This window comes from Lycium barbarum, chromosome 5 (genome assembly GCF_019175385.1).
Source record: "Lycium barbarum isolate Lr01 chromosome 5, ASM1917538v2, whole genome shotgun sequence".
Classification (NCBI taxonomy): Eukaryota; Viridiplantae; Streptophyta; class Magnoliopsida; order Solanales; family Solanaceae; genus Lycium; species Lycium barbarum.
In genome coordinates this window covers 34,215,436-34,359,614 of record NC_083341.1, presented here as the reverse complement: position 1 = coordinate 34,359,614, position 144,179 = coordinate 34,215,436, and positions in this window count along the sequence as shown.

Below are 144,179 nucleotides of genomic sequence, written 5' to 3'. Positions count from 1 at the left end.
ATATGTTATATAGCATGCTCAGACATAAGCTGAGGCCATATATTATATAGCACGCTCAGTCACGTCATGAAATCATCAAGAACCTTAGGCTTGAAAATCTCTAAGATTGTATTCATTGTAAGACTTTTCAGAAATAATAGACTTCAGGAATTTCTAGGAGTAAAAAAAATTAATGGGCTCATGTATGGAATCAATACATAGGAATCATGCCTTTGAAAGAAAGGGACAAGCCTTACCATACCTGGAAGCTCGCTTCTAGACTTTCCAACCTACCTCATGTCTTGAAATCTACATATAAAACCATTCATATTGTTAGGCTCACCATCATATACCTGTCCTAAACCTTCAAATTAAACCTCCTTAAAAGCTGCTAAAATTCGGGCAACATCTCCCCTGTTTATTTGCCTAACCCGAATTCATAATTCAACAACTAACAACAACAATAACAATACCAACATCAATATAATCATTTCCAACTCCAAAGTATTCCATAGAATAGCCCACACGCTGTTTTCCAACTTCCATAAATAATCAACTCAGTATACAATTATTTAACCACGCTTTCTTCATGAATAAATCGGTATTAACACAAATAGAAAGAGATTCATACCTTTCCCTCGATAATAATGCTATATTTTCACTCCTCTACCTCGAACTTAAGCCACAATGCCTCAATACACAATTTTGTAGTCGCAACTATACGCTGTCTAGACCGGAATTCGGGAATTATACCTAGTTTGGGTTAAAAGTTGGCTTGGGGGGGAGGGGGGTTGGGGAGAAGTCTCCAGATTTTTGGAGAGGTTTTTGGGGTGTTTGGTGAAGAAAATAGGGGGGGGGGGGGGGGTTGGCCCCTTTAAATAAAGCTCCAGAATCTGCCTACACCGCCTCTAAAATCGTTTAGCGCGATCACTGTGCCTTCTGGCGCGTTCGCGCAGGCTTAAATTTTCTGCCTGCGCGTTTTTTCAGTAAAAAGGTCATAACTCTTGATGCCGATGTCGTGTGAGGGCCCGCGACCTATGGTTAGAAAGCTCTTTCAATTATCTACAACTTTTATTCCTGGTGGTTTTCCAAATTCGAAACTTATAATATAGTTGGGGCCCCTCAAAGTCAGATCATCTGAAAATGTTTTCTTAAATCGTCCTTTTGGAGGGCTTATACCCATATTTGGTTTATGGGTACTTCTTAGGACTTGCTCATCTTTCCATGTACTACTCATATGTCCTTTATAAAACCTCGACATGTGGGCCCCGCTTAGCTTGCCGTAACAAGGGCTTCCATCGAGCAACGTACTACCTGATTTATACCATATGGTCTCTGAATGTCATATGTATACATATTCTTATACTCAGATCATATAATCTTCATCCCTGACCCGAGCCTAAAATTTGCTCTGCGCGTTCGCGCCCCATGGTGGCGCGTTCGCGCCCCATGGTGGCGCGTTCGCGTTGAGTTGACCCTTGATCTCCTGCGCGTTCACGCCACTCCCTGGCGCGTCCACGCAGGCTAATTTCCTTGCCTGCCATCCCAACTTATAACGTCCATATCTCCTTACCCCAATGTCCTATTGAGGAGCGATTTGTTGCGTTGGGAACTGGACTTCATGAACTTCACTCTAGGATTTGCTTTGTCTCAAAACTCGCCATACACTAAAAGATATTCTTCCTCCAAATTGGGCCAAAATTGTTCCTCATATTTTCTCCAAAGTCCGACAAACTTAATTTCCTTGATTCACTTTCCCTCCAGTCCTTTCGATACTTCTCATACATGATCTTAAACCCTTATAACAATAGAATAGATGCATATCACTTTAGTGTTCACAATTAAGCAGTTAACACCTACGAAACTCAACGTCCAAACGGCGAGGTGTAACAAACACACCCACAATATCATAATCAGTAAACTTTATTAAGTTGGCCATTATTCAATTCTTACACTTTCCTTTCAAAGTCATTCATAACCATGGTGATCACCCAACATCGTATTCATTCACATATAATGCTTCTCCAACATTCTTAATATTATTTATAAAAAGATTATACTCATAATATCTCAAGCGTTATGATTCATGTCAACTATTATTCACGAACACCATCACTTCCACATTTAAGCTCTATATTCTACCTCCTTCCATAATCCAAGTTTTTCCAACCCCTCAATATTCCAATAACATGAAATGATCAGAAAACATACCTTTGATACTGTAGGAATGGGTTTTGGATGGAGTTTCCTCACTTGAAGAAAACCCTAACTTCCATTCAATGAGATTTCTTAACTCTAAGCAACCCTAGAGAGCTTCTTTACACTTGATTTCCTTGAATTGATGAAGTTGATCTTTGATTTCCCTTGAATTCTTGTAAATGAAATATGTGGAATGTTCTAGAGACTTGGAGAGAAGTAGAGAAGTTGAAGAAATAAGAAATTAGGAGTGAGAACATGTTTTTATACTTGAAAAATGCTCAGCCCGTCTGGTGTTATATGGACACTTATACGGTTCGTATAACATTATACGATCCGTATAAGTGACCATATTTCACCATCATGGAAAACATTCTTCCTGTTTGGTTATACGGACCGTATAAAGTTATACAGACCGAATAAGTTGTCGTATAAGTCCACTTTTCTGAAATTATTTCCGTCGTTTCGTTTGATCTCTAATCCTTATGAAAAATTCTTAGCACCTGTTTAGAACTTCATTAACAACATAAGGAGTATTATAAATTTTCCTCAAGACACTATTAGTTCAACATTAGCTCGGTACATACAACCCCTTTCAGAACACGACCTATACTTAACATTCTTCAGCGAACTTTCTTTTCTTGCTTCAAACGTCTTTGGAATCTTAATGAGAACCGTTATGTACTACTTCTTACTTGTAGAAACATCATGTACTTCTTATCCTGCGTTAGTCTATCTACCGTACGATGACATGAAATTTTCCGAGGTGTAACATTTTCAATCAACAAATTCGTTATACTACTATTTAATAAATTTATCTCCACAATTAATCCTAAATCAATACCAGTAAAGAACGATTCATACCTTACTCCCGCTAGAACCGTGATACCTCTAATATTCCCCTTAAATTTCAGCCAAGATTTATCACAATACTATAGTATAATTTGATGTTGGGAAGTTGTGGGAAATTTTCAGGATATTCAGGGATTTTTCTTGGTGTTTGGATGAAGAAGGGGGGGGGGGGGGGGGGGGGGGTAAGCCCCCCTTATATAGAATTCCCGAATCTGCCCAAACCGACTTAAAAATTACTCAACGCATTTGGGCCACCTTGGGGCACGTTCGCGCTGAGTTTTTCTCTGGCTCCTCTGCGCATTTGCGCCACCCTTAGGCACATTCGGGTAGAGTTAGTCCCTGCTCTGGCAGCCTGTCTTAAAATGATCATAACGCTTGATCCCGATGTCCGGTCGATACACAGTGTGTTGCGTTGGAAACTAGACTTCATGAAATTCAATTTTGGCTTTTGCTTTACCTCAAAACTCCTCATATACTAAAAGATATTCCTTCTCCAAGTTGGGCCAAAATTGTCCCCCATCTTTTCTCCAAAGTTCCAACAACTTAATTTCCTTAATCCACTCGCCCGCCAATGCACCCCTAGCTTATTATATGAACTTAAACTCTCATAATTATAAGGTAGGCGCATATAATCTCATATATTCTAGAAGGTACTCCAATATGCACGATTACATAGCTAACACCTAATGAATCTTAACGTACCAAAAAGTTTTGTTTCTGGGCCTCCCCCTAATTGACTGTCACTACCTTTAGGCCTGCTAGCATTTTTACATGTGTGTAAACAAATCAATTAAGTGTTATATGCGTTGTTTTGGTTAAGTTTGAATAGTTATGTAAGTTCTTTTTTTTATCATTATAGACGCTTGCTAACCCCGTATCCCTTTCTCTTTTCTTCCCCTTTCGCGTACCCGTGATGAGAAAAACCTTGCATAATCTCGCTTGGGCCTAAGACCCAACATATCATTGGATCGAGTCAAACCCGTCACATTAGATGGGAACGGAAGCCAATATGGAAGGGAAGCTAACGTAAAAAGCATTGAAGGCCCAACCATGGGTGAAAATGGTAGCTGGTGGGCTTAGGTAGGCCTACCAGCCTAACTTTCTCTTCATTATTTATGTATACATGTATATATGTACACACTTGTAAAATGCACTTGCATATACTAAAACCCCTGTATGATAGAACTTAGGAAATACGTATAGTTCCTAGCTAACCATCACAAATGATTGTCTAAACTCAGCCAATTCTTATTTACAAGCACAAAATCGGTAATTCTAACTTTGTTATAAGTCTTTTCAAGTATCAAACTGAATCAATAATGTGGTTTAAGTTAAATGGATTTTTGGATAAAAGCAAAGCATATTTTGGGCCTTATGCCCTTTGTGAAATCTGGAAACAGAATAAGCTGCTGTGAATATAGTTTTTTGGACCTTAAGCCCATTTTAAACCATTTTAAAACCAAAAGCATATAACATTTTTTCCGTTTGGGCCTTGGAGAAAAATTGGACTGAAATAAAAATGGGTTTAAGATTATTATGGGCCTTTAAAACAAATCATATATTATGCCTTCAAATCTGGACCAATTTTTGAGATAAGTAGAAACTTAAAAAAAATTAGAATTTTACAAGTAAAAGTGAATTCCTTTATTATTCGTTTTTAACTTAAAAAGATTCTTCCGAAAACAAAGCTTTTTTGGGGGCCAAAAGCCAAAATCTTAAAGGACAATGCAAAAGGAAATACATTTGGACCCAAGTCTGAAATGAGATGGCTTTGGTAGTAGAATAGAGTTGATTATGAGCTTCAATGGACTAAAAACTGAAAAAATAATAAACTTTTTTCCGTACCTCTATAATTATTATAAAGGAGATATACTGCATTTATTTTCTCTATATATAAGTAATAAAAACTTATAAGAACTAAACTCATATCATTAGGACTAAAATTAGTAGCGACTCTACTCGGGAGACATCCCGAGTGTGTCTTGATCCGAAAATGAAGTGAGTTCAACCCTTATATGCATTTTTAAACCAAACACCTTTTCAAAGGACATTTTGCCAAAAAATAGGATTTATGATAAGCATGACAATTTTTCAAGAAAGGAACGTTTTATGCAAATAATTACAATAATCACACACTGAAGCTTGTAGGGCAATCATATTCTACGGACCATTAATACTAGGGTGCTTAAAACCTTCCCTAGGGAATCACCAGAACACTTACCTCGAACTCTAGTTTAAAAGGTTTTTTCTCTTGTTTTGATAAACCCTTTTTACCCGATTTTCCTAATTTCCATTATAAAATAAGCTGGCGACTCTAAAAACACAAAATTCCATTAGAGCACCAACAACCTTTTAGTAGATTTTATGCACCCGCATAAAAGTGAACCGTAATAGATGGTGACTCCGCTGGGGATTTTCTAGGTTCTAACCATAAGGGTTTCAATATAATGTGATATAATTGTTATTATTTGCTTAATTATTTACTTTCTTGCAAAATATTAATTGTCATGCATTCATATCATCAAATTCGCCACTCCTAGCAAATAGCATGGTTTCAAAGGCGACACACGGGCTCGCAGCCTAGCCTTCACTAAAAAACCTGAAACACCCCTTCTTTGGAATACGTTGAACGAGGAGTTGGTGTGCGGTCACCTAACAGCTGACAGCGGATCACCCCGAGTAGTCTGCTAGGGTCCAAAGTCATTTCGAAAATCCACTCTTGCATAGGCCTAGGATAGAGCTAAGCTAAATCCAAAGATGAACTAGAAGGGCTTTGGATATTTGAGACGCATCTAAAGCCCATTAGGTAGACTACCTTATATCAAATACGGTCTAGGACCCAAAACCAATACCTATTGGTTGGTGGGGGGGGGGGGCATATTAACCTTGTCTTTATTTTGTAGATGCCGATCGACTTACATTTTGACATGGTCATTGAGGTACCCGACTTGTTGCACATATGGTGAGGGAGGATGAATAAGGATGAAAGAAAAAAAATCACCTACCACGTAGGAAACCTACCTTCTATTATGACGATGAAGGGTTGTAGGGAGTTGATTGAGGTGATTACCGAGTTTTGGGACCGAGATTGGATGGTTTTCCAATTTTGGAGGATGATGTGGAGATGGCCCCGACTTTGGAAGAGTTGCGAGACGTCATAGATAGTGTGGGGACTTGCTTCAAAAGGAGAAAGAAACCCGACAACCACGTCCTAATCCCAGAAAAGCCCACCCACAACAAAATATTGAAAATGTTATCCTTATCCCAAGCCAATTGGAAATTCGGTCCAACCATACCCTTTAGATATTTGTACAAAAAATTCAGTAACCAAAATGGATTTGGGGAACACCCTGCCGAATTTAAAACCTTTGTCAAGTGGGAAGCCACCTAACCCTTAGCCTTTGCCATTTTCTTTTTTGGACTCATAGTGTTCCCAAAATATGGAACCTTAGCCATACACTACCGAGTCATCTCAGTCACTGATGCTACCTTTCAAGGCATAACCCGAAATGACAAAACCAAATACTTTGACTTGACCCTCGTTGTTATATCCCGTGTTTTCGCGTGTTCGGAAAATTTGGAATAATTGTGACTTGGAAAGAATAAAGCCACATTTTGATTTCATTTGACATATATGTTGTTGTTTATGAAAAGTGTTGACGCGGAGACATCGGGGAAGGCCAAGGGCAAAAATTGAAATTTCGAAAATTAGTTTCGGGAATTTCAAAACGAGATTTCTAACAATTTGGGCTCACAAAAATTTGAGAAAAATTGAGGCCCAAGACCACAAGTGGCCGGCCATATGGCCAAATGGCCTAAGGCCCATGAAAATTTTAATTCAAGAAATAAAAATAGATATGGCCCATGTATTAGTTCATTTTATCACTTAGAATGTTCAAGAAAGTAGGAAAGAAAATAGAGAGCAAGAAACACAAGGTGTTTCGGCCATGACCATGGAGAATTGAGACCTCCAATTTTGATTCCAAAAAATATTTTCTTTTAGTATTTCTACTAATTCAAGGTCCCTCTACAACTTGGTGTAGTTGTTTTGGAGGGTGGAGCACTTAATTCCTCAATTTGATCACATATTCAAGTGAAGAAGACTAGGGAAAAAGGTAAGAATTCATCCCTTTTATTTGTGGTATGAAGTCTTGTTTGTGTTGTAGTATGTGGGAATGAGTTGATTGTATGGAAAAATGTAAGTTTGCAAAGTGGGTATGGAATATAGAGTTTGGCCGTGTGTGTGTGTCAATGTGTAAGTGAAATGAGTTGAAATTTATGTTGTATTCTAGTTGTGTGTAGGATGGAATGTATATTGGAAAGGAAAGTTGAATGAATGGGATGGAAGTTGGAAAAATGGAATATGGCCGTGTGGTATAGGTATTGAAATGGGAATGGATTAATTTTGTTTACCATGTTAGTTGTGTTGTGGTGATGCTTGCAATGTAAATGAAGATAATATGATATAAGTTTGCATTGAAATGGAATGTAGAAGCTTATGTACTTTAGGTATGATCTTACGACATTATGAAAAATGAAGTTGTTAGGGTGCAAATTATGATGATTATTGATGAACTTGGAAGATGGGAACATGTTATGAATATGTATGCCAAAGGTTAGAAGTTTTGAATGAATTATGACTTTGGTGTAAAGTTGTATATTTTGTATATCGTATGAATATTTTGTGGAAACGATATGAAATGCTTCTAAACTATATGGTGATGATCTTGATTAATGATGAATATGAAAATATTGAGCCTAGTTTGGAAGTGTGAAGTCGGAATGAACGTTATTGCATTATGTCGGAAAGTAGAACTAGTTGCCTTATATTGTGCTATATTGTGATGATTGTTGACATTGTTGATATTGTTGGGTTGTTGTTGCTGCTATTTGAGCCGAGATGATTCTCGGGGGTGCTATATTTATAGGGGAGGTGCTTCCGAAATTTCGGTAGACAACTGTGACTTTAAGATGAATCCTTAGAATCCATAACTTACAATTGGTAAATGTGACCATCTGTAGATTCTGGGTGAAACGGGAATCGAGTTTAAGCGAGCGAAAGACGCAAGTAAGGTATGTAAAGCTAACCCATTCCTTCTTTTGGCATGTCCTAAGTATACTAGGTCGATACTTGAGCCTCGGGGATAATTCCGTTCATGGAAAATTCGAATTTGAATTTGAGTACTATTTATTCAATCCAATTGAATTATAAAACTTCACATTTTGTTGGAAAATGATCAAACGTCCGAAACTTTTGTAAATGTAATAGAATCGCTTCGAACCTTCCATTGATGATTACATAAATCCTAATACTTGTGATTCAGGTCCGCCACCTCGACTTGACCCGAGGTGGGCCCACTAATCCCGAGACTCCTTTGTTTGTTCTAATAGGCGTATTTTTGTATAGTGTCGAAAAAGACTATTGTTTATGACTTTGGCTATCATAGAATAATGTGTTGACTGTCCCCGACGTTCTAAATTACATTTCGAACTATAAATGTAACTTTGAATGTAATTTCGTGAAATAAATCCTGTATTGACCAATTGTTCGAACTAGTTTGACTAATGGGCTGATATATGATTATATCAAGTTTTATAACTATTTTGATTTATAAATTGTATTAGTCGCTCATGACTCTGCTCGTGCCCCTTTATTACGATATCGTTCACCGGTTGCCGGGCCGATTATTGATCACGGACACAATGACAATTCGACCGTATGCCCTTTTGTTGACATGAGTATCCGGGTATAGGTGTTCCGATACAAGTACTCCGCTAGAAGTATTTTGATATAAGTATTCCGATATAAATATTTTGATATAAGTAATCTAATGTAAGTATTTTGATATAAGTATCCGGATAAAGTATTATGATATGAGTCTTCTGAAATAAGTATTCGACATAAGCATTCTGAAACACGATTTTTGATGTAAGTGTTCTATTATAAGTATTCTACTATGAGTATTCTGATACAAGTACTCTGATGTGAGTATCCAATATGAATGCTTTCTGTAAGCTTTAGCGTCTCCAACTTTCGTATACGACATCGGATTGCTTAGAAGTGCCCGAAGAGGTTCCGGTACCAAAAACGCTCATGATCTTTCTGTATGTACATATGGTTCCAAAATCTCTGTTTGATCTGATTCGTAAGGACATCTGAAGGTGCCTGGTATGACTATGACTCTGATTCTCCGAAAAAGGCTGCTGAAACGCTTACGAAGCGTTCTGTACTTCAAACGCTCGTAACTTTCTCATACTACGTTGGATTGACCTGAAATCTGTTCCGAGCCTCCAGGTATCGGTAAGGACGCTTGTCTATCGAGTCTTGGTTTCCATGTGCATTTGGTTTCTCACTACTCTGCTCGTGCGAGCCTTAGCATGTCTATTCACTGAGCCGGGCCAGGATATGTTATCGTGCGCTGTTCCCCTATGTTGTCTACAGTGTTCTGAAATAAAACCGTGAGGGGTGGTCTGGGCTGAGCTCGATCCCCAAAGCGGACAGTATCTGCGCTACATAATCTGATACCAGGCGGACGCGTTGGGAGTGTATTGGGCAGAGCTCGAGCTCCCGAGACTGATCCGTGACCCGTGTACTGGGCAGAGCTCGAGCGGGAAAAACGGGCAGTTTCTGCATGGGATGACCACTGTACTGGGCCGAGCTCGAGGTGGCATACCCCTTGTAGACGCGTGTTATAATATGATATGATATGATCTGATATGATATACTCCGGCTATACGCCGCCTGATACAATACGTTTATGTATGGTGTGACCACTGTACTGGGCTGAGCTCGAGGTGGCACACTTTTTGTAAACATCATATGATTCCCAGGTTGCAGCGTTTGATCCGATATGCTACGGAGTTCTGATATGGCATATGACTATAATGTGCACTATGTGTGATCTGCGTCTGGAAAGTAAGTTCTGATACTCTGTACGTCCTGTATTCCAACCGGTATACTATATCATCTGAGTACCCGGTAAGTCCCGTATTACTTTTTATATATGACGTCATCTGAGTATTTTGTATGTCATACATTCCGGCTGACACATGAGCTAGGTAGGCATAAGTTGCGTTTGGAAACCCTGTACGTTTGGCAACCCTTCTGACAGATTATATCGGTTTATATGATATGTGATGATCTGTATGACCTGGGCCTGGGAAGTGAGTGATTTTAATACTCTGGACCATGTACTTATTCTATTACCGCTTGTTTCGATTATAGTTCTGATATTTTTTGTGTTCCATGCTTTACATACTCAGTACATATTCCGTACTGACCCCCTTTCTTCGGGGGCTGCGTTTCATGCCCGCAGGTACATACGCTTATTGTGGTGATCCGCCAGCCTAGGGTACACATTCTGCTATTTGGAGTGCTCCTTTGATCCAAAGCCCATACTTTTGGTACAGAACTCTTTCTTGTATATGGTTTTGTGCTTATGGTTATTTTTGGGTACGGCGGGGCCCTGTCCCGCCATATGATTCTGTTGTCTATATTAGAGGCCTGTAGACATGTATGTGGGTCATGGGTCGTGTTTGGTCCGTGATGTTTGCTTGGTTTGTGCTCGGTTTACCCCTACGCTACGTTAATATGTTCGATCTATGTTTTATGATATAAACAATGGTTTAAATGATATGTTTATAATCTGGGACGCACGAGATTCATAATATGTAGGCACAAGTGTAATTTGGTTAGCATGTATGTACGAGTGTCCATGTCGGGCACTAGTCACGGCCTACGGGGTTGGGTCGTGACAAAAGTTGTATCAGAGCGGTTCGTCCTCGGAGTGTCTACAGGCCGTGTCTCGTAGAGTCTTGTTTATCGGTGTGTTGTGCACCACATATATAAACAGGAGGCTACAGGACATTTAGGATGTTACCCTTTCTTTGAATCTTAGATCGTGCGATAGAGCTGTGTTATTAGGGTGGCTCCTTTCTAACAGATTGCTATGTTTACAGTGCTGCCTCCGAAGAAGGGCAAAGCAGGAGAGACTTGTCAGATACAGAGAGTCACCTGGGCTCATACTCAGATTATGCCCGATATTGCACCCCAGTCAGAGGATTCTGCTACGCCATCATCAGCAGACGATCCTGGAGCGGCTCTGCCATTAGCTCCAGAGGCTCCAGCGCCCGAGCCTCCAGCTCCTCAGCCAGGGGCAGAGGACAGGACACTGAGAGAGGCCGTGCAGTTGTTGACTACGTTGGTAGCGGGGCAGGCTCGCAGACGCGGGCAGAGAGATGACGATGATGATGACAGGCGTGATAGCCTAAGGTTTCGAGAGTTTCTATTATGTGGCCCCCAGAGTTTTTCGGGTCTAAGCCCGATGAGGACCCCCATGACTTCATTCGGGGGATGCGGTGCTCATTGGACTTGGTCAGGGCTTCAGAGACCGAGTCTGTCGAGTTGGCCGCGCACAGATTACGGGATGTTGCTGCTAACTGGTACGAGTCCTGGGAGCTATCCAGGGGCGAGGGTGTTTCCCCAGCTACTTGGGACGAGTTCGTGGCTGCTTTAACCCGTCACTTTTTGCCCCCAGAGTTACGGCAGGCGCGGGTTGACCGATTTTTGCATCTGCAGCAGAGGGGTCGGAGTGTTCGTGAGTATAATATGGTGTTTGATTCTCTGGCTAGGTATGCACCCGCGATAGTAGCTGATATGGCTGACCGGATGCACCGGTACGTGATAGGGTTAGACCCCTACTTGGTTGACAGCTGCATGGCGATGGCATCGCAGACTGATATGGACATCGCCCGATTACAGGCTTATGCTCTAGGGATGGAGGACCGGCACAGGGAGGATCAGTCAGGTAGAGGTTGTGACACGAGACAGCCCAAGAGGGCTAAATTGGCTGGGTATTCTAGGAAACTCTTAGGCAGACAGCCTCAGCAGCAGCATAATAGACATTTTTCCCAGCCAGCATGGGATACCCCTCCACAGAGTTCGGGCAGGAGGTCTGGTGACACATGGTACTCCGGGGCAAGTCAGAGCTCCAGAGTCTTGAGCTCGCGGGTGGATGGAGGTTCCGGTCGGTCCAGGCCACCCAGATCTCGGTGTCCGTATTGTGGGAGACGCCACTCTGGAGAGTGTCATTATGCTACAGATGCTTGTTTTTCCTGTGGCCGTCAAGGCCACATTATGAGAGAGTGTCCGTATAGGACCAGTTCGGGTGGTGCAGCCCAGCCCAGCGGGTCAGTTGCTGATTTACCTTTTCCTTCTGTAGCGATACGCCCTATAAGGCAGAGTGTATCGACACCATCGGGCCGCGGTAGAGGTCGTGACGGAGTTTCCGGTCCTAGCGCTCCTTTGAACCGCTTATATGCTTTGGCTAACCGGCAGGACCCAGAGGCGTCACCAGATGTGTTTACAGGTACATTGTCCACTTTTTCCGAATATATATATACACATATATACACACATGCATTGGCAGGTCCGGATTCTGTTTCATCACGTATTCCTCCCTGATTGCTAGTAGAACTGAGATAAGGCCCAAATTGATAAAATCGTCTGAGGTAATGATATATGTGGATAAAAAGTGAGAGTCGAAAATTTAAAAAAGGGCTAACGCCGTAGTTACATAATCGGAAAAATAAAGGGGCCCTCTCTCTATATCAGAGCGGGACCCGCCACGAAAACTTTCCAAAAATTGCCAAGACCCCGACTTGTCCTAAATTATGTGACCAAGGTCGTGCGGGGCGGTCGATGCAACTATACCGGCATTAACGCGTCTAAATGTACTAAAGTCTCGAGGTTAAGCGTGCTGGGGCCAGAGCAATTCTGGGATGGGTGACCCCCTGGGAAGTGTACAAAAAATTTCATAAACGTAGATATAAGAGACCAATGGAAAGTATGGGGTAACCTAAATAAATTAGAATGTACCGAAGGGTTAGAAACCCTAAATAGGTCGGGTAGGCTAAGGCGAACTCGGCCGCCGAAGAAAAGAAAAGTGCGACACAGTTAAGGAATTAGAATAAATTTAAATGGCGTTTGAAAATGTATTGTAAGGGAAATGGTAATAAAGGTATATGTGTGTAAATCACATCCCAGTTACGACTGTTTCGACTGACAAGTGGGCCCCAGCAGTCAGCATTAAGATATATGAAAACTTTGACTGAATGGAACCTAAAAGACAAAGTGAAAGACACGATATGACTGTTATAAGTAGACTAATGTCGGTTTAACCACTAGTTAAAGCCGGAAAGTCTTAGCGTAATGATATTCGAGAATAGAACTAAGGCGAGTGTGTAAAAGGGGATAGTAATTGTGACGTTTGGCAGAATTTTGAAGGAAATAAGGAGAACTCCCCCGAAATGCTTGTAAAACCCTATAAGGCTAATTTAACATTCGAGGACGAATGTTCAAAAGGGGGGGAGGATGTTATATCCCGTGTTTTCGCGTGTTCGGAAAATTTGGAATAATTGTGACTTGGAAAGAATAAAGCCACATTTTGATTTCATTTGACATATATGTTGTTGTTTATGAAAAGTGTTGACGCGGAGACATCGGGGAAGGCCAAGGGCAAAAATTGAAATTTCGAAAATTAGTTTCGGGAATTTCAAAACGAGATTTCTAACAATTTGGGCTCACAAAAATTTGAGAAAAATTGAGGCCCAAGACCACAAGTGGCCGGCCATATGGCCAAATGGCCTAAGGCCCATGAAAATTTTAATTCAAGAAATAAAAATAGATATGGCCCATGTATTAGTTCATTTTATCACTTAGAGTGTTCAAGAAAGTAGGAAAGAAAATAGAGAGCAAGAAACACAAGGTGTTTCGGCCATGACCATGGAGAATTGAGACCTCCAATTTTGATTCCAAAAAATATTTTCTTTTAGTATTTCTACTAATTCAAGGTCCCTCTACAACTTGGTGTAGTTGTTTTGGAGGGTGGAGCACTTAATTCCTCAATTTGATCACATATTCAAGTGAAGAAGATTAGGGAAAAAGGTAAGAATTCATCCCTTTTATTTGTGGTATGAAGTCTTGTTTGTGTTGTAGTATGTGGGAATGAGTTGATTGTATGGAAAAATTGAAGTTTGCCAAGTGGGTATGGAATATAGAGTTTGGCCGTGTGTGTGTGTCAATGTGTAAGTGAAATGAGTTGAAATTTATGTTGTATTCTAGTTGTGTGTAGGATGGAATGTATATTGGAAAGGAAAGTTGAATGAATGGGATGGAAGTTGGAAAAATGGAATATGGCCGTGTGGTATAGGTATTGAAATGGGAATGGATTAATTTTGTTTAACATGTTAGTTGTGTTGTGGTGATGTTTGCAATGTAAATGAAGATAATATGATATAAGTTTGCATTGAAATGGAATGTAGAAGCTTATGTCCTTTAGGTATGATCTTACGACATTATGAAAAATGAAGTTGTTAGGGTGCAAATTATGATGATTATTGATGAACTTGGAAGATGGGAACATGTTATGAATATGTATGCCAAAGGTTAGAAGTTTTGAATGAATTATGACTTTGGTGTAAAGTTGTATATTTTGTATATCGTATGAATATTTTGTGGAAACGATATGAAATGCTTCTAAACTATATGGTGATGATCTTGATTAATGATGAATATGAAAATATTGAGCCTAGTTTGGAAGTGTGAAGTCGGAATGAACGTTATTGCATTATGTCGGAAAGTAGAACTAGTTGCCTTATATTGTGCTATATTGTGATGATTGTTGACATTGTTGATATTGTTGGGTTGTTGTTGCTGCTATTTGAGCCGAGATGATTCTCGGGGGTGCTATATTTATAGGGGAGGTGCTGCCGAAATTTCGGTAGACAACTGTGACTTTAAGATGAATCCTTAGAATCCATAACTTACAATTCGTAAATGTGACCATTTGTAGATTCTGGGTGAAACGGGAATCGAGTTTAAGCGAGCGAAAGACGCACGTAAGGTATGTAAAGCTAACCCATTCCTTCTTTTGGTATGTCCTATGTATACTAGGTCGATACTTGAGCCTCGGGGATAATTCCGTTCATGGAAAATTCGAATTTGAATTTGAGTACTATTCATTCAATCCAATTGAATTATAAAACTTCACATTTTGTTGGAAAATGATCAAACATCTGAAACTTTTGTAAATGTAATAGAATCGCTTAGAAACTTCCATTGATGATTACATAGATCCTAATACTTGTGATTCAGGTCCGCCACCTCGACTTGACCCGAGGTGGGCCCACTAATCCCGAGACTCCTTTGTTTGTTCTAATAGGCGTATTTTTGTATAGTGTCGGAAAAAGACTATTGTTTATGACTTTGGCTATCATAGAATAATGTCTTGACTGTCCCCGACGTTCTAAATTACATTCCGAACTATAAATGTAACTTTGAAAGTAATTTCGTGAAATAAATCCTGTATTGACCAATTATTCGAACTAGTTTGACTAATGGGCTGATATATGATTATATCAAGTTTTATAACTATTTCGATTTATAAATTGTATTAGTCGCTCATGACTCTGCTCGTGCCCCTTTATTACGATATCGTTCACCGGTTCCCGAGCCGGTTATTGATCACGCGCACTATGACAATTCGACCGTATGCCCTTTTGTTGACATGAGTATCCGGGCATAGGTGTTCCGATACAAGTACTCCGCTAGAAGTATTTTGATATAAGTATTCCGATATAAATATTTTGATATAAGTAACCTGATGTAAGTATTTTGATATAAGTATCCGGATAAAGTATTATGATATGAGTCTTCTGAAATAAATATTCGACATAAGCATTCTGAAACAAGATTTTTGATGTAAGTGTTCTATTATAAGTATTCTACTATGAGTATTCTGATACAAGTACTCTGATGTGAGTATCCAGTATGAATGCTTTCTGTAAGCTTTAGCGTCTCCAACTTTCGTATACGACATCGGATTGCTTAGAAGTGCCCGAAGAGGTTCCGGTACCAAAAACGCTCATGGTCTTTCTATATGTACATATGGTTCCAAAATCTCTGTTTGATCTGATTCGCAACGACATCTGAAGGTGCCTGGTATGACTATGACTCTGATTCTCCGAAAAAGGCTTCTGAAAAGCTTACGAAGCGTTTTGTACTTCAAACGCTCGTAACGTTCTCATACTACGTTGGATTGACCTGAAATCTGTTCCGAGCCTCCAGGTATTGGTAAGGATGCTTGTCTGTCGAGTCTTGGTTTCCATGTGCATCTGGTTTCTCACTACTCTGCTCGTGCGAGCCTTAGCATGTCTATTCACTGAGCCGGGCCAGGATATGTTATCGTGCGCTGTTCCCCTATGTTGTCTACAGTGTTCTGAAATAAAACCGTGAGGGGTGGTCTGGGCTGAGCTCGATCCCCAAAGCGGACAGTATCTGCGCTACATAATCTGATACCAGGCGGACGCGTTGGGAGTGTACTGGGCAGAGCTCGAGCTCCCGAGACTGATCCGTGACCCGTGTACTGGGCAGAGCTCGAGCGGGAAAAACGGGCAGTTTCTGCATGGGATGACCACTGTACTGGGCCGAGCTCGAGGTGGCATACCCCTTGTAGACGCGTGTTCTGATATGATATGATATGATCTGATATGATATACTCCGGCTATACGCCGCCTGATACGATACGTTTATGTATGGTGTGACCACTGTACTGGGCTGAGCTCGAGGTGGCACACTTCTTGTAAACATCATATGATTCCCAGGTTGCAGCGTTTGATCCGATATGCTATGGCGTTCTGATATTACATATGACTATAATGTGCACTATGTGTGATCTGCGTCTGGAAAGTAAGTTCTGATACTCTGTACGTCCTATATTCCAACCGGTATACTATATCATCTGAGTACCCGGTAAGTCCCGTATTCCTTTTTATATATGACGTCATCTGAGTTTTCTGTATGTCATACATTCCGGCTGAAACATGAGCTAGGTAGGCATAAGTTGCGTCTGGAAACCCTGTACGTTTGGCAACCCTTCTGACAGATTATATCGGTTTATATGATATGTGATGATCTGTATGACCTGGGCCTGGGAAGGGAGTGATTTTGATACTCTGGACCATGTACTTATTCTATTACCGCTTGTTTCGATTATAGTTCTGATTTTTTTTTGTGTTCAATGCTTTACATACTCAGTACATATTCCGTACTGACCCCCTTTCTTCGGGGGCTGCATTTCATGCCCGCAGGTACAGACGCTTATTGTGGTGATCCGCCAGCCTAGGGTACACAGTCTGCTGTTTGGAGTGCTCCTTTGATTCGGAGCCCATACTTTTGGTACAGAACTCTTTCTTGTATATGGTTTCGTGCTTATGGTTATTTTTGGGTACGGTGGGGCCCTGTCCCGCCATATGATTCTGTTGTCTATATTAGAGGCCTGTAGACATGTGTGTGGGTCATGGGTCGTGTTTGGTCCGTGATGTTTGCTTGGTTTGTGCTCGGTTTACCCCTACGCTACGTTAATATGTTCAATCTATGTTTTATGATATAAACAATGGTTTAAATGATATGTTTATAATCTGGGACGCACGAGATTCATAATATGTAGGCACAAGTGAAATTTGGTTAGCATATATGTACGAGTGTCCATGTCGGGCACTAGTCACGGCCTACGGGGTTGGGTCGTGACACTCGTCCTCCTTGCCGATATGTGCTGAGCCCTGAGCCTGGAATGGTGGATCTTTAAAGGATGCAACTTACTCCTACAATGGTGGATCTTTAAACACATGAACAAAGTCGAGGGTACGCAGTATTTGAGTAGGCTGGCAGAAATGGACGATCTTCATACCTTTTGCCCCAACTTCGGGAATCAGACCAAGCAAGGTTGGTCCTTCATCTTTTCCCAACTTACGGAGGATAATATACAACAGATGTTCAATGAATTCATAACCAACACCATTGTGGTTAAGGGGAGGAAATGCCTATTCTTACCACTCATGGTAATTCGAGGGATTTTCCCTTATGCATCTTCTAGGGTCTTGAAGCAATTTGGTAGAACCCAAGTCATACCGCAAGTTGGAAATATGACAGAGTTTATCAGTGCCTATGATGGTGAAAAGATTCAACGCTCCGAGGATTGTGTTCGAGAATGGAATGGTCGCATATCTTGGGGTCCAGACACTTTATCCCCCGATAGGTTTCATCCAGTTTGTGAAGAAGAGTATAGGGATTGTTAAGCCCCGACGTGTAAGGTACTATCGATCCCAGTGATGCTCTACAATTGTGTGCAAGACAAGGCCTCCAAAGCTAAGATTAAAGCCTGCTTGATCCAAAGAAGGGTCAATGATAGGGATGCTAAGTATTTGGAAAAGATAGAACACGATCAAGCTACCATAGAAAGCTTGAACTATGAGTTGGAGTTCACCCATGACTGTTTGATAGAGCTTGATCATCGGATGAAGAAGACTTTGGATGCCATTGCCCCGATGAAATTTACCGAGAAAGGGTTTCTGATGGACGGTATGTTGACATCGACTCACCTCCACATCCAAACCACCCTCCGTAAGGCCAAGAGGGCGAGGACCGATAGGGCATCATGATCAGCTACTGGAGGACACTTTTGCTAATTTATTTTTCCATCTTTATTATCTTTTGTATCCCTTCAGGGAGGAATATTATTAATGAAATTTATGATAATGGAGCAATGGTTTGGTACAAATGACACATTTATGTTTCAAATGATTAGAAAACCTTAGGAACGCGAGTAATATATTTATTCTTATATTGCTATGTGAATATGTACTTTTGTATTTCATATGTTTCGTTTGAATGATTGATTGATCTCACGTACCGATCACTATCCCAAAGCAAAACCAAGAAAAAGCACCCAAAATTACTCAAAAGCCGAATTGATTCAACTAACCCTAGTCATGTTTCTAAAAGGTTGCCATGAACACCCCGGAGCACACTGCTATCAAAAGGGAAAATGAAGGATCGCTTCGTAGGAAGATTCAAGATTTGGAAAGAAAAATCTCGGCTATCAAAGCCAAAATAAAAGAGACCGACGAGTTAATGGATTTAGTGGAAAGCCTGCCCAAGGAGCCCACCAGATCAAGGCATCATCAAAAGGATCCTCTGCACGAAACTAAAGGAACATCCCACGGGTACTTACCCTGTTCCAAGAGCAAGAAATCGAAAACTACGAAGTGGAATATGACCCGCAAGAGCCCACTTGGCCATCTAAAGAGGCCACCTCTGTTGCATCCAGTAGCCAAGGGGAAGACCGCAAAGTACAAATAGAGTTTATTCACCCCGCGTCGCCAGCTTGTGGGGAAGTTACACTCAAGGCCATAGCTTGCCCTTACTGCGTCTCACCAAAACATGTGTGATGCGAGGAAATCTTTGAGAAACTCAAGAGTGTGGGGGACACTTGTACTAGTCAAGAGTGGTTGCCACCCTACGCTCTAATTTACGTGCATAAGAGGTGTTCATTCTACAAAGAGAAACCAAGCCACACCGCTGATAAATTTCTGGCCTTCAGGAAAAGAATCATAAGATTGATCGACGACAAGAGGTTCCATAAGCTGTGGGGACCCCATTCATTGTTGGTCCACGATACCATCTCCCCAAATGAAGGAATCACTTTGGACACCCATAGTTGGCGTTACGACTTCACCATCTTTAAGTACTCGTACTCAAGTATCTTCCAGAAAGTGGCAAGTACAGGGAAGATCCAGCCAATTAGAGCCTCCTGGATGGCCTTGTCTATGGGAATGAGTCGAAGAAGGATTTGTCCCTATATTATATAAGTATATACCTCCCTCCCCATTACCCAAACCAAGACCCACACGACTCAAAAAGAGCCAAAATACCCAAAACCCCGGTATAAGAGATCAATCAAGCAATTAAATCAAACACATGATTTTTTATGTGCTACGTGCTTTACATGCCAACTCTATGTGATATCGTGCTTATTTATTGTTGTCTAACAAACTAACATCATTTGCCTTTGAGTTGTTCTTTTCTTATAGAAAGAGAAAGTTGATCCCTGTTCACACTTGCATAGTTCACAAGATCTAAAGCTGCAACAACATCCTTGTCCCAACAAAACCGAGGCAAAGAGAAAATGACTGGCACTTCGAAAAATGAACAAAACCAGACTGACCTCGCCATTAAAGAGTCACCCATACCGGAACTGTAAGAATTCTCGCTATCTGAGGACGTTATTCAAATACTGTTCGAGAAAGTTGCTGACCTCCAAGAGAAGGTCACAAGAGCGGAAACCGCCAATTCTACTAGGGAGGCAGCCACTGAGGTAAGAAGGCCTCCACTGCCTTTTCCATCTTTGAGCTCGCCACTACCCGATCACTTCCCCACCTACCCTACTAAAACCATAATGCCATTTACCCCAACTCCAATTGCTGTTGATCACATTGGAACCTCATACCATACCCTACTACATCCCAACACTGTCTGAATCCCTGGAGCCTCTCACTCAGTTCCCTCCTACCTAACATCGCAAAATGCTCACCCTGGCTCCACTATACGCCAAAGCATCATTTCCCTACCAACCGTAAAATCCACCTACATGCCCAAAAAGCACTCCACACATCCAACAGTTTCTTTCCACATACCTATAACCCCAAATGCCTTCTTACCAAATCACCAAGAGATTGATCACTATGAGGAGATGGAAAAGATGTGGAGAGCCGAGCAGGATCGGCGTGCTAAGGTATTAGAGCACAAAATTGTCGAGATACTAGAACAGTCCACAAGAGCAAGCTATGCTGACTTGTGTATGCATCCGGACTTGGATTTGCCTGAAGGCTTCAAAGTGCCGAAATTTGAAATGTTCATATGGAGCGGGTAACCCCAAGGCCCATCTCCAAACCTATTATTACCAATTAGTTGGTGTCCGAGACAATCCAACACTTATTATGAGGCTATTTAGCCGAAGTGACTGGAGAAGCCACCGAATGGTTTACGGCACAAGACATACGTTAGTGGACTACGTGGGAAGATATGGTTTGAGCCTTCATGGTGAGGTTCCGTTTTAATGTGGAAACGATACCAGACCACTACTACTTGGAAAAGGTAAAACAAAAGTCCACCGAGAACTACCGCAAATATGCGAGTAGGTGGAGAGCCGAAGACATTTGGGTGCAACCGCCAATAAAAGAAGAAGAACTAGTCTCAGTTTTCATCCGTTCTTAACAGACAGACTTTTATGACCGAATGATGTCAATGGTGGGAAGGTCATTCTCCGAACTTGTGAAAATGGGGGAGGCCAAATAAGATGGCTTAAAGTCATGAAGGATCATGAGTGTAGCCGGTAAGGCTACTGGATAAAGCTCAGTGGGGTTCTTCAGGAAAAAGAAGGAAAACGTTGCGAACGTTTCCCATACTACTATCTCGAGACCCAAAAGAATGGAGGAATTCCAGCCTTCGGTAGAAATATACTCATCGCCACCCCCAAATACCTACATACCCATTCCATACAAGCCGCTGCCCGTTTATTATGCGCAACCTACTTTCCAATCATCACCGCCTAACTACCAAGCTCAACAAAATAAATTTCAAAGACCACCACCAAATTACCAAGCTCCACAGCCAAATTACCAAACTCCCGCACCTTCTTATAGACCTCCACAAAATAACCCTTTAACAAATTCCCAACACCAACCACCATCGAATGCCTATAATGCGCCACGTCAAAGCTTCGAGAATAAACCTACCCGCACATTTACCCTATTAATGGAGACCCGAACTGAACTGTTCAAAAGGTTGAGTGCCACAGAAATGATCCAAACACTTCCCCCGAAAGTCGTGGATCCCAGGAATAGATTTTATCGCGCAAACCAAATGTGTGCTTACCATTCTAATGGAGTCGGGTATAGTACTGAAGATTTTATCAATCTAAAGTACAAGATACAAGATAATAATTGGCAAGAAGGAGATTTTTGTCCAAACAGTTGCACCAAATGTGAACACTAATCCTTTGCCTAACCATGGCAACAATGTAATTCATATGTTAGAAAGAGAAGAGGATTAGGTCATTGGGAGGCTAGTCATCCGGGATTCCATTCAAGCACTCGAGCGAACAATGGCATCATTCTCTCTGCAGGAATGCCCACAATTCAAAGTATTGATTCTCACGCCAGTTGTCATACACGTATCCCAAGAAGTGGCAGTGGCACCTAGAAAATAATTTGTGGTCAAGTAGCCGCGGTTCATGGAATAACAAGGTCTGGGAGATGTTAAACTCCTGAAGATTTGGCTCAAGGGGCACCATGAAGAAAAAGGTAATCAAAAGAGGCCCATCACTGAGGGCAAAGCTGAAGACTTCTGGCGTGGGATGCAGCTAAAAGAATATTCCATTATGGAACATTTTAAGAAGACACCAGCTCAAATATCTATACTAGCACTCTTACTAAATTCATCGCAACACCGGCTGGATTTGATGAGGGTGTTGGAAGAAGCCCACATCCCTGCCTGGACAAGCAGTGAAAATTTGGCTGAAATGATCGCTACTGTCATGGGGGAGCATCAAGTTGCCTTCATTGACAAAGAATTTCCCAAAGAGGGAACAACTCACAACAAAGCACTATACATCACTATTATGTGCCGAAACAAAGTCGTGACCCGAGTTTTGGTCGACATTGGGCTGGTCCCAACATTTGCCCTGAATCTACTCCTACCCAGTTAAGTTATGTCCTCGGGAAGGTTCGCCAGAGTCATACCAACATACGAGCATTTGACGGTGCCCAGTGTGACGCTGCCGGAAAAGTTTACCTTCGCATTCAAATAGGGCCAGCAGAATTCGTTATTGAATTCCAAGTCATGAAAATACCTGCAAATTACAATTTGCTATTAGAAAGGCCATGGATCCACATGGCAGGGGCCATGCCATCTTCACTCCGTTATTCATTAATGTGTGTGGGATGGCCACGAAATTGTGATCCATGGAGAAGGTAGCATCCACAACTACCCAGATAACTCAGTGCCTGTCATCGAAGCAGTACCAAAAGGAACAGATTTCCACATGGTGAAGATGGTGGGGGATACCTACAGAATGGATTCTGTAGAAGTGCATATGAGTGCATTTTACAGAATGATTTCCTCAACTATGCTCCAGAACGAGTTTAAACCCAAGCAAGGCTTTATACAGCATCACAAAGACAATCCCCATTCCCGAAAATAATTTCCACTTTTGATTGTGGTATGTCCCAACTGATGACGAGGTTTCAGCAGTCACTAAGAAGAAGAAAGGCATTGCAAGACTCAGCAAGCCTATTCCTGATTTGTACCAGTCATTCCCAAATAGAATGCCCATGTCAGATGATCAAAATGTAGAAGAAGGGATATGGAAGATATTCCGAGAAGAAGATTGCCTAGTGATATTGGAAGAATGACTAGAGGCGCCCACCTTCTGAGATGCTGATCTGGGCGAGCAACTGGACTTCTACCCCGCTCTTGGTTCTTCGTAATAAAAATAATAAAGCAACCCTAAATGTCATGATATTGCGAAATGAATGAGTCAAATGGTATAGACGAGGAATAGTACGAGGAGTATGATGAGGAAATAATGGTACCTGAGGGTCTCGTAGAAGAGGTAGAATAGTTGAAAAATGAGCAAAAACTGAATATGGATGAAACAAAAGCCATCAATCTAGGAGATGAGGAGAATATCAAAGAAACTAGGATAAGTGCACACCTAGAGGCACCCCAAAAGGAAAAACTGATAAGTCTACTGAGGGAATATGTGGACATTTTCTCATGGTCATACGCTGACATGCCGGGATTGAGCACTAGTGTAGCGTCTCACAGATTGCCCATCAATACGGGTTTTTACCCTGTGAAACAAAAAATCAGACAGTTCAAGAAGGATCTCAGTATCCGCATCAAGGACGAGGTGGAAAAACATATCAAGTCAAGGGTGGTGGAAGTAACCTCGTACCCCACATGGTTAGCCAATATAGTATCGGTGCCTAAAAAGGATGGGAAGACACAAATATATGTGGATTATCGGGATCTCAACCGAGCCAGTTCCAAAGACAATTTTCCACTCCCGAACATCCATATACTCATAGATAATTATGCTAAGCATGAGTTACAATCGTTTGTGGATTGCTTCGAAGGATACCACAAAATCCTAATGGACAAAGAGGATGCGAAAAAGATAGCTTTCATCACTCCATGTGGGGTGCATCACTATAGAGTAATGCCACTCGGCCTCAAAAATACCGGCGCCACTTACATGAGGGCTATGACCACCATCATTCATGACATGATCCACAGGAAAATTAAAGTATACATGGACGATGTCATCATTAAGTCGAGAGAGGCCTCAGAGCATTCCATACATTTACGGAAGTTCTTCGACAGACTCTGAAATTTCAATCTGAAACTAAACCCGGCCAAGTGTGTGTTCGGAGTGCCCGTCAGAAAATTACTGGGATTCATAGTCAGCCAAAGGGGTATAGAACTAGATCCATCTAAGATTAAAGCAATTCAAGAGCTACCTCCTCCAAAGACTACGAAAGAGAGTATGAGTGTTATATCCTGTATTTCATACCTTTGGATAATTCGAGAAAGTCATGACGAGTCAAGGACAAGATCATTTTCGAAAATTATTTTAATGTACGAGTTGTGGTAAATATTATTTATGATTATTATTAGCATGGAAATGTTGAGAGAGGTGAAGGGCCAAAAAGAGAAATTCGCAACATGATCAATGGAAATAATGTGGAAGCTTAGGGGCAGAATGGTAATTTCACGAAGAGTTCAAGGAAACTCTTAAAAATGCATGTTGGCCGTGTGGCATCAACATATGTCCACAATTCTTAATTTATGGGGGGCAAATAGTAAATTATGAAAATTAAGGATCAAAGCTTGTTTACGAAGACATAAGTCTTCTTTTAATTTCAAGAAATTCTAGAGAAAAGGCAAGAATTCTCTAGAGAAGGAATGATATGGCTATACTTTTATTTTGAGGGGTCAAATAATAAATATGGAAGAGTAGTGGAAGACATGTATATATATATATATAGAGTCACCCCATTAATTCAAGAAACAAAAAAAAAAAAAAAAAAAGAGCAAGAACTCCACAAAGGGGTTCGGCCAACCCCATGGAAATTTGGCCATGAGAAATCTTGTCCCAAAAATTGTTCTTTTGTGGTTTTCCTACTATAGTAAGGGTCCTCTACAACTTGGTGCAATTGTTTGGAAGGATAGAGGACTTGTTTCTTCAATTTGGCAACTTGTTTAAGTTAAGAAGTTTGGAGAAAAAGGTAAGAATCCATCCCTTTTTATTATGTTATGGAGCTTTGTTCATGTTGTGGAATGTAGGAATGAGTAGAAACTATGAAAATATGGAAGTTTGCATGGTATTTATATATATGCTTGTGTGGCCGTGTGGGTGCCTTGATGTATAGCCAACATGAATTGAATTTTATGTTGTAGTCTAGTTGTGGTTATGATAGAAATTATATAGGAAATGAAAGTTGAATGAATTCGACGGAAATTGGAAATATGGAATGTAGCCGTGTGGTGTAATGTTGATGGTGGAGGATAAATTAAATTTCCTTAGTATAATGATTGTGTTGTTGTGAAGTGAATGGAAGAAAAATGGTTCTTGTTGTTATGGAAAGTTTGTTGTTAAGTTGTTGTAGGAAATATGCAACTTTATTGTAGTTTATGTATATATGGAAATGAAAGTGGTAAGGTGCAAATCATGATATTCATTAATGAAATTGGAAGGTAAGAATGCATTATGAACGATTATGTTGAAGATTGGAAATTTTAGATGAATTATGGTTTTGGTGAAAAGTTTGTATATCGTGTATACCTTGTGAATAGATTGTAGAAAGGATATGAAATGCTTCCTATTTGCATTGTAATGATCATGACTAATGATGAATATGAAAATATTAAGATTGGTTTGGAAGTGTATGGTCGGAATGAAAGATATTGTGTTATGTCGGAAAGATGGCTAGTTATGCCATATTGTGTATTTTGTAGTACTTGTTGTTGTTGTTGTTAATGTTGTTGTTGGATTGTTGGGTTGCGGTTGTTGATATATTAAGCCGAGCTAAGCCTCGGGGATGTTATATGTGTAGGGGAAATGCTGCCGAAATTTCGGTAGGCAAGTATGTGCTTAAGTTGGATTCTTAAGGCTTGAATTTGACAATTGGTAAAAGTAACCATTTGCAGATCTTGGACGAAACGGGAATCGAATTCGAGCGAGCGTACGACGCAGCCAAGGTATGTAAAGCTGTCCCTTTCCTTCTTATGGCATGTCCTAGGAGTACAAGGCTTGAATTTGAGCCTCGGGGATTATTCTGTTCATAGAAAATCGAGTTTGATTTTGGGCACTATTCATTCAGTAAGATTGAATCACTTTTCTTATAATTTGTCCTTAAAGTAAACTTTTAGTATATAACTCTCCTAAACGGAGTCGGTATGCTTCCAAATGATTATGGACGACTTCATAAGGTCTATTATTGGTAATTTATGTACGCCGCCCTGAGTGGGTCCGAGGTGGGCCCACAAGGCCCGATACTTTCTGTATAACTTTAATTACCTTGTTTCTGTCTGATTTTCTCAGACAACATCTGGACAAATATTTTGTCCATTATATGACAGGCGTTATGCCTATATTTATAAATCTGACCAAATGCTTTTGACATCTGAAAATCTGATTCGGGTAATAATCTGTCGTGCCATCCCAAGCAACATATATGCGTATGTTATGAATATTTGTCCGAATATTTTGATTCGACCTGCCATTTGGCCTACTTCAGTTCCATTGAGTCTGTATGATGATCTGTGTGTATGTGGTTTCTCATTAATCTGTTCGTGGACGCCTCAATGCTTCCTTCACTGCGCCCGGGCCAGGTTCTGTTATCGTGCACATTCCTCTGCATTGTTCACCGCGTCCCTCGGTGTGCGGGTCGGGATCTGTTTATATCTGTATGATATTATGATGTGTGTATGGGGATGGCAGCCAGGATGGCATATGATCTGATTCTGTCTGTCCACCGCGTCCCGTACTAAGAGGGTCGAGTTCTGTTACCGCGTCCCTCATGAGAGGGCCGGAATCTGTATGTATGTATGTATATGCTATCTACATCTGTATAAGCATATGACTCTGCATGCATGACTCTGTCCGTCCATCTGGATTATGATTTTGTCTGTCCGTCTGTATTATGATTCTGTCTGTCCGTCTGTATTATGATTCTGTCTGTCCGATTGGATTATGGTTCTGTCCGCTACCCTTCTGTCTGTCCGGTTGAATCACGTCTCTGTATGTTACACTTCTGGTAATCCGATCGGGACCTTACATTCTGTACCTCTGGCTCTGATTATGATTATGTCAGTCACATTTTGTTTCCCAGATATCTACGATGATTCTGCAGGCCAAACTCTGTATGTCTATTTCGGATTCGGGTTCGATTCTGTTCGTTAGGTTTCTATACTTCTGGTTCAGATTATGATTATACTTGTGACATTTTTGCTTTACATACTCGGTACATTTTCCGTACTGACCCCCTGTTCTTCGGGGGCTGCGTTTCATGCCGCGCATGTACTCCCAGATGAGCTGAAGTGGTTACAGGAGATGATCCAGCGGAGTTGGCAAGCTCCAATTGCTCCTGGAGTGCTGCCGAGTCAGAGTTGGTATGTTATGGTTCTGGACTTATGTTAGAGACTTTGCAGACAGTGTCGTGGGTGTTGGTTGTCAGTCTGTAAGCGGCTCTAACAGCCGATTTGTCAGTCTTTGACATACTGTACTGAATTCTGTATGACTGTGGATCCGTTCGGCTTCAAATAATACTGTCTGAAAAAAATATTACTATGTATTTTACCTTATTTGATTTAAGAAGTTTGATGTGATTTTTTGTACAGAAGAAGTCTGAGGGTTCGCTCGGCCCTAAATAAGAGTCGGGTGCCCGTCACACCTTAGTAAGGTCGGGGTGTGATAGAGTGGTATCAGAGCAGGTCTGTCCTAGGGGTCGTCTGCAAAGTCGTGTCCGGTAGAGTCTTGTTTATGGGTCTGTAGCGCGCCACACTTATAGACAGGAGGCTACGGGGCATTTAGGGATTGTTGACCTTTTTTCCGTCTCAGATCGTGCGATAGAGCCAAGTTTTAGGGAGCGCAATTCCATCTGTAAGCCTCGCCTGCGACGGTAAGAGGCAAATAACGATATGGAAATGCCAGAAGGGCAAGTTTGGAAATAATCGTTCTGTTATCTGAAGTCAAAAGTTCTGAGCGGCTAGGATGTGACATATAGCCGTATGCTCTGTAAGGTACTGTTGGTATTCGATGTGTACAGTTTTCGAATGATAAGAATCTGAAAAGGTGGTACGGAAGGCCGAAAAGGGCAAAACGGTAATTGTAAGAGAAAAGACGTGTTACGAAAAGTGTTTCGGAATCTGTAAGACCTCGACTTGCCCTAAATCAGGTAATAAGGGCCATATGAGAAGGCGGATGTGATTACACCGGCTTTAAGGCACCGAATTCCACCACAGTTTCGAGGTTAAGCGTGCTCAGGTGGGAGCAATTTCAGGATGGGTGACCCCCCTGGGAAGTATGCTAGAATTTTATGTATTCCGATATAAGAGACGAATGAAAAGCTAAAATTGCCTGAGTGAGACTAGAATATACGAGATGGTTAGAGACCATAAAAGGTCACACAACACGCAATTGGATATATTAAAGAAGAAACAGAAAGAATGCCACGACTTTGGAATTAGAATAGGCTTGAAAGACGTTTGGAGGTAATGTGTGGCCTAGTTGAAAATATTTATGTATGCACATATGAATGCGTATGATGCCCTATCTGTGATTGTACTAGTGAATACGTGTGTCCCCGCGACCGGTGCTAGAATGCGAAAGGCACCAATTGAATAAGGGTACCGAGCTCAAAGTAACAATAACAAAGGTAAATGGTACAAATGTTATAAGGTAGGCTTTTGTCATTCCCTCTATCTGTTAAGCTTGGAAAGTTCCGGTATAATGATATTGGAAAGGAAAGAGAGTAAGTGAAGCAAAAGCAAAAAGGTCAAACATTAGGAGGAAGCGAAAGGTAGGAAATATGACCGAGCCGAACCTCCGGAAGAGGATGAAGTATGGTTATATGAAATGAGGGAAAAGTGTGTGAGGTTTGAAAATTGACTTAAACAAGCGAAACCAAAGGAATCGCGACTACGACAAGCAATGTTGTCAAGGAATATACAAATCCTGATTACATTATAAATTAGTCTAGTGTGACGATATCTGGAAAAGAAAATGAGTATGGATATTAGAAAAGATGAAGGACAACAAATGTGAATAAGCAGGATCTTCGAGAGAGCCAACAAACGACACATCAAACTATTTGTGTAGCAATTTGACGAACGAGTTTATGAATGAGTGAACAGGTTTTCATGAAATAATTTGTGGTACAATGATCAGGGTGAGTAATGAAATGTCGACAAGGAAATTTTCGTAAATCACGGAAGCCTTAGTAGAAGTGGTCTGATTCTAATCAAAACTCTGTCTATTATACTTCTGCGCCTCTAATTTTGATGAGACTCTGTTTATTATGCCCCTGTACTTCTGGACCTGATTACGTTTCTATCTGATATGCTTCTATATGTCCGACTCTTATCACAAATCTGTCTGATACATCTTTGTACGTCTGACTCCGATCACGGATCTGTCTGACATACTCTTATACGTTTGACTTTGACTACGAATCTGTCCGCTATAGTTCAGTACATTTGACTCCGATTATGAATTTGTCCGGTAGGCCCCTATGCGTCCGACCCCTGTTATGAATCTGTTTGATATGACGCGGGATTATAATAACGTTGTAAGGAACCGAGGAGTGTGACAAGAAGCGAAAGATGTGGATGGTTGGACCTCCCCTGAGATGTTTGGAAGGCCGGTGAGGCTAATTTAACATTCGAGGACGAATGTTCTAAAGGGGGGGGGGGGGGAGGATGTTATATCCTGTATTTCATACCTTTGGATAATTCGAGAAAGTCATGGCGAGTCAAGGACAAGATCATTTTCGAAAATTATTTTAATGTACGAGTTGTGGTAAATATTATTTATGATTATTATTAGCATGGAAATGTTGAGAGAGGTGAAGGGCCAAAAAGGGAAATTCGCAACATGATCAATGGAAATAATGTGGAAGCTTAGGGGCAAAATGGTAATTTCACGAAGAGTTCAAGGAAACTCTTAAAAATACATGTTGGTCGTGTGGCATCAACATATGTCCACAATTCTTAATTTATGGGGGGCAAATTGTAAATTATGAAAATTATGGATCAAAGCTTGTTTAAGAAGACATTAGTCTTCTTTTAATTTCAAGAAAGTCTAGAGAAAACGCAAGAATTCTCTAGAGAAGGAATGATATGGCTATACTTTTATTTTGAGGGGTCAAATAATAAATATGGAAGAGTAGTGGAAGACATGTATATATATATATATATATATAGAGTCACCCCATTAATTCAAGAAACAAAAAAAAAAAAAAAAGAGCAAGAACTCCACAAAGGGGTTCGGCCAACCCCATGGAAATTTGGCCATGAGAAATCTTGTCCCAAAAATTGTTCTTTTGTGGTTTCCCTACTATAGTAAGGGTCCTCTACAACTTGGTGCAATTGTTTGGAAGGATAGAGGACTTGTTTCTTCAATTTGGCAACTTGTTTAAGTGAAGAAGTTTGGAGAAAAAGGTAAGAATCCATCCCTTTTTATTATGTTATGGAGCTTTGTTCATGTTGTGGAATGTAGGAATGAGTAGAAACTATGAAAATATGGAAGTTTGCATGGTATTTATATATATGCTTGTGTGGCCGTGTGGGTGCCTTGATGTATAGCCAACATGAATTGAATTTTATGTTGTAGTCTAGTTGTGGTTATGATAGAAATTATATAGGAAATGAAAGTTGAATGAATTCGACGGAAATTGGAAATGTGGAATGTAGCCGTGTGGTGTAATGTTGATGGTGGAGGATAAATTAAATTTCCTTAGTATAATGATTGTGTTGTTGTGAAGTGAATGGAAGAAAAATGGTTCTTGTTGTTATGGAAAGTTTGTTGTTAAGTTGTTGTAGGAAATATGCAACTTTATTGTAGTTTATGTATATATGGAAATGAAAGTGGTAAGGTGCAAATCATGATATTCATTAATGAAATTGGAAGGAAAGAATGCATTATGAACGATTATGTTGAAGATTGGAAATTTTAGATGAATTATGGTTTTGGTGAAAAGTTTGTATATCGTGTATACCTTGTGAACAGATTGTAGAAAGGATATGAAATGCTTCCTATTTGCATTGTAATGATCATGACTAATGATGAATATGAAAATATTAAGATTGGTTTGGAAGTGTAAGGTCGGAATGAAAGATATTGTGTTATGTCGGAAAGATGGCTAGTTATGCCATATTGTGTATTTTGTAGTACTTGTTGTTGTTGTTAATGTTGTTGTTGGATTGTTGGGTTGCGGTTGTTGATATATTAAGCCGAGCTAAGCCTCGGGGATGTTATATGTGTAGGGGAAATGCTGCCGAAATTTCGGTAGGCAAGTATGTGCTTAAGTTGGATTCTTAAGGCTTGAATTTGACAATTGGTAAAAGTGACCATTTGCAGATCTTGGACGAAACGGGAATCGAATTCGAGCGAGCGTACGACGCAGCCAAGGTATGTAAAGCTGTCCCTTTCCTTCTTATGGCATGTCCTAGGAGTAAAAGGCTTGAATTTGAGCCTCGGGGATTATTCTGTTCGTAGAAAATCGAGTTTGATTTTGGGTACTATTCATTCAGTAAGATTGAATCACTTTTCTTATAATTTGTCCTTAAAGTAAACTTTGAGTATGTAACTCTCCTAAACGGAGTCGGTATGCTTCCAAATGATTATGGACGACCTCATAAGGTCTATTATCGGTAATTTATGTACGCCGCCCTGAGTGGGTCCGAGGTGGGCCCACAAGGCCCGATACTTTCTGTATAACTTTAATTACCTTGTTTCTGTCCGATTTTCTCAGACAACATCTGGACTAATATTTTGTCCATTATATGACAGGCGTTATGCCTATTTTTATAAATCTGACCAAATGCTTTTGACATCTGGAAATCTGATTCTGGTAATAATAATCTGTCGTGCCATCCCAAGCGACATATATGCGTATGTTATGAATATTTGTCCGAATATTTTGATTCGACCTGCCATTTGGCCTACTTCAGTTCCATTGAGTCTGTATGATGATCTGTGTGTATGTGGTTTCTCATTAATCTGTTCGTGGACGCCTCAATTCTTCCTTCACTGCGCCCGGGCCAGGTTCTGTTATCGTGCACATTCCTCTGCATTGTTCACTGCGTCCCTCGGTGTGCGGGCCGGGATCTGTTTATATCTGTATGATATTATGATGTGTGTATGGGGATGGCGGCCAGGATGGCATATGATCTGATTCTGTCTGTCCACCGCGTCCCGTACTAAGAGGGCCGGGTTCTGTTACCGCGTCCCTCATGAGAGGGCCGGAATCTGTATGTATGTATGTATATGCTATCTGCATCTGTATAAGCATATGACTCTGTATGACTCTGCATGCATTACTCTGTCCGTCCGTCTGGATTATGATTCTGTCTGTCCGTCTGTATTATGATTTTGTCTGTCCGATTGGATTATGGTTCTGTCCGCTACCCTTCTGTCTGTCCGGTTGAATCACGTCTCTGTATGTTACACTTCTGGTAATCCGATTGGGACCTTACATTCTGTACCTCTGGCTCTGATTATGATTATGTCAGTTTCATTTTATGCCCTAGATCTGTACGATGATTCTGCAGGCCAAACTCTGTATGTCTATTTCGGATTCGGGTTCGATTCTGTTCGTTAGATTTCTATACTTCTGGTTCGGATTATGATTATACTTGTGACATTTTTGCTTTACATACTCGGTACATTTTCCGTACTGACCCCCTGTTCTTCGGGGGCTGCGTTTCATGCCGCGCATGTACTCCCAGATGAGCTGAAGTGGTTACAGGAGATGATCCAGCGGAGTTGGCAAGCTCCAATTGCTCCTGGAGTGCTGCCGAGTCAGAGTTGGTATGTTATGGTTCTGGACTTATGTTAGAGACTTTGCAGACAGTGTCGTGGGTGTTGGTTGTCAGTCTGTAAGCGGCTCTAACAGCCGATTTGTCAGTCTTTGACATACTGTACTGAATTCTGTATGACTGTGGATCCGTTCGGCTTCAAATAATACTGTCTGAAAAAAATATTACTATGTATTTTACCTTATTTGATTTAAGAAGTTTGATGTGATTTTCTGTACAGAAGAAGTCTGAGGGTTCGCTCGGCCCTAAATAAGTGTCGGGTGCCCGTCACACCTTAGTAAGGTCGGGGTGTGACAGAGTGGTATCAGAGCAGGTCTGTCCTAGGGGTCGTCTGCAAAGTCGTGTCCGGTAGAGTCTTGTTTATGGGTCTGTAGCGCGCCACACTTATAGACAGGAGGCTACGGGGCATTTAGGGATTGTTGACCTTCTTTCCGTCTCAGATCGTGCGATAGAGCCAAGTTATAGGGAGCGCAATTTCATCTGTAAGCCTCGCCTGCGACGGTAAGAGGCAAATAACGATATGGAAAAGCCAGAAGGGCAAGTTTGGAAATATTCGTTCTGTTATCTGAAGTCGAAAGTTCTGAGCGGCTAGGATGTGACATATAGCCGTATGCTCTGTAAGGTACTGTTGGTATTCGATGTGTACAGTTTTCGAATGATAAGAATCTGAAAAGGTGGTACGGAAGGCCGAAAAGGGCAAAACGATAATTGTAAGAGAAAGGACGTGTTACGAAAAGTGTTTCGGAATCTGTAAGACCTCGACTAGCCCTAAATCAGGTAATAAGGGCCATATGAGAAGGCGGATGTGATTACACCGGCTTTAAGGCATCGAATTCCACCACAGTTTCGAGGTTAAGCGTGCTCAGGTGGGAGCAATTTCAGGATGGGTGACCCCCTTGGGAAGTATGCTAGAATTTTATGTATTCCGATATAAGAGACGAATGAAAAGCTAAAATGTCCTGAGTGAGACTAGAATATACGAGATGGTTAGAGACCATAACAGTTCACACAACACGCAATTGGATATATTAAAGAAGAAACAGAAAGAATGCCACGGCTCTGGAATTAGAATAGGCTTGAACGACGTTTGGAGGTAATGTGTGGCCTAGTTGAAAATAATTATGTATGCACATATGAATGCGTATGATGCCTTATCTGTGATTGTACTAGTGAATACGTGTGTCCCCGCGACCGGTGCTAGAATGCGAAAGGCACCAATTGAATAAGGGTACCGAGCTCCAAGTAACAATAACAAAGGTAAATGGTACAAATGTTATAAGGTAGGCTTTTGTCATTCCCTCTATCTGTTAAGCTTGGAAAGTTCCGGTATAATGATATTGGAAAGGAAAGAGAGTAAGTGAAGCAAAAGCAAAAAGGTCAAACATTAGGAGGAAGCGAAAGGTAGGAAATATGACCGAGCCGAACCTCCGGAAGAGGATGAAGTATGGTTATATGAAATGAGGGAAAAGTGTGTGAGGTTTGAAAATTGACTTAAACAAGCGAAACCAAAGGAATCGCGACTACGACAAGGAATGTTGTCAAGGAATAGACAAACCCTGATTAAATTATAAGTTAGTCTAGTGTGACGATATCTGGAAAAGAAAATGAGTATAGATATTAGAAAAGATGAAGGACAATAAATGTGAATAAGCAGGATCTTCGAGAGAGCCAACAAACGACACATAAAACTATTTGTGTAGCAATTTGACGAACGAGTTTATGAATGAGTGAACAGGTTTTGATGAAATAATTCGTGGTACAATGATCAGGGTGAGTAATGAAATGTCGACAAGGAAATTTTCGTAAATCACGGAAGCCTTAGTAGAAGTGGTCTGATTCTAATCAAAACTCTGTCTATTATACTTCTGCGCCTCTGATTTTGATGAGAGTCTGTTTATTATGCCCCTGTACTTCTGGACCTGATTACGTTTCTATCTGATATGCTTCTATATGTCTGACTCTTATCACAAATCTGTCTGATACATCTTTGTACGTCTGACTCCGATCACGGATCTGTCTGACATACTCTTATACGTATGACTTTGACGACGAATCTGTCCGCTATAGTTCAGTACATTTGACTCCGATTATGAATTTATCCAGTATGCCCCTATGCGTTCGACCCCAGTTATGAATCTGTTTGATATGACGCGGGATTATAATAACGTTGTAAGGAACCGAGGAGTGTGACAAGAAGCGAAAGATGTGGATGGTTGGACCTCCCCTGAGATGTTTGTAAGGCCGGTGAGGCTAATTTAACATTCGAGGACGAATGTTCTAAAGGGGGGGGGGGAGGATGTTATATCCTGTATTTCATACCTTTAGATAATTCGAGAAAGTCATGGCGAGTCAAGGACAAGATCATTTTCGAAAATTATTTTAATGTACGAGTTGTGGTAAATATTATTTATGATTATTATTAGCATGGAAATGTTGAGAGAGGTGAAGGGCCAAAAAGAGAAATTCGCAACATGATCAATGGAAATAATGTGGAAGCTTAGGGGCAAAATGGTAATTTCATGAAGAGTTCAAGGAAACTCTTAAAAATACATGTTGGCCGTGTGGCATCAGCATATGTCCACAATTCTTAATTTATGGGGAGCAAATTGTAAATTATGAAAATTATGGATCAAAGCTTGTTTAAGAAGACATTAGTCTTCTTTTAATTTCAAGAAATTCTAGAGAAAACGCAAGAATTCTCTAGAGAAGGAATGATATGGCTATACTTTTATTTTGAGGGGTCAAATAATAAATATGGAAGAGTAGTGGAAGACATGTATATATATATATATAGAGTCACCCCATTAATTCAAGAAAAAAAAAAGAGCAAGAACTCCACAAAGGGGTTCGGCCAACCCCATGGAAATTTGGCCATGAGAAATCTTGTCCCAAAAATTGTTCTTTTGTGGTTTTCCTACTATAGTAAGGGTCCTCTACAACTTGGTGCAATTGTTTGGAAGGATAGAGGACTTGTTTCTTCAATTTGGCAACTTGTTTAAGTGAAGAAGTTTGGAGAAAAAGGTAAGAATCCATCCCTTTTTATTATGTTATGGAGCTTTGTTCATGTTGTGGAATGTAGGAATGAGTAGAAACTATGAAAATATGGAATTTTGCATGGTATTTATATATATGCTTGTGTGGCCGTGTGGGTGCCTTGATGTATAGCCAACATGAATTGAATTTTATGTTGTAGTCTAGTTGTGGTTATGATAGAAATTATATTGGAAATGAAAGTTGAATGAATTCGACGGAAATTGGAAATATGGAATGTAGCCGTGTGGTGTAATGTTGATGGTGGAGGATAAATTAAATTTCCTTAGTATGATGATTGTGTTGTTGTGAAGTGAATGGAAGAAAAATGGTTCTTGTTGTTATGGAAAGTTTGTTGTTAAGTTGTTGTAGGAAATATGCAACTTTATTGTAGTTTATGTATATATGGAAATGAAAGTGGTAAGGTGCAAATCATGATATTCATTAATGAAATTGGAAGGTAAGAATGCATTATGAACGATTATGTTGAAGATTGGAAATTTTAGATGAATTATGGTTTTGGTGAAAAGTTTGTATATCGTGTATACCTTGTGAATAGATTGTAGAAAGGATATGAAATGCTTCCTATTTGCATTGTAATGATCATGACTAATGATGAATATGAAAATATTAAGATTGGTTTGGAAGTGTAAGGTCGGAATGAAAGATATTGTGTTATGTCGGAAAGATGGCTAGTTTTGCCATATTGTATATTTGTAGTACTTGTTGTTGTTGTTGTTAATGTTGTTGTTGGATTGTTGGGTTGCTGTTGTTGATATATTAAGCCGAGCTAAGCCTCGGGGATGTTATATGTGTAGGGGAAATGCTGCCGAAATTTCGGTAGGCAAGTATGTGCTTAAGTTGGATTCTTAAGGCTTGAATTTGACAATTGGTAAAAGTGACCATTTGCAGATCTTGGACGAAACGGGAATCGAATTCGAGCGAGCGTAAGGCGCAGCCAAGGTATGTAAAGTTGTCCCTTTCCTTCTTATGGCATGTCCTAGGAGTACTAGGCTTGAATTTGAGCCTCGGGGATTATTCTGTTCGTAGAAAATCGAGTTTGATTTTGGGCACTATTCATTCAGTAAGATTGAATCACTTTTCTTATAATTTGTCCTTAAAGTAAACTTTGAGTATGTAACTCTCCTAAACGGAGTCGGTATGCTTCCAAATGATTATGGACGACCTCATAAAGTTTATTATCGGTAATTTATGTACGCTGCCCTGAGTGGGTCCGAGGTGGGCCCGCAAGGCCCGATACTTTCTGTATAACTTTAATTACCTTGTTTCTGTCTGATTTTCTCAGACAACATCTGGACAAATATTTTGTCCATTATATGACAGGCGTTATGCCTATTTTTATAAATCTGACCAAATGCTTTTGACATCTGGAAATCTGATTCTGGTAATAATTTGTCGTGCCATCCCAAGCGACATATATGCGTATGTTATGAATATTTGTCCGAATATTTTGATTCGACCTGCCGTTTGGCCTACTTCAGTTCCATTGAGTCTGTATGATGATCTGTGTGTATGTGGTTTCTCATTAATCTGTTCGTGGATGCCTCAATGCTTCCTTCACTGCGCCCGGGCCAGGTTCTGTTATCGTGCACATTCCTCTGCATTGTTCACTGCGTCCCTCGGTGTGCGGGCCGGGATCTGTTTATATCTGTATGATATTATGATGTGTGTATGGGGATGGCGGCCAGGATGGCATATGATCTGATTCTGTCTGTCCACCGCGTCCCGTACTAAGAGGGCCGGGTTCTGTTACCGCGTCCCTCATGAGAGGGCCGGAATCTGTATGTATATATGTATATGCTATCTGCATCTGTATAAGCATATGACTTTGTATGACTCTGTATGACTCTGCATGCATGACTCTGTCCGTCTGTCTGGATTATGATTCTGTCTGTCCGTCTGTATTATGATTCTGTCTGTTCGTCTGTATTATGATTCTGTCTGTCCGTCTGTATTATGATTCTGTCTGTCCGATTGGATTATGGTTCTGTCCGCTACCCTTCTGTCTGTCCGGTTGAATCACGTCTCTGTATGTTACACTTCTGGTAATCCGATCGGGACCTTACATTCTGTACCTCTGGCTCTGATTATGATTATGTCAGTCACATTTGTGCCCCAGATCTGTACGATGATTCTGCAGGCCAAACTCTGTATGTCTATTTCGGATTCGGGTTCGATTCTGTTCGTTAGATTTCTATACTTCTGGTTTGGATTATGATTATACTTGTGACATTTTCGCTTTACATACTCGGTACATTTTCCGTACTGACCCCCTGTTCTTTGGGGGCTGCGTTTCATGCCGCGTAGGTACTCCCAGATGAGCTGAAGTGGTTACAGGAGATGATCCAGCGAAGTTGGCAAACTCTAATTGCTCCTGGAGTGCTGCCGAGTCAGAGTTGGTATGTTATGGTTCTGGACTTATGTTAGAGACTTTGCAGACAGTGTCGTGGGTGTTGGTTGTCAGTCTGTAAGCGGCTCCGTCAGCCGATTTGTCAGTCTGTGACATACTGTACTGAATTATGTATGACTGTGGATCCGTTCGGCTTCAAAGAATACTGTCTGGAAAACAAATTACTATGTATTTTACCTTATTTGATTTAAGAAGTTTGATGTGATTTTCTGTACAGAAGAAGTCTGAGGGTTCGCTCGGCCCTAAATAAGAGTCGGGTGCCCGTCACACCTTAGTAAGGTCGGGGTGTGACAATGAGCTTATTGGGGAGGCTGAATTACATTGGACGGTTCATAGCCCAGTCCACCATCATCATAGAGCCCATAATTAAGCTCTTAAAGAAAGACGCACCCACAAAATGAACAAAGGAGTGTCAAAAAGACTTCGACACCATCAAGAAGTATTGGTCAAATCCACAAATTCTGGTATGTCCCAGACCCGGGAGCCCACTTTTTCTACACTTATCAGTCTCAGAATATGCCTTTGGATGCGTGTTAGGAAAACACGATGAGACAGGTAAAAAAGAGCGTGCCATCTACTACATAAGCAAGAAATTCAGTGCCTGTGAGGCAAGATATACACTTGTGGAAAAGACTTGCTGCGCCTTCACGTGGGTAGCCCAGAAGCTGAGGCATTACTTGTCATCCCATACCACCCACCTCATATCTAAAATGGACCCATTGAGGTATATCTTTCGCCAGCCCATGCCCGCCGGGAAGTTGGCCAACTGGAAAATGCTCCTAAGTGAATTCGACATTGTGTATATAGCACAAAAAACCGTCAAAGGACAAGCCTTGGTAGACCTACTAGCTGAAAGTACCGTGGATAAGAATCTTGAACTACTTCAAACTCATTTCCCGGATAAGGGAGTACTGGCCATAGAAGAAGAAATGGTGAAGCCCTACACAGGATAGAGATTATTCTTCGACGGGGCTACCAATTACAAAGGTTCTTGAATCGGAGGGATCTTGATATCGGAAATCGGGAAACATTGCTCGATCACCGCAAAGTTCAAATTCCGCTGTACCATAACATGACAGAGTATGAGGCTTGAATCTAAGGCCTCAGGATGACATTAGACATGGATATCAACGAATTATCGGTCATAGGAGATACCGACCTACCGATCCACCAAGGTCAAGGCGAATGGGCCACCAAGAATGATAAGATCTTACCATATGTAAATTTGGCATAGAGGTTGTGCAAAAGGTTCAAAACGATAGAATTCAGGCATATACCGAGGGCTCAGAATGAGTTTGCTCATGATTTGGCCACCATAGCATCAATCATTCAGCATCCGGAAAGCAGTCATATTGACTCGTTGGAAATAATTCTAAGAGAAGAGCACGCCTACTGTTCTAACAATGAAGCAGAACCAGAAGGCAAATCATGGTACAATGACATCAAGATGTATTTGAAGAAACGAGAGTATCTCGAAGGTATCACAAGTAATAAAAGGAAGACAATCCGAAGAATGGCCAATGGGTTCTTCCTAAACAAGGAAATACTTTACAAACGGACACCAGATCTGGGCTTACTCTAATGTGTAGATGTTGTTGAAGCTACGGAACTCTTGGAGAAACTACATGCTGGGACCTGTGGGCCATATATGAATAGTTCATGTTTGCCAAGAAAATCCTCCAAGCAAGATAGTACTGCATGACAATGCAAGAAGATTGCTGCAAATTTGTGCAAAGTTGGAATTAATGTCAAATTCACGGAGATCTAATCAAGGTCCCACCAAGTGAACTCAATGCCATGAGCTCACTCTGGCCATTCATCACTTGCGGTATGCATGTCATCAAATTTATCAAACCAGCTGCCTCAAACGGGCATCGATTCATTTTGGTCACCATATATTGCTTCACCAAATGGGTGGAAGCCACATCGCATAAGTCAGTGACACAGAAAGTAGAGTTGATTTCGTGTGAAACAACATCATATTCCACTTTGGCAAACCAGATTCCGTCATAATGGACAATGGTGCGAATATGAATAGCCACCTGATAAAGGATATCTATAACCAGTTCCAAATCAGGCATCGGAACTCAACAGCCTACCGACCACAAATGAATAGAGTTGTAGAAGCCACCAACAAGAACATCAAGTGAATATTGAGGAAAATGACAGAAAATTATAAGTACTGGCACAAACAACTTCCTTATGCTTTATTGGGGTATCGTACAACAACCTAAACCTCAACCGGGGCAACTCTGTACTTGCTCGTCTAGGTACCGAAGCAGTCATACCTGCCGAGGTTTAAATATCATCATTGAGAATCATTCAACAAGAAAAATTAGATGATACGGAATGGGTCCTGACTCGATATGAGCAATTCTCTCTAATTGATGAGAAGAGAATGGTTGCCATATGTCACGGTCAACTATACCGACAAAGGATGGCACGAGCTTAAAACAAACGGGTTAGAGCCCGACTCTTTCAGATTGGGTTAATGGTACTTAAAAGTGTGTTCCCACACAAAGACAAGTATAAAGGGAAGTTTGCTCGCAACTGGCAAGGCTCGTATATGGTCCGCAAAGTACTCTCCGGAGAAGCAGTGGTGCTGGCAGAATTGACGGGCAAGAGTGTCCCAAGCAAATCAACTCAGATGCAATCAAGCGGTACTATGTATGAAGACACACTTTTCAATTATATTAGTTATTTATTTTCTTGTAATAGTTATTTCTTTGCTTGTAATCATTTGTAATAGATTAGGAAAAAACCAAATGATTTTCTTTTAATATGAACTACGCAATGACCTGACTTCCCCACAGTGAGATACGTAGGTAGTGCATTTGGGACCCGGTCGCACTATTAGTAAAGACCAAAACTAATTTACTTTATTTCGAACTACGTTCGACCTGATTCCTGCTGCGACAGGATATGTAAGCACTCTTTGAGCTCGGTCTTACCAAAATAAAAAAAATCCAAAAACCCCTAATAAGCTTCAAAGTCAGGATTTCAAGGAGAGTTCAAATTTTGCATGAAGAGATTTCCATACACGCCCAACTGGGGCAGAATTTTGAGAGGATCACACAAGTTCCTCCAACAAGTTCGTCACAAGAATTAGCCAATCCAGAGTCTCAAACTAGGGCAGAAATTTTGAGAAGATCTCAAAATTTGTCCCTCTTAACCAATCAGCGAGGGTTAATCATTTCAACACCCTAAACTAGGGTAGAAATTTTGAGCAGACCTCAAATTTTCAGCACCAAGATTCAGCATGAGAGTTCGCCAAGCAAAGTATGATAAATTGGGAAGAAATTTTGAGAAGATCTAAAAAATTCCGCACAATGAAATAGGAACCCCAGCTATCAAAGCAATAGAGAAACGAAGATTTCTCATTCAATGAGCGCATGACATGATGATTAACTTAACCCATTTTGAAAAAATGAATATTTTTTTCACAAATAAATAACTAGAGACCAATGATTTATAGAAATGATTTTTCTTTTATGATTAAGATAAATTCATCTTTCAAATATCGAATCGAAGGGGATTGCACTCAAGGGAGCTGGAAAAACTAAAGATGCAACCAAAGGCAGTAACTTGGATCAAATTTATTAGGAAACTAACCCTTTGCTAATGCAGGTTTCTATGTCGTAAGGAGGATGACCCATTGTTCTAATCTTGTTTTGTTTGCAGGTAAGGACAAGACCGCCAAGAGAGATCAAAGCCGCCACCGAAGAAATGGTTTTTAGCGATCAAAAGCCATGAGAGCTACAAAAGGATCAAAAGGTCACAAGGGCGAATATCTAGCAACGAGCCCTATAAAGGAGAAAATGCCATAAGGGCAAACATCTAGCCACAAGGGCTACAAATGACCAAAATGCCAAAAGGACAAACATCAGGCCAAAAGGGTCATAACAAAGCAAAGCGGTACATCTGACCACGAGGGTCACAACCAAATATAAAGGATAAAAGAAAGATGATTTAGCCGAAGGGACCATATCTGTCATTTGCATTACCATGAGGGCCATTCATGCAAAAATTGTCGTGAAGGTCATTCATACAAGTATTTGCACGAGGGCCATTCATACAAACATTGTCATGAGGCCATTCATAGAAACAAACCACGAGGGCCATTTATTCGAGCATTGTCGCGATGTCCATTCATTCAAATAACGTCGCGAGGGCCATTCATTAAAAGATGCCGCGAGGGACATTCATTCAAACATTTCCGCGAGGTCCATTCATACAAATATTGCGGCGACGGCCATTCATTCAAACATTGCTTTATGGACCATTCATTCAAACATGCTGCGAGGGCATTCATTCAAACATTTCTGGGAGGGCAATTCATACAAGCATTGCCGTGAGGGCCATTCATAAAAACATACTGTGAGGGCCAATCATATAAACATGTCGTGAGGGGCATTCATTCAAACATTGTCGCGAAGGCCACTCAAACAAACAGTTCCGTGAGGGCCATTCATACAAGCATGCCACAAGGGACATTCATTCAAACATTGCTATGAGGGTCGTTCATTCAAAAATTGCCGCGATGGCCGTTCACTCAAAAATTGTCGCGAGGGACATTCATGAAAATATTGCCGCAGGGTCCATTCATACTGTTATATCCCGTATTTTATGCTTTTGGATATTTCAAGGTAGTCGCGGTAAAGCGAAGGGAATGACCATTTTCCGAATGTATTTCGACGTACGAGTTGGTTATAAATAATATTCATGAATATTATGGTAAGGAAATATTGTGGAAGGCTAGGGGTAAAATAGTAATTTCACAAAGTTCAAGAAAATTCCTGAAGGGCCAAAGTGTACATAAGAAGAAATTGGTCTTCTTTATTAATTCTCAAGAAAGGTGAAGAGAATTCTAGAAAATAAAAGAAAGAGAAAAAGAAAAGAAAACTCTAGAAAATGGAGGGGAAGGCATGTGCCCCTCACATGCATGTAGAGCTATATATATATCTATGTGGTCATCTTCTAATTGAAGAGAGTGGAAGAGAAAGAAAGAACAAGCAAAAAAAAAAAAAAAAAAAAAGGGGGAATTCGGCCATGGTGGCCGAATTTTAGGGGCAAGGTGAGGACCAAGGAAAATTATTTCCTTCCACTTTTCCTACCTAATGGAAGGTCCCCTACAACATGGAGTAAGTGTTGAAGCAAGTAGACGCCTTTTTGGTGTCATTTACCAACCCTAAATCAAGTGGGAAGTTGAAGAACAAAGTAAGGTTCCATCTCGTTTGTGTGTTGTGGATGGTTCATATATGTTGTAGGTTGAAGAAATGAATGAACTAAATGAAGATATGTGTGTTGCATGTTGGCCGAAAATATGTGTGGTGTTGGATTGAAATGATGAATTAATATTATTTAGTAATTTGATTGTTATTGTTGTAGAAATGTATGAGAAGATGAGAATTTATGAAAATATGCATGTAGTGTATGTAGCATGTTGGTTGTTATTGAAATGCTAAGAAATGAGTGACAAATGCATGGAAGTATGTATAAAGTGTGGTGGCCGTGTGGTCCTTGAATGGTGTAGGAGAAAATGAAACAATTCTATTTAGCATTTTGATTGTTATGTTGTTGTTGAAATGAAAAGAGATGGATGAAAATGCCTGAAAATATGTAAGAAGTGGTTATGGTCAATTAATAGGTGTTTTGGTGAGCTAATGTAAATTGATGTTATTTGACATTCTAGTTGTCATGGATCATGTGATGAAGAATGAAGGTTGTTGAATTGGAAGGTTTCGGGTAACGTAATATGTTGATTGTGTTGTTGAAAGTTATGAGAATTGAATTGAATAGAATTGGATATTGAAATGTTGCTAGAAAAATTATTGGTATTGTTGATTTTTTGGCCGGGTTGAATTCCCGGATTGTTGTTGTTTAAAATTGGCTAAGTTGAAGTTTTGGAGATGGTGTATTTATAGGGGAGGTGCTGCCGAAATTTCGGTAGACAAGTGTTATCTTAAGATTCAACTTCTAAATGTTCTAACTAAAGTTTTGTAAATGCGACCAATTTGTAGATTTTGGCGGATTTGCAACTTGAATTTGGAGTAGCATAAGGAGCGGAAAAAGGTATGTAAGGTCTTATCCTTTCTTTCTTGGCATGTCTTAGGCATACTAGGTTGGATATGAACCTCGGGGACAACTCAATTCTCCGGAATCCGCACCTAAAGTTTCCCCTTTTTCATTCAGTAGAATTGAACTAGAAATTGTGTGAAATGTTGGGAAAACTTCCTAAACCTCCCGAACTTGCATAAATAGGACCCGACTACCTTGAAACCCTCACAAGTAACGCCATGACATGTAACATATGCAAATTGTGTACGCTACCTCATTCGGCCTGAGGTGGGCCCATTGTTCCCGGATTTTCCCTATTGTTCCGTTTGACTTACTTTGGAGTAGAATCCAAAGGAAACTTTTGACCTTTGTTCCGATTATCAGACGATAAGTACTGTACCATTCTAATGGAAATAGGTATATGTCGACCATGATAACGATGATGCTAAGGAAGAGAATACGTCTATGATAAGTATGACAAGAATGATTCCATGACTAAGAGTCTTAAGCTAAGGACCCGATATGAATATGAAGGTATCAAACTAGTTCTTGATTTTTAATTCTATTCCTTGGTTATGACACCATCCTCTAAAGATTCCAAAACAGATGAATTGATTTCTATGACATCCATGATTTCATCCTATGTTTTCTTTCAACGCTATTCTCCGTTGATAGTCTCGCCTTATAATACTCGTTCCTTCAAGGTGAGACAAAGCGATCCCGGTCATTCCATAATGTAATCGGAGGTCACCGACCTTACATCACTCCGATGGATACATGATTTTCTTTGGGCTCTCCTGCATGCTTATATGACATATGTATATGAAATATGAATCTGTACATGGGGTAGGGGGAAGGGATACATGGGGAAATGGGAAGGGAAACATGTTTCATTGCCACCTGGTCAGCTGGCTTATCATCCCGGTCGCGGGATGCCCGGACGCGGGATATATGGGCGAACCGATGTATTTCGGCGCAATGTGGGCGAGCCGACATTGTTTGGTGCTATGATATTACATGATACACTATGATATGCTATGACATGATACGATGTGAAATAAGCTCTATTTTCTATGAATATGAAAAAGAAATGTTTTCAAAAGAGGATAAAGCATGCGTGGCATCCGCCCTCAGGGGCACTCGTATGTTCAGGTTACTCCTTGTCCCATGATATGCTCAGACAGAAGCACACTGTACCTACATGGTTGGGCAGTCTACATGTAAATGTGTATATGTCGTTTCAAAAAGGAAAAGTTAGCTTACATGATATCTGCCTTAAGAGGCAAACAGAGGTACAAGTTATGTTCTTACTATATACTATTATCTATGTCTTCTACCATGATCTTATGATTATTATTCTTGCCTTACATACTCAGTACATTGTTCGTACTGATTCCTCTTCTTCGGGGTCTGCGTTTCATGCCGCGCAGGTACACCCAGATGATGCGAAGTTAGCATAGAAGATGTTCCAGCGGAGTTCGTAGGCTCCACTTGTCCTGGAGTGCTGCCGAGTCAGGGTATATGTACTATGACACTTTGTTCGAAGTTAGAGACTTTGCAGACAGAGTCGTGGGTATAGAGTGTCAGCCTTGTAGACGGGTTCGCCAGTCGATATGTTATTATATTTCATGTCACGGGTCCCACATGATGATAGAGTTTACTTATGAAAAGAAAAAAACAAATTTTGGAGAGCTTACTATGTATTTATTTCTTAATTGATACAACAGTTTATCTCTGAAATAAGAGTCAGCGGGTTCGCTCGGCTCCAGATATGGGGTCGGGTGCCCATTACACCCTAGTAAAGTCGGGGTGTGACACATACAAACATTTCCATTAGGGCCATTCATATAAACATGCCGCGAGGGCCATTCATACAAACATTGTCGAGAGGGATATTCATACAAACATTTCGGTGAGGGCCATTCATACAAACATTGCTGCGAGGGCCATTCATACAAACATTTCCATTAGGGCCATTCATTAAAACATGCCGCGAGGGCCATTCCTACAAATATTGTCGTGAGGGCCATTCATACAAACATTTCTGTGAGGGTCATTCATACAAACTGCCGTGAGGGCCATTCATATCAAGCTGCTGCAAGGGCCATAAAACCACAAAGGGTGGTCAAAGATAAAGACACAAGACCAAGATGGTCATTTAATTTCAAGCAACACCACAAAGGTCGCAATCTACAGACAATACCCCGCAGGTGTCAACAAAAACACACTAAATGGTAAAAAGCAAAAACAGGACTAATGAGTCCACCACAATGTTACCCGGAAGGTGAAAATAGGTTTAGCAGCCCCTAGGAAAAAGAGCAGGCTGATTAGACAAAATTCAGACGCATGCGGAGCAAACGTGGAACTTTTTCTTATGCAGCCAGTCGAGATAGGGTGCCCATGAGAGCCAAGCTCTCTGGCTAGGACATGGATGATCACTCCACCTCATTCTCAGCCACATCAACTTGCTTATTTTCTTTATTTTATTTTTTAAAATTTTCCTGCAACCGGTCAGGCACACACCGGCATACACAAAGGCATTCCCGCATAAGGGATATCACTTTCCTCCTATTAAGTCGAACTGCAAGTGACTTGATTCTTAAAACCAGGGATATGTAGATGGACACAATACCAGAGAGTTAGTCACACTCCTACCAATTACCTCACACTTCTCGACTTTGATAACTGGAATCCAAAATTTGCATTTAGAAATCTAATTGAGTCGAACTACAAGTGGCCTGAATTTTCATGTAACCTGAGATATGTAGGAAAATCAGAAGTCAGGGTCTGGCCTTATACTTGAAAATCACATAAAAATGACAGGTAGTTTGGAGTGGGTCAGTCAAAAATCAGGATTTGTCAACTTCCGCTGCTCAGGGATGGTCCTGCCATCCCCAAACACCAAAGGGCAGTTGTTGACACCTAATTTTTGACCTCCCATAATTTATTTTGATTATCCAGAGTCCTTGGGTATCAAATAGAGTCAAATATGTATTTCTTATAAGTCAAAATTATTTTACAAAATTGTTATGATAATATGTTGCCATTTAATTGGAAAAGTAACCTCAAATATATATAGTAAAACATTTAAAAAATAATTCTCATATTTTTTAAATTAATATGAAGCATTTGCCAAGTTGAATGAGAAGATAATTTAAAACAATTATTTAATTAATTGTTAAAATTATTTAAGGTTTAATTAACAAGTATTTTACTCCATTTAATCCAAGAGATCTGATTAATTAAATAAGTTAGTCATCTTACTTCTCAAATTTTAAATCTATCCATAATCAATTTGCATTTGTGCAATTTTTAGATTAACCATAATTAATTAAATGCTTAATTGTGGTTACATTCATAAATTGCTTACTATATGATTAATTGCGGCCACAATTAAAATAATCAATTGTCGGTTAATTTTGGCCTTAATTGAAATAGTTAATTTCCTTGGTTTAAATCAATTAAGGTCATAATATTTTGGCCAATTGGTTAAAAAATTGTGTTTAATCATGATTAAGAAATTTAAATTAATTAACTTCCTTAATTGTGGCCATTTATTTAAACAAGTGTTAAGGCCTGCATATATACACATGTATACATAGATATACCTTTGTATACATGCATATCATTTATAGACAAGTGTGTGTGTGTGTATTTATCAAAGCCCCTATTTTCTTTTAAATCAGTCAGGCTTGATCCAATAAGAAACTGACCCAGCCCAGTTGCATATTAGAGGGGTAAAACCCTTTTTCTTTTCCTTATTTTTCCTTCAAGACAAATGACCCCTTTAGATTGAGAAAGGGTTTCTCTTTAAAGAGAAACTGTCACGACCCAACTAGGGGCCGCGACGGGTACCCGATACTACTGTACCGAGCACCTCTCATCTTGCATCTTACTCTTACTACTGAGTGGGCCGTATGAATGATACTGTCATTGCTTTACTCAACACCATCATTAATAGCATACTCGTAAACAAGTGGCAATAAACTGTACTAACTTATTATACGGCGACAAGGACAAACTAGGTTGTGAAACATCTGACTGTACATATTTGTCTATGAGCCTCTAAACAAGATACATATATTCACAAGTGGGCCCGGTTCTACCGTGCCCAAATATATACACAAAAGTAGTACCAATAAACTGAAGCTCCGAAACAACTGGAGCGCCCTCAATGTACCGCTGGTGGAGCTCCTAGGAATCGAACCCGTCTACCTGCTTACCTTCGTGGCATGAAATGCAGCGTCCACAAGAAGGGACGTCAGTACGAGCATTGTACTGAGTATATAAGGCATGAAAAGTAGCATAACGAGGAACATAAAGTATGAATAATAATATAATGGGATCATAGGGCATATAGTGAGATAGGAGAGTAACCTGGACATATGAGTGCCTCTTAGGCAGTTGCCATGCATGCTTAGCCTTTTCAAAAAAAGAAATATTTCTTGTTCACATACACAGAAAATAGAACATATCATAGCGCCGAACAACGTCGGCTCCCCCACATGTATCCCGCGTCCGAGATGATAAGTTACGCCAACTGACCAGGTGGCAATGGGTCTATAGCGCAACATATGTCCCTTTTTCCCCATATTCCCCATATGCATATACATATATCATATATGCAGCATGCATGAGAGCCCAAAGAAAGTCATGTATCTATCGGAGTGACGTAAGGTCGGTAACCTCCGATTATATTATGGAATAATCATCCCGACTTTGTCTCACCTTGAAGGAACAATTATTATAAGATGAGACTATCAACGAAGAATAACATTAAGAGAACGTAGAATAAGATCACAAATCTCGTAAGGCGCCAAATCATATACATATGCACATAGAACAAATTTTCAAGACTCAATGAGTACGTACATAGATCGACACCTGAAGGCTCAGAAACAAGTTTCGGGTCAATCCGATTTAGTATGAGAAAGTTATGAGCGTTTGAAGTACAGAACCTTCTACGAACGTTTCAGAAGCCATTTTTTTTGGATAATCAAGGCGACAATCATGTTAGGCACCTTTCAGATATCGTTATGGATCAAATCAAATATATCTTTTGGAACCATATGTACATATCAAAATATATCAAAGACTCAATAGAGATCGATCGTGCTAGCATTTGAAGATCAAAACTTTAGTCATATCAATTTTCTTTCAAATGTCATTTGGAGACATCAAACAAACTTCGGACATCATAGATACGCATCAAAACCATATGATACAACTTATGGAAGTCAAGAATATTAGCCATCCTAGTGGCTTTAAGAATAGGGATTTCCTTGAAATCTTGCATACACGTCATTTGCTCGTTTCATAAAGATCATGCCAAAGAAAGAAAAGGGTAAGCCTTATATACCTGCTCCACGTCCTATTAGCTACGCTTATTTATCCAAGCTTGCTAGTCTACATTCAAAAGAGTTCACACAATTATTAGATTCGTCGTCATACACTTGCCTTAGTTTCTCAAATAAATTAACTAATGATATGCCGAAATTTTGGCAGCATTTCCCCTGTAAATACACCATCCCCGAGAATTCAACTCGGCCAAATTATCAACACAATACCAACAATCATACTAACCACTTCAGCAATCAATCCAAATATATTCTAACATTAGCAACCTTCGTCACACAATTCAACGGCATTTTATTTATATTCAATTCAATCACATATAGTCCAACTAAACACCAATGATCCCACATTCAAATATTAATCCGAAATCTTTCTAACATGATTCAAGAATACCTCAAACAATTCACATAACATTCAAAACAACCCAATCAACATGCTACTTCACCCGAGACCTTCCAAATTCAACAAGAACAATAACAACATATTTCCTTCTTTCAAGTTCATAAACCATACCAACAATTTACACACTAACAACATCATTTTCCATGAATATAAGAAATGATTTTTAACATCACATTAGCTTCCAAACGACCCTCCAACACTTACTACTTTAACTAGAATCATTAAACTTTCATTCCCCTCATAGATTCCATTACAACAACAACCAAAATACTAAGTAAAATTGATTCATTCTCTTCCACACCACACCATATATACACGGCCACACACTACATATACACGGCCACATATAACATCCCTATTTTCATGAATTTCATCCACTTTTACATACTACAACATACATAATCATCCATAACATATAAGAAAGGATTAAACCTTACCTTTTTCCCTTAACTTCTCACTTGGCTAAGATTTGTAACTTGCAAGAATATGTGTTTTACTTGCTCCAATGACCACTTCACTTTGCTAAGGACCCTTCAGTTGGTTGTTTAGCTAGAAGAAATAATTTTTGATCAATTTCTTCCAATGTTTAAGTATGGCCGAATGGCCCTTTTATTTTTCGCCTTCTCTTTTTGTTCTCTAAGGTTCTTGAAATTTCTAGGGATAAAGATGAGAATTATGATGACTTATTCATCTTTTTATCTTATTCATTAAGCTCCTTTGTGGGCCTAAGCCCACTCCATTTGGACGGCCATGTGGCCCATTAACTCAAGCCCACTTTTTTTTTTTTTTTGTAATTCATGAAAATTTATTTTACAAATTCCAAATTTTCCCTTAGCCTCCCTCCATATTTTCTATGAGCCATCTTATGAATTTCCCTTTTTGTCCCTAGCCTTTCTTAGTATTCCTACTTCAAAAAATTTTATACACAACTTGTGTATTAAACAAGGTCAAAATATAGCCTTGTCCTTAACTTCTTGCAATTGTCTTGATTTATCCGAATGTATAAAATGCGGGATATAACATCCTCCCCCCCTTAAGAACATTCGTCCTCGAATGTTGAACTGGCCTCATGGCGTATTATAATACTTCGGGGAGGTCTCCTTTATAGTTGCCACATCCGTTTTAGAAGCTTAGGTTGCCTGTAGGCCGTGGGTCGATCACCTTAGTTTCGCCAACATCAAACCACCCGATTGGTAACTTGCACTTCTTGCTATACAAAGCCTCATATGGTGCTGTCCCAGTTGTCCTTTTTATATTTGTTGACCTCTCCAGGTATCGTCCGTATGTTCTCCCTATATCTGCCTCATATTACACTCGTTGTCAATTTATTTCTACATCCTTTCCTTCCTGCCCGTTCTTTATCTTTCATCCTGTTTTCTTTATAGTCGAACCTCTCGATCTTCACATGAATCTCTCATTCCACATCATGGGTTTTCTGGTCAACTGCTCATTATCCTGATCCTTTCTTTGATATTTCTGATACTTCGAAGCTCCTTACTCTCTACGTACTCACTTTCTTTCTGTTCTCGAATATCACTGTATTAGGACTTTCCAGCCTTAACTAGTGGTGGATCCAATATCAGTTTACCTTGTAACATCTGTACTATGTCTTTCGCTTTGTCTCTTGAATTCCGTTCGGTTAGTGCCTTCCATACATCGCAATACTGGTTGCTGGGGTCCACCTATCGATCGATACAATCACAAATGAGATGTCATATGCATATATATATTTACTACCATTTCACTCACAAACATTTCCAAACGCTATTCAAACTTACTCTGATTCCAGAGCTGTGTTGCACTTTCTTCCTTTTCACCAGTCTAGTCCGTCTCGGCCTACGCGACCTCTATAAGGTTTCTAACCACTCCACATACTCTAATTCCCTTTAGGTTTCCCTAATTTCACATTCGTCTCATATATCTACATTTATGGAACTTTTAGTACACTTCCCAAGGGGTCACCCATCCTAAATTGCTATCACCCTAGCACGCTTAACCTCGAAACTTTAATGCATTTCGGTGCCTTAATGCTGGTATATTTGCCTCCACTCCCCCGCACGACCTTTATCACGTAATCTGGAGCAAGTTGGTGTCTTGACAACTTCCGAAACACTTTCGTAACACATCTCTCCTTTAACAATTACTATTTTAGCCTTCGCAATCCCCAACATTCACATCTCACCTATGCGTATGACTACCTTTCATCCTGGATTCCCAGATTCCTAATAGTGGCGAAAGCACCTTGGTCGCCAACAGGCATACACATCCCAAACTGTTTTATTTGGCTCGGGTTTCAACCCAATACGTTCAGCAATACAAGGAGCGATATATGATAGAGTAGAATCTAGATCAATCAACATATACACATCATAGGAGAATGCCGATAGTGTACCTGTAGCCACGTCTGGGGAAGATTCAAGATTCTGTCGTCCTGCCAATGCATATATACGATTCTGAGGACCGCCTGAAGTGGGTGCCCCTCCTCTGCCTCGGCCACGGCTTGCTGGAGCCTGGGAAGTCTGTCCAGGAGGGCGCACGGACGATGATGAACCAATGGCCGACCCGGCGGGCTGAGCTCTGTCTCCCTCGTTCCTCAGTGGGAAATCACGCATCAAATGGTCAGTTCAACCACAGGCAAAACAAGCACCTGTATCTAGGTAACACTGTCCAGAGTGTGGCCTGACACACCGAGCACATCGTGCTGGGGGTAGCCCCGTCATGTTAAAATCGGCTCTATGCTGTAACCCTGAAACTTTGGCACTCTGATCTGGTCCTGATAGGTAGGATGATCAAATCTTTTACTCGTGAATCGAGGAGGTGCACTGGCCGCTGATTGGCCTGAATACCTGGAATGCTGCTGTGCCTGCCCCCCTCTATACTCACTTCTAGTTTCGAAAGATTTTGCCCTTTTTTCTGGAACCCCTGTTAGAATAACGTTCACCTCTCTGTAGCTGATGTTGTTCCTCCACGTTTTGGGGGTGGGCCTGGATACGAGCGATAGTCATTCCATCCTGGAGTGAAGCCGTCAAGCAATCCTTAACTAAATGTGGCCCCAACCCACTCACGAACCGATGTACACGATCTCCCATATCAGCCACCATGGCTGGGGCATACCTGGCTAAAGAGTTAAAACAGAGACTATATTCCCAGGCGCTCATATTTGCCTGTTTGAGATTCAAAAACATATCGGCTCGAGCCCGTCGAACCTCCGGTGGTAAGTAATGTCGCAGGAATGCTTCGGTGAACTCTTGCCAAACCGGGGGAGGTGCATTTACTCCCCTAGAAGATATCCAATTGTTATACCACTGGACCGCTACATCCCACAATCTATATAAAGCCAACTCTACTAACTCTGTATTCGAAGCATGTATTATCCTCAGTGTCCTCAGCATCTCGTCTATGAAACTTTGCGGGTCTTCCTCTGGTTTCGATCCAAAAAACTCCGGAGGATTCAGGGTGATAAAATCACGGGCTCTTGCACTCACCGCCCTATCTCCTTGGCCCGCACCTTGCCGCTGAGCTTGTGCGGCAACTAACTGGGTCAGCAACTGAATAGCCTTTGTTATCTGCTGGCCCGAAGCTGCTGGCGGTGGAACTGGAGGTACTGGGGCTGGAGCTGGAACTCCTTCCTGCTCTGCGGACACGGGGGGAGCATGAGAAGTCTGAGGAGGAGCTTCGTTGTGAGACTCGCCTTATTCTACTTTCGCCGGTGGCTCCTGTTCAACTCTTCTTTCAGCCACCGTCGTGCCCTTCTGGGCCGCCGTAACTTTCCTCTTCACCGACATTACTGAAACCATAACACATGATTAAGAAAAGAACATGGAAACCTGGTAACATAGCTCTATCGCACGATCTAAAGTACAAAGAAGGTCGGACTTCCTAAATGCCCTGCAGCCCCCTGTTTATAAGTGTGGCGCGCTACACACCCATAAACAGGACTCTACTTGACATTGCTCGTAGACAACCCCTAGGACGAACTGCTCTGATACCACTTTTGTCACGACCCAACTAGGGTCCGCGACGGGTACCCGATACTACTATATCGAGCACCTCTCATCTCGCATCTTACTCTTACTCCTGAGTGGGCCGTATGAACGATACCGTCATTGCTTTACTCAACACCATCATTAATAGCATACTCGTAAACAAGTGGCAATAAACTGTACTAACATATTATAAGGCGACAAGGACAAACAAGGTTGTGAAACATCTGACTGTACATATTTATCTACGAGCCTCTAAACAAGATACATATATTCACAAGTGGACCGGGTTCTGCCATGCCCAAATATATACACAAAAGTAGTACCAATAAACTGAAGCTCCGGAACAACTGGAGCGCCCTCAATGTACTGCTGGTGGAGCTCCTAGGAATAGAACCCGTCTAACTGCTTACCTACGTGGCATGAAACGCAGCGTCCACAAGAAGGGACGTCAGTACGAGCATTGTACTGAGTATATAAGGCATGAAAAGTAGCATAACGAGGAACATAAAGTATGAATAATAATATAATGGGATCATAGGGCATATAGTGAGATAGGAGAGTAACCTGTACATATGAGTGCCTCTTAGGCAGTTGCCATGCATGCTTAGCCTTTTTCAAAAAAAGAAATATTTCTTGTTCACATACACAGAAAATAGAACATATCATAGCGCCGAACAACGTCGGCTCCCCCACATGTATCCCGCGTCCGAGATGATAAGTTACGCCAACTGACCAGGTGGCAATGGGTCTATAGCGCAACATATGTCCCTTTTTCCCCATATTCCCCATATGCATATACATATATCATATATGCAGCATGCATGAGAGCCCAAAGAAAGTCATGTATCTATTGGAGTGACGTAAGGTCGGTAACCTCCGATTATATTATGGAATAATCATCCCGACTTTCTCTCACCTTGAAGGAACAATTATTATAAGATGAGACTATCAACGAAGAATAACATTAAGAGAACGTAGAATAAGATCACAAATCTCGTAAGGCGCCAAATCTTATACATATGCACATAGGAAAAATTTTTAAGACCCGATGAGTACGTACATAGATCGACACCTGAAGGCTCAGAAACAAGTTTCGGGTCAATCCGATTTAGTATGAGAAAGTTATGAGCGTTTGAAGTACAGAACCTTCTACGAACGTTTCAGAAGCCATTCTTTTTGGATAATCAAGGCGACAATCATGTTAGGCACCTTTCGGATATCGTTATGGATCAAATCAAATATATCTTTTGGAACCATATGTACATATCAAAATATATCAAAGACTCAATAGAGATCGATCGTGCTAGCATTTGAAGATCAAAACTTTAGTCATATCAATTTTCTTTCAAATGTCATTTGGAGACATCAAACAAACTTCGGACATCATAGATACGCATCAAAACCATATGATACAACTTATGGAAGTCAAGAATATTAGCCATCCTAGTGGCTTTAAGAATAGGGATTTCCTTGAAATCTTGCATACACGTCATTTGCTCGTTTCATAAAGATCATGCCAAAGAAAGAAAAGGGTAAGCCTTACATACCTGCTCCAGGTCCTATTAGCTACGCTTATTTATCCAAGCTTGTTAGTCTACATTCAAACGAGTTCACACAATTATTAGATTCGTCATCATATACTTTCCTTAGTTTCTCAAATAAATTCACTTATGATCTGCCGAAATTTCGGCAGCATTTCCCCTGTAAATACACCATCCCCGAGAATTCAACTCGGCCAAATTATCAACACAATACCAACAATGATACTAACCACTTCAGCAATCAATCCAAATATATTCTAACATTAGCAACCTTCGTCACACAATTCAACGACATTTCATTTATATTCAATTCAATCACATATAGTCCAACTAACACCAATGATCCCACATTCAAGTATTAATCCGAAATCTTTCTAACATGATTCAAGAATACCTCAAACAATTCACATAACATTCAAAACAACCCAATCAACATGCTACTTCACCCGAGACCTTCCAAATTCAACAAGAACAATAACAAATTCATTTTCAAGTTCATAAACCATACCAATAATTTACACACTAACAACTTCATTTTCCATGAATAAAAGAAATGATTTTTAACATCACATTAGCTTCCAAACGACCCTCCAACACTTACTACTTTAACTAGAATCATTAAACTTTCATTCCCCTCATAGATTCCATTACAACAACAACCAAAATACTAAGTAAATTTGATTCATTCTCTTCCACACCACACCATATCTACGCGGCCACACACTACATATACACGGCCACATATAACATCCCTATTTTCATGAATTTCATCCACTTTTACATACTACAACATACATAATCATCCATAACATATAAGAAAGAATTAAACCTTACCTTTTCCCCTTAACTTCTCACTTGGCTAAGATTTGTAACTTGCAAGAATGTGTGTTTTACTTGCTCCAATGACCACTTCAATTTGCTAAGGACCCTTCAATTGGTTGTTTAGCTAGAAGAAATAATTTTTGATCAATTTCATCCAAGGTTTGGGTATGGCCGAATGACCCTTTTATTTTTCTCCTTCTCTTTTTGTTCTCTAAGGTTCTTGAAATTTCTAGGGATAAAGATGAGAATTATGATGACTTAGTCATCTTTTTGTCTTATTCATTAAGCTCCTTTGTGGGCCTAAGCCCACTCCATTTGGACGGCCAAGTGGCCCATTAACTCAAGCCCACCTTTGTTTTTTTTGTAATTCATAAAAATTTATTTTCCAAATTCAAAATTTTCCCTTATCCTCCCTCCATATTTTCTATGAGCCATCTTTTGAATTTTCATTTTTTCCCCTAGCCTTTCTTAGTATTCCCACTTCAAAAATTTTTATACACAACTTGTGTATTAAACAAGGTCAAAATATAGCCTTGTCCTTAACTGCTTGCAATTGTCTTGATTTATCCGAATGTACAAAATGCGGGATATAACAGAAACTCTATCCAGCTCCTTCTTCACCTTCTCTCTCCTAGTCACACGGCCAAAAATGGCAATCTTGTGGGCCCACGTTGGTGATATGGCTTTTGCAGGGCTGAGAATGGAAAGAGCATTTACTGCCCTTCCATTTCTCAACCAAAACCACCAAGATTCAACCAAAACACAATATAATATCACCCTTTTCTTCACTTTTTCTGTGTTTCACAACAGATTGGACTGAAATCCTTAATTATATTTGTTTTTATTCATTTTTGAATGGGCGATTACTGTTGGTTTATGGAGAACCATGCTGATTGACCTTGTATGAGTTGAATTCGACCTTGGATTTCTCCTTTACCTTCAATCTGGTCAGTTGATTTTTTAGAAAACATTGAAAATTCGACATCGATTTGGGGCTAGGGTTTCTGAGAAATGGGGTTCTATATAAATAACCCCTACCCTTTGCATTTTACAGTACTGACAAGCTTGAAAATTCACTTGAGCTTAAAAATTCTATTAAACTAGGGTTAGCATTTTATTGGTTAATATCTTGACCTAATAGAAGAGTAGTCAAAAATTTTATTTTTTCTTTTACGTTTGTCGCAGAGTATTGGTGTGTCACACCCCACCCTAGGTAAGGCGTGATTGGCACCCGGCACCTTGCGAAAACCGAGCGAACAAACTTATAACTCACATCCTCTATGTCTCGAATGGCAACATTAAGATCAAGAAGCTAAATATGAACATAATATCATGCATGAGTAAATGTGCACTAGATCCATAATGCCGACATTACTACTGTCACACTATGACTAAGCTGTACACAGGAACTGTCTGCAAAGCCTCTATGAACATGACTGAAGTATATAAGTCGGGACAGGGCCCCCGACATGCCCTCTTGTCACAAAAAAAAACATATGCAACTCAGACTCGGCAACGCTCCAGGAAGAAGTGGAGCTCACCAATCAAACCTGGTACCTGAAGGCTGCCTACGATGAAAGAACCTCATCTCGTCAATCTACACTTGCGGGCATGAACGCAGCGTCCACAAGAAGGGACGTCAGTACGAGCAATGTACTGAGTATGTAAGGCATGAATAGTAGTATGATATCAGAATGAAGATAACATAAGATAAAGTAAGTAATTATACCTCGTACTCTTCTTAAGAGCTCTGTCATGAAAACTACTCGTCTACAGGAAAAACATTTCATACACATCCAAAAACAACATACATACATATGCATTCACATACACTTACTATACACACATCTGTCTTATCCGTACTCGGCCCTTGCGGGACTCGATGTTATCTTGCCCGGCCATATAGGCGCGGCGTTATCTTGCCCAGCCATTAAGGCACGGTGTTGTCTTGCCCGTCCATTAAGGCACGATAATATATAATGCATCTTGCCCGGCCATTAAGGCACGGTGTTATCTTTCTCGGCCATATAGGCGTGGTATTATCTTGCTCGGCCATATAGGCGCGGTGTTATCTTGCCCAGCCATTTAGGCACGTTATTATCTTGCCCGACTATGTAGGCATGGTATCATCTTTCCCGGCCATGTTGGTGTGGTGTTATCCCCAGCTGATCAGTGGGATGCAATACATACATACATACAAACACATAAAAATACATAAATGAAATCAACATCATCATTAGCATTACCATTGTCATTATATCATTCCTTGAAGAATCAACCAACATAAGATGAAATTGATAATGTCACGGAAGTCTCGAGAATCATGAACTTAGATAGCACTGAACAAGAATTATTATCTTCGCTATATCTCACCGCGAAAGAATGAGTAACATTAGGTGAGACCATCAACAATAAGTAGAATTAAGGGATTCGCGGAATGGCTCAATAATCTCCTAATGCCCTCAAATCATAGCTTCGGAGTTGCTAGAGGAGAGTCATCATCATTGTCACAATCATCATAGAACATATTTCATTTAACATCATAAGAAGCTTTAAGAGCAATGAACTTCTAGCTTTTGAAAACAAGGAGGTTATGAAAACATTTATGGGATCATAACGTAGGAATCTTGCCTTTGAAAGAAAGGACGAGCCTTAACATACCTTTTGGTCGCCTTAACTTTAACTACTCAACGCTTGTCCTCCCAGGCTAGTAAATATATATTCAAGAAAATTTATACTATTGTTAGACTCACTTTTATACGCTTGTCTTAGTCCTTCAAATAAGTCTTTCTAGAATCTGCCGAAATTTCGGCAGCATCTCCCGTGTTTATGTGCCTAGCCCAAAATCATAATCCAGCAACCAACAGCAACAACATCAATACCAACATTAATCATAATATTCTCAACACCAAAATACTCCATAAACATCCCATATGGGGTTTATCCCATATTGCCACCAACAGAACTATTATACGGCTATTTGACAGTTTTATCTCTATAAATAAACCAAAATAAACATTAATAATAGGAGATTCATACCTTACTCCTGATAATTTCGCTATATCTTCACTTTTTTCACCTTAAACTTGAACCACACGCGTCCCTACACGATTCTATACTCGCAACTATACGTTGCCTGAACTGGAATTCCGGAATTATTGTTGATTTAAGCTTGAAATTTGGATTTGAGAGTTGGGGAACTTTCTAGAGAATTTTGGAATTGTTTGGAAGAAATTTTGGCTGAAAAAAGAGGGGGCAAGCCTTTTTTATATTGGTTCAAATTCGGGTCGGGTCACTGTAGCAGGTACTGTAGCGAGTCTGTTATTGTCGAAGTTACAGTAGCACGCGTTTCTGCTCTGTCAGCTGAACTTGTAACGTCCATAATTCTCTGCTCCGATATCGTATCGACGAGCAGTTTGTTGTGTTGGAAACTAGACTCGACGAAATTCATTTTAGGATTTTGATACACCTTAAAACTCTTAATATACTAGGAGATATACCCCTCCAAAGTTGACCCAAAATTCTATCCAAAATTCTGTCAGCTTTTTCCAAATTTTAAACTAATTTATTTTCTTCGATTTGCTTGGTCCCGGAGTTTCCCATAGCTTATTATATGAACGTAAACCGTCATTACCATAGGATTAGTTCTTATAATATCATATATCCTTGAAGGGTACTCCAGTATCCATACTTAGAATGTCCAACACTTTTAAATTTCACGTACGAACCTTCGGAGTGTAACATTCTCCCCCCCTTCAAAAACATTCATCCTCGAATGTTAAAGTAGAGTTCACTCTGAGGTAAATGTTCATGTTCTTACCTGCATTCACTGGTAATTACTTTGCTCACTTGCCCAATTAAAAAAGAATTTATTCGAATTGCACAAGTTATCTTTCTTCATTTGCCATTTGCACTTTTATGTGATACATACTTTCATTTAGAATTTCTTGTTCTCTCTGATATCCCCTAAATTTATCTTCTTAGAGTTTAATTCATTCTCATTCCTTCCATTTTGATATCCTTAAACTAGTCATATCACGACATCCTTTGCTTTCTATAGTAGTCAAATTAATCCTTGCGATTCCTTATTTATCAATCAGTTTAACACTGGAAGTTTTTCTTAACTCCTCTTGCTCTTAGTTGGATTTCTTGCACTTGCGCATGCTGACGGTAGCTCTTGTACTTGTACCAAACATCACAAATCTCTTCCTTAATGATTCCTTTCCTTCAACTTACCCTTAAAGTTTATGATTCCTTAGTTTGACTAATAGATTAGGAGTGAACTCTTAACCATGAGTCTTTGTCCTGTAGTGAATTCAAATTGCTTCGTTCTTTCCTTATTTGTAACCTCCATTCCCCCCCCCCCCTCTAGGATTCCTTCTTTAAATTAAATTAAAATCATTCTAAAACTTCTCCTTGAAAGCATCTCATAGTTGTTCCTTGAATCATGACTTACCAAACGGCTGATGGTCGTATTTTTCCTTTATGTTTTCTCTATAAACATGCGAACAATTCAATTTGTGAAAATTTCTATAGAGTTTGCTCTATAATTCTTACTACCTCATTCCTGTACACAGTCCAAAAAACACATCCAATGCCCTACAGAGCAATGACACATACCCATAATATCTTGCTCAAGTTCTTATATAAATGTCTATCCATATTAATAAAACAGGAAACATACCTTTCGAATGAACAACTTCAATTCTCAGAAATTATCTCGTAACAGCATAATCAACTGCTTATCCATGACCAAAACATTTGGGGTTAGAATCAGGGACATCATATCCTATGATTTAGCTCTACGGCACGATCTAAGATGAGAAAGAAAGGTCAATCTTTCCTAAATGTCTTGCAGCCTCCTATTTATAAGTGTGGTGCACTGCACACCAAAAACAAGACTCTGCTAGACACAGCTTGCAGACAACCCTAGAACAGAACTGCTCTGATACCACTTTGTCACACCCCATTCTAGGTAAGGCGTGATTGGCACTCGGCACCTTGCGAAAACCGAGCGAACCAACATATAACTCACATCCTCTATGTCTCGAATGGCAACAATAAGATCAAGAAATATGAACATAACATCATGCATAAGTAAATGTACAATAGATCCATGATGCCAACATTACTAATGTCACACTATGACTCAGCTGTACACAGGAACTGTCTGCAAAGCCTCTATGAAAATGACTGAAGTATATAAGTCGGGACAGGGCCCCCGACATACCCTCTTGTCACAAAAAAAAAACATATGCAACTCAGACTCGGCAACGCTCCAGGAAGAAGTGGAGCTTACCAATCAAAACTGGTACCTGAAGGCAGCCTACGATGAAAGATCCTCGTCTCGTTTATCTACACATGCTGGCATGAACGTAGCGTCATAAGAAGGGACGTCAGTACGAGCAATGTACTGAGTATGTAAGGCATGAATAGTAGTATGATATCAGAATGAACATAACATAAGATAAAGTAAGTAATTATACCTCGTACTCTTCTTAAGAGCTCTGTCATGTAAACTACTCGTCTACAGGAAAAACTTTTCAAACACATCCAAAAACAACATACTTACATATGCATTCACATACACTTACTATACATACATTTGTATTATCCATACTCGGCCCTTGCGGGACTCGATGTTATCTTGCCCGGCCATTAAGGCACAGTAATATATATAGCATCTTGACCGGCCATTAAGGCACGGTGTTATCTTGCCCGGCCATACGGGCGTGGTATTACCTTGCCCGGCCATATAGGCGCGGTGTTATATTGCCCGGTCATTGTCACACCCCGACTTTACTAGGGTGTGATGGGCACCCGACCCCATGTTCGGAGCCGAGCGAACCCGCTGACTCTTAGTGCATATGTAAAACCTCGAATCAATTAAAAATAAAATACATGGTAAGCTCTCCAATTTGTTTTCTTTTCATAAGTAAAGTTTATCATCATATGGGACCCGTGACATGAAACATAATAACATAGTGACTGGCGAAGCCGTCTACAAAGTTGACACTCTATACCCACTACTCTGTCTGCAAAGTCTCTAACTTCGAACAAAACATCATAGCATATACTTGGACTTGGCAATTCTCCGGGACAAATGGAGTTCGCCATCTCCGCTGGAACATCTTCAGTAAGGTCTTCTAATCATCTGGGAGTACCTGCGCGGCATGAAACGCAGCCCCCCCCCCCCCCCCTCCGAAGAAGAGGGGTCAGTACGAGTAATGTACTGAGTATGCAAGGCACTAATAATAACATACGGAAGATGTAGAACAAGGATAATAACATAAAAGAGACATAGCGCATGTCATGAGGTGGAAAGTTAACCTGTACATATAAATGCCCTTTGGCGGATACCATGCATGCTTAGCGCTGCGGAACGTGCAGCCCAATCCATATGTACATATACTATAACAAATAGCTGCGGAACGTGTAGCCCGTTCCACAAGTGCATGTAATATAATATATTGCTGCGGAACGTGCAGCCCGATCCATATGTGTGCATATTACTTTACTTTCTTAGAAAAATATCTCTTTAAATATATATATATATATAGAAAATAAATCATATCATATTGCCAAGGCGTCGGCTCCGATCCATTTAACCATACATCCCGCGTCCGGGACGAAATCATGTATCATACTCCAACTGATTAGGTGGCTGTGCGTCTATAGCGCCTTCCCTCTCCCGTACTTCCCCATATACATATGCATATACATATAAACATACATCATCTATACAGCATGCGTGAGGGCCCAAGAAAGTTACATATCCATCGGAGTGACGGAAGGTCGGTAGCCTCCGATTACATTATGGAACAACCATAGTGGCTTTGTCTCACCTTGAAAGAACGAGTATTATAAGGCGAGACTACCAATGAAAAGTGTCATTATGAGGAAAACATCAAATAGGGTCGTAGGGTACAGTTTCATATACCTAGAACCTTTAGAGTAGTCATTACCTATAATAGGGTTGAGATATCAAGAATTAGTTTAACATTTTCATATTTTCTTTTTTCATAGCAGAACATATTGCGACACCTCTACCGTAGACATTTTCTCATCTTAGACTACATCGTTATCATTATAAGATCATATTCATCATCTTAGTCATGGAATCATCTTTGTCATACTTATCATAGGCATATTCTCTTTCTTAACATCATCACTATCATTGTCATCATAGGAGTATCCTCGTTCGCATAGCTACAAAACTTGTCGTTTGATAGACAGAACAATAAAGAGAAATCCGAGGACAATGGGCCCACCTCGGGTCTAATGAGGCGGCGTACGCAATTTAGGTATGTTACATGTCATGGCGTTACTTGTGAGGGTTTTAGGGTAGTCGGATCCTATTTACGCGAGTTCTAGAGGTTTAGGAAGTTCTTCCAACATTTTACACCATTTTTAATTCTATTCTACTGAATGAAAAAGGGGAAACTTTAGGCGCGGATTCCGGAGGGTAGAGTTATCCCCAAGGCTCATATCCAATATATTACGTCTAAGACATGCCATAGAAAGAAGGGTGAAGCCTTACATACCTCTTCTGCTTCTTATGTGACTCCAAATCCACGTTCCAAATCCGCCAAAATCTACAAATTGGTCATGTTTACCAAAACTTGGTTAGAGCCTTTAGAAGTTGATTCCTTAAAGTAACACTTTGTCTGCCGAAATTTCGGCAGCACTTCCCCTGTAAATACACCATCTCCAAAACTTCAACTTAGCCAATTTAATCAACAACAATCCGGGAATTCAACCCGGCAAAACTATCAACAATACTAGCCATTATATTTCAACTTCAATAATTAATTCGGAATGTATTCCAATATTAGTAACTTCTTCCATAATCCACAAATGATTTCAACTTCATTTCAAGTCATGCAACTTTCATTTCCCGTCATGAACTTCACAACACAATAACTAAAATATTAAATAAGATCAATTCACTTCAACTTACCAAATCACCCATCACTCGGCCACAACAACTACATGCATATTTTCATAAATTTTTCCATTCATTTCTATTCATTACAACCACAACCAATATACTACATAAATTTAGTCCAACTTTCCTATACAACAAGGCATATCCACGGTCAATACCAAATATATACACGACCTCTTACAACATCCATAATCCACACGTTAACAACATCATTTTCACAAATACAAGAAACCATGTTCATATCATATTCACTTCTAAAACAACCCATAACAATCGTCACTTCTACTTGAATCATTAAACCTTCATTTTCATCATAAATCCCACACAACAACAACAATCAAATTGCTAAATAAAATTAATTCATTTGTTCTAAACCATGGAACCATATTCGGCCAACACCATACATACATATTTCCATGAATTTCATTCATTTCTTCACTCTACAATACACATGAACTATTTATAACATATGAAAAGATGATTATAATTCACCTTCTTCACTTAGTTCTTCACATGGCTAGGGCTTGAGATTGCAAGAATAAATAGTTTGCTTGCTCCAACAACCACTCCATGTTAATTAGGGCCTTCAACTTGCTTGGAATACTAGAAGGAAATGATTTTTCTCCATCAATCTCCATGGCTCAATTTTTCCCCAACTTGGCCGAGCACCCCTATGTTCTTTCTTCTTCTTCTTTGCTTTTTCTTTCTCCAACTCTCTAGAATGCTTATGGAATTTATGACTAATATGGTATATATATATATATATATATATATATATGTAGCTCCTCCAACATGTGAGGGGCACATGCTTCCTTCTAGAGAATTCTTGCCTTTTTCTTGAAATTTCCTTAGAATTAATCAAAGAAGACCATTTGTCTTCTTGAAGAAGCTTTGACCCATACATTTTTATAATTTACAATTAGCCCCCATAAATTAAGAATTGTGGACATATGTTGATGCCACACGGCCAACATGAATTTTTAAGAGTTTTGTTTTTTGAACTCTTCGTGCAATTACCATTTTGCCCCTAAGCTTCCACATTATTTCCATTGATCATTTTGCGAATTTCTCTTTTTGCCCTTAACCTCTCTCAATATTTTCACACTAATAATAATCAAGAATAATATTTACAACAACTCGTTCATTAAAATAATTTTTGAAAATGGTCTCGCCCTTAACTTTCCACGATGACTTTGAAACTTCCAAACACACAAGCTACGGGCTATAACAGCCATGTAGGCACAGTATTATCTTGCTCGGCTATGTAGGCACAGTATCATCTTGCCCGGCCATGTTGGCGCGGTGTTATCCCCAGCTAATCAGTGGGATGCAATGCATACATACATATAAACACATAAAAATACATAAATGAAATCAACATCATCATTAGCATTACCATTGTCACTATATCATTCCTTGAAGAATCAACCAACATAAGATGAAATTGATAATGTCACGGAAGTCTCGAGAATCATGAACTTAGATAGCACTGGAACTAGAATTATTATCTTCGCTATATCTCACCGCGAAAGAACGAGTAACATAAGGTGAGACCATCAACAATAATCAAAATCAAGGGATTCGTGGAATGGCTCAATAATCTCATAATGCTTTCAAATCATAGCTTCGGAGTTGCTAGAGGAGAGTCATCATCATTGTCACAATCATCATAGAACATATTTCATTTAATATCATAAGAAGCTTTAAGAGTCATGAACTTCTAGCTTTTTAAAACAAGGAGGTTATGAAAACATTTATGGGATCATAACTTAGGAATCATGCCTTTGAAAGAAAGGACGAGCCTTAACATACCTTTTTGGTCGCCTTAACTTTAACTACTCAATGCTTGTCCTCCCAGGCTCGTAAATCTATATTGAAGAAAATTTATTCTATTGTTAGACTCACTTTCATACGCTTGTCTTAGTCATTCAAATAAGTCTTTCTAGAATCTGCCGAAATTTCGGCAGCATCTCCCCTGTTTATGTGCCTAGCCCAAAATCGTAATCTAGCAACCAACAAAAACAACATCAATACCAACATTAATCATAATATTCTCAACACCAAAATACTCCATAAACATCCCATATTGCCACCAACAAAACTATTATACGGCTATTTGACAATTTTATCTCTGTAAATAAACCCAAATAAACATTAATAATAGGAGATTCATACCTTACTCCTGATAATATCGCTATATCTTCACTTTTTTTACCTTAAACTTGAACCACACGCGTCACTATACGATTCTATACTCGCAACTATACGTTGCCTGAACCGGAATTCCGAAATTATCGTTGATTTAGGCTTGAAATTTGGATTTGAGAGTTGTGGAACTTTCTAGAGCAATTTGGTAGAAATTTTGGCTGAAAAAAAAGGGGGCAAGCCCCTTTTATAGTGGTTCAAATTCGGGGGGTCACTGTAGCAATACTGTAGCAAGTGGGTTACTGTAGAAGTTACAGTAGCACGTGTTTCTGCTCTGTCAGTTGAACTTGTAACGTCCATAATTCTCTGCTCCGATATCGTATCGATGAGCGGTTTGTTGTGTTGGAAACTAGACTCGACGAACTTCATTTTAGGCTTTTTTTTAAGCAAAACCAATCAGCATGATGCTGTTGGATTTTATTAAAAATAAAAAATGATATTTACAGAACAAAATGAAAGAAAGATGAAAAAGCTATACTACTCTATCCTAGGAAATGAAAGTAAAGTCTAAGCCTTGTTTGAACAGCCAAGTGTAACAATGAAGAAGCTGCAAACAAGAACACTCCTTCTTTGGATTGATGTCGTTATCAGTCACCTCAAGATTTTATCAGGTGCTATGGTATTTAATCTCACTGAAAATCTTTCAAGAAGAAGTGTGGCATGAAGCTCTTCATGGTTGCTGTCCTTTGCTGTCCAATATCCCTGATCAATCTTACACATGAGGTTATGTTGAAAGTTTGTAGCCGGATTAGGTAACTAAGGAGATCTTGTTAGTAGGATGAACATTTCTGTTAATACCACACACTAACAAGGATAACCTTAGTCATCCAACCGGGACTACAACAATCAGATGAAGCTGTTATCATGAACCTTTACTTCCTTGTGAAACTGAATCTTGTGTCATCACTTGTTGGCATGTATACAGAGATCATATGCATATGATCAGTCTGGTTCTCTATTTCTGTAGATCTTGCTTCTGAAATTACGCATCATCATCTTATCACTGTTGAGAATCTTCTTTGCACCTGTTGGTAACTCAGTAAATGAATGAAAATGAACTATACCTGCAAAATAAATTGTACCTTTTCATTTTAGGATTTTGAAACACCTTAAAACTCTTAATATACTAGGAGATATACCCCTCAAAAGTTGACCCAAAATTTTGTCCAAAATTCTGTCAACTTTTTCCAAATTTATTTTCTTCGATTTGCTTGGTCCCGGAGTTTCCCATAGCTTATTATATGAACATAAACCGTCATTACCATAGGATTAGATCGTATAATATCACATATCCTTGAAGGGTACTCCAGTATCCATACTTAGAACGTCAACACTTATAAATTTTCACGTACGATCCTACGGGGTGTAATATGGTGTGGAGGAACAAAGGAGTCTTCCAAAGTCCATTCTTGATTCAAGGTTCCACACTCAAAAGTTATTTGATGTAGGCTATGCATCCACCAAATAATGTATGAGGGACCTAGTTGTATACCAGTTCCCTTATGCAGTTCAGTACAAGAATAAACACAAGATTTTTCCGTGAAAAACTCCTTGCTCAAGGGATTAAAGACGACCTACCCCTGTAGGATTTCAACTTCATTAACTGAGCAAACTCAGGTTACAACTCTATAGTAAGCTAGAAGTTAACTCCCATAATACCCCCCACCCTTACAATAATGCTTATGCAACCCTCACACTTGACTACCCGTCGCCAAGCACGCTAATACACCTAGACTAACTCTAGATAAGTGTACCAGTCAAAGTTCTTATGAAGACACTCTTCCACCAGCAACCTTTTAGAATTCAACTAATATGCCTAGAGTAACTCTATCCAAGCATACCACTCAAAGACACCCTTTAAGAATTCACCACAGTGACTAACACTGGCCAACCATACACTGATACAACTAAGCTAACTCTAGCCTAGTGTACTACACAAATGCTTGAAGAAACACACTTCCAAAAAGAAACCTTTGAGATTTCAAAACACTTACAATCAACTTCTTTTTATGGAAGTATATGTTCACAGTTTAAGCACAAAAGAGGAAAGACTCAACAACCTAAGGAATTAAAGCATCTTCTGTTCTGGATCTGGTCTTTCGGGTTGCTGAGGTTTTATTCTTGAGGAACACCTTGAAAGGTGGAGACTTGCACCTTTGATGGAGCAATTTTCGTATTATGCAAGAATATATCTTCTATTAGAAGATGATGTATTTATATGCAAGGAGAAAGAGAGAGAGAGAGTAGAGCTGACCACTCATGAAATCTATACCGTTAATCAATCGGCCTTGCTGAGGTGCTACTGTATAGCTGCATTGTACTTTTCAGCTGCACACTTTACAACTGTGAATTTGGACTTTCAATGCTTCAGTGACCATGACCTTCATCTGGAGGAACCTGGTCCCTCATCTATTCTATGTGAGCAAGTTGTAAGTACCGGCCACACTGTCAGTAGTTCCACAGCTGCGCCGTTGGCTGAGCAGGCTAAACACCTAATCCCATCTGGTCGTTCTGAATCAACATATCTAGTCTCTCATAAATGAGCAAATCCTACAAGCATCTGATCCTTCAAGCAGCATGTTAGAATAGCAGCATATGAGATATCATAAGGTTAACGAAGTTCAAACAGGGGAACCTAATTGTATCTAGTTCCTTAGGGTTTGTCATGTCAACAAAACATATCATTTCTTATTAATTTATCCTTTTTTGATGATGACAAAGGACATCCTTTGTATTCCCCCTAAGGACAAGATCCCTTACCTAGATACCTCATTTGTCCCCCCTGAGACTCTGACCTAGAGATACATAGAAGTATTCTGGTAATATTGAGTAAGGTTTGTCAAATCATCAAAACATGTCATGACATATCAATTTCCCCCTTTTTGATGATGATAAACTCATAGGCAAAGTTCCCCCTGAGAACTAGATTCCCACCTGTTCCCCTTGCAGATCAGTCCTTCACTTACCTAGCTTGCAGTCCTCTTTCCTTGTTTCACCATTCCCCTTATCTTCCACACATGTCTCTCCCATATATATCGATTATATTCTTGAGACTGTGAGATGTATGGAGAGGCCATATTGAGGACTGGGTTTCTCTCTCTGGTTTCACTAGGTTTGACAATCATCAAAACATATAGTCATTTTCCCCTTTTTGATGATGGCAAACTTAGAGACTCTCTTTATATACTGATCTCCCTCATTCTTCCTCACTTTCTATAGTATCCCTTTCCAACCCCTTTGTTTTCTTCCCCGTTTTAGCATCATTGAAAAGAGTAATAAAAGTACCACAAGCCAAAAAGAATTTTAGTAGCATCTAACTCATGGCCAATAAGGCAACACAACATATGCAACAACTGTAACAACAAGTTTTAAGATCATCGCGCAGATCAGAGTAATTGCCCAGATTAGATTAAGCATATCAAAAAAAATAGTAGTCGTAGCCAGTACAAAATATGATGCTTAAATTGCCATGAGTGCCATAGTCATTAAGCGATGGAGTACAAAGGGACATATATTCAAGGGGACTACAAGGGGCTCAAGAACTAATGAAGAATGGGGCTAGAAAAAGGATTCGGCTATCTCTTTTCAGTCTTTACCTAAGAGTTGGCTTCTTTTACAGCACCACTGAGAATGGGTCCCCTTGCCTTCTTGAGCATTTTCGTTTCTCCATGATTACCACATTATCCTCAATGTAATATCGTGCACAACGGGCAACAAAATGTGCATAATAGGCTGGTGGAAACATGGAGACTAAACATGTGCATCTTGCATATGTAGCATCGCAGGTTTGTAGTTGCGCCGGATCCGTTATCATCAACCAGTACATGGTAATGAGCTGGACGGCTAGTACGTCAGATTTTACTATATACTATATATATGCATATATGTTCATAATATACTAGATTAATATAAGTTAAGCAAAGGGCATTGATATACTATAGAAGTTAAGCATATAACTGCATCTATATACTATATATTTTATGAAATACATTAATATAAAAATATCTCTATTGATATTTTAGCAGGAATGTAAAAAGTTGTATTTATGTAATTAAAAATTTCAAATTTTGACTAAGTTGTACATGTGTAATGTTTTTAAAGTATTTGTAATATTTATAATTACCATTTTTAAAAGTTGTATTTGTGTAATTTTCCCTAAAAAAATCAAAGTTTTACAAGTAAAAGTGAATTCCTTTATGATTCATTTTTTATTTAAAAGATTTTTCTAAAAATAAAGCTTTTTTGGGGCCAAAAGCCAAAACCTTAAAGGACAAAGCAAAAGGAAATACATTTGGACCCAAGTTTGAAATGAGATGGCTTTGGTAGTAGAATAGAATTGATTAAGAGCTTCAATGGACTAAAAACTGAAAAAATAATAAACTCTTTTCCATACCTATATAATTATTATAAAGGAGATATGCTCTTCTCTATATATAATTAATAAAAACTTACAATAACTAAACTCATACATTGGGACCAAAAATAGTAGCGACTCTACTTGGGAGAGATCCCAAGTTTGTCTTGGTCCGGAAATGAAGTGAGTTGAACCCTTATAAGCATTTTTAAACCAAACCCCTTTTCAAAGGGGGACATATTTCCAAAAAATAAGATTTATGATAATCATGACAATTTTCCAAGAAAGGAATATTTTAAGCAAATAATTACAATAATCACACATTGAAGCTCGTAAGTCAACCGTATTCTACGGATCCTTAATACTAGGGTCCTTAAAACCTTCCCTAGGGGATCACCAGAACCCTTACCTCGAACTCTGATTTAAAAGGTTTTTTTCTCTTGTTTTGATAAACCCCTTTTACCTGGTTTTTCTAATTTCCATTATAAAATTAGGTGGCTACTCTAAAATACAAAATCCAATTAGATCACCAACAACCTCTTAGTATCTTTATTTACCCGCATAAAAGTGAACCGTAACACATAGTCTCAAAATGAAATACTGTCTCAAAAGTAGTGAATAAGACAATTAAATTGGGAGGAGTCATCTAGGCTGCGGATCAGGCCATGTGATGCGGATCAGGCCATGTGCTAACCCTAGATTCTCGTCAGCAATGCCTCGGGAGTCAGTCTCGAGGGGAAGAAGTCAATCCATCCACGTTCTCTGCACTCATAAAAGAATGCAGTAAGGTAGTGTTATATCCCGCATTTTTCGCATTCGGATAATTTAAGGTAATTGCGGGAGATTAAGAGCAAGATATAATTTTGATCTAGTTTGGTGTACAAGTTGCTTATGAAAAATTTAGAAGCGGAATTAATGAGGAAGGTCAAGGGCATAGAGGGAAATTCGCAATATGACTCGTGGGAATATGGAGGAAAGACGAAGGGCAAATTTGGAATTCGGAAAAATTGTTTTCATGAATTACAAGAATTAGCCAAAATAATTGGGCTTGAAAAATTTGCAAGAAAGCCAAAGGCCCAACCGGCCATAGGGCATGGGTTAGGCCCAAGTTAAATTAATTCATGGAAATTAAATAGATGACTAAGTCATCTTTTGGTAGCATTCTCTAGAAATTTCAAGATCAAGCAAGAACAAGAGAAAGAGGAGAAAAACAACTAGGGCCTTTCGGCCAAGAGAAAATTCCCAAGAAAAATTTGCAAAAATTCTCCAAAAATCATTTTCTACCAAGTAAAGGGTGCTTGACAAGGTGGAGTTGTTGTTGGAGCAAGAAAGATTCACAATCATTCAAGTTACCAAGTTGTGGTCAAGTGAGAAGTTGAAGAAGAAAGGTGAACTCTAATCTTGTTTTATGTGTTATACATGGTTTATATGTGTTGTAGTATGCTAAAATAGATGAAATTCATGAAGGAGAGAAATATAGTACATGGCCGTGCATACATATTTATGTGTAGGAGTCATGCTTCAATTATTTTAATTAGTGTTTGGTTGTTATTGTTGTGAATGATATGTGGAAATTGGAAGTTGAATGAGTTTGGAGAGATTGTAGTGGTGTGTACATGTTGGAGCCGTGTGTGTGTGCATGGTGTATGTGGCCGTGTATATGGCATATGTAACCATGTATATGTGTTGAATTATTGAGAAATAATGAGTAAGTTATATTTAATATTTTAGTTGTTGTGTTGTAGATTTCACATTTGTAAGTAAAGACATGATAAGTTGGTGAAGCATTGGCAATTGGAAGATTGTGTATATTGAAAAAAAATAATGTTCTTGCATGGATAGCATGTAATGATATTAGCATGATGTTGATGGAATATATATTGTAAGGTTGCTATGGTGTTCATTGAAGTCGGAAGGTTTTGAAGAAAGTAGTAAATTGAGATCATGCATATTGAATGGAATATGTGAATTGCTAGTGTGATTGTTGAATTATGTTAATAGTTTGGCCGGGTTTGAATTCCCGGATTGTGATTGATGAGAATTTGGTTGTGTTGAATATTGAGGATGGTGTATTTACAGAGGAAATGCTGCCAAAATTTCGGTAGCCAAGTGTTTCCTTAATATTCTAACTCTAAGAATCCTAATAAGAGTTTTGGTAAACATGACCAATTTGCAGATTTTGACGAGATTGCGACGTGAATTCGGAATAGCAAAAGAAGCGGAAAGAGGTATGTAAGGCTTCACCCTTATTTCTATGGCATGTCTTGGTTGTAATAAGTCAGGTACGCGCCTCGGGGACAACCCTAATCCCCGGGATCCGCACCTACAGTTTTCAACTTTTCGTTCAATCGAATTGAAGTAGAAAGTGTGCAAAGTGATGAAAAGACCTCCTAGACCCCTATAACTTGTATAAATGGGACCCGATTACCCTAAGACCCATACAAGTAACGCTATGACACGTGACATACGTAAATCGTATACGCTACTTCATCCGGCCCGAGGTGGGCCCGTTACTCTCGGATTCCCCTATAGTCTTGGTTGACTTACTTAAGGTGAATTCAAAGGGGACCTTTGATCCCGATCTTGTCACCGAATGATAAAGTACTATGACTACTCTAACAAGAGTGTTTCTATGGGATAATGATAACGACCATGTTAGACAAGAGAATGCGCTTGATAAGTACGACCGGAACAATCCTATGACTGAGATTTCTAAGCTAAGGATCCAATGTGAATATGAAATTGATAAACTAATTTTCTAAATCGTATTTATATCTTCTAGTTATAACTTTATTTTCTAAGACTCCAAAGCCTATGACTGTCATCTATAATGCCCACGATTTCATTCTACGGTTACTGTAACACGATTCTCCGTTGATAGTCTCGCCTTAAAATTACTTGTTCCTTCAAGGTGAGACAAAGCTATCACTAGCATTCCGTAATGTAATCGGAGATCTCCGACCTTATGTCACTCCGATGAATACGTGATTTTCCTTGGCTCTCTCGTGTGATTATATGATATATGTATATAAAACGGGTATATGTGTATGGATATGTATATATATATAAGATAAAGTAAATTGTATATAAGAAATGTATATGTATGTGTGTATGCGGAAAAGGGAAGGGCCACTGTTATATCACCACCTGATTCAGCTGGATTCCATCCTGGACGCGGGATGCCCGGACGCGGGATATGGGAAGAACCGTACGCGGCGACTGTATACATATATGTATGATGTATGATACATATGTAATGTAATGTGTTGTGTCACTGTTGGGGAGGGGGTTGGGAGAGCCGATGTATTCGGCGTCTGTAAATGTGAATGAAAGATACAGTTATTGAAATGTACTGTTTTCTGCACACGAGAATAAGAAATATAAAAATGTTGACTCCTATGCCCATGAAAAGAAACGTTTCAAAGATGAAAAGACAAGCCTACATGACAGCCGGCCTAAAGAGGGGCCTTCCTATGTACAGGTTACGTTCTTGCCTCGTTATACGCCCTATGGCTCCGTGATATTATTATTGATTGTACTCTATGTTACTGCTTGCATTGTTTTCCATGCCTTACATACTCGGTACATTATTCGTACTGACGTCCCTTCTTGTGGACGCTGCGTTCATGCCGCGCAGGTTAGCAGGTATACGGACCGGGTCTCTAGGGCTCTATCTGCAGCATTGGGCAGCGCTCCAGTCGTTCCGGAGCCTCATATCATTGGTACTATTTTGTGTATGTATTTTCGGCGCGAAAGTACTCGGCCCTTTCTATGTATAAAGGTACTATGTCTAGAGGCTCGTAGACAGATATACACAGTCAGCTATGTACAGTTAAACGTATTGTATTTTGAATGGTTCGCGTCCCGGTGTAACGCGATATTAGAGAGTTTACTGCTAATGTTAATGGAAAAAAAAATAAAAATAACAAAATGTGCCACTGTTCATACAGGATAGCGAAGGGGTGCTCGGTACAAGTATCGGGTACTCGTCACGGCCCCTAGTCGGGTCGTGACAGGTAGAATCAGTACAACAACACGTACGGAGTAGGTATCATAGGCCGGCAACAGTTAGCTAACATATATAAAAGTAAGAGATTGAAAGCTAGACGTGCTCACAACAAGTACAACCAACATTGTCCAAGAACACAATCACAATGACTAAATACCAAGTCCAAATTCCTCCACAAGTATAGATCACCAAGTCCGAATATTATTAGAAGTATAAGTACCAAGTCCAAATCCAACAATACAAATATGTAAATAAGAATGCAATGCAATGTAATGATAGGCACATGCTCCAGGTGGAATACATCCACGCCTCTATAGTCATGACCCATGGGTGACTCGCAAAGTCCATGTGCCTGCTGTGGCGCACAAGCCGATCCAATAACTATTGCGAAATGTACAATCCGATCCAATATATGTGTTGCTGCACGCAACCCCATCCCAATGTATAAGTATGAATGCATGCATGATATCAATGACAGCAAAAGTATATCAACCAAATCGTTCCACACACAGACACATATCAAAATAATAATCTCAATATCAATTCCTTTCTTTTTACAAGACAATACTCAACAAATGAGAGATACGGTTTCCAAATCATGAATAAATGACTAATCCTCAAGCCTAGTATCACACATGTGGCAACAAGCCAATTGATCAAAACAAGGCAACAACCACAATCAAACAATACCAACCTAAGAAATCTATCCCAACTTAATACCCGAAGGCGTAACATGCTTTCTCTAACAATCACTAACTCTACATATGCCTCGCTAACCGAAGTCTTACCATAAGGTAAACCGTGACCTACCTGGTAGCTGAGCAGGAGCCATGAACAATCACAACTTAGCTTTGCCCTTTCGTAGCACCTCCAAATACTTAAAGTCTAATCATATCCGGATTCTAGATTATAAATAATGAAGAACAATATCCATATTGCTATACTTATCTTTCGAATCAAATTCAACTATGGAGAAAGTGGGAAACGGGCCCACGAGGGTAAAACAATCATTTCAAAAGTGAAATATGCAATTCAACATTCTAGGAGTTCAATCCTACTAATCAATTGCTAAAATAACAACAAAGTGGGTCAATTTCAAGATTCAAGTGAAAAACCCCAATTTAGGTATGAACCCTAATTTTTCAACCTTCAAATTAATCAACACAAATAGAAGATTCAAGCCTATTAGCTATGAAATAATTAGGTTAGTCAAAACCCATGAACAATTTCCATTTAGAGAGATTAGAACTCATTCAAAGTAGTTATCATCAAAACCCATTTTTCCTCTTAGATTCTAATGGATCAGCCAAGAACTCTCCAATTTTCCTCATAAATGTTTAGAAAGTAGCGAATGAAATGATAGGGATTTTAGGGTTTTATCCTAGCCTTTAATAATTCTGGAAACACGTAATCCCGCTGCAGCGCATCCGCCACAACAGATTCCAATTTGTTGTACGCCCCAACCAAACATCGATTGCCCGCTATAGTGGCTAAAACCCTATTATATCAGTTCATTTATGGCGGGTCTGGTGCTGCTACAGCGAACACTAGACCCCAGAAAATTCTAGTTTTTCACAAGTTTAATCCCGAAATTCGACAATTACCCGAGACCTCACAGATACAAACCAAACATGCATTCACACATAAAAACATGCAACGGACTTACTCGTGGCCTCAAAATTCCCAACAAAGGTCTATTTGACCGGACAACACCCAATGGCCAAAGAACAACATTCTAACCAATAACCCAAAACGCTCCCAAGTGCCTTGGAAACTGAATGGAACATTCTACCAAGTCACAATTAACCATACGGACCTCTCGAAATTGACGGATTCCCGAAAAACGTTCGTTTATCCAAAATTCAACTATTGGTCAAATAATTCGCACAAGTCATCATAAACTTCGCCCGATCATCATGGGAACCGTACCACCCATCCCCGTGGGTCCAAATCATACTCATAAGGCTCGAGAAAGGGTCAACAGGGGTAATAGGGTCAATAACGCTATAACAACCACACGATTAATTACAAAGAAGCTGAGAATATACTTGTAACGACATATGGGGATGACTCTAGATCTCGCCACCTAGTTAATGCATAAATACAGTTCTGATAACAGCCAGAGCTAGATGCTCTACCTCTACCTCTACCTCGACTAACTGAAGTTTGGGAACCTTGTCCAGAAGGGCGTACCAATGATAAAGAAGCTGAATATGTCAGTCGATCAAACCTCGACCCTGGAAACTCTGAAGGCACACTAGCCGCTGGATAGGATGGATGCCTAGGAAATTGTGGCCGGTGACCACCCCGAGACTCATTAAAAGAACCAGTAGACCTAGCCCTCTTACTCTATCCCCTATAATGATTTCGATCGGCCCACTTCTGCTTCTTACGCTACTCTAACCCTTAGGCATATGCTTGAATATGGGAAATATCCATACCCTTCTAAGGTAAGGCCATTATGCACTCATTAATCAAGTGCGGCCCAAGTCTGATCACAAACCGATGCACTCGATCATCCATGTCAGCCACAATCATGGAAGCATACTGTAACTACCCGTCTGGTCATTATTGGACCTTCCACAGCTCATGTGTGAAGACCAAGTGAATCTTCAAAAGATCGGTCCACGAGGAAGTTTTTAGTGTAATATTTAATCATAATTAAATTAGATGAGAGTTAACGAATTATGGGCCAGATGGGGGACTTCTTCACCGCAGCGGAAGAACGACCGCAATAGCGAGCTCACTGTAGCGGATGAGCAATCCACTGAAGCGGTATATGCAGACCAGTACCCGCATTTAATGACTTCATTTCGGGATTTAACTCTTTTGTCCATAAAACTTCTCTTCTAAGCTGTCATTATGGTATTTCCAGAGCAAAACACTTGATGACTAGGGAAAATTAGCCCTCAAAACGTCCTTCGTGTTATCATCCTTAATGATTTCTCTATCACGACTTACGGCTCAACAACGGGATGGTGGACATTCCATGGACGCTCGTGATATATCCTCGGCAATGAGGTAGGTTATGATTTACTTGAGTTAGACTTTGATTAGTAAATTGCATATATGTTATAGAACTGACGGGAGAAAGAATGATTAGCTCTTCGCACACAGAGTTCGGTTGAATATAGTTTAGGTTAAGACGAATGCTGATTTCTGTGGGCATCGTGCCATTAAGTGAATAAATGAACCAAGATGCATAGTTGATAGACCCAAAAAGGGAAGCAAAGTAGTGAATATGGTTTTGGCATTGATCTAGTTAGCATTGTGGGGTATGTGCACTTACTGAGTTTGCCATAATAGAGTCTTGTTGAACCATGGGTGGGGCGACCGGTTGCTAAATTGTAGGTGCCCTCATTGGGTATTCATGTTATCGTTATTCTATGTGCGGAGCATGCGAAAGTTGTCAGTACTTACTTTCTTGTTGATTCATAGTGATTCCTTATTTACGTTATTAATAAGTAGAGTCGGAGTATGGGTATGGCTGTTGTATGATGACTTGCATTCTCATTGTATGTATCTTCGTGGAGTATCCACATTGGTAGGGAGTTGATTTCTTAAGACTTGTTATGACTAGTGATATGGTAACGTGTATTCTTGGAATTGATACATTCATTGTTCATGATCCTTACTGATTATAGGAACGAAAATACATTGAGATGAGAAAGGACATATAAATATGAAAAGGCACATTTGACATGTGGTGAAGATGTGGCCTAGTTATGGGCTCGTGATCCGAGCTCAGTTCTAGAGCGAGTGGTACATGGACACCATGGGTCCCCTCTAGGACATGGCTATTTCGGGAAACATTACCATTTAGTATGTGTGTACAGATATGATATTGATATTGATTGCATTGTACTTAGGTTTTCATATTTTATGATGGTGGCAGAGCTGATTTGGGTTTGATGGCATACAGTCATGGTTTATTCTGGTAAGTTACAATTGATTTCCACAAGATTGTAGAGATGAAGCATTTACAAGTAACCTAATAATCTGTTGATAAATAAGGGAAGGTAGGTTGAGTGACCCCATTAGCATGGCTAAGTGTTTGGGGAGTATGTTGATTTGCTATCATTAACGGCATTGCTTTACTTGTTCTCACTTGATACCCGATAAGTGGTTTGAGTCTGGTGTCCACTGTGGGTTGTGCGTTGATTGAGTCTAATCGTTAAATTATGAGTATGTTAAAGTAAAGAGGAAAAAGGCAAGAATTAGTGGTCCCACTGAATGTCGATTGATAGAGAGGCTGAGGTCTGTCCTTATAAATTGCTGTGGTTAAATTGGTCTAGAAGTTTGTCTTGAATGTAACTGTTGTTATCTATTGGTCCTTACTTTCTAGTGTTGCCTTGACATGGTAATGGGATACGAGAATGTTTATGTCAGAACTGTTTAAGTATGGGTAGGATGCAAAAAGGTGTTACGACTGTACCCATCTGTTTATTCTGCTTGATTTTATATCGTGTTGCGTGAATTAATCTTAGTCGACCTATGATGCGTGCCAATACGTGTGGTGTACTGATACTACTCTTTCTACATTATTTGGGGTGTAGATGTGTTTTAGGTTGTTGCTTAAAGGTTTCGTTAGTTAAAGTGGCAGATATCTTCCTACAGCTTCTGTACATCTCATTCCGAAGGCGGAAGCTTTGTCTTTTAATTGCGTTATCTCTTTGTAATTATGAAGCTCTTGTACACGGCTAGACTTGATCCTTGGGAAATTTGAATTGGTGTAAATAATTAAAGAATGTCTTCATAATGTTTGTTTATTTACTATCGTTGGTTACATTTGCTTTCGGAATAACTTTATAAAGAGACTTATAGTTGGTAAGGGTTCTACTATCAGAAATCCCACTGCTGCAGCGGTCAAATATTTCTAGTGACCAGATCCCCTGTTTCAAAATTTCTCAACTTGTGGAATTTATCCAAAACTCAAGGAAAAACTAGAAATTCCAAACACAACAAATTTATAGAAACACCTAGCTCAATGAGGATCAGGGCCATTGAGTTCCAAAACATAGATATCCAAAACCAAATTCGGAAAAACAAAAGAGATTGTTTGAAACATACAACCAAAAACAAATCAAAATGAAATAAACCATTGTCTTAAACCAAAATCCCTACAAGGACAAGGGAAATCATGCTGAATGGGGGGTGGGGGGTGGGGGGGCGGGAGAACACTAGGCCACTCCTCTGTTTGTCGCCCCGTCACCTCTAGTACTGAAACCGCTGGAGTCATCACTATCAAGCCCGGACACGCTCAGGAAGGAGAATTGCTGGGCATCACGTTTGGTCACCTTGGGGAGCTTCCTACTTGGGTTCAAGGTCTTCAGTAGACTCTTGATGCCCTTCCACATCTTCGCAAAAAACTTGTCCTTGGCTTGACTCTTCTTCTTCTCCTTGTCTAAGTCCTCCTGGACCTCCACATGGGCCTAGGCCAGAGAACCATATACATCCTGCGAGGTGTCCACGGACTCCCGTATCTTAGTCTGCATCTCCATATATCCTTTTACCGTGTCCTGGGTGAAATAACCAGCATCAGTAGCGAAACTAGACGAACCGACCTCCAAGGAAGGTCGTACATGTCACGACCCAACCCCGTGGGCCATGACTAGTGCCCGAACTGGGCACCCGTATATGAACCTATTACATATAATCAAACTGAATCAATGAGTAGTATGGAAACTTGCAAAAGAGCTCCAATGGTTCATAACGTCGTCATATATGTATATTCAGATAAACTGTCTCCTGAGGAGTCACAACTGATCAAATCATAAGCTGATACGCAAGCCGAAAAGGCTGCCACTACTCATCAATGTCATGTCATATGCAAGCCGACAAGGTTGCCACTGTAGACGGACATCACATCATAGCACATCGTATAGACACAGCTGAATAGAATTTATACACAACCCACACATATGTCTACAGACCTCTAAGAGTACTAACAGTGAAATATGACGGGACAGGGCCCCGTCGTACCCCTGGATAAACATATATAAATATATATATATCATAAGATTTGTGCCAAAAGTCTAAACTCCGGAACAACTGATCATATCATGAAATAATACGCAAGCTGACAAGGCTGCCATCACATATCAATATCGTATGCAAGCCGACAAGGCTGCCGCTATAGACGAACATCAAACCACAGCACATCATATAGACCCGGCTGAACAGAACTCATACACAACCCACACATATTTCTACAGACCTCTAAGAGTATCGATAGCGAAATATGACGTGACAGGGCCCCGCCGTACCCCTGGATAAACATATATATATATATATATATATATATATATATATATATATATATATATATCATAAGATCTATACCCAAGGCCTAAACTCCGGAATAACGGAGCTCTCCAAGACAGCTGAGTAGAAGTCCTATGCTGAAGAGTCACAAAACCGACTATCTGTACCTGCGGGCATGAAACGCAGCCCCCCGAAGAAAGGGGGTCAGTACGGAATATGTACTGAGTATATAAAGCATGAAATACAGTAAAAAGGATCATAACTGAAATAGGGGGTCAGTTATGATCCTTTTTACTGTATTTCATGCTTTATATACTCAGTACATATTCCGTACTGACCCACTTTCTTCGGGGGGCTGTGTTTCATGCCCGCAGGTACAGATAGTCGGTTTGGTGACTCTTCCGCATAGGACTTCTACTCAGCTGTCTTGGAGAGCTCCGTTATTCCGGAGTTTAGGCCTTGGGTATAGATCTTATGATATATATATATATATATATATATATATATGTATATATGTTTATCCAGGGGTACGGCGGGGCCCTGTCACGTCATATTTCACTATCGATACTCTTAGAGGTCTGTAGAAATATGTGTGGGTTGTGTATGAGTTCTGTTCAGCCGGGTCTATACGATGTGCTGTGGTTTGATGTTCGTCTATAGCGGCAGCCTTGTCGGCTTGCGTATTATTTCATGATATGATCAGTTGTGACTCCTCAGGAGACATTGTATCTGAACATGCATATATGATGACGCTATGAACCTTCAGAATTATTTTGTAAAGTTCCATATTGTTCGTAGTTTCAGTTTGACTATTTCTGACAGGTACGTATACGGTGTCCAGGTCGGGCACCAGTCACGGCCTACGGGGTTGGGTCGTGACAGTGAACATAGTCGCCACCCCGTCTTTGGCGCCATAACACCGCATAACTCTATAAACACATCATAAAGCCATAACACAACATAACTCCATAAACACATCATAACGCCATAACACAGCATAACTCCATAAACACATCATAACGCCATAAACACAGCATACTCGGTGAAAGACATATTGAGGCATGCACGAGCAGAGTAGTGAGCAACCATATGCAATTTAAAACATTATCAAGACTCAAACAGAATAAGAAGAAGGGATTAACACCTGAGTATCAATAGCGACAATCATATCAAGTATCCCTCGAATGCCATTATAGATCATATCAAAAGAGCCTTAGGAATCATAAACATGTATCAAGATAATAAGAAATAGCTTATAGAAGTCAAGGACATTAGTTATGGTAGAGTCTCTAAGAATAGGAGCTTATATATCGACTACTATCCAACGTATAGAAAACTTGAGAGGGAAGCTCAACCATTTCAAGAGTTCTAACATCAAGAAGTGAATAGGAATCATGAATCACACTCGAATATAAAAGTAACGCTATCGTTAGTAACTATACTTTCTAGTTCGTAATTCCGCAGCCCATCGCTTATAGAACTCATTCTTTAACTTATACTTTCTCGATTAGGGTTTTTCATTAGTTAAGAACTTAACGGAAATCGGGCAGCATTTCCCCTATATATTTGCCTAACTCGAACTTCCAATTATCCTCCTGTTATCACAGAAATACCAACAATGACAGTAGTAGCAATATTCATATAGAACCCTTACAATTCAGCCCATAAACAACTCTAACAATCCAATAACCCTTTTTAATCCTTTTCAACCCACAATTTCGTATAACAACGATTTCATGCAATTTCTTACTTCCAATTTCATCCAAACCAATTTTAATACCTCTATTACAACACTATTAGTACAATTATACCACAAAACAAGAAAATCTTACCTTAATTTTCTCGAAGAAATTTCTACACATAATTGCTCCAATTTCACCATTTCTTCTTCCTCAATTCAATATCCAATGTTGCTATCACCTCCTTGAATTTGTAATTCACTTGGAACTTGTTCAAAATATGCAATAAAAATATTTTTTTCATTCAGCCATGGCTGGCCGAGAGCAGCCATGGAAGTTCTCTTTTTTTTTTCCTAACTTTAATTTTGTAAAATTGATTGAATTGATCATTTTTTCAACTATATATATGATGATTCTTGTATTGACACACGTCCCCCACCCCTAATGACTCACCAATGCTTTCTTGAATTGTTATTATTGTTTTTTAACTTTCGGGTGGGGTCCGCTTCTAATAATTAAATTAATTAATTTTAATAAATCATTAATCCTTACTTAATAATCTAATCACAGTTAATTAGTCCCTAATTTCCAATAATATTTCTACACTAAATAAAATTTATAAACAATTTGTGTACTAATTAACATTGAAAATTAAAAGTTCCTATTTCATGTCCGAAAGTAATCCCGTCTTTAACTTGAGTCGATTTGCTTGCGAATAATTCGACGTATAAAAATACGGGGTATAAAATCCTTCCCCCCTTTAGAACATTCGTCCTCGAATGTTAAACTGGTCCTGAACTCCCAATACTTTCTCAAGTGTTCTTTTATTGAATTATGCCTTCACTTGACTCTTTCGTTGGTTGATTCCCTTCAATTCACTATAACGCATTCCGGATCTCTAAGTAACCATCCCTGTAATATTTTTTTTTCTCTCGCCTCGCGAGGCAATAATTCCACGTCGTTATCTTTACTCTCGTCTTTATTTCACAGTCGGTTGTCAGTTGTATTGCGAGCTCTCTTGCTGAAGGGTTACTCTTTCCCTTGTCTGCATACTGTTCAGTTGTACTGTCGCTGATTGATTCAGATTTGTATTCATGGTGCACTTAGTCATGAATCGACTCTTTCTTTTTCTATAATTACTTCCTTAAGATGATGATTCGTTCACTTCACTTTACCTTCTTGTCTTTAAACAAGATCTTGTAATGCGCAGACATCCCTTATCGGTCTATTAGATTTTGCAATTCTTAGAGTATTTCATACCTCTGGTATTTGTAGACCCCTCACAGACTCTATGGGTAAAATGAAATTTCCCAGAGGGTAACATCCTCGTACTCCAATATCCTTGCTTTACTCCGCTGTGACTGTCCGTATTCTGAAATCCTCAGCATCATGTGTCACTGTCTGACTTTCTTTTAAAGGTCTTTAACTATAACTTGCTTTTACTTCTTGATCTCGATCTTTAGGGTTGGCTATCAAATAGCGCTAGGGTCCCCTCATATTATAACTTTACTATCATCCAGTAGCCAGTAACCCGTTTGTTCTGATTGTCTCGGTTAAATCATTTCGTAATTTCCTTTACCCTAACTGGCAATACTTTAGGCATATTATCTCATGTCGTTTCTCTATTTTGACTCAAACTCTTCTATTGCCTCTTTAATCAAATTTGCTCTTAGTCCTCCTATCACGCATCCTATTACAATCTTTACACGAGTATGTGTAGGTGCTCAAATCAGCCCAAAAAATACCTTAGCGTCGTTTCACTAGTCTTTATGCTTTACCTTACATTCTTCTCTCGTACCCTTCAATGGTATCGGGGCCCAATTATGGCTTTTGCCCTTAGTACTAATTATATCTCTGTAGTTTTGCCTCAAACCACCTTACACCTTTCTTTGATGTATCCAAAATATCGCAACCACATTGTTGTTACTGAATTCTTACTCTTCTTATCAAGTACTCACTTGGTCTCATCCTTAGCATACAAATATTCGCAGGTGGCATAACTATTCTTGTACAATTTGTACAAAGTGTATCTAATCTTAGTTAGAGTCTTCCCTTTTCCTGGTTCATTCTGCTTTACATATCTAATTGTACTAACCTCACTTGCTGTCTATCTTGTCGTACTCCTTTCCCTTCCTTCATTTAACCTTTGATTTCCTCCTATCCTACTGTAGGAGATTTTCATGTCCCTTCTCCTTTGCTACTTGTAAGTCACAATATCATTAGCAAACAACTTTATTGCCAACATCTTAGCCTCTCCTCGAGTATAGCATTGCTATCCTTTATAATATCTCTTAAGTTACTCGTTACCATTCTCTTGTCGTACTCTTTCTTTTTGTAAGCACCTACTTTTTAATGTCATATCATTCAAAATCTTTACAAATAATTCTCAGCACTGTATCAAGTACTATCCTGACTTCAATCCGTTTATTGCTGGCTTTCAGATCTTACTAACCTGTTTGAGTATGGGATCTCACTTGAAGTTTGAGTATCCATATTGGATATATTATAGTGTCAATTGTTTCCATTTATACTTACTTTGCTATCACCCGCTTCCCCCCTTTGGGGTTGTACTTATACCATATCCATGACTTTTCTTTATTATATATAACTTTGATTCCCCACGTACAAAACCTTAACCAAATCACGAAGCGATAAGAACTCTCGATATATAGTACAAAATCTTATCTGATGGTTGGTACTCGAGTAATGTAATTAATGTAGCAATTTATCCGAAGCCACATTCCCTTCATTCCAATCAGTAATTAGCTAGTGCTTATAGTTGTTTCAAATTCTCCATTCGGTAACACTTATATTCTAATGATAAGTGTCCCAAGCTTCGTATAACACTATCTTTATCCCAACGGATATCACCTGTTTCCTCTAATAACCTCACAATATATTAGTTGTTTCGCAAATCTACAATCCTTGTCCTTTAAGGATTTCACTATTTTTCGAGGTGAAGTCACATACACGCAGTACTCATTTATGCCTCATGCTATTTCATTCTTGTTGTATACCCAACGCTAACTTCTAAATTACTCAAAATCATATCAAAGTCGTCTTAATAGTGGTCTTGTCTTATCACCTTCTCGTCGTACTACATCGTAAGTTCGTAGCTATATATTTCCCTTTTATTCTATACTCATACTCAATTAATTACGTCTGTCTTGGGTGCTTCCTTTAGTATTCCTTTCATTTCTCCAGTCTATGTCCATCTTTTATTTTATGCACGAGGAATTTCATGTTACTCCTATATCCTTCGATAAACACTATTTCTACATAACCCCTTTCTCATTTTCAAAACATATTTTGTTCATCCCTATTTGTTCTTATCATACCAGTCATTTCTGACATTCATTCTATCTCGTTGCTCATCTTCTTTAGGGTGGTCTTTCACAATTCTGTCACTTATATTACTCGTTTTCTTAGCGATACTTGTCATAACTCATCGCTACACTGTAATCCCACTCGCTTTCTGTTATATCCCGCACTTTGTGCCTTCGGATAATTCAAGACAATTGCAAGAAGTTAAGGACAAGGCTATATTTTGGTCTTGTTTAAGACACAAGTTGTTCATGAAAATTTTGAAGTGGAAATATTAAGAAAGGCTAGGGCCAAAAAGGAAAATTCACAAGATGGACCATAGAAATTATGGAGGAAGGCCAAGGGCAAATTTGGAATTTGGAAAAAAATAAATTTTCATGAAGTGCAAGACAAAACAAGAAAAAAATGGGCATGGAAATTTAAGGGTCCATTTGGGTCGTCCATAGTAGATGGGCCAAAGCCCATATGAGACCAAAATAATTAAGTCCAAAAAGATGACTTATTAGTCATCTTATTCATCTCACTCCTAGAAATTTCAAGAAACCTAAAGAACAAAAGAGAAGGAGAAAAAAAACCAAAGGCCATTCGGCCATAATAAATCCAACAAGAACCTTGGAAATTTTTTTATCAAAAATTATTTTCTTCTAGCTAAACAATCCATTGAAGGGTCCTTAGCAAAGTGAAGTGATCATTGGAGCAAGAAAAGCACATATTCTAGCAAGTTACAAATCTTAGCCAAGTGAAAAATCAAGGGAAAAAGGTAAGGTTTAATCCTTTTCTTATATGTTATGGATGATTATGTATGTTGTAGTATGTAAAAGTGGATGAAATTCATGGAAATATGGAAACATGTTGTGGCCGTGCATGTATGTGTGTGTGTACGAATAATGATTTAATTATTTTATCTAGTGTTTGGTTGTTGTTGTTGTGGATGCTATGTTGATAATGGAAGTTTGATGATTCTAGTGAGCTTGTGATGGTTGGAGAGTTGTTTTGGAAATTAATGCGATTTGAAAATAGTCTTCTTGTATTTATGGAAGATAATGTTGTTAGTGTGTAAATTGTTGGGTTGTTATGATTGAATTTGAAAGAAGGAATTAGGTTGTTATTGTTCTTATTGAAGTTGGAAGGTCTCGGGGGAAGTAGTATGTTGATTGGGTTGTTTGGAATGTTATGTGAATTGTTTGAAGCATTCTTGAATCATGTTGGAATGATTTCGGAGTAATACTTGAATGTGGTATCATTGGTATTGGCATGATTATATGTGATCGAATTGAATATAAATGAAGTGCCGATGAATTGTGTGGCAAGGATTGTTAATGTTAGAATGTATTTTGGATAAATTGTTAAAGTTGTTAGTATGATTGTTGGAATTGTGTTGATAGTTTGGCCGAGTTAAATTCTCGGATTGTTTTTGATAAAAATTGGCCGAGTTAGATTCTCGGGGATGGTGTATTTACAGGGGAAATGCTGTCGAAATTTCGGCAGACCATAAGTGAAATTTATTTGAGAAACTAAGGCAAGTGTATGACGACAAATCTAATAATTGTGTGAATTCTTTTGAATGTAGACTAGCAAGCTTGGATAAATAAGCGTAGCTAGAAGGACGTGAAGCAGGTATGTTAAGGCTCGTCCCTTTCTTTCCAGGCATGATTCCGATGCTATGATTTCATAATTGCTTCCATATTTTCCTTGTTTTCAAAAGTTAGATGTTTATGATTCTAAGGCTTGATTCTCTTCTCGATAACTCGTAAATGTTTTTCCAAAGTGTCCGTATTCTACCAAAACAGAGGTTTATGATTTTATAAGATCTTATGACAACAACGACAGATATGTTTTACAATGATAATGATGATGTCAAGGATGAAAATATTTCTACCATGACTATGATGAAAATGATTTCATGTTTAAAGGTTTTTGTAAGGAACAATGGCCATAACTTTCTTATACTAACTCGGATTGACTCGAAACGTGGTTATGATCTTATTCTAAGTTCTCCTAACGCTGCTATTCGTTGCTAGTCTCACCTTATAATAATTGTTCCTTCAAGGTGAGACAAAGCCATGATGATTATTCCATAATACAATCGGAGGTTACTGACCTTATGTCACTCCGATGGAGTTATAGCGTTTGATTGGGCTCTTATGCATGCTTATGTTGTGATGATTACATCGCGCCTATACGGCCGGGCAGCACCGCTAAGGCGGGCGGCTTATGGATGATTACACCGCGCCTATACGGCCGGGCAGCACCGCTAAGGCTGGCGGCTTATGGATAATAACACCGTGTCTATATGGCACGGGCAGCACCACTAGTAGGCAGCGTGAGATGATTACCCCGGACGCGGGCTAATGATGTTATTTTACTCAGACAGTTTATGTATGTATGAAAGTAAAAGTGAGCATGCATGATTCCGCCTTAAGAGGCAAGCAGTACAGTCATACCTTTCCTTTTTATCTTCCATATTTTCTTAGTTCTGTCCATGTTATCATACTATTATTCATGCCTTACATACTCGGTACATTACTCGTGACGTCCCTTCTTGTGGACGCTGCGTTTCATGCCACGCAGGTAAGCAGGTAGACGGGTTCGATTCCTAGGATCTCCACCAGCGGTACATCGAGAGCGCTCCAGTTGTTCCGGAGCTTTAGTTTATTGGTACTACTTTTGTGTATATATGCGGGCACGGCAGAACCCGGCCCTTCTTGTAAATATATGTATCTTGTTTAGAGGCTCGTAGACAGATATGTACAGTCAGATGTTTCACAACCCTGTTTTCCTTGTCGTTGTCTAATATGTTAGTAAAGTTTATTGACACTTGTTTACGAGTATACCATTAATGATAGTGTTAAGTAAAGAAATGACGATATTGTCCATACGGCCCACACAGTAGTAGGGATAAGATGCGATATAAGAGGTGCTCGGTGTAGTAGTATCGAGTACCCGTCGCGGCCCCTAGTTGGGTCGTGACATTTTCTTCCTATCTTCTTCATTCAATTAACTTCTTCTCTTCCTGTGCTCGCTTTTATTTTCGTTACCACTTGACTTCTATTCTGAACTTTCCCTATAGGACTTGTAGGTCTTTCTTATTCGTTCTACATCTGCTTTTTCCGTTTCACACTAATCACATCATATCCTTTAGTTACTTCCTTTCTAGGCTTTACTCATTTCTATAACAAACATTATGGTATTCACATTACATCATGTTCGTAATCCATCCTATAACGTAACACTCCTTAACCTTATTCACGATTCATACTATGTTTTAATTACACTCTGTGGACTAGGCGTACTTAACCCTTCACCCTTTCTGATCGATCTTACCCTTAGTATCTCACAAGATATCTTATCAATACCTTCATAATTTGTCATAACTCTTCCTCCTTCGTATTTTTATCTCAATCATACTACTACTCCTTTTAACTGTAAACTCGTCGTAATTTATCCCCACTTACCGGTTCATTCGATACCTCAATAAAGTGTTTTGTTAAAAGTTCCCACCTTTTTATAAATCATCCCTTAGTATCACAAGCCCTTCCGAACCATCCTAGCATTTCATCAATAACACGTGAAACACATGGTCCATGATAGCTCACAAGTTTGAGTTTTCCTTCCACAAATTCTATTTCCAATTAGTTGATTAAAAACTAATAAACTCAAGGGCATGATGAAATGCTACCTCGAGAACACAAGAACACTCCCACTCCAAGGTTACGTCACCATGAAGCATCCTCCGAAACTACACAAGAAGAACTAGAATCTGACACGCACCACGAGACTTCTATTGCTTAATTCACACAGTTTACCTCAGATTTTTTTTGGGTCATGAACGAACTATTTAGTTCACAAACTACTTGTTGTATGTTTTGTACTCTTCCAATAAAAATGAAACTTAATTGTGGACGTTTTTACTCTTCAACATGAGCCTCTTCTAAGGTAAAATATGACTGGAAAGTATTATGGTCCATTCAAATGAATTCAAAACTTTACTGCTCATATATGCTTCTTCGAAATAAAATTTACCAAATAAGGATGATGCTTCTTACGAATGACATGGAGGGTATCTCTTAAGCTTTAATCCAACATGATAAATTTACCATATCGATACCGACCTCATAATTACTATTACTATCAATTCAACGGTTAACTCATTCCTCGAAGTCAGTTGTACTCACCACTTAGTCAAATCCTATCATTACTATCGACACGGCCTTTCAAGAATATTACGAACTTATATCTCATTCCCTTTTTATTTCTAGGAAGGTTTTTGGCAGAGTTTCCTCTATATTTCTTACTATCTCAAAACCTGCACGCAGGAAATACCAACAATGCCTCACAGGGCCAACATATATACGCATATATCATATCGTATCATAGCCACACAAGGCTCCCAATTTCCAGTAAAGAGTATAAAGGTGTCAGAACTTACCTCACACATCGTACCTCGAGACGTACCTGATCCTTTAACGATTTGTCCTGTTATACCCTTCCATCTACCGACTCTTCCATCCTTCAACTTTACATTTCAATCATATCTCAATATTCTTACCTTATCCGACATGCCCCTTTCGCACCATTGCTTACCTGTGTACTGTGTAGCTTCCAATATCATCAGTCACTTTTTTTTTTATCGATGTCGTTCTTCAGCTGAAATCAAAGGTTAATATAAGGGATTTCATTTCCTATGGCTGGGCTCTATCGCACGATCTTAGTTATGAAAGAAAGGTAACATCCTAAATGTCCTGTAGCTTCTTGTTTATAGATTTGGTGCACAACACACTGATAAACAAGACTCTACTAGACACGGTCTGTAGACACTCTGAGGATGAACTGCTCTGATACCACTTTTTTCACAACCCAACCCCGTGGGCCATGACTAGTGCCCGAACTGGGCACCCGTATACGAACCTGTTACATATAATCAAACTGAATCTATGAGTAGTATGGAAACTTGCAAAAGAGCTCAAACGGTTCATAGCGTCGTCATATATGTATATTCAGATAAACTGTCTCCTGAGGAGTCACAACTGATCAAATCATAAGACGATGCGCAAGCCGACAAGGCTGCCACTACTCATCAATATCATGTCATATGCAAGCCGACAAGGTTGCCACTGTAGACGGACATCACATCATAGCACATCGTATAGACACAGCTGAACAGAACTTATACACAACCAACACATATGTCTACAGACCTCTAAGAGTACTAACAGCGAAATATGACGGGACAGGGCCCCGTCGTACCCCTGGATAAATATATATATATATATCTATATATATATATATATATATATATATATATATATATATAGATAGATATATCATAAGATCTGTACCAAAAGTCTATACTCCGGAACAACGGAGCTCTCCAAGACAGCTGAGTAGAAGTCCTATGCTGAAGGGTCACCAAACCGACTATCTGTACCTGCGGGCATGAAACGCAGCCCCCCGAAGAAAGGGGTTCAGTACGGAATATGTACTGAGTATATAAAGCATGAAATGCGGTAAAAATGATCATAACTAAAATAGAGGGTACAGAAAACAAGTACAATGTCCAGAATACCAAAACACTTGCCCTTTTGAAACATAAATCATGCATGTCAATATCATATATCATTCCCGGCCCATTATGGGACTCGGTGAATGTTATACCCCGTATATTTATATGTCGAATTATTCGCAAGCAAATCGACTCAGGTTAAAGGCAGAGTTATTTTCGGACAAGAAATAAAAATCATTAATTTTCAATTTAAATTAAAACATAAATTGTTTATAAATTTTATTTAGTGTAAAAATATTATTGGAGATTAGGGATTAATTAATTATGATTATATTACTAAGTAAGAATTAGTGATTAATTAAATTAATTAACTTAATTATTATTGTGGGCCCCACCCGATTTAACTATTAAAAAAAATACACAATGTGGGCATGCTAGTGTGACACGTGCCCTATTAGTGGGCGTCCCATAAATAGCAAGGATGACTAATTAGCATTGTCTTCTTCACTAAGAATCCTAATTGAAAAAAAAAAAAACATAGGAACCATGGCTGTTGGCTCACGGCCAGCCATGGTTGATGGGAAAAGTTTTGATTTTAATTGTTTTGAGCAAATTTCAAGTGCACTACAAGTTCAAGGAGGTTATAGCAACATTGGATATTGAATCGATGAAGAAGAAATTGCGAAATTGGAGCAATTAAAAGTAGAAATTCCTCCGAGAAAATTAAGGTAAGATTTTCTTATTTTATGGTGTAATTATGTTAATGATGTTTTAATGGAAGGATTAAAATTGGATTGGACGAAATTGGAATTTAGAAAATGCATGAAATTGTTGTTATATGAAAATTGTGGATTGAAATGCATTTAGAAAGGTTGTTGGGTTGTTAGAATTGTTATGGGCTGAATTGTGAGAATTTTATATATATATTTCTGTTGTTGGTATTTCTGTGTTAACAGGAGAATAATTGGAAATTCGGGTTAGGCGAATATATAGGGGAAATGCTGCCCGATTTTCGTTAAATCCTTAATAATGAAAAACCCTAAACGAGAATGTATAAGTTAAAGAATAAGTTCTATAAGCGATGGGCTACGGATTTATGTACTAGAAAGTATAGTTACTAATGATAACGTTACTTTGACGTTAAATAGGCTAAAAGGGGCGACAAAGCGAACGGATTTGCGAATAGTCGTTAAACAGGTATGTAAAGATGTCCCTTCCTTCTTTTGGCATGTCTTAGATTTAAGTGATGAATGATATGAGCTTTGGGGTAATCCTATTCATAAGTCTTGAGTGTGATTCATGATTCTTATTCACTTCTTGATGTTAGAGCTATTAAGTTATTGAGCTTCCCTCTCCAGTTTCCTATACGTTGGATAATAGTCGACATATATAAGCCCCTATTCCGAGAAACTCTACGATAACTAATGTCTCTGACTTCTATAAGCTATTTCACACTATATTGACATGTGTCTACGATTCCTAAGACTCTTTTGATATGAACTATGATGACATTCGAGGGATACCTGATATAATTGTCGCTACTGATACTCAGGTGTTAATCTTTTCTTCTCATTCTGTTTGAGTCTTGATAATGATTTAAATTGCATATGGTTGCTCACTACTCTGCTCGTGCGTGCCTCAATATGTCTTTCACCGAGTCCCGGGCCGCGTATGTTATTGTGTGCAATTTCACTACATTGTTCACCGAGTCCCTCACTAGAGGGCCGGGTACGGTATATATATATATAATGATATGATGATATGATGATACGATGATATGTTATGGCGGCCAGGAGGGCATATGATGACTTTATTCACCGAGTCCCTCACTAGAGGGCCCGGTTCGGTATATATGTATATGATGATGATATGATTATGTCACCGAGTCCCATAATGGGCCGGGTTTGATATATGATATTGACATGCATGATTTATGTTTCAAAGGCAAGTGTTTTGTTATTCTGGATATTGTACTTGTTTTCTGTACTCCTTATTTCAATTATGATCCCTTTTACTGTATTTCATGCTTTATATACTCAGTACATATTTCGTACTGACCCCATTTCTTCGGGGGCTGCGTTTCATGCCCGCAGGTACAGATAGTCGGTTTGGTGACCCTTCAGCATAGGACTTCTACTCAGCTGTCTTGGAGAGCTCCGTTGTTCCGGAGTATAGACTTTTGGTACAGATCTTATGATATATCTATCTATATATATATATATATATATATATTTATCCAGGGGTATGACGGGGCCCTGTCCCGTCATATTTCGCTGTTAGTACTCTTAGAGGTCTGTAGACATATGTGTGGGTTGTGTATGAGTTCTGTTCAGCCGGGTCTATACGATGTGTTGTGGTATGATGTTCGTCTATAGCGGAAGCCTTGTCGGCTTGCATACGATATTGATATGTGATGGCAGCCTAGTCGGCTTGCGTATTATTTCATGATATGATCAGTTGTGACTCCTCAGGACACAGTGTATCTGAACATGCATATATGATGACGCTATGAACCTTCAGAGTTCTTTTGTATAGTTCCATGTTGTTCGTAGTTTCAGTTTGACTATATCTGACAGGTACGTATACGGTGTCCAGGCCGGGCACCAATCACGGCCTACGGGGTTGGGTCGTGAGAAAAGTGGTATCAGAGCAGTTCATCCTCAGAGTGTCTACAGACCGTGTCTAGTAGAGTCTTGTTTATCGGTGTGTTGTGCACCACATCTATAAACAGGAAACTACAGGACATTAAGGATGTTACCTTTCTTTCATATCTAAGATGGTACGATAGAGCCCAGCCATAGGAAATGAAATTCCTTATACTAACCTTTGATTTCAGCTGAAAAACGATATCGACAGAAGGAAGCGACTGATGATGTTGGAAGTTACAAAGTACACAGGTAAGTAACGGTGCGAAAGAGGCATGTCGGATAAGGTAAGAATATTGAGGTATGATCGACATGTAAAGTTGAAGAATGAAAGGGGAGGTCGATCGGAAGGTATAACGGGATAGATCGTTAAAGGATCAGATACGTCTCGAGGTGCGATATGTGAGGTAAGTTCCGACACATTTATACTTTTTATTGGAAATTGGGGGCCCTGTGTGGCTATGATACGATATGATATATGTGTATATGTGTTGGCCCTGTGAGGCATTGTTGGTATTTCCTGCGTGCAGGTTTTGGTATAGTAAGAAATACAGAGGAAACTCTGCCCAAATTTTCCCAGAAATATAAAAGGGAAAAGAATAAGGTATAAGTTCATAATATGTCTTGGAAGTTGATACCGATAGGGTAAAGTTATTATGTTGGACTAAAGCTTTAAGAGATACCCCCACGTCATCCATAAGAGGCACAATTTTTACTTGGGAAATTTTATTTTGAAGAAACGTATATGAGCAGCACAGTTTGGGAATTCATTTGAACGGACCAGAATACTCTCCAACCACATATTTGCCTAGGAGAAGCTTATGTTGAAGGGAAAAAATATCCGGCAATTAAGTTTCACCTTATTGGGAGAGTACAAGGCATACAACAAGTAGTTTATGAACTAAATAATTCATTCAGGACTCAAGAATAAACCCGTAAGTAAACTATGTGAATCAAGCACTAGAAGTCCTGTGGTGCTTGTCGGATTCTAGTTTCCTTCTGGTGGTGGTTGGAGAATGCTTCATGGTAACATTTTATTAGTTCTTACCAACTAATTGGAGATGGAATTTGTGAAAGGAAAACTCAAACTTGTGAGCTGTAATGGATCAGGTGTTCCATATGTTATTGATGAAATACTAGGATAATTTGGAAGGGCTTGTGATACTAAGGGATGATTTAGAAAAAGGTGGCAACTCGTAACAGAACATTTTATTGAGGTATCGAGTGAACCGATAAGCAGGGATAAATTACGACGAGTTTACGATTAAAAGGAGTAATAGTATGATTGAGATAAAAGTACGGAGAAGGAAGATTTATGACAAGTCATGAAGGTATTGATAAGACAGCTTGTGAGATACTAAAGGTAAGATCAATCAGAAAGGGTGAAGAGTTAAGTACGCCTATTCCACAGAGTGTAATTAAAACATAGTAAGAATCGTAAATACGATTAAGAAGTGTTACGTTATAGGATGGATTACGAACAGGATGTGATGTGAATACCATAAGGATTGCTATAGAAATTAGTAAAGCCTAGCAAGGAAGTACCTAAATAATGCAATGTGATTGGTGTGAAACGGAAAAGCAAATGTAGAATGAATAAGAAAGACTTATAAAGTTCTATAGGGAAAGTTCAGAATAAAAGTCAAGTGGTAACGACAGTGAAAGCGAGCACAGGAAGAGAAAGAGTTAATAGAAAGAGGAAGATAAGAAGAAAGTGAGTGGGATTACAGTGTAGCGATGTGTTATGACGTGGATAGCTAAGGAAACGAGTAATATAAGCGACAGAATTGTAAAAGATCGGACTGAAGGGAGATGAGCAACGAGACAGAATGAGTGTCAGAAATGACTGGTATGATAAGAACGAATAGGGATGAAAAGAATATGTTTTGAAAATAAAAGAAGGAGTTATGTAGAAGTGGTGTTCTCAGAAGGATACAGGAGTAGCATGAGATTCTTCGCGCACAAATAAAAGATGGACAGAGACTGGAGAAATGAAAGGAATACTAAAGGAAGCACTCACTACGGACGTAACCAATTGAGTATGTGAATAGGACAAAAGGGAAATATATAGCTATGAACTTAAGGTGTAGTGTGACGAGAAGGTGATAAGACAAGACCTCTATTAAGACGAATTTGATATGATTTTGAGTAAGTTAGAAGTTAGCGTTGGGTATACAACAAGGATGAAAAAGCAGGAGGCATAAAGGAGTACTGCATGTGTATGACTGCACCTCGGAAATGATGAAATCCTTAAAGGACAAGGATTGCAGATTTGCGAAACAACTGATGTATTGTAAATTTATTAGAAGAAACAGACGATATCCGTTGGGATAAAGATAGTGTTATGAGAAAGCTTGAGACACTTGTCATCAGAATATAAGTGCTACCGAATGGAGAATTTGAAATGACTATAAGCACTAGCTAATTACTGATTGGAATGAATGGAATGTGGCTTTGGATAAATTGCTACATTAATACAATAATCGAGTACCAGCCATCATATTAGATTTTGTACTATATTTCGAGAGTTCTCATCGCCTCGTGATTGTGTTGGGGTTTCATACATGGGTAATCTAAGTTATAGATGATATAAAGGAAGACATGGATATGGGGCAGTATACCAAATGTATTGGAAAAGAATCATATGAATTTGAAAATTGGAAATGGGGACATAGAGTGAAATATAAATAAATAATGATATGAGTACATCCAAAAGGGGGGAAGCGGGTGAGAGAAATGCAAGTGTAAGATGAAATCAACTGACACTGCAACACGTTTTATGTGAATACTTAAACTTCAAGTGAGATCCCATGCTGAAACAAGTTAGTGAGATCTGAAAGCCAGCGACAAACGGATAGAAGCCAAGATGGTATTTGAGACAGTGCTGAGAATTATTGGTAAAGACTTTGGATAATATGACATCAGAAGGTGGATGCTTATAAAAAGGAAGAATACGACAAGAGAATGGTAACAAGTAACTTAAAAGGATATTATAAGGATAAGAAGACTATACTGGATTAGAGCTTAAGATGTTGACAACGGAGTTATTGGTTAATGATATTGTGACACATAAGTAGCAAAGGAGAAAGAATAGGAAATCTCTCCTATAGTAGGATAAGAAAAAAAAAATGGCAAATAGAGGAAGGGGAAGGAGTATGGCGAAATAGACAGCAAGGGAGTTTAGTACAATAAGATAGGTAGAGCATAATAAACCAGGAGAAGGAAAGACTGTGACTAAGATTGGATGCACTTTATACGAATTGTACAAGAATAGTTATGCAACCTATGAATATTTGTATACTAAGAATGAGACCAAGTGAGTACTTGATAAAAAGAGTAAGGATTCAGTAATAACAATGTGTTTACGATATTTTGGATACATTAGGGAAAGGTGTAAGATGGTTTGAGGAAAAAATACAAAGATATAATTAGTACTAAGGGCAAAAGCCATAGTTGAGCCTTGGTATCAATTGAAAAATATAAGGGAAGAATATAGGGTCTACATGAAGACTAGCGAGGCGACGCTAAGGTATTTTCTGGGCTGATTTGAGCACCTACACATACTCGTGTAAAGATTGCAATAGGATATGTGATAGGAGAACTAAGAGCAAATTTGAGTAAAGAGGCAATGGGAGAGTTTGAATCAAAAATAGAGAAACGACACGAGATAATATGCCTAATGCATTGCCAGTTAAGGGTAAGGAAAATTACCAAATGATCTAACGAGACAATCAGAACAAGCGGGTTACTGGTTACTGGATGACAGTAAGTTGTAATATGGGGGAACCCTAGCGCTATTTGATAGCCAACCCTAAAGATCGAGATCAAGAAGTAAAAGCAAGTAATAGTTAAAGACCTTTAAAAGAAAGTCAGAAAGTGACACCTGATGCTGAGGATTCCAGAATACGGACTGTAACAGCGGAGTAAAGCAAGGATATTGGAGTACAAAAATATTATCCTCTGGGAAATTTCGTTTTACTCATAAAACCTGCGAAGGGTCTACAGGTTACCAGTGGCATGCGATACTCCAGGGATATTAAAGTCTAATGAACCGGCGAGGGACGACTTCACGTTACAAAAATCACATTTAAAGAGTCGAGCCATGATTACGTGTACCATGAATACAAGTCCAAATCAATCGATGACAGTACAACTGAACAGTATGCAGATAACAGAGACAGTAACACTTCAGCAGAACGGCTCGAAATACAGCTGATAACCAACTGTGAAACAAAGAGAAGAGTAAAGGCAATGACATGGAATAATTACCTCGAGAAGCAACAGAAGGAAGAAATATTACAGGAATGACTGTGTAGAGGCCTGGAATGCGTTATAACGAATTATAGCGAATAGACCAGTGGAACAGGTACGTGAAGGGCATAATTAAATAAGAGGACACTTGAGAAAGTATTGGGAATTCAGGATCAGTTTAACATTCGAGGACGAATTTTCTAAAGGGGGGAAGGATGTTATACCCCGTATATTTATACGTCGAATTATTCGCAAGTAAATCGACTCAAGTTAAAGGCGGAGTTATTTTCGGACACGAAATAGAAATCTTTAATTTTCAATTTTAATTAAAACATAAATTGTTTATAAATTTTATTTAGTGTAAAAATATTATAGGAAATTAGGGATTAATTAATTATGATTAGATTACTAAGTAATAATTAGTAATTAGTAAATTAATTAACTTAATTATTATTGTGGGCCCCACCCGATTTAATTATTAAAATAAAATACAAAATGTGGGCATGCTAGTGGGACACGTGCCCTATTAGTGGGCTGCCCATAAATAGCAAGGATGTCTAATGAGCATTGTCTTCTTCACTAAGAATCCTAATTGAAACAAAAAAAAATCAAAGGAACCATGGCTGTTGGCTATCGGCCAGCCATGGCTGATGGGAAAAGTTTTGATTTTAATTGTTTTGAGCAAATTTCAAGTGCACTACAAGTTCAAGGAGGTGATAGCAACATTGGATATTGAATCGAGGAAGAAGAAATTGCGAAATTGGAGCAATTAAAAGTAGAAATTCCTCCGAGAAAATTAAGGTAAGATTTTATTATTTTATGGTGTAATTATGTTAATGATGTTGTAATGGAAGGATTAAAATTAGATTGGACGAAATTGGAATTTAGAAAATGCATGAAATTGTTGTTATATGAAAATTGTGGATTGAAATGGATTTAGAAAGGTTGTTGGGTTGTTAGAATTGTTATGGGTTGAATTGTGAGAATTATATATATATATTTCTATTGTTGGTATTTCTGTGTTAACAGGAGAATAATTGGAAATTCGGGTTAGGCGAATATATAGGGGAAATGCTGCCCGATTTTCGTTAAATCCTTAATAATGAAAAACCCTAAACGAGAATGTATAAGTTAAAGAATAAGTTCTATAAGCGATGGGCTACCGATTTATGAACTAGAAATTATAGTTACTAACGATAACGTTACTTTGATGTTAAATAGGATAAAGGGGGCGACAAAGCGAACGGATTTACGAATAGTCGTTAAACTGGTATGTAAAGTTGTCCCTTCCTTCTTTTGGCATGTCTTAGATTTAAGTGATCAATGATATGAGCTTTGGGGTAATCCCATTCATAAGTCTTGAGTGTGATTCATGATTCTTATTCACTTCTTGATGTTAGAGCTCTTAAGTGATTGAGCTTCCTTCTCCAGTTTCCTATACGTTGGATAATAGTCGACATATATAAGCCCCTATTCCTAGAAACTCTACGATAACTAATGTCTCTGCTTCTATAAGCTATTTCACACTATATTGACATGTGTCTACGATTCCTAAGACTTTTTTATATGAACTATGATGACATTCGAGGGATACTTGATATAATTGTCGCTACTGATACTCAGGTGTTAATCTCTTCTTCTCATTCTGTTTGAGTCTTGATAATGATTTAAATTGCATATGGTTGCTCACTACTCTGCTCGTGCATGCCTCAATATGTCTTTCACCGAGTCCCGGGCTGTGTATGTTATCGTGCACAGTTTCACTACATTGTTCACCGAGTCCCTCACTAGAGGGCCGGGTACGGTATATATATATATATATGATATGATGATATGTTATGGCGGCCAGGAGGGAATATGATGACTTTATTCACCGAGTCCCCCACTAGAGGGCCGGGTACGGTATATATGTATATGATGATGATATGATTATGTCACCGAGTCCCATAATGGGTCGGGTATGATATATGATATTGACATGCATGATTTATGTTTCAAAGGCAAGTGTTTTGGTATTCTGGACATTTTACTTGTTTTCTGTACTCCTTGTTTCAGTTATGATCCTTTTTACTGTATTTCATGCTTTATATACTCAGTACATATTCCGTACTGACCCACTTTCTTCGGGGGGCTGCGTTTCATGCCCGCAGGTACAGATAGTCGGTTTGGTGACTCTTCAGCATAGGACTTCTACTCAGCTGTCTTGGAGAGCTCCGTTATTCCGGAGTTTAGGCCTTGGGTATAGATCTTATGATATATATATATATATGTTTATCCAGGGGTACGGCGGGGCCCTGTCACGTCATATTTCGCTATCGATACTCTTAGAGGTCTGTAGAAATATGTGTGGGTTGTGTATAAGTTCTGTTCAGCCGGGTCTATACGATGTGCTGTGGTTTGATGTTCGTCTATAGCGGCAGCCTTGTCGGCTTGCATACGATATTGATATGTGATGGCAGCCTTGTCGGCTTGCGTATTATTTCATGATATGATCAGTTGTGACTCCTCAGGAGACATTGTATCTGAACATGCATATATGATAACGCTATGAACCTTCAGAATTATTTTGTAAAGTTCCATATTGTTCGTAGTTTCAGTTTGACTATATCTGACAAGTACTTATATGGTGTCCAGGTCGGGCACCAGTCACGGCCTACGGGGTTGGATCGTGACAGTGAACAAAGTCGCCACCCCGTCTTTGGCACCATAACACCGCATAACTCTATAAACACATCATAAAGCCATAACACAGCATAACTCCATAAACACATCATAACGCCATAACACAGCATAACTCCATAAACACATCATAACGCCATAACACAGCATAACTCCATTATATATATATATATATATATATATATATATATATATATATATATATATATATATATCATATTCCGGCCCTCTAGTGAGGGACTCGGTGAACAATGCAGTGAAACTGTGCACGATAACATACCTGGCCCGGGACTCGGCGAAAGACATATTGAGGCATGCACGAGCAGAGTAGTGAGCAACCATATGCAATTTAAAACATTATCAAGACTCAAACAGAATAAGAAGAAGGGATTAACACCTGAGTATCAATAGCGACAATCATATCAAGTATCCCTCGAATGCCATTATAGATCATATCAAAAGAGCCTTAGGAATCATAAACATGTATCAAGATAATAAGAAATAGCTTATAGAAGTCAAGGACATTAGTTATGGTAGAGTCTCTAAGAATAGGAGCCTATATTTCGACTACTATCCAACGTATAGAAAACTTGAGAGGGAAGCTCAATCATTTCAAGAGTTCTAACATCAAGAAGTGAATAGGAATCATGAATCACACTCGAAACTTATGAATAGAATTACCCCAAAGCTCATATCATTCTTCACTTAAATCTAAGACATGCCAAAAGAAAGAAGGGACAGCTTTACATACCTGTTAGCGATTAATCGCAAACCTGTTCACTTTGTCGCCCCTTTAGCCTATTTAATATAAAAGTAACGCTATCGTTAGTAACTATACTTTCTAGTTCGTAATTCCGCAGCCCATCGCTTATAGAACTCATTCTTTAACTTATACTTTCTCGATTAGGGTTTTTCATTAGTTAAGAACTTAACGGAAATCGGGCAGCATTTCCCCTATATATTCGCCTAACCCGAACTTCCAATTATCCTCCTGTTATCACAGAAATACCAACAATGACAGTAGTAGCAATATTCATATAGAACCCTTACAATTCAGCCCATAAACAACTCTAACAATCCAATAACCCTTTTTAATCCTTTTCAACCCACAATTTCGTATAACAACGATTTCATGCAATTTCTTACTTCCAATTTCATCCAATCCAATTTTAATCCCTCTATTACAACATGATTAGTACAATTATACCACAAAACAAGAAAATTTTACCTTAATTTTCTCGGAGGAATTTCTACACATAATTGCTCCAATTTCACCATTTCTTCTTCCTCAATTCAATATCCAATGTTGCTATCACCTCCTTGAATTTGTAATTCACTTGGAACTTGTTCAAAATATGCAACAAAATATTTTTTTCATTCAGCCATGGCTGGCCGAGAGCAGCCATGGAAGTTCTCTTTTTTTTTTCCTAACTTTAATTTTGTAAAATGGATTGAATTGATCATTTTGCCAACTATATATATGATGATTCTTGTATTGACACACGTCCCCCACCCCTAATGACTCACCAATGCTTTCTTGAATTGTTATTATTTTATTTTTATTATTTTTTTAACTTTCGGGTGGGGCCCACTTCTAATGATTAATTTAATTAATTTTAATAAATCATTAATCCTTACTTAATAATCTAATCACAATTAATTAGTCCCTAATTTCCAATAATATTTCTACACTAAATAAAATTTATAAACAATTTGTGTACTAATTAGAATTGAAAATTAAAAATTCCTATTTCATGTCCGAAAGTAATCCCGTCTTTAACTTGAGTCGATTTGCTAGTGAATAATTTGACGTATAAAAATATGGGGTATAACAGTAAAAACCCCGCCATCATACTCCTCATGGCCGCCATCTCGATCGCCATCTGCTCCAAAGGGCCCGGGGGATGCTAAAGGCCAGCATCATCTCCTCCTGGCCCTCACTATCCTCGTCATCCAATTCTACCTTCCTCTTCTTGCTGCAAGTCCGCAAACCCTTCACCCTTAACGGGTCAAATTCAACATCGCACTCAACCATCCGGTTCGTAAGCTTTGTATGAACATTTGCTTGCCGACACAAAGAAGTGATAAGGGAGGGGAACATTAAACTTAGACCGCCCTTAACCATTAAACTCCTCCACTCCTCAATCACCTATTTACCCACATTTACAGGCACACCATCCATTATGCAAGTAATCATAAGAGCCTGGGGGTAGGTTACATCAGTAGTGTTACTCGAATGGCGAACCCTTCGGGAAACTAGGTTCAGCCGCTTTTGAGCATCGACAGTGAAATAGGTACTCTTGATCCCGGTTTGGCTAATAGCCCAAGTTACCTTATACCTCTTGTTCTTCTGAACCAACATAGATACCAGCCAAGTGCCATTACTATCGTGGTCCCTAGCAAGCATCTCATCCTCGGGAGGATTGGGCAACCAATAACTTTCATTGATCACCACCACCCCGACCTTTACTTGGACTCTCCGAATCGTGATCTCCGGGTCTGGAGAGGACTAATCAACAGTGGGAGCATGGCATTAAACTCCCTGAACTAGTTGGCATTGCAATTGCGGGGGTCTTAGACCAACCTGTTCCACCCAATCTCCTGTAAACAGTTATAGAATTCTGGGGCAAGCTCGTCCACCCGGTCCATAATATAACCCCTCTCATGCAATAACCCCTTGCTTTGCTACTCCATGTAGAACCTTCAACACCGAGGGCTGGCGAACCTGGCGTAAATAGGAGCGGTTGGTTGTTGTTATTGTCCGACCATGATACAGTAAGAATGTCTACCTATAAAAAGAAATCGCGTTAGTTCGATGTTAGACTGAGTTTAGTTAGTTATAAGAAATGTATCGTCCAAGGAAGACCATAAAACTCAACCTAGATGGGAGACTGCTAATAATCAGGATTCTTCCCCTGAGCACCCACTACCCCAACAAGGTTTTACTCCTATTTTCAAGTAGATCTTAAGTAATCAATGATGCTAAGACTTTCTGAATGTTAAAATAGCATGCCATAATTCGAAATCTCCCTTTCCCAAGGAATCAAAAACCCTTGTCCCAAAACCCCAACATGTTTTCACCATCTGACAAATTAAACATGAAAAATTTCGAGATAAGATCTAACAACCTCATATAGTTGTAGGAGAGTGTACATACCTTAAGTTGGCAAAAAATTTGCAAGATTTTGCTCTAAGAAACCTGACCCTTGCCATTCCACCAAGAATTCTACCTTTTTCTTCTTGTTTTTTTCCTGAAGTATGGGAGTTGAATGAAGTGTGTGGGGAGTTTATAATGGGAAGAGGGGGAATATTAGGAGTCTAAGGGAGTGAATAAGGGGAGAAAAATCACGGGGAGTGGAGACGATTTCGGTTAAGGGAGAGGTATTGAAGTGGGAAGGTGAAATATCACCTCCCCCTCTTTGAGTTTTTGATTCTGCGTGCCTTGCTGCAGTGGCTAAACTACCGCTGCAGTGGTATAGCTAGAGGGGATGCAACCCACTGCAGTGGCCTGTGATTTCATTCAGTTCCCGGGTCGCGACAAAGGCTCGTGGTCTCGCCCTTTCCAGCTATATGGATTTTAATCGCGTATAAGTCATAGGTCCCCGATTTTTTTGATTTTGTAGACTAAGGTTTTCAATGTCCAAAGCCCCATTCCCTCATTAGTATGGCTGTTCCAAAGATGTGTGTCTCGTATGGCGGAGGTATTGATACCCAGTGGCAAGTACACCTGAGTAAGGAGTTAAAACTTGCGATTTGCTATGAGGTGCGTAAATTTATAATGTCCAGTCTAATATAACCTTGCGACCCTAATCCGCCAGACGCCGTTCGGGGACAAACAGTTATTTAATTGGTATCTGATTTAATGACCCACCTGTTTGCTATTGGACCTTCCGCAACCCATGTATGAAGACCAAGTGTATCATCATAAGATTGGTCCACGGGGGAATTTTTAGTGTAATATTTAATAGTAATTGAATTAAATGATAGTTAAAAAGTTATAGGCTCAGGAGAGGGGACGTCTTCGCCGCAGTAGAAGAACGACCGCCATAGTAAGCTCGTTGTGGCGGACGAGCAGTCCGTTGCAGCGGTATATGCGGACCAGTAGCCGCATTTAATGACTTTATTTTAAGATTTAACCATTTTTTCCACAAAACCCCTCTTATAAGCCGTCATTAGGGTATTTCCAGAGTAAAACACTTGATGACTAGGAAAAAGTAGCCTTTCAAACATCCTTTGCATTATCTTCCTTAAAGATTTCTCTATAGTGGCTTCTGGCTCAACGACGGGATGGTAGACATTCTATGAACATTCGTGATAGCTGCTTGGCAACGAGGTAGGTTATGATTTACTTGAGTTAGACTTTGATTAGTACATCGTATATATGCTATAGAACTAACGGGTGAAATCATGATTAGGCCTTCAGACACGGAGTTCAGTTGAATGTTTATGTTAAGATGAATGCTGATTTCTGCGGGCATCGTGCCATTAAGTGAATAAGTTAACCAAGATGCATAGTTGATAGGCCCAAAAAATAAAGAAAAGTAGTGAACACAATTTTTTGATTGATCTAGTTAGCATGGTGGGGTATGTGCGCTTATCGAGTTGGCCATAATAGAATGTTGTTGTACTATGAGTAGGGGCGACCGGTTGCTAAATTTTAGGTGTCCTCATTGGGTATTCAGGTTGTCATTATTCTATGTGTGGAGCATGTAGATGTCGTCAATACTTATTTTCTTATTGATTTAGAGTGTATTCCTTATTTACATTACTCATGAGTCGAGTCTGAGTCTTGGTATGGTTGTTGTATGATGAATTTTATTCTCATTGTATGCATCTTCATGGAGTATCCACATTGGTAGGGAGTTTATTTCTTAAGTCTAGTTATGACTCGTGACATGGTAGCGTGTATTCTTGGAATTGATACATTGATTGTTCATGATTCTTATTGATTGTCAGAACAGAAATACATTGCGAAGAGAAAGGACATATAAATATGCAAAGCCACATTTGACAGGGGGTGAGGATGTGGCCTAGTTATGAGCTCATGATCCGAGCTCAGTTCCAGAGCGAGTGGTACATGGACACCATGGGTCCCCTCCTGGTCATGGCTATTTGGGAAAACATTACCATTTAGCATGTGTGTACAGATATGATACTGACATTGATTGCATTGTACTTGGGTTTTCATATTTTGTGATGGTGGCAGAGCTGATTTCGGTTGGATGGCATATAGTCATGGTTCATTCTGGTAAGTTACAATTGATTTCCTTAAGATTGTGGAGATAAGATATTTACAAGTAACCTCATAATCCGTTCATAAATAATGGAAGGTAGGTTGAGTGAGCCCGTTGGCGTGCCTAAGTGTTTAGGTAGTATGTTGATTTTCTATCATTGACTGCATTGTTTTACTTGTTCTTAATTGGTACTTGATAAGTGCTTTGAGTCTGGTGTCCATTGCGGGCTGTGCGTTGATTAAGTCTAATCGTTAAATTATGAGTATGTTAAAGTAAAGAGGAAAAAAGGCAAGAATTAGTGGTCCCACTGAGTGTCAATTGATAGAGAGGTTGAGGTCTGTCCTTATAAATTGCTGCGCTTAAATAGGTCAAGGAGTTTGTTTTGAATGTAACTGTTGTTTTTTGTTAGTCTTTACTTTCTAGTGTTGCATTGACATGGTAATGGGATACGAGCATGTTTATGTCAGAACTATTTAAGTATGGGTAGGATGTAAAAAGGTGCTACAACTGTACCCATCTGTTTATTCTGCTTGATTTTATATGGTGTTGTGTGAACTAACTTAGTCGACCTATGATGCTTACCAGTACGTGTGGCGTAATGATACTACTATTGCTACATCCTTTGGGTTGTAGATATTCCTAAAACAGCTTTCAGAACGAGATACGGCCACTATGAGTTCCGAGTAATGTCGTTTGGGTTGACTAATGCTCCGACAGTGTTCATGAATTTGATGAATAATGTATTCAGGCCACTCTTGGATCTATTTGTGATAGTATTCATTGATGATATTCTGGTATATTCTCGCACAGAATCAGAACACGCAGATCATTTGCGTATTGTCCTTGGAATTCTTCGAGCCCGAGAATTATATGCAAAATTTTCAAAGTGCGAGATTTGGCTGAATTCTGTAACCTTTTTGGGACGTGTTATTTCGGTGACGGTATTCGAGTCGACACTCAGAAAATTGAAGCTGTGAAGACTTGGCCAAGGCCTATGACACCTACAGAAGTCCGTAGTTTTCTGGGTTTGGCAGGCTGCTATAGAAGATTCGTAGAGGGATTTTCCTCTATTTCAGCCCCACTGACGAAGCTAACCTAGAAGTCAACTAAATTTCAATGGACTGATGCTTGTGAACGCAGCTTCCAAGAGTTGAAGGACAGATTAACCTCAGCTCCAGTCTTGACACTCCCATAAGGGCCAGATGGTTATGTCGTGTAATGTGATGCTTCCGATGTTGGGTTAGGATGCGTGTTAATACAGCACGGTAGAGTTATTGCATATGCTTCGAGACAGTTGTGGAAACATTAAAAGAACTATCCAACTCATGATCTCGAATTTGCTGCGGTTATTCATGCACTGAAAATGTGGAGACATTACTTGTATGGAGTGCATGTCGATATTTAAATAGATCACAAGAGTCTTCGGTACATTTTTTAGCAGAAGGAGTTAAATCTGCGGCAGAGGCGGTGGTTAGAATTGTTAAAAGATTATGATGTGAACATTTTGTACCATCCCGGAAAGGCAAATGTAGTAGCCGACGAGCTTAGCCGCCGATCAATGTGTAGCTTATGCGAAATCCCTCCGGAAAAAAAAGAGATGACTCATGAGCTTCACCAGCTAACTAATCTTGGAGTACGTGTAATTGATTCGGGTAATGCAGGGATTAGCATTAACGATCCCACAGTTTCGTCCTTGGACACGGAAGTGAAAGAGTGGTAATATGAAGGTCCTCAGTTGAGCCATTACAGAGACATATCTTATGAAAAAGAGAAGTCTCCATTTGAAGTTTCCACGGATGGAATTCTTAGATACCGAAGCAGGCTATGTATGCTGAATGTGGCAGAATTGCACCAATGAATTCTAGAAGAAGCCCATTATTCTCGGTATTCTATTCACCCAGGTGAAACCAAAATGTATCATGATCTCAAATTGATATATTGGTGGGATGGCATGAAAAGAGACATAATAGAATTTGTAGCCCAATGTCCAAATTGCCAACAAGTAAAGATCGAACATCAAAAGCCAGGAGGATTATTGCAAGTCTTGGAAATTTCTACTTGGAAATGGGAAGAGATCAACATGGATTTTATTGTGGGGTTACTACCTCGTTCCAGTCAGAACCACATACTCAGCAGAAGATTATGCCAGGTTGTATCTCAAGGAAATTGTGCAACTCCATGGTATTCCAGTATCTATTATCACAGATAGAGGAGCAGAGTTTACAGCCAAGTTCTGGAAGTCCTTCCAAGAAGGTCTAGGTACCCAAGTGAAGCTTAGCACGGCATTTCATTCGCAGACCGATGGACAAGCCGAACGTACTATACCGTACTATATAGACTTTGGAAGATATGCTGCGGGCATGTATACTAGATTTTGGTGGTAGCTGGGATGATCATTTTCCTCTAATCGAATTTGCATACAACAATAGTTATCATTCGAGTATTCAAATAGCTCCGTATGAAACTTTATATGGAAGGAAATGCAGGTCTCCAATTGGATGGTTTGAAATAGGAGAGGTACAGCTAATAGGCCTTGAATTGATTCAGCAAGCGGTAGAAAAAGTCAAGGTGATTCGAGATCGATTGTTAACTGCCCAAAGTCGCTAAAAGTCTTATGCGGACAATCGCCGACGAGACTTGGAATTTCAGGTTGATGATTGGGTACTTTTAAAAGTGTCACCCACGAAAGGGGTGATGAGATTTGGTAAGAAAGGGAAGTTGAGTCCTAGATATATTGGACCCTATAAAATTATCCGCAAGGTGGGTCATGTTGCCTATGCATTGGACTTGCCTTCGGAGCTTGAATCAGTCCATCCAGCCTTCCATGTTTCGATGCTCCGCAAGTGTATTGGAGATCCCATAAGGATTGTTCCGATTGATGATGTCCAAGTGATAGAAAAGCTAGCATATGAAGAAGTGCCATTTCCATTCTAGACAGGCAAGTACAATGGCTTCGAAATAAGGAAGTAGCCTCAGTCAAGGTCTTGTGGCGAAAAAACAACCGGGAAGAAATGACTTGGGAAGCGGAAGAGAAGATGAAATCCACCTATCCGCACTTATTTCAATCCTCAGAAGAGATTCGAGATGAAACAATAGCACTATGAGGTATGTACGCTTACTTTTCATGCTTTTGGTGGTGTGTGGCCATAGATATGTTGCTATTAGGGTGTGCCCTGTGAGGCAATGATATTATGAGTTGTTGTGATAGGATGGTAGTGCTATATTAGAGGGGAAACTTTGGCAAAATTTTTGTAGGATTCCCGAGTGTTTAACATTCAAGGACGAATGTTCCAAAAGGGAGGGGGGGGGGGGGGGGGGGGGGAGAATGTTACACCTTGGAAAATTCCCCGTTAGCGTACAGTGAATAGGCTAGCGAAGAGTACGAGGTATATATTGATTTGGATAAGAATAAATAGCATTTGATGATCTTAATCGAGATTCAAAGACATTTGACCAAAAGGAAGAAGTTTGACAAAGAAAGTAAAGGATATGTTATGTGTCGTGTAGGAATTTTATGCGACGAATTAATGATGAAGTAATAACATCTTAGAGAAGAGTAATAACTTCCATTAGATTGGTATTGAGGTGTTAAACAAGTGCCAAGAAGGTTTCATAAGGATTGGAGATCAAACGAGTCGATGAGAACAAGTCTCGGATAGCTGGACATTATATGGCCAGACATACTGGCCGTATAAAATACACGGACCGTATGTCCAGCCGTAGGTTCAGCCCAGAATGACACACTTCACTGGACCAAGCATACGGTCAAGACATACGGTCAGTAAAAAATATACGGACCGTATGTTGGTCCGTATGTTCTGGTCGGGACAACTTTCATGATTTAATATAAGGGACCCTTTCTCATTTCATTTCATTTCATTTTAACTCCACAAGCCAAGAAACCTCTAGAACACTCTCTAACATTCATCCACAAGAAAATCAAAGGAAATCCATGATCAGCTACTTCAATCCATGAAAACAAGTGTATGAAACCTAGTGAAAGTCATCCAAGCCAAGAAATCCCAAGAGAAGTGAAATAGGGTTTTGGTGCTAGAAGGGTATTTCCATTCAAGAATTGTTCATCCATCATACAAGGTAAGTTTCATGACCATACCATGTTGTTTAAGGTATTGGAAGGCTAAGACACTTGAATTGTAGAAAGACATAGAAAATAGGTCATAAATGAGTGAATAGTGTCATTGTTGAATAGTGGTTGGGATGAATCATGAATGTTGGTATGTTGAGATTGCAAACATGTTATGAATGACCTATAGAACATGGAATGAGTATTATATATGAGAAAACGCGATAGTGAGCCATAACTATGATTGTGGAGAAATTGAAGGGAAATGGTGAATTGTGGTAAATGTAGATAAATGATGATTGTTGTTGCTATATTGCGAATGTTGTTATTAACGTTTGGGAGTTGATATAGAATATGGGGAAAGTAGTATAAACAAAGGAAGTGCTGCTCAATTTTCCCTAGAAATAGCGACACGTTCTTATAGTAGATTAACTAACGTTAATGCGAATTCTCTTGAAGGTAGAAGCGTACATATTTGAGAGGAACGGTCAAGCGATAGAATAGCTAGATGAAAAGGTATGTGAGGCTAGTCCTTTTTCTCTATGGCATGAATCCACTGGTATGATTCTCCTTTCTCTCCATGAATACTCTATATATATACCGGAAAGTCAAGAGTCTATGGTCATGAATAGCTATATGAGATAAGAGATATGACGTCCCTATAACGCTAATGATGTCGTATGTTGTATACACTCACCTCATACATTATTCCCTTCGAGGTGAGGCAGATTACCATTAAGTCAAGTATGTCATGTATTGTATACACTCACCTTATGTATTGTCCCTTCAAGGTGAAGCAGAGTACCACAAAGTCGATGATGTTATGCATTATGCACACACCTTATATACTACTTCCTTCAAGGTGAGGCAGAATGCTTATGAATGCTTCATAATGAAATTGGGGGATCACGACCTTACGTCACCCTGATAAAGTATAGTTGTGCTTGAGTCTTCATGCATGTATTATGATAAGCATACTATGATGAGCATGCTATGATGAGCATATTATGATATTAAACCGTACCTATATGGTCGGGTAGATATACACACCACTATAGTGGGCAGCTTATACCCCGGACGCGGGAGGCCTGGACGCAGGTTAATTATTATCACACCGCACCTATATGGACGGGAAGCTTATACATTATCACACCGTACCTATATGGACGGGCAGCTTATGCTTATACTTATACATTTATGCATATATGATATGATGACGAGTATGAGTAAGACAGCATGATTTATTTATTTTATGATTCATAGTCAGTTACAAACTGCCCCTCATTTCATTGATGTTTCATTATTGTTTATGCCTCTCATACTCAGTACAATGTTCGTACTGACGTCCGTTTTCTTTGGACGCTGTGTTCATGCCCACAGGTTGACAAGAAGGTTAGCTTGATCCGGACTCGTAGGAGCCAGTAGCTGATTAGAGAGCACTCCTTTGTTCCGGATGTGCTTATGGTTATTCTTTTGTGTATATTCATGTATATGTATTTTGGGCATGACGGGGTCTTGTCCCGTCCTTATGTCTTGTACTCCAGTAGAGGCTCGTAGATACACAGTGTGGGTTATATGGTCTCACGAGGATGCTATTATGTATATGTATATTATCATTTTGATAGCCGAGAGGCATATGTATATGAAAGTAATTATGTTTTCAAAATGAAAGATGATTTTCTAATAATTGAGTATAAATTTGATAAAAGAGCATTAAATGAGTGTGATGAGTAATAGAACGAGCGGTGCTCGGTGGTTAGCCCCGGGTACCCGTCGCAGCCCCTAAACGGGTCGTGACAGCATGTCTGTATCATTGCATTGCATTCTATTTGTATACATATTTTATGTTCCTATTGTCATTTGGATTGATATTGATCTTCAGTGATACTTGAGTTATTGGGTGACTACTTGGTTGTGTTTTGATTAGTGATTTGCTTGAGACATCATTGGGTGATTGATTGTATAACTTGGACTTGTTGACTTGTATCTTTCTGTGAGCATGATTATCTTGGCAGTTCCTTGTTTGCATGCATGATCTAACTATTGTCGGCCTATGATGCCTACTCAGTACTGTGCTTTTTGCTGATGCTACCTTGATCTACTCTTTTTATGAGTGCGGAGTTCACTGTTGGGGAGACTTTCACACCTCGCGACTGATCCCGCGGTGACGTTCCTAGAGTTCTTAGGGTAAGCTACTGATGATTCATACAGCCCAAGACTATATCATTTTTATTATCCCATTTCTATTTCGAGACAATAAGCATTTCAAATGATGTATTGACTATTCAGAATTATAGTACTATTTAGTAGCTCTTGTACTGATCAGACCAGATTATGGGATTTGTCAATCTTCCGCACTTAGTATTTATATTTTATGTTAGACTTATTGTATTATTCTGGTTTTTTCATCTATTTATTTATTGTTGGTTGGTTGCATAAGGGACAAGTTCGCCTACTGAGGTGGGAAATAGTAGGTGCCCGCACGTTCCTCGAGTTGGGGCATGACAAGTTGGTATCAGAGATGGGTTACCCAATCTATAAGTACAAAATCAAGTCTGGTAGAGTCTTCTGAATCAATACGAAGAGCTCTGTACCTATCTGCGAGCGGCTATAGGACTTTAGGAAATTTCCTTTCTTTCATTCCTTCATGCTACTTTACTCTAATTGGTATCTAGAATTTACAAATTGGTATCTGATTCGAATTATGTTCTCTCACAGATGGTGAGATCTCAGGCTATGATAGCATGGGATAAGGTGCCAGAGCCCCTCCTAGGGAGGCACTAGAAAGTGAGGAGCAGCGAGACGCTGCGGTCGAGCCAGAGGCCATGGAGCCGCACCAGCTAGGGGTGGAGCCCCTGTAGTTGGATAGAGGCGAGCACGCTCATCCTCTCCAGCGCAGCAGCCAGGGGCAGCACCGACAATCGGGGGTAGTGAAAGACCAGCTCAGACCTATCCCAACACTATGTCTGACCTCATGTTTCAGAATATCATATCCCGGTTGCTTCTTCATTTGGAGAGTCAGCATACTGTAAGGGGTGCCACTATTCCAGGTGGCGGTTCTATCACGACCCAAGTTACCGATCGTACGGGCACCTACTTTATTATCACTAGTAGGCAAACCCTTACCCGTTAACATATTAATCACTAGCCAATTTTAACTTCTTTAATCATTTATACTCAAACAATCAATGATCATGTGAATGAATAAATAAATAAAACAATTCATAATTAATAGATAATATATGTGCGGAAGTCTTAACTATTACACCTCCAAGATCTAAAAGTCATCGTACAAGGACTCTAACTAACAATGTCTAAAGATTGAAGTATATCTCAAATATAATAACAAATAATGTCTGGAATAAAAATAGACATCTGGAAAGAGAGATCTTCGGGTGGCATGGCATGGATAGAAGCTCACCCTCGGATATGATCAAGGAAACTAGCTCGAAGCTAGAGATGTAGTCCGGATGAAATATCTAAAACACAATCTGCACTCAAAAAGGGTGCAGCAAAGTAGTATCAGTACAAACACTATGTACCGGTAAGTATCATAGGCTGACTAAGATTAGTTCACGTATATAAGTATAAAATAAACAAGATAAACAGATAGGCACTTAATTCTTAAATCCAAGTCACATAATATCCCAAAACCGAGTCACAACCTATGATGAAGCTTCTAACCCACAAGTCTGTCACGTTTCAATAATCTCACCTGATAATCATAAGTCCAAGTTCCTTTCCTAGGTAGAGTCACTAATCCACAATTTAACTCAGTTAATGATCATACCAATACCACAACATCCGTTTAAGAAAACCACATAAAAATCAGAAGTAAACGAGCCATATAATAATGCTGAATAAAATGTAATGATGTGCAATGCAAAATATGATGGTCTGCAATGCAATGCACTAGCAAAATACACACTGTACACACACGTAACTAATGTCATTGCTCAGTATTCATGACCTGCAGAGGACCCATGGTGTCCATGTACCACTCATTCCAGACTCACTCCTCGGACCCGAGCTTAAACCTCTGCTCCGGAAAGAACCTCGGACGCTGGCCACATCAATGTATCCCTCATTTTCGGAACGAACCTCGGACCACGAGCCATAATCTAGGTCACATATGTGCCTTTCCATATATATGTGCATAACGGTATTTCCTGCCTCTTATTATCCATACTCAAATCATCAAGTAACATGTATCAAATAGTATCACAAGTTAAACAAGAAGATCATATTAACTTCTTCATTAATTTCACATCACTATGTATGTCTCAACGTATTCCAGTTCATTAGTATGTATGGACTATGAACAATTAGCAACATCAATGTCAAACACAAGGCCTCATGCTATAAGTCTTCCAAACCATTTCCATCATGCATGAGTGTATTAATGCATATGTCACACCCCAATCCTGATAGGGCATGTCGGGCACCCGACTCTCATCAGAGTCAAGCGAACCCTCAGACATTCACTCAATCAAAAGTTGTCATTTCAAAATCTTTTAAGAACATAAACTTTTCCAAATAGAAATCATCTAAAATACATACTCTTTTAAAGTCCACAAATGACTCAACTGACATCACTTTGTCGACATCTCGACAAACATACCACAGGACACTGTCTGCAGAAGTCTCTAAGAAGTAAACTGAACATTAAGAGTCAAGACAGGGCCCTGACATACCAATAATCATACTTATCTATACATGACTCAGCACAACTCCAGAATGAGGTGGAACTTGCCAATCCCAGCTGATGTCCAAGCATCCTAGCTATACGCTTAACCTGCCAAACAATCTGGGGCTGCGGGCATGAACGCAGCGTCCCCAGGCAAAAGGACGTCAGTACGGATAATGTACTGAGTATGTAAGGTGGTAACAAGTCATAATCATAACTGGACTTAGGAGAGAATAAATCACAATCTAACTCAACACATGCAACCTTCGCTGGAAGAAACATAAATATGCACACGAAGTCTCAACACAATCTTTAAGTAAATAATGCAATCTAACACACATGCTGATTCCGACATGTTAACAGAATGGTCCCTTCGGACAGCCACTTCTGGCTAGTATCACAATAGTCCCTTCGGACGGCCACTTCCAGCATAATAATGATAGCCCCTTCGGGCAGCCGCTTCCGGCTTAATATCACAATCATGTCAACATAAACTCAATCCATAAGTATTAGCCTTAGTCTTTCATAAAAGTTATCAAATTTGTATCTCACTACACTTAGGAGGACATACTTCCAGGTTTGAGGGTAGAATTGTTATGAAATTCTTACTACTTATATTCTACTCAATTTCAACTTATTGCCCTACTCAAAGAATAAATGATCATATCAATACAAAGGGATGATACAATGGAATGTAAACATAAATTGTAAATGAAATGAAGTAGTAAAATCTCGCACCCCCTTCGGAGTGGTTTTGAAAATCAAACTTTATGTTTCCTTTAGTATAAAACTCATTTCCTCGAAATCGTTAGTAGAACCATAAACACAACTCAACTTGACACCTCATGGGTGTTCCCTTCGGAACAGAATAGGAGTACAATCTCAATAAGACATCACAAGAAGCATTTAGACCTTACTTGTCTAAGAATGGAATCATATGGGGTACATATAGAATGAATAACAAAAGGATCATGCCAAAGGAAGAAAGGTTTTCCTTACATACATGGAAGCTTACATTTCACTTTCCAACTTACTTCTTGTCCTGCAATCTACGTAAGATCATTCATAGTCTCGTAATCTACATATAAAACCATTCATACTATTGTTAGACCCGTTGTTATATACACATCCTAAGCCTCCAAATAAATCTTTCTAGAATCTGCCGAAATTTCGCCAGCATCTCCTCTGTTTATATGCCTAGCCCAAAATCTCAACTCAGCAACCAACCAACAACAACAAAAATACAAACATCAAGAAAAATATTATCAACACCAAAATATTCCATAAACATCCCACACGATGTTTTATCCAATTTCTCGACCCGTAAGTTCCTTATACGCTTATTTAGTAACTTTTCCTCCAGAGATAAGCTTAAATCAATACTAATAACAAAAGATCCATACCTTTGACACACTAGATTCGCAATATCTTCGATTATCACCTTGAATCCAAGCCATGTTTCGCCGCAATTCGATATTATAATCGCAGCCATATGTTGTCCAAACTTAAATTCGGGGATTTCACTCAATTTGCACTAAAATTCTGGTGGACAGAAGTTGGGAGAGTTTTCTAGAGAATTTGGGAAATTTATGGAATGTTCTTGGCTGAAAAATGAGGTTTGGGATCTGATTTGATCCTTAAATAGTGGGTATAATTCAGGGGGTCACTGTAGCAGTATTGTAGCAGTGTTTCTGCTCTGTCAGCCTAACTTGTAACGTCCAATATTTTCCACTTCGATGCTGTATCGACGAGCGGTTTGTTGCGCTGGAAACTAGACACGGCGAACTTTATTTTAGGCTTTTACTTTGCTTCAAAACTCCTCATCTACTAAAAGATATTCTTTCTCCAAGTTGGGCAAAAATTACCCCTCATATTTTCTTCCAGGTTCCAACAAATTTAATTTCCTTAATTCACTTGCGCTTCAATCCTTTCATAGCTTACTATATGAACTTAAATCCTTATAACCATAAGTTAAACACTTATAAGCTCACATACCTCCTGAAAGGAAGCTCAAATCTCAACATACGAAACTACGAGGTGTAAAACATTCGTCCTCGAACGTGAAACTCTCAGGGGTCTTATTAAAATTTTGGCAGAGCTTTCTCTATAACTGCAATACTACCAACCTGTCTTGCGGTAAACCAACAGCACAATGCCACACAGGGCTATAACAATCAGTAATAACAACGACCCCAATAATAGTGACTGGCAATATATATGCATACCTAAAGGCCATGGCATCTCTATCTCAATCTCATTTGGTAATAGAAACAAATTTGACTATATGAACCTCATATCTCTGTATAATATCCTTGCCAATATACTCTATACAATAAGGAAGCCCTCGTCAATATCTAGTGCATTGAGTGACGTACATCGCTCTTTTACCTATTCTAACCAATCATATCCCTTACGAAGCAGTCATCGTCAACCTATAAAACAACAGAAGTCGGGACTGAGGATTTACAACCTATGACTCAGCTCTATGGCATGATTTAAGATACAAAGAAGGGTAGCTATCATGAATGCCCTGCAGCCTCTTTTTTATAAGTGAGGCGCGCTTCACACCCATAAGCAAGACTCTACTGGACACGACTCGTAGACCAACCCTAGGTCGACCTGCTCTGATACCAATTTGTCACACCCCAATCCTGATAGGGCATAACGGGCACCCGACTCTCATCAGAGTCGAGCGAACCCTCAGACATCCGCTCTATCAAAACCTGTCATTTCAAAAGCTTTTAAGAACATAAAACTTTTCCAAATAGAAATTATCTAAAATACATACTCTTTTAAAGTCCACAAATGACTCAACTGACATCACTTTGTCGACATCTCGACAAACATACCACAGGACACTGTCTGCAGAAGTCTCTAAGAAGTAAACTGAACATTATGAGTCAGGACAGGGCCCTGACATACGTATAATAATACATATCTATACATGACTCAGCACAGGTCCAGAATTTGGTGGAACTTGCCAATCCCAGCTGACGTCCAAGCATCCTAGCTGTACGCTTAACCTGCCAAACAATTTGGGGCTGCGGGCATGAATGCAGCGTCCCCAGGCAAAATAACGTCAGTACGGACAATGTACTGAGTATGTAAGGTGGTAACAAGTCATAATCATAACTTGACTTAGGAGAGAAGAAATCACAATCTAACTCAACACCTGCAGCCTTCGCTGGAAGAAACATAAATGTGCACACGAAGTCTCAACACAATCTCTAAGTAAATAATGCAATCTAACACACATGCCGCTTCCGATATGTTAACAGAATGGTCCCTTCGGACAGCCGCTTCCGGCTAGTATCACAAGAGTCCCTTCGGATGGCCGCTTCCGGCATAATAATGATAGCCCCTTCGGGCAGCCGCTTCCGGCTTCATAATGATGGCCTCTTCGGGCAGCCACTTCCGGCTTAATATCACAATCATGTCAACACAAACTCAATCCATAAGTATCAATTTCAATCATATCATAAGTCACTGATCCATTCACCACAATCCAGTTATTACCCTTAGTCTTTCATAAAAGTTATCAAATTTGTATCATACTATACTCAGGAGGACAAACTTCCAGGTTTGATGGTAGAATTGTTATGAAATTCTTACTACCTATATTCTACTCAATTCATCTTATTGCCTTACTCAAAGAATAAATGATTATATCAATACAAAGGGATGATACTATGGAATGTAAACATCAATCAGAAATGAAATGAAGTAGTAAAATCTGCCCCCCCCCCCCCCCCTCGTGGAGTGGTTTTTAAAATCAAACATTATGTTTCCTTTAGTATAAAACTCATTTCCTCGAAATCGTTAGTAGAACCATAAACACAACTTAACTTGACACCTTATGGGTGTTCCCTTCGAAACAGAATAGGAGTACAATATCAATAAGCCATCACAAGAAGCATTTAGACCTTACTTGTCTAAGAATGGAATCATATGGGGTATATATATAATGAATAACAAAAGGATCATGCCAAAGAAAGAAACATACCTGGAAGCTTAAATTTCACTTTCCAACTTACTTCTTGTCCTGCAATCTACGTAAGATCATTCATAGTCTCGTAATCTACATATAAAACCATTCATACTATTGTTAGACCCGTTATTATATACACATCCTAAGCCTCCAAATAAATCTTTCTAGAATCTGCCGAAATTTCGCCAGCATCTCCTCTGTTTATATGCCTAGCCCAAAATCTCAACTCAACAACCAACCAACAACAACAAAAATACAAATATCAACAAAAATATTATCAACACCAAAATATTCCATAAACATCCCACACGATGTTTTATCCAATTTCTCGACCCGTAAGTTCCTTATACGCTCATTTAGTAACTTTTCCTCCAGAGATAAGCTTAAATCAATACTAATAAGGAAAGATCAATACCTTTCACCCACTATAATTGCAATATCTTCGATTATCACCTTGAATCCAAGCCAAATTTCGCCGCAATTCGATATTATAATCGCAGCCATGTGTTGTCCAAACTTAAATTCGGGGATTTCACTTAATTTGTGCTAAATTCTAGTGGACGGAAGTTGGGAGAGTTTTCTAGAGAATTCGGGAAATTTTTGGAATGTTATTGGCTGAAAAATGAGGTTTGGGATCTGATTTGATCCTTAAATAGTGGGTCAAATTCGAGGGGTCACTGTAGCAATACTGTATCAGTTCGGTTACTGTAGCAGCGTTTCTGCTCTGTCAGCCTAACTTGTAACGTCCATAATTTTCCACTTCGATGCCGTATCGACGAGCGGTTTGTTGCGATGGAAACTAGACACGACGAAATTTATTTTAGGCTTTTACTTTGCTTCAAAACTCCTCATCTACTAAAAGATATTCTTTCTCTAAGTTGGGCCAAAATTGCCCCTCATATTTTCTTTCAGGTTCCAACAAATTTAATTTCCTTAATTCACTTGCGCTTCAATCCTTTAATAGCTTACTATATGAACTTAAATCCTTATAACCATAAGTTAAACCCATATAAGCTCACATACCTCCTGAAAGGTAGCTCGAATCTCAACATACGAAACTACGGGGTTTAACAACATAAATGAGTGTAAACATGGTAACTAAATGCAAACCAATAAAGCAACAGTGAAGGTACAAGTCACACGCCACAAGTCATATCAAGACCTGGATCAACTCAGCCATGAAATGAATCATTCAAACCGTCTCAACTAACATAAGAGTCTATGTCCCTTTTTACTTCCACACATAGCAAGTACGCCTTATAACTAAGTCTTGTATCACCAAGATGCTACATTTTTCTATATATTATCATGAACAGTAAATCATACATCAAGTTTTCATCTATGTACTGTCAGTAGTTTATATCACAATTCAAGCCTAAACTCATTATCCTTCCTTTCTTCGATAATATATGTCATAATAAGAGAGAACTAAGTACAACATGATAATTTAGGTAATAAGTCTAATCTTAATAATAGGGAAATGAACCACCATCAACAACAATCAACCCAATAGAAATCCATCCTGAAATGCCACAGTATGAGGACAACTACACCTCATATTTCAGTACATAAATTAATGGCGACGAGCCCACAAAATCAGAAGTCATACCAACCTAGCTAATATAAAACCAAAACACCATGTCCGAAGACCTAATCATGCTTTCTCCCATAAATTTTACACAATACATACGTTTCGCTAATCAAAGTCTAACTAAAGTAAGCCACAACCTACCAGGAATGACGAGTAACAGTCTCGAATCGCCGAACCTTAGCCTTGCCTTCCACTTTGGAGAACCTCAAAATGATTAACGTCTATCAAATATGAATTCTACGTCAGAATACGAACCTAAGGGTACCCATATTGCTATAGTTTTACCCAAAACCTAAAAATGGACCCAAAATAGCCACACCCGAGCCATAAGGGCAAAACTGTAATTTTACTAAAATTTTAGATACATATAGTCAAAATAGTATTCTACGAGTCTAAACAAGTCCAACGATACCCATATTGCTATACTTTTAGAAAAATACCAAAAATACCCCTACAATGTGAATCCAGGTTCGTGAGGGTAAAACGGAAAATTTAGTGCATAATTATGTTATCCATCATCTAGTTAACCTTCAATCTTAATTTCATGGAATTCTATTCATCACAAGGTATCGAAATTCATCTTTTCTATTTTTAGCCCTAGGGTTCTTAACCCATTAGTTCTTCACAAAAAGTGTGTAGGATGACTATGAGATGATGATAATCGACAAATAAATAATGAATACTAGGTTAGAATCTTACCCCAAAGTGCTTGTGAATGTTTTTCCATTGCTTTCTCCCCAACCCTTCAACTATTTAATGTTTCATCAATTCTTGGGTACTAATCTTTCAGCCACCATTAATGGAGCTTAAGCTTGTCATGGGATTTGAAGAAGGAATGATAAAGAATCACATAAGGGTTTGCACTTACTTTCAAGGAGGAACTTCACCCTAGCCCTAGAAAATTAGCCTCTCACATTCTAAGGAAGTGTTTTTAGGTTTATGATTGGAAAGACCTGAAAAAAAGACATTAAAAATGAAATTCTGCCCAGTGTACTCGCTACTGAGAGTGCCCCTTCGCTATAGCAGGTGCACCCTTCGCTATAGCGGGTGCCCATGTCGCTATAGCAGGTGCCCAACTTTCTGATTTGCTAAAAACTTCGTTTTAGCCCCTGAAACTCATCCGGAACCTCCCGAACACAAACCATATATGCGTTTTGATTGTAAAATACATTACGGAAGCACCCGTGATCTCTTAATTTCCAAAAGAGATCATTTTAACCCGGTGTTGAAAAAGTCAACCCCAACACTATGAAACTAACCCTTCACTCGAGACTCAAAACATCCCCGAACACCTTGGGACCCAAACTAATAGCTTCACTAAGTCATAGGTCATACGAACGGGACTCAGGGAAAGGGTCAACAAGGTTATATGGGTCAAAATACTATAACGACCAAATGGGTCGGTATAGGTTCTCAGACTCGAGTGGGGGTACGGACTCTCAAGCAGGGATAGGTCGTGGGTATGCATCCTGCTACAGCCATCGCCCCGGTTATTGGTGTTGTTCATAATCTTGAGGGTGCTTCTAGGCCCATTGCCATGCACACTATGACTATTGATGATCAGGATCTAGTTTGGAGGTTTCTGATGATGAAGCCGCCCAAGTTTTATGGCTTACATACCGAGAATACTTATGAGTTCCTTTTAGAGATACATGAGCGTCTCTAAAGAATCGGTATAGTTGAGACTCATGGTGTGGACTACGTATCATTCAGTCTCGAGGCGGCGCAAAAACTTAGTAAAGAGCATTCATTAATATCAGGCCAGTGGGTGTGCCTCCTCTTTCTTGGATTCAGTTCCATCAGGCCTTCTTTTAGAAGTACGTGCCACGCACTTTGAGGGATGCGCACAGGGATGAGTTTCTCCATTTGCGATAGCATGGGTTATCTGTTTCTGAGTATGAGGCCATAGTTTTTTTCTTGGCCCGATATGCTACCCAGATGATTCCCTTAGAGGAGGAGAGAGTCCGTAGATTTGTGAATGGACTTGTGTACCCAATTCATATTGCATGTCTTTAGTTAGCAACCATGGGGTCTTCTTTCCAGGCTATTGTTGATCATATCGTGGGTGTCGAGTCTACTAAGGCTCGATCTTTTCACAAGGTTAGTGAGAAGAAGCCACGTCATCATAGTAGTTTCAGTGGATCCAATTACAGGGGTAAGAGACAGTCATCCAGGCCCTACCAGTCAGCCCCAGTCGCCCTATCCAATTAGCACTATAGGCTTCTTCGGGTGGTTCTACTAGGCCCAATGGTTATGGAGTTGGGTAGTCTTATAGTGGATCTTACTCCCGTATTGTCATGTCCCGTGCTTTCGTATAATTGGAAATAGAGAAATAAATAAGACTTGTGTGTTATAAGGAAATATTTTGATTTTGGTGAATATGACTATGTTGGTTGTGGAATCATTAATGTTAAGACATCGGGGAAGGCCGAGGGTAAATTTGGAATTTCGGAAATTAGTTTCGGGAATTACAAAACGGGACGTTTAATGAATTGAGCCAAGAAAAATTTGAACAAATTGAGGCCCAAAGTCTTGAAGGTGGCCGGCCATATTGGCATGGCCCAAGACCATTTTAATGGTCATGTGAGTTGCATGTGCCCTTAAGTTGATATATATCCATATGCTTCTTTGGATTATCAAGGAACCAAATCAAAAAAAAATAAAAAAATGAAGAACACCTAGATAAGGCTCTCGGCCGAACTAGGAGAAAAGAAAAAAAAAATTCCTAGCTTGTGTTTGTGGCTCAACAATCTTGGTTTCTCCATAGTTGTGAAGTACTCAAGGCACTCTCCGACGGGGTATAATTAGTTTGGCACAAGGACCTCGTTTGCGACAAGTCGGGTTTTCAAGAAAAGGTGAGAATTCTTACACTTTTGTGTTATAGAATTGATGTGAATGTGTTAAGGATTGAGAATAGACGAGAATCCCGTAACTTTGATGTATGTAGAAAGCCGTGGGTGTGTGTGTGTTTGGTGTTGGAGCCGTGGCACTTATGAAGTGCAAAGTAATGTGAATTGATCTTGTTTAGCTTGTTTAATGTGTCGTTGTGACCTTTATGTCGTAAATGAACGTTTCAAGAATTGAATTGGCGTTGGAAAAGGATTTCGGATCATTACGGGAAAGTGTATACCTTTGGTGTAGTTGTGTATATCATTGTATGTCTAATGTGCTAAAGACTTTATATATGATTTATGGTTGATGTTAATGAATTCGGAATGAAACGACGCAAGTTAGAATGTTCGTTGTGACTTTTGGTGTTTTGAAAGAATTATGGAAAGTAAAGGATTTTGGGAAATTTCGTGTATGGCTTGGAATGTATTTGGAATGTGATGGCATAATCTTGAATGAGTAAATGAATACAATAATATGGATATAGATTTGGAATTTTGAAGTTTGAATGAAAGATTTCCAACTTGCGTAGTAAGGTAGACTTTTGAAGTTTGAATATGGTTTATATTGTTTGATGATGTTTGGGTTGTTGTTGTTGATGCATTTTGAGCCGAGCTAAGTCTCGGGGGTGTTAGATTTATAGGGGAAATGCTGCCGAAATTTCGGTAGACAAAAATGAAGTTAATGGCATTTTTAAGCCTAAGAATCTCAATTGGTAACTTTGACCATTTGCAGATTTCAGACGAAACGGGACTTGACCTTTGGGAGAGCATACGACGTCTGTAAGGTATGTAAAGCTTCCCAGTTCTTCATTTGGCATGTCTTAGTGTGATAGGCGAATATTGGAACTTCCGGAGCATTTCTGCTCCTCGAAACCCGACCCACAGAAAAGTTACTATTCATTCAATTCAATTGAAGCCTAAGGGCTCTATTTTGGCTACGATGCCACCAATCGTCTGAAACCTATCGAAATGTGGTCGGGTAACTTAGAAATGATTATGTATGACCTTTTGGCCCCTAAATGTTCGTAAATTACGTTCGCCACCTCAATTTGACTCGAGGTGGGCCCGCTAACCCCGAGACGCCCTATTTGTCTTATTGGGCTATCTTTGTGAATAAAGTTTGATATGATACTTTAGATTTTGGAACTCCCTCCTATGAGATATATTTTGAATATTATGATATGCTAATTTACGTTTTGAGCCATACGTACCATTTTGCAAACTTTTGTGAAACGGATCTTTGTATCGACTAAGTATTCGCTTATTTTGTGCTATGGAACGATTTGTAAAACTATTATGTTTTCAAAGACTATTTTGAAGTATGATTTGCATTTGTTTGCTCACGACTCCGCTCGTGCCTTATTATGACTTCGTTCACCGGTTCCCGGGCCGGTTATGATTCGTGCGCCTTACGATAATTCGGCCGTATGCTGTGTTACGGTTCCCGAGGCTTCGCCATAGGGCCGGGTTCCGTTTGGAGTTATGCTGTGATATGGCTCGTGATGCGATACGCTCACCTATGTTTGTGTTTGTGTTCGGAGATACGGAGATTTGAAACCTTCTGGTGTTATGCTGTGTGTGGCGCCAGCGTCGGAGTGGCGACCACGTTCTTAAGCGTTTGCATGATTTCGTTTGCATTATGTATACGTATATGATTTTGATACGGATTTTGACATCCCGATTTGTACTCCACTTTGTTATCTGATTTGCTTTCAGTTTTGATCCATATTTCTGTACTCCGTGCTTTACATACTCAGTACATATTTCGTACTGACCCCCTTTCTTCGGGGGCTACGCTTCATGCCCGCAGGTGCAGATATTGGTGATCCTCCACTGTAGGCTTCACTCTTTGCTACTTCGGAGTACTCCTTCTTGACTCGGAGTCCACTTTTGGTAAAGACTCTCTTTTGCTATGTATATTCTGTACATTTGACTATTTGGGTACGGCGGGGCCCTGTCTCGCCATATGTCTTTGTTTTGAGTTCGTAGAGGCCTGTAGTCATATATGTGGGGCGAGGGTCCAATGTATGTTTGTCGGTTTTGTTTTTCCGGTCTTAAAGCGGTCCGTTGGTTATGATGGCCCTAAATGGCCCTTATGCTTATATTTGCACTTTTGACCGGCGATGTCTATTCCGCCGCTCAGTTTGGATTCGATATGACATTTTGACTTGTGCGACCGCTTAAGACATATTTTGATAAAAACTATGTTTGATATGACTTATATGAAATTCTGAAATAAGCTTTGATTCGGTATATGAATATGTGATTTGGTCTGGGTACCCAGGTAGGGTGCCAGTCGCGGCCCACGGGGCTGGGTCGTGACAAAAGTGGTATCAGAGCAGTTTGTCCTCGGAATGTCTACAGGCCGTGTCTCGTAGAGTCTTGTTTATCGATGTGTTGTGCACCACATCTATAAACAGGAAGCTACAGGGCATTTTGGATGTTACTTTCTTTGGAATCTTAGATCGTGCGATAGAGCTGTGCTATTAGGGTCATTCTGATCTGACCCGTTATTGTGTTTGCAGTGATGCCTCCGAAGAAGGCAACGGCGGCCCAGAAGGGCAAAGCGAGGATAGGAGAGACCAGTCAGGCACAGCGATCTACCCGGGCTCGTGTCTATGATTTGCCCGAGGTTGTGCCTCATTCTGAGGGGTCTGCTACACCCCCACTAGTACAGCCTGGAGCAGGACCTTCAGCAGCTCCAGAGGTCCGTGTACCCGCTCCTGAGGCTCCAGCTCCTCAGCCAGGGGCGGAGGATAGGACCCTGAGGGAGGCTGTACAGTTGCTGACTACACTAGTAGCAGGTCAGGCTCGCAGTCGCGGGCGGAGGGACGATGATGACGATGACAGGCGGGACAGCCTGAGAGTTCGGGAGTTTCTATTATGTGGCCCTCCAGAGTTTTTCGGGTCTAAGCCCGACGAGGACCCCCATGACTTTATTCGGGGGATGCGGCGCTCACTGGACTTAGTCAGGGCTTCAGAGACCGAGTCGGTCGAGCTGGCTTCGCACAGACTTCGAGATGTTGCTACCCACTGGTACGAGACTTGGGAGTTGTCTAGGGGAGAGGGTGCCCCTCCAGCCACTTGGGATCAGTTTGTGACAGCATTCACCCGCCACTTTCTTCCCCCAGAGGTACGACGCGAGCGAGCTGATCGGTTTTTACATTTGCAGCAGAGGGGTCGAAGCGTTCGTGAATATAATTTGGAGTTTGATTCCCTGGCCCGGTATGCACCTGCCGTGGTAGCTGATATGTCTGATCGGATGCATAGATATGTTATGGGGTTGGATCGTTACCTGATTGACGGCTGTATGGCGGTGTCATTGCAGACAGATATGGACATTGCCCGTCTACAGGCCTACGCCCAGGGGATGGAGAACCGGCACCGAGCAGATCGGCCCAGCAGAGAGTATGATGGGAGACGGCCCAAGAGGGCTAGATCAGCGGGGTATTCTGGAGATTCTCGGGGCGGGCAGCCTCAGTATCAGTCCAGTAGATACTTCCCTTCGTTAGGCCGGGACACGCAGTCTGCTAATAAGCGATTGGATAGTGCGGGACCGTCTGGGGCCGGTCAGATCCCCAGGGTGGCAGGTTCACAGGTATCCAGGGGTCCCAGCCAGGCCAGACCACCCGGGCCCCGTTGTTCTCATTGCGGGAAGTCTCATCCTGGGGAGTGCTATCGAGCGATTGGAGCTTGTTTTTCTTGTGGTGGTCAGGGCCACTTTATGAGAGACTGTCCGCTGGCTAGCGGTTCTGGTAGTGTGGCTCAGCCGACAGGGTCAGCCGCCGGTTCATCATCTGCTCCATCTGTTGCACGCCCGGGAGGGCGAGGTATGCTAGCACCGGCAGGACGCGGTCGAGGCCGCGGTGGCAGTTCAGATTCTAGCGGTCCCTCGAACCGCATATACGCTTTGACTGGTCGGCGTGACCCAGAGGCATCTCCAAACGCAGACCCAGGTATATTACTAACCCTTTTTCTGAATGAATATGTGCAATGATAGGTCTGTATTCTAGTATTTTATGCGATGCTCTCTTTCTGCGTGTCAGTAGAAGTAGGGTAAGAATCCGAATCAATGAAAATATTCGAGGCGGCTATCTATGCATGTGGGGGGCGAATATAGGGAGTTTGGCAGGCTAAAACGAGAAACCACATAGCTAGGAGAGCAAACGACCTATTTGGGTCGGAGTGGGACCCGCTACGAAAACTTCCCGAAAAATTTGCTAAGACACCGTTTGGCCCTAAAATTACGTCACAAAGGTCGTGCGGGGCAATTGATGGAATTATATCAGCCCTAACGCGTCAAAATGCATGAAAGTTCCGGGGTTAAGCGTGCTCAAACCAGAGCAATTCTGGGATGGGTGACCCCCTGGGAAGTAATGTAAAGTTTTTCATAAGTGAGAGTGCGATAAATATAAATGGAAATTTGGGGTAACCAAAAGGTAAATAGAATGTGTGTGGAGTAATTAGTGCCCTTTCGGGAGTCGCGCAGAACGAGGCAGACTAAATGGGCAAAAAGAAAAGGGTACAACACCGCTTGGGAAATTGAACGAATTTGAATAACAGTCAGAGACGTTCGCCAGTAAGGTATTAGTAAATGTGTGTGTGTGTGTGTGTATATGATTTTCGTTTGGTGCCCATGTGGGTTAAGAGCCGAGACCCGGCAACTAATGTTGTGATAGACGAAAGGTTTTACTAAACCGAATACATGAAGCGAAGCGGGGGGCGACGATCCGAAAGTTGTCAAGGGATAGAAAATCCCTAAGTACATTATAACTCAGTTTAGAATGACGATGTCTGAAAAAGAAAATGAGTATGGAGGGTAGGAAAGATGAAAGATAAGCAGTGTGAACAAGTGGAATCTTTGAAAGAGTCGATACGCGAGACGTAAGACAATTTGTGTGACAACTTGGCGAATAAGTTAACCAATAACGGGGAAATTCTCATGAATTATTGGAGCCTTAATAGGAGCGATTTGATTCTAATTCGACATTCTATCTGTTGTGCTTCTGCACTCCCGATTCCGATAAGGCTCTGTCTAGTACGCCTCTGTATTTCTGAGCTTGATTATGTTCCCGTCTGATGAATCGTTGTGCGTCTGATTCTGGATACGTTTCTGTCTGGCACGCCTCTGTATGTCTAACTCTGGATATAAATCCGTCTGATATGCTTCTGTGCGTTTGATTTTGATCACGCGTATGTTCGACACATTTCGGTCTGTCTGATCACGACTCTGTATGATGCAATTCTGTACATTTGATTCTGATTTCGAATCTGACCGATATGATCTTGTACGTCTGACTCCGATCTCAGATTTGTCTGATATACTTCCGTACCTCTGATGTTGACTATGAATCCGTCCGATATGCTTATACGCGTCTGGCCCTAGTTCTGAATCTGTTTGGCATGAAGTGTCTGGTATGAAGTAAAGTGAGATTACGATGATGTGGTAAGAAACTCAGTAGTGTAACAAAAAAAAATGATATTGACTATGATGTCTGGAAAACGTTCGTCCATTACAAGAATATAGCGTATGGTTCGGTGATTACGTGGGGTATGAGAAAATGTATTATGAAGGCATTTGAATCAGTGATGTGAAAAATTTACCCCCCTAAAGTTAGTAAAGAAGTCGTGTCGGAAAATCAATAAAGAACAACTATAAAGAGAACCCTCCTGGAGCAGTATGACGCCCCATAAGGTCGATTCAACATTTGAGGACGAATGTTCTAAAGGGGGGGAGAATGTCATGTCCCGTGCTTTCGTATAATTGGAAATCGCGAAATAAATAAGACTTGTGTGTTATAAGGAAATATTTTGATTTTGGTGAATATGACTATGTTGGTTGTGGAATCATTAATGTTAAGACATCGGGGAAGGCCGAGGGTAAATTTAGAATTTCGGAAATTAGTTTCGGGAATTACAAAACGGGACGTTTAATGAATTGGGCCAAGAAAAATTTGAACAAATTGAGGCCCAAAGTCTTGAAGGTGGCCGGCCATATTGGCATGGCCCAAGACCATTTTAATGGTCATGTGAGTTGCATGTGCCCTTAAGTTGATATATATCCATATGCTTCTTTGGATTATCAAGGAACCAAATCAAAAAAAAAAAAAAAATGAAGAACACCTAGATAAGGCTCTCGGCCGAACTAGGAGAAAAGACAAAAAAATTCCTAGCTTGTGTTTGTGGCTCAAAAATCTTGGTTTCTCCATAGTTGTGAAGTACTCAAGGCGCTCTCCGACGGGGTATAATTAGTTTGGCACAAGGACCTCGTTTGCGACAAGTCGGGTTTTCAAGAAAAGGTGAGAATTCTTACACTTTTGTGTTATAGAATTGATATGAATGTGTTAAGGATTGAGAATAGACGAGAATCCCGTAACTTTGATGTATGTAGAAAGTCGTGGGTGTGTGTGTGTTTGGTGTTGGAGCAGTGGCACTTATGAAGTGCAAAGTAATGTGAATTGATCTTGTTTAGCTTGTTTAATGTGTCGTTGTGACCTTTATGTCGTAAATAAACGTTTAAAGATTGAATTGGCGTTGGAAAAGGATTTCGGATCATTACGGGAAAGTGTATACCTTTGGTGTAGTTGTGTATATCATTGTATGTCTAAGGTGCTAAAGACTTTAAATATGATTTATGGTTGATGTTAATGAATTCGGAATGAAACGACGCAAGTTAGAATGTTCGTTGTGACTTTTGGTGTTTTGAAAGAATTATGGAAAGTAATGGATTTTGGGCAATTTCGTGTATGGCTTGGAATGTATTTGGAATGTGATGGCATAATCTTGAATGAGTAAATGAATACAATAATATGGATATAGATTTGGAATTTTGAAGTTTGAATGAAAGATTTCCAACTTGCGTAGTAAGGTAGACTTTTGAAGTTTGAATATGGTTTATATTGTTTGATGATGTTTGGGTTGTTGTTGTTGATGCATTTTGAGCCGAGCTAAGTCTCGGGGGTGTTAGATTTATAGGGGAAATGCTGCCGAAATTTCGGTAGACAAAAATGAAGTTAATGGCATTTTTAAGCCTAAGAATCTCAATTGGTAACTTTGACCATTTGCAGATTTCAGACGAAACGGGACTTGACTTTTGGGAGAGCATACGACGTCTGTAAGGTATGTAAAGCTTCCCATTTCTTCATTTGGCATGTCTTAGTGTGATAGGCGAATATTGGAACTTCCGGAGCATTTCTGCTCCTCGAAACCCGACCCACAGAAAAGTTACTATTCATTCAATTCAATTGAAGCCTAAGGGCTCTATTTTGGCTAGGATGCCACCAATCGTCTGAAACCTATCGAAATGTGGTCGGGTAACTTAGAAATGATTATGTATGACCTTTTGGCCCCTAAATGTTTGTAAATTACGTTCGCCACCTCAATTTGACTCGAGGTGGGCCCGCTACCCCGAGACGCCCTATTTGTCTTATTGGGCTATCTTTGTGAATAAAGTTTGATATGATACTTTAGATTTTGGAACTCCCTCCTATGAGATATATTTTGAATATTATGATATGCTAATTTACGTTTTGAGCCATACGTACCATTTTGGAAACTTTTGTGAAACGGATCTTTGTATCGACTAAGTATTCGCTTATTTTGTGCTATGGAACGATTTGTAAAACTATTATGTTTTCAAAGACTATTTTGAAGTATGATTTGCATTTGTTTGCTCACGACTCCGCTCGTGCCTTATTATGACTTCGTTCACCGGTTCCCGGGCCGGTTATGATTCGTGCGCCTTACGATAATTCGGCCGTATGCTGTGTTACGGTTCCCGAGGCTTCGCCATAGGGCCGGGTTCCGTTTGGAGTTATGCTGTGATATGGCTCGTGATGCGATACGCTCACCTATGTTTGTGTTTGTGTTCGGAGATACGGAGATTTGAAACCTTCTGGTGTTATGCTGTGTGTGGCGCCAGCGTCGGAGTGGCGACCACGTTCTTAAGCGTTTGCATGATTTCGTTTGCATTATGTATACGTATATGATTTTGATACGGATTTTGACATCCCGATTTGTACTCCACTTTGTTATCTGATTTGCTTTCAGTTTTGATCCATATTTCTGTACTCCGTGCTTTACATACTCAGTACATATTTCGTACTGACCCCCTTTCTTCGGGGGCTACGCTTCATGCCCGCAGGTGCAGATATTGGTGATCCTCCACTGTAGGCTTCACTCTTTGCTACTTTGGAGTACTCCTTCTTGACTCGGAGTCCACTTTTGGTAAAGACTCTCTTTTGCTATGTATATTCTGTACATTTGACTATTTGGGTACGGCGGGGCCCTGTCTCGCCATATGTCTTTGTTTTGAGTTCGTAGAGGCCTGTAGTCATATATGTGGGGCGAGGGTCCAATGTATGTTTGTCGGTTTTGTTTTTCCGGTCTTAAAGCGGTCCGTTGGTTATGATGGCCCTAAATGGCCCTTATGCTTATATTTGCACTTTTGACCGGCGATGTCTATTCCGCCGCTCAGTTTGGATTCGATATGACATTTTGACTTGTGCGACCGCTTAAGACATATTTTGATATAAACTATGTTTGATATGACTTATATGAAATTCTGAAATAAGCTTTGATTCGGTATATGAATATGCGATTTGGTCTGGGTACCCAGGTAGGGTGCCAGTCGCGGCCCACGGGGCTGGGTCGTGACACGTATAATGGACAGTGCTGGTCACTCCAGTTCATTAGATTTTGTGCATCGACCTCCAATTCCTAGAGCATTCTTGTCACGACCCGACTCGGGGCCGCGACGAGCACCCTTAGCTTACTCTTATGCTTACATATAGGTGAGCCACATAATTATACATGCATTTCCATTCATTCGTCAACTAGTCCCATTTGGACAACAACACATTTATATCATGATAGGCATCTATGCCACATCAATGTACATGGGCCAACGTGGCCGAAAAAATTATATACAAAACATAGTCCGACAAGGCCAGACATATCCAAACACATTCACGTGACTACGAGCCTCTAATAAGAGTATAACATATCACATGGAGTGGGACAGGACCCCGCTATGCCCATATTTATATACACAAAAGAATGTATACCCAAAAGCTATGACTCCGGAAGAAATAGAGTTCTGCTATGTAATCTCTGGATAAGCAGCTATGGATCAAGTCTGCCTCTCTGTTCACCTGCGGGCATGACACAGCGTCCACAAACAAAAGGACGTCAGTATGAAGAATGTACTGATTATGTAAAGCATGATCAACATCGATATATATAAGCATAAGGAACAACATATGAAATAGCATAGGAGAGGAGACAACAACACCTTCATCATTACACTTACTTGCCTTTCATAGGGGCTTCCCATTTTTCATACGTATTCGTACACCTACGTCATCATCCGTATTCCATAATAGTACTCGTACCAATCTTGTGCCCATATTCGTATACATGTCCTTAGTCGTATTCTCATACATAGTCTTATCACATTTATATTCATATTATATACTTAGTCATTTCATATACATAGCATTTTACATAGCGTACCCGACCTCATAAGATTGGTGTTTCATACATACTTGGCCAACCAAGGCTCAAGGTTACTCATACCTGGCCCTACCAAGGCTTCAGGGTTATCCGTACAATCTGCAGAGGTGTGCGCGCATTTCGTAATCGTATACATACTTTATACATATTCATATACATATATTCTACCCGGCGTCATAAGCTCGGGGTTTCATTATAGCCTTTCATAGGAACATATAAGTATAATAGCCCGTAGGCACCTTTAGCATCATTATTAATATCATCATCGTTACTATCGTCATCATTATCGTTACTTCTATATCATGGGCTTACTCGTTGTATGAGGTGCGTAGTACAATCGTAGCACATATCAAGGATCGTGAGCTTATGAGCTCGGAATATCAATCATTTGGAAACAACATACTCATATAGAGGAATTAGGGATTTGTCCAAGAAACCATGCCTTATGAAAGAAGGATTAGCCTTACATACCTTTTCGTCGGACTATTCTACGCTTGCACGTCCCCTTCCAATGTTAGCGTTTCTACCTTCATTAATATCATAACAATGGCCATTAGTCATTCACATTATCCACATTATCTAGATTTCTCAACTTGCTTCTAATTCATCCATATTCAAGGTCATAACACCCAACTTCGTCCATCCGTCTAAAGTGTCTAGTTCATGATCTTTAATACCATTTATAACACATTCATATCACAACACAACAACATTCGTGATTCAATTCAAACTATTCCTCAAAATGTCACTATTCATCATTCATGACCTAGTTGACCATATTTTCTACAATCCATGCATTTCAACTCTTCAATATCTGAAACATCGTATAAATATCATGAATCTTACCTTAGAAGTTGTAGGAACAAGCTTTAGTTGATAATACTCCACTTTGAGCAAAACCCTAGTTTTTCTACATTTGGATTTCTTGACTTGGATGACCTTTGATGATGTTCTCACTCTTGATTCACTTCGTTTTATGTTGTTGATGACTTATGATCCTTGAAAACTTGGATAATAAATGTAGAGAGATGTTTTAGAGAGAAGTGGTGTAATGTTGAAATGAAATAAAACAAGTGTTGGTCCCTTTATTTAATGACTTGCAAAATCTGAACTGAAGTGCACAGTGGTCGTCCATGGGGGTTTACGGTCCGTATTCCAGTTTACGAACCATCCTTCGTGGTCGTCTTTAACCATATTCAGAACCAGAAACTTAAGGCTGCAACATGGTGATTTACGACCATGGTTTACGGGCCGTAAATCACTTTACGGTCCGTCCTCCTAGTCGTATTTAGCCATTTCCTCAACTGGAAGCAAGTTGAAGTTTTGCATGCCAATTTACGACCTGCTAGTTTACGGACCGTATACGAATTTACGGTCCGTCCTAGCACTTTACGACCACTGGGCAGTTGCAAATCTGCAACTTCCCATATTTCTTAGACTTCTCATTTTAATCACCCACGTCCATGCACATGCATTGCTCCCCTTATATCTCATCTTAACTTAGCCAACTTTCTCATTTCACATCGGATACCTTTGCAATCTCGCCTAAGGTCATCAAACGTCGTTTCTTGCTCATGGACATCATGCACTCATATTCATCACTAGTTCATTCACTTTCGTACCAACGGAAAAAAATTCCGAGGTGTAACATTCTCCCCCCCTTAAGAACATTCGTCCTCGAATGTTAAAGTTTTCGGGGATTCTATAAAATTTTTACCAGAGTTTCCCTTATAATATGGCACTATCATCCGACCACCACAACCCATAATATCGATGCCTCACATGGCCACAACATAATAGCATAAAAATTTGGCCACATACGACCTAAAAGCATAAAAGAAAAATAGGCATACCTTATGAACTTGACGTTTCATCTTGGACCTTTTCCAAGGGCTGAAATAAATGTGGGTATTTGGATTGCATACTTTCTTCCGCTTCCTACGTCATTTCCTCTCGTTTACTGCTTCTCCATAGAACCTTAACTGAGGCCACTTCTTTGTTTCTAAGCCTCCGTACTTGCCTATCTAATATGGCAATGGGTATTTCTTCGTAAGACAACTTTTCTGTCACTTGAACATCATTTACTGGGACGATCCTCGTAGGATCTCTGACACATTTTCGAAGCATTGAGACGTGGAATACTGGATGGACTGACTCCAACTCGGGAGGTAGATCTAACTCATAGGCCACTTTGCCCATCTTTCGTACAATCTCATATGGCCTAATATACCGGGGACTAAGTTTCCCCTTTTTGCCAAATCTCATAACGCCCTTCATCGGCGACACTTTCAAGAACACCCAATCTTTCACTGCGAACTCTAAGTCCCTTCGACGATTATCCGCATAGGACTTTTGACGACTTTGGGCTGCTAACAACCGATCTTGTATGAGTTTACCTTTCTCTATAGCTTGCTGGACCAAGTCTGGCCCTATTAACTTAGTTTCTCCAGTTTCAAATCACCCGATTGGGGATCTACACTTTCGCCCATATAAAGGTTCATACGGTGCCATCTGAATACTGGAATGATAACTGTTGTTGTAAGAAAATTCAATGAGTGGCAAATGATCATCCCAATGTCCTCCAAAATCTATCATACATGGCCGTAACATATCTTCAAGAGTCTGAATAGTACGTTCAGCTTGTCCATCGGTCTGTGGATGAAATGCCGTGCTAAGGCTAACTCGGGTCCCTAAACCCTCTTGGAAAGACTCCCAAAATTTAGCTGTAAACTGACTCCCTCTATCGGAGATGATAGATACTCGAACACCATGGAGTCTCACTATCTCCTTAAGGTAAAGCCTTGCATAATCTTATGCCGCATAGGTCGTTCTGACCGGTAAGAAATGGGCTGACTTTATGAGTCTATCCACAATCACCCATATAGAGTCATACTTACGTCGAGAACGAGGTAACCCCGTAATGAAATCCATATTAATCACTTCCCACTTCCAAGTTGGGATTTCTATAGCTTGTAGCAATCCGCCCGGCTTTTGGTGCTCTATTTTCACTTGTTGACAGTTAAGACATTGGGCTACAAATTCCGCTATATTTTTCTTCATTCCATTCCACCAGTATATGGACTTAAGATCGTGATACATCTTCGTCGCTACGGGGTGAACGGAGCAACGGGAACAATGAGCTTCTCTCAAAATCTGGTGGCGTAGACTTGCCACATCAGGGACACGTAATCTGCCTCTACATCGGAGAACTCCGTCTCCTGAAATATCAAAGAATGACTCCTCCTTCTGAGGGAGTGTATCTCTGTACTGCATTAGCATGGGATCCTCATATTGTCGCTTTTTCACTTCCGCTACTAGCAACGAGACTGCCGAATTCTGAATAGTAGCTCTGCTGCTACCTGAGTCCACCACTCGGACTCCTAGGCTAGCTAACTGTTGCAGCTCACGGGCCATCTCTTTCTTTTCTGGTCGTACATCACTTAGACTTCCCATCGACCTACGGCAAAGAGCATCAGCTACAACATTTGCCTTTCCGGGGTGATACAAAATATCAACATCGTAGTCTTTTAGCAATTCCAACCATCGTTGTTGCTGCAAATTTAACTCTTTCTGCTTAAAGATGTATTGAAGACTCTTATGATCTGTATAAATATCCACGTGGACACCATATAAGTAATGTCTCCATATCTTTAATGAATGAATCACCGCGGCCAATTCTAGATCATGGGTAGGATAATTGTGCTCATGTTTCTGCAATTGCCTTGAAGCATACGCAATCACTTTGCCATGTTGCATCAATACACAGCCTAGCCCAACGCCTGAAGCATCACAATAAATGACATATCCTTCCAATCCCTCTGGATGTGTCAGAACTGGGGCAGAAGTCAATCTACCCTTTAACTCTTGGAAACTACGTTCACAAACATCTGTCCATTGAAACTTTGCCGATTTCTTGGTCAACTTTGTGAGTGGTGCAGAAATAGAAGAAAAACCTTCAACAAATCTTCTGTAATAACTTGCTAAGCCCAGAAACCTACGAACCTCCGTAGGAGTTGTGGGCCTTGGCCAAGTCTTCACGGCCTCAATCTTTTGGCTATCTATTCGAATGCCATCGGCTGCAACGATATGCCCTAATAATGCTACCGAGTTCAACCAAAACTCGCATTTGGAAAACATTGCAAATAACTCTCGAGTTCGAAGAACTCCAAGGACAGTACGCAAATGATCCGCATGCTCCGCCTCGGATCTAGAATACACCAAGATGTCATCGATAAATACTATCACAAATACATCCAGGAAGGGTCTGAACACATTATTCATCAAATCCATAAATACCGCTGGCGCATTAGTTAGCCCAAATGACATTACCCGGAATTCAAAATGACCATATCTTGTTCTAAAAGCTGTCTTAGGGATATCATTTTCCCTAACTCTCGCTTGATGATACCCTGACCTCAAATCAATATTTGAAAGCCATTTGGCACCTTGCAATTGATCAAATAAATCATCAATCCTCGGGAGAGGATATTTATTCTTAATCGTCATCTTATTCAATTGCCGATAATCGATACACATTCTCAAAGAGCCATCTTTCTTTCGGACAAACAATACGGGCGCTCCCCATGGGGATGAACTAGGCCTAATGAAGCCTTTACCAAGCAAGTCTTTCAATTGCTCTTTCAATTCTTTCAGTTTGGCGGGTGCCATTCTATAAGGAGGAATAGATGTAGGTTTAGTGTCTGGCAACACATCAATAACAAAGTCAATCTCCCGCTCGGGAGGAAGGCCTGGAAGCTCTTCCGGGAACACATCCGGAAATTCATTCATTACGGGAACTGACTGAAGAGTCGGCGATTCAGCTTCTATATCTTGAACTCGCACTAGATGATAAATACATCCTTTCGTGATCATCTTCCTTGCCTTTATATAGGCAATAAACCTACCCTTTGGTGACGCCGTATTCCCTTTCCACTCTAAGACTGGTTCTCTCGGGAATTGGAAACGAACCATCTTCATTCTACAATCAACATTGACACAACAAGAAGCCAACCAATCCATGCCCATAATGACGTCAAAATCTACCATTTCTAGCTCATGCAAATCAATCATGGTACGACGGTCACAAATCATAACTACACAATCTCTATATACTCGGCTAGCTATTACCGATTCACCCACGGGTGTAGACACCTCAAAAGGTTTGATCGACTCTGGCTCAACTATAAATTGACCCGCAATATAAGGAGTAACATAGGATAAGGTGGAGCCCGGATCAACCAAAGCATATACATCATGAGAGAATACCGATAATATACCTGTGACTACGTCAACAGAAGACTCAAGATCTTGGCGTCCAGCCAAAGCATAAATACGGTGCTGAGGACCGCTAGTACTGGGGACTCTCCCTCTGCCTCTACCATGGCCGACTGGCGCATGTGAACCTGGCCCCGTAGGGCGTACAGATACCGAAGATCTGGCTACCGACCCTGATAGTTGGGTCCTACCTCTACCATGTACTGAGGGGCAATCACGCATAATATGGCCTGGTCGACCGCATGAATAGCAAACATCTGAACCCAATCGGCATTGACCCCAATGCGATTTCCCACACTGCGAACATCGTGGTATAGGTGGCCTTGACTGGCCTGAATCACCTCTAAACTGGGACCCCGAATAGCTCTGACTCGGCACGGGATGAGTAGATCTATCAAGGCTCTGGCCAGAATACCGTGGAGGTGCACTGGTCAAAGAATAGCCTGAATGTCTAGGGAACTGTTGCCTGTGTCCGCCTCTGGACTCACTCATTGGGCCCGAAGATCTGGCCCTCTTGCTATGTCCCCGACCTTGCTCATGCTCACTTCTTCGCTGCTGTAGGCTTTCCTCTAAGTTCTGAGCATGTGCCTGAATGCGTGCAATATCCATACCGTCCTGAAGGGACGCAGTCAAGCATTTGTCCATCAAATGTGACCCTAGGCCCTTTACGAATCGATGTACCCTGTCGCCCATATCTACTACCATGGCCGAAGCATACTTGGCCAAGGAGTTAAAACGGAGGCTATACTCTAGGGCACTCATACTGCCTTGCCCCAAATTTAAGAATTTATCGGCCCTAGCTCGCCGAACTTCTGGAGGCATATAATGACGGAGAAAAGCATGAACAAACTCTTGCCATACCGGGGGAGGTGCACTGGCTCCCCGTGAAGCCATCCAAACCGTATACCATTGGACCGAGACATCTCTCAATCTATATGACACAAAATCCACCGACTCGGTGTCTGAAGCGTGTATCAATCCGAGCGTCCTCAATATACCTGTTACATCCGGCATTTTTGCATATTCGAAAAATTTGAGATAACTTGGCTTGTAATGAATAAGGCCATAATTGGACCTTACTAGGTATGAATGTGTTGGCTATGAATACATTGGTGTGGAATTACGAAAGGAGGCCAAGGGCAAAGTTGGAATTTTGGAAACTTGTGCCATGAATTACAATTATTTAGCCAACAATTGGGCTAAAAAAAAAAGAAATAAGGCCCAAAAAGGGAAGGCCCAACCGGCCATATGCCCTTGACCCAAGCCCATGGAATTAATTTCCATGTGGTAATATATATTCATCTATATCCTATAGAAGCTTCAAGAAAAACAAAGAACAAATAAGAGAAAGAGAGAGAGAGAGAGAGCACGGCCAAGAGGAGAAGAGAAAGAAAAGAAAGAAAAAATTTCTTGGAGCCTAATCTTGGTTCAAAAATTTCATTTCTTGTGGGATTATTACCAAGCTCGAGGTTCTCTACAACTTGCTATAATTATTTTGGCAAGAGGACAACTCTAGTGGCAAGTGAAGAACTTGAAGGAAAGGTAAGGATTCTATGCTTTTGTTATGTTATGGAAGGTATATGTATGACGTAGTGTGTGGAAACGAATGAAAAGCATGAAAATTTTGTGTGTTGGGATGTTTTGCATGTTGGCCGTGTGCACATATATATATATATATTGCATGCCTATGATGACTTGAATTCATGTTGGAATCTTGTTGTGGTTAATGTGGGAATTGTATTAGAAATGAAAGCTGAATGAATTAGTGGAAGTTGGAAAAAAATAGGTTGTGGCCGTGTGGTGTGATGTGGATAATGGAATGTGAATAAATTTTATTAGTATGTTAAATGTGTAATTGTGAAGTGAATGAAAGAGTAATGGTTTTTGTTGTTATGGAAAAATGATTATTAAGTTGTTGTAGGAAAACATGCAAGTTTATTATAATTATGTAAATGCGGAAGTGAAAGTAGGAAGATGCAAATTATGGTTATCATTGATGGAGTTGGAAGGTAAGAATATGTTATGGATGTTTATGCTAAAAGATTGGAAGTTGTGGGCGAAATCTGCCCTTAGTAGGAAACTTGTATATTGCGTATATCTTGAGTATATCTTGTCAAAATGGTATGATATGCCCTGAAATATGTTGTAATTATCTTGATAATTGTTGAATATGAAAATGGTAGGATTGGTTTGGAAGTGTAAGGTTGAAATGAAAGATGTTATGTTATGCCGGAAAGATGGCTAATTATGCCATATTATGTGTCTTGTAATGCTTGTTGTTGTTATTGATGTTGTTTCTGGGTTGCTGTGTTGATGAACCAAGCCGAGCTAAGTCTCGGGGATGTTATATATATAGGGGAAATGCTGCCGAAATTTCGGTAGGCAAGTATGTATTAAGTTTGGAGTCTTAAAGTTTGAAATTAACAATTGGTAAACTTGACCATTTCTAGATTTTTTGACGAAATTGGAATCGAAGCCAAGCGAGCGTAAGACGCAATCGAGGTATGTAAAGCCCTCCCCTTTATTCTTAGGCATGTTCTGGATGTAATAGGCTCGGCCGCGAGCCTTAAGTACGACTCCGTTCCTCGGAATTCGAGATGGAAATCCGCTCCAATTCCTTCAGTACAATTGAAACCATTTCCTCATAAAATGCCTTCAAAGTGAACTTTTGCACGAAACCTTCCCAAACGGAGTCGGAACACTCCCAAATGATTATGGATGACCTCATAAGGTCTATTTTCAGTAATTTACATATGTCGCCTCGAGTTGGTCCGAGGCGGGCCCACAAGGCCCGATGCCTTATGTATAACCTTAATTACTTTGGTTCTGTCCGATTTTCTCAGAAAACATCTGGACTATTATTTTGATTATGAAATGACTATTTTTATGCAAATCCTACAAAATGATTTCTGGACATCTGAGAATTTGATTCTGATAATAATCTGTCGTGCCTTCCCAAGTAGGATATAGGAGCGTATTATGCATACTATCCGGATACTCTGACTTGACTCGCCGTTTGACACCCTTCAGTTTGATTGAGTCTGTATGTTGAGTCTGTATGTATGTGGTTTCTCATTAATCTATTTGTGGCTGCCTCAATGCATTCCTTCACTGCGTCCCGGGCCAGGTTCTGTTATCGTGCATATTCCTCTGCATTGTTCACCGCGTCCCTCGGTGTGCAGCCGGGATCTGTTTATATCTGTATGATATTATGATCTGTGTATGGGGATGGCGGCTAGGATGGCAAATGATCTGATTTGATTTGATTCTGTCTGTCCACCGCGTCCCGTACTAAGAGGGTCGGGTTCTGTTACCGCGCCCCCAGACAGGGCCGGGATCTGTATGTATGTATGCATGTGCCATCAGCATTTATATAAGCACATGTCTCTGTATGATTCTGTATGACTCTGTATGATTCTGTATGACTCTGCATGCATAATTCTGTCCGGCATACTTCTGTACGTCTGTCTGGATTACGATTTTGTCTGTATGTCCGTATGGATTCTGATTCTGTATGTCCGTATGGTTCACGCTTCTATCTGTCTGTCGGAACCATGATTCTGTCCGTCTGTCGGAACCATGATTCTGTCCGTCTGTCGGGACTATGATTCCGTCCGTTCGTTCGATTTATGGTTCTGTCCGCTATACATATATGCTTCCGGTTCAGACTATGATTATGTTTGTTATGTTTCTGCTTTACATACTCGGTACATTTTTCGTACTGACCCCCGGTTCTTCGGGGGCTGCGTTACATGCCCGCAGGTACAGACGCACCTGGAGATACACCGCCAGTCTAGGACTCAGATTCTGCTATTTTGAAGAGCTCCTTTGATCCGGAGCGAATACTTTTGGTATATATCTTCTGACATCTGTATATTCTGTATGTATGATAATTCTGGGTACGGCGGGGCCCTGTCCCGTCATCTGATTTTGTATGTCTGTTAGAGGCCTGTAGATATGTATGTGGGTTACGGGTTACATCTGTTCAGGTAGGTGCGTACGATTTTGTGACTCCGTCTGTTAAGTTAGCCTCATCGGCATATGAAAAAGTTTCAGTATGCATATGTATATATATTTTCGCGCGCGCCGTATCTGTATTGGCTTGAATCTGTAAACACCTATTTGAAATATTCTGTCTGGTACGCCGATTCTGTCAGGTAGGTACGTATGGGTATCCAGTTAGGATACCAGTCGCGGCCCACGGGGTTGGGTCGTGACAGAAGTGGTATCAGAGCGGTTAGTCCTCGGTATGTCAACATGCCGTGTCTAGTAGAGTCTTGTTTATCGGTGTGTGGTGCACCACATCTATAAACAGGAGGCTACAGGGCATCTAGGATGTTACCCTTCTTTGAAGCTTAGATCGTGCGATAGAACTGTATTAGTAGGATGATCCCCTCCTGACGATTTGTTATGTTTTCAGCGATGCCTCCGAAGAAGGCAACAGCTGCCCAGAAGGGCAAAGCGGGGGTCGAGGTAGGAGAAACCTGCCGGGCCCAGAGAGTTACCAGGGCCAGTGCGCGGTTAGCGCTTGAGGATGAGCCCCTGTCAGCCGGCTCTGTTACACCGCCCTTATCAGAGGAGATTGGAGCAGCAGCAGCTGCTGATCAGAGGGCGGCTCCACCGCGAGCTCCCAGGGTTCCAGTACCCGAGCCTCCAGCTCCACAACCAGGGGCGGAGGACAGGGCTATGCGAGATGCGGTTCAGTTATTGACCACACTGATGACAGAGCAGGTTCGCAGGTATGGATTTGGGGGTGGTCGTGCGGACAGATATGAAAGCTCCAGGGCTCGTGAGTTTTTGACATGTAATCCTCCAGAATTCTCCGGGACAAAACCCGAAGAGGACCCTCAGGAGTTCATTAGAAAGATGGAGAGTACGATACGGTTGATTAAGGCTTCGCCGACTGAGTCCGTCGAGTTGGCTTCGTATCGGTTATATGAGGTAGCGGCGAACTGGTATGAGTCCTGGCAGCTATCCAGGGGTGACGATGCTCCCTCAGCAGTATGGGCCGAGTTTACTAAGGCCTTTCTTGATCATTTTCTAACTCCAGAGTTGCGGAGAGCTAGGGTTGATCGATTCTTGAACCTGAGACAGAACGGTAGAAGTGTTCGAGAGTATAGCCTAGAGTTTGACTCACTGGCTAGGTATGCACCCGCTATAGTAGCTGAGATGGCCGACAGGGTGCACCGGTACGTGATGGGGCTGGACCCTTATTTGATTGATAGTTTCCTGGCGGTGGCTTCTCAGCCAGGGATGCATATTGCCCGGGTACAGGCACACGCCCAGGGCATGGAGGACCGACGTAGGGAACGTCGGCCTGATAGGGGTCACGACAGGAGCCGGCCTAAGAGAGCCAGATCGGCCGGGTATTCCGGGGGATTTCAGAGCGAGTTTTCTCAGCGGC